At 38.1% G+C, this 144,179-nt stretch overlaps 1 protein-coding gene across 1 annotated transcript; it reads left to right on the top strand.

Annotated features, from left to right (window-relative positions):
• Positions 1–43,118: 43,118 nt before the first annotated feature.
• Positions 43,119–133,797, top strand: adgrd2 (adhesion G protein-coupled receptor D2). The gene is made up of 25 exons (XM_030144249.1): positions 43,119–43,182; positions 45,220–45,278; positions 45,446–45,699; positions 46,792–47,421; positions 56,758–56,880; positions 64,027–64,112; positions 66,558–66,875; positions 72,796–72,907; positions 78,661–78,800; positions 79,163–79,260; positions 84,764–84,869; positions 87,102–87,157; positions 87,328–87,454; positions 87,565–87,668; positions 87,897–87,999; positions 90,540–90,693; positions 99,294–99,427; positions 103,695–103,810; positions 109,142–109,262; positions 122,080–122,121; positions 122,260–122,313; positions 122,501–122,648; positions 130,719–130,777; positions 130,874–130,904; positions 133,727–133,797. Exons 1-25 carry the CDS (start codon positions 43,138–43,140, stop codon positions 133,795–133,797), a joined length of 3,291 nt encoding a protein of 1,096 aa, XP_030000109.1. The 5' UTR covers positions 43,119–43,137.
• The last annotated feature ends 10,382 nt before the right edge of the window (positions 133,798–144,179 follow it).

Raw genomic sequence — 144,179 nt, 5'->3', positions numbered from 1 at the left:
ATTGTTAGCTTGTTGTTAGCATACCAGTAGCTAGCGATTTATCATCTGTAACGTTTGTAGCTTGCTTTAATCTCCAAAGTCAACTTTTTGTGAGCCATTAACATCGCGTTTGAGAAACAAAACTTACCAGTATCCTTTGACGCTGTTTGAACAACACACTCGTCGACAATCCAAAGCCTCCAGTCTGTGTCTGCTGTGTTCTAGTTCAGTGCACTGGTAGTCGGATTCACCGACCTGTCACCTAAAACCCAGTCCAGCAGGTCCAAATGTGGGATTCTTTTCAGCCGGCTGTCTGGCCCCGGTTTAGCCCAGCTCAAAGTTGGTGCCTGCCTGGAACCGGTCTCGCCAGTGCTTGGGCGGTGGAAACACAAAGAACTGGTGCTAAGTGAGAGGCACCGACTCAGAACCAGCCCTGGAACCAGTACAAGAGGATAGAGACAGAAGGTGAGCCGTGTGCTGGTTGGTTGACTGATCCACATGACTAAACGCTTCCATACTCTTTATACGTGTACATGGTACAGTTGAGTCAGACAGTGAAACTAAAGAAAACTGTCCCCATGGACTCTTTTGATTAAAACTAATGCTCGGACTAAATTTAGCTTGTTGTTTATTTGCTTGGTTTCTTGATTTTCTCAACTCAACCGGGATAAACAGGTTTTTTTCCCCCCAATCGGTTTCTCATGTGTAGAAGTTGTGGTTTTGACCTGAAGTGATGCATGGTAGTCCACATGGACATGAATATTCAAATGGACATCCATGGTCTAACATCCATGCTCCGTTGTATTATTAGATATCTACTACTGGACCTGCATGCACACCCGATCACACAGCTAACATACAGGTGACACAGAGTAGGAGAGAAAACTACAGTTGTCTATTTCTATCATTGGGCTCATGTTCACACTGTAAATGAACTACTCTGCGGAGCGACTGCAGCTGCGCTGAGACCACCTCTTCAAAGTGGTCTCAGCTCAGTTGTTTAGTACCAGAACGGAGTGCGATTACCACTTTCACATTTGAACAATGGAACGGAGCCAAAAACTTGTTCTGGAACAATGGCTCCAACTGATCCAGTTGTGGAAACACTCTCAGATTTAAACAGTCTCTGATTTTGTTGGTCAAACTTCTTATTCGGAGGATATCTATCTTGAAGCGTATAGTCACGTGGATTGGTCAGCCAATCAGCGTGCGGCTGACCTCCTGTCTCTTTCCGCTTGTGGAACCAGTTTTGTGGAAAAGGGGTATGTGCACTACAATGGTGGATGAGTGCAAGCAAGGTTGGAGGGAAAACGTGGACTGGATTTTCAGTGATGTGAGCGTACTCTATATGGACAAGTGGAATGGACTGGATAACGACGGACTGGAGGGACTGTACCTTACACTATGAAGTGAAAGGAAACTGACAGATTTATGATCATATTTAAGTTAATAATGACAGGTTATGTGATTATTTATTTAAACTCATATTCTGGCCACATTATATTGATTTGGCAGAACTTTTTTGTAAAAAAAAAAATAATAATAATAATAATAATTATTATTATTATTATTATTATTATTATTTAATTAATTAAAAGCATCAAATCATTTAAGGGGGCTTAAGGATATTTTAGGGGGGCTGAAGCCTAGTGACACCACTGTTGACACCCCTGCTCTATGACATCAGCCGCTGGTTTGTGAACTACAATTCTGAAGCTTTGATTTGTGCAACATGGTCATTGTTGCACATGTTGGTTTTACAAAAACAAGAGGGTGGCGACATTGAAACTGGTACATACTGAAAACACTGATCACATCCACTGTGAATGTCATAATAAACACCATCAAGTAATTTAAACTACTTCATAAATGTCAGCATGTGTAGTTCTATTTGATAACAGTAATGTCAGTCGTGAAATGCATTAATGTATTAATTATACCTACTTATGCTAATTAGTAGCCTAGCAGACCATATCATTTACTATGAAGTGATGCTAATATCTGCTAAGCTAAGACCTGCATTATTGTTATTGTGTGTACCTTCTTAAATACAACCAATGCTGCCTATTAGGGAGAAAAATAAGCCAATCACAGAGGCCACTCCACTAATAGGCAGAATTTTTAGTCTTAATAGAATCCAAAAGTGTGAGTTATATGAAATTTCATATTCGGTGCAGTTGTCAAAGAGCAGTCAATGAACTAGAGACCAAAGACACTTTTTCCACATGTTTTTTTCTGTTGTAAATGGCTACATTACAACATGAGGATCAATGGGATTGACTCACTTTTGGAGACAGCCTCCTAGTGGACAATCAAGTCATTGCAGACTTTGAAACTTCCACATTGGGAGGTTTTGGCATGGGAAGCTGTGGATCCCAATGTGAAACCAGTTGACAAAAACTGGATTAAAAAAAAATAATAATTAAAAAAAAAAATTGGTCTAGATCAGACAGTAAACTAAAGACTGTAAATCAAGGTATTACAGAGAGCATTATGGTTGCACACAACATTCTAACCATGTGTTATAATGCTTGTTGGAATTGTTGAGGTGAAGATGACTTTGAAAGAAAACACACAGTGTGAAGTCTTGTTTCAAGCCAACATCCATCAACAGGCTCCAACTCGAGTGCTGGATGAATTGTGTGTTGATTTGTTAACTGTGCTGATGGAAAATGGAAATATAGTTCTGCAACAGACTTCCTTCATAAAGGGGTGGGATTAAATAAGTGTTTATTTCTTCCCACTCAGATGTGTAAATAATACTAAAATTATATTGTAAGTACTTCTTTTGTATAATAGTATACATTTCTTTTTTGGTTGTTTTACTTTGTTAATTTGTTTCAGGCATTCACTTTTGTTGGTGTTAGTATTGGGCTTTTTATATGTCTAAAACAAAACATTCATTTATTCATTAATAGCATCATCAAATATGCTACATCATAGGTGTCAAACATAGGGCCTGCGGGCCAATACCAGCCCGCCAAGAGGTCCAATCCCAGGATGAATTTGTGAAAAAATTACATTGAAGATATTAACAATCAAGGATGTCAAAATAATATTAGTTCAGGTGCCACATACAGACTAAATCAATCTCAAGTAGATCAGACCACTAAATACTATCATAATATCCTACAAATAATGTCAACTCCAAATTTTTCTTTGTTTTACTGTAAAAAAGTAAAATTACATGAAAATGTTTACAATATTCTGCCTGTTACTAAATGTTATGTGTACTTGTAGATCCACTGTCATCTGTAAGTTGAAATGCACATGTGTAAATTATAAACTGAGGCATAATATTCTTAAAGCTGCATATGAGTTTGTCACCAATTTTTCATCAAATCTGTAAAACCCGAGTCATAGCCTAAGTATCACAAATCCGTAAGCCTTTCCGTGATTACTCACCTGAATCTCTTTGTTTTCATAATGTAATTTTACTTTTTTTCACAGCCCAACCCACTTGAGATCATATTGGTCTGAACTAAAATGAGTTTGACACCCCTGTTACATCACATTTTCTATAGATTAACTGGACTTAAATGCACTAACATTTCACAGCAATTATCACTGAGGATCAGTGGTGGCTACAATGATATCTATAAAAAAGTAGCCTGACAATACCACAAGTTTGAGATTTGTTATAGATGCATTTTAACGGCTTTGATGCAAGTGAGACAGTTGCTAAGGGTGGATGTTTGCCTGTAGAAGCAGCAGTTGTAGTGGTGGTAGTAGTAGTCATAGTAGTGGTAGTAGTAGTTGTAGTTGTAGTCCTTCTAGACACAGGGAGTTCCAGTGGCACAGAGAGAGGAGTCACTGCTTCAAAGAAAGGAGAGACAACCGTAGGGCAGAACCTCTGATCTTAACATGTGCCTCCACCCTCCAACGGCCAAAACAACGAGGAGAGGGTGACTTCTCTATCCACTGATGCCGAACTCTCTACAGTGCAAACAAGAAAGTGAAAGTGCAAAAGTTACCATTACAGCCTGTCACACATCTTAAACACCCCGCTCCATCTCCCTCCATCTCTCCTCCTGGGATTGAACAACCAGAAAATGTGCCAAAAGCTACAGAATAAATAACAGAGCTGGAGAAAGGGGGGGCTCTCTTCAAATGAATGCTAATTCTACTAACACCCCACCCCTGCACCCCACCACCAACAACTTTGTTCACATATTGATGTGTTCTGCAGTCAACTTCAATGGCACGAGCCATCTTGTGGAGAGAGAGAGGACGACCGAGCTATGCAATGCGAGAGAGAGAGAGAGAGAGAGAGAGAGAGAAAAAAAAAAAAGTCAAAAAAGAAACGGAAAATGAATTGGGGGTCCCAGATTATTTCTTCACTCGAGCCCAACCACTGCTTTCATTAGCCCCCCCATTAATTAGCCTCCTTCAGCTCATTTGCAAGTCAATGGCTGTGGCTGTAGGACCGGCGGCTTTGAGCTGCAGCGCCCCTGTGATCTCTGGGTCCTCTAGCCCCACTACCCCTCACACACTGGATGCAAGCTTTCCTGACAATTAGTACAAAAGAGATTCATGCTCCGTATAGCCGATACATTATTCATATTTTCTCCTCACTTAAATAAATCATAATGTTCTTGAGGGTTTTACTTAAACAACATGCTCTCTCTCCTAGCTAAATCCCCCCTCTTAGCTAACATACAAATGATTTGCAATGACCTTGCCTTATATTTGGGTCACCTCCTCAACAGTGTGAGACACCCCCCCCCCCCTCTTCACACTGTCAAGATGAACATTACAGGTCTGAGAAAAGAGGACAGTCTGTCCTGCATTCCACTGTCTCATGTCTAAAAGGACAGACCAGACCCTACACTTTTAACTTCCAAGAATTCCATTTCAGATTGATCTAAACCGCTTTTATTTTACAGAATCAGTTTTGATGCCTCGACCTAATCAGTCTTTTTCTTCACACCGACACCAGAGTTGAAAGTCCTCCTGAGTTCTGACTTCTCCCATAGAAATAAAACTGAGGCTTCGTCTTGAGGATCGTGGGCCTCTTATGTCCTGCGCATTGATCTGTTAGTGGTGTTGTGTTGGACCAGTGCAGTCTGGACAGAGCAGAGCAGCTGTCTCAATGATTTAGCAGCCCTTTGTACTATTATTCATCTGACTGGAGGGAGTCGGTGTCCAGCTGAGGGCCTGCATCTTTTATGACCACTTGCAGTCCATTCAGACAAAGGTACTTCCATGGAATACTTTCGGGACCCACAGCACATGTATATTGATGTATACGGATGCATATTGATCTTGAACATCTTTATTTCATTGTGAAAAGAATGAGACGTGCTATGCTAAGATTTGAATTTCATAGACTACCTTTTAAATGGTCTGTCTTGGTTTTTTCGTCTCGTTGACGTTGATATTATTAGACAGATGCTGTCATATTTCGTGGTGCACTTGTCATGTTAGTTAATCCATCAATGCCTGTCAGACAGCTGTCTCTTTAGCTGTAAACTTCGCCACTCATTTGGAAAGTTGCACGGTGCGCTTCAAGGTACATAATCCCCCACTCTCTCCTTCAGAAGTTCCTCAGTCTCACTTTGGCTATTGTATATTTGAGTGTTTTACTCCAACTTCGTCGAGTCCGGGAGATCTGAGGCTTCACATAGACACAGCTAGCCTGTCACTTGAGACTGGATAGGAACAGGTAGTGCAATTAGCCAGCAGAGAACATGTTTATCTGTCAGCCCAAAGACAGGATGGGATGGCTTTGAGGAGAGGCAGGAGGAGGGGGAGGAGATTGCACTGCCCCTTTTAACTGTGTACAGGCTATTAGACGATTTCACAGAACTCATTTTCAGATACAAAAAGGGGAATGCCGGTGTTTCCACCCCCCACCCCCTCCCCTTGCCCAATTAGGAGAAGAATCCCCCTTCTTCAGCATTTATTACACCTATTCAGTATTCTGGATGCTACTATCAGTTTTCCATAACTAGGCTGCACAAAGAGCAAACGCTCCATTTGGTGTGATTTGTTGCCCCGCTTGACCACTTCTTTGTCTCGGCCGGGCTGGCTAAGCGCTGTGGAATGGGGCACCCCTGCTGTTTTATCAAGTCTGCTGAATCTGTAATGAAATAAGTGAGGGTGACAGTGACAGTGGAGGGAGGGGAAGCGGAGGTAAGAGCAACAGACCGCCTTATTTGAATCATTTAAGCAAGATGCAATTACGGCTGCGCCCTGCAAGGAGGAAACAGCCCATTTTAAAGGCAACACAAATCAATGAGCACAGCGATGGTGATGTGTTTGACAGAAGTGCCTGTTAGTGGTATACGGCTGCTCTCGAGGATCATTACACACCCTGTAGACAATACATTATCACCAAAAGAGAGGAATGAAAACAAAGAGCAGTGGGAGTCGAGGAGGGGCAGTGGGCCATCTGTATTATGGCCTTGGACGGCCATTCTGAAATGCAAAACGACACTCTGTTTTCACATCTTTGAGGACTTTCAAATTTTTTTATGCACCTCTGCATACTTTAAAGAATTTCTGTGAATGCCTATTACTTTATTGTATGTTTTCTTCTTTTTCACCCATAAAGACCCAAACAGCCACTGGAAACCAAAATCATTTTCTGATCTGAAATATTTAAGAATTTCTTAACCCATAAACCTATTAATATTAACAATTATTAACCCTGTTAATAATTGGTGTAAAATGCACTTTGTCATCTTTTCCTCGTCATCAGATATGACCCATTTGTATGTTCAGAGGCTCTGTAGTGAACATGGAAACACCATCATCTTCTACATCGATTCACCAGTAAAACCCATGGAGTTGGATCAATGACAGTGGATGGAGATGCTTGTATGATATTCAGTAAATGATATATTTTACTGAAAAAGTGCCTTTTTCTTAAGTTTTCTCTGTTTCTGATATAATAACCCTCAACTTTAATCTGAGCTTTTAAGAACATCTACGTGTCAGTAAATTAAATATAGGGAAATACCTGATTTTCACAGAGAAACACAAAATTCAGTGGATAAAATTATAATAAATGGTGATGAATCACCTAAGAAAAGTTCAATATTGTGAAAAAAAAAAAAAAAAAAGATTTTGGAACTGCAACTAAAATGTAGCACTGGGTCTTTATGGGTTAAAATAATGATAATTATGATAATATTAATTTCGGCTGCATGGTCTAAAGATGTGTTTGCGCTCCACTCATGTATGTATTGTTCTTCACTGCAATCAAATGAGCAACAAATAGAATGTTTTGTAAACACTATTTTGCAAACTTATCTTTATTCAGCAGTGATCTCAGTTGGTTGATGCATGTTCTGAGTCATTTGCACCAATAACAAAATACCTATTGTACCTGCTTTCTGGTCTACTTTGGTTTAATTTTAGTTTGGTGTGTTGAGTTATTGGGATACTGTGGCAAAATAACTCTTAATAAATGAGGCCATAATGGAAATGGACTGTGCACTTGGGATATTGATAGTGCTGGTAATCCTCCACCACATTTCCCATAAATCTTATGACTTATTTAACAGTTGTTCCTCTCTCTGGTTTCTTTAAGTTTAGTCTTGTAATAAGTGCTGTATAAACCAGATAAAAATGAGGGCTCATCACATGATTAACGGGAGAGAGAAAACTATTTCAATAAACAGTGCTTTTTTTGTATTTTTTGGACTGTGCCCTCTAACTCATGAAGACACCCCTAACTGAGGCTGTCAAATAAATGTAGTGTTGTAAAAAGTACAATACTTTCTCAACTGCAGTGGATTATCAGTGTGTAGTAGCAGTTCAATCACCTCAAGTTGTATTTAAAAGACACCTGTAGTGAATTTTCATCACTAGCTATTTCAAAAGATCACATATAATACTAGCGGCTCCATCCAGTAACTTACATCATAGCCAGTTGTCAAGTACATCTGAGTGCTAAGTCACTGCTCTGTCAGTCATACATGGTCACCAACATGTTTCCTGCATCACAGGCTGTTCCAGCACCGGTCGTGATGCAGGCTCGTATTATCCAACTACCTGGGCTGTGCCGCACTGGTCACTGACCCTGTGCAGCAGACACCAGGCGTGAATGACACATGAGCTGGGTCACACTGAGTCACATCTCTAGGACAACAGCGGCGTGCAAAGCTTACAGCTGCACAAACAACAATTGTGAACACGTGCTTTCCACTCAATCCCGCTCACTGACTACTGCTTGTTTAGTTGTGCTCATCATCAGGAATCAATGCCGGCACATCACCTCTGGCTGGTAATGGCTGCTCCCCATAGGTTCTGCCCCTGCGCGTAATTCACGTAATAAAAAGGTCCAGTGTGGTGCATTTATGGCTATTTTTTAGCTGAATTTGCGCCTCTCTTGCTTAGAAGTAATACACAAAGCACAATTAATGCCGTAAGCATGACCAGTACAGGTTCTCTTTAAATGTTTGCAGAATTTATTACCTCTGCCAGGAGCTATTGTGATCACTTTGCTTTGTGTGTTTGCATGCGTGTTTGTTTGTTTGTTAGCAAGATAACTAAAAGTTATGGACGGATTTTCACAAAATTTTCAGGAAATGTTGATACTGGTACAAAAAAGAAATGATTACATTTTGGTAGTGACCGGATGGGGGGGGGGGGGGTGGCAGATCTGTCTTGACGAGGTCTGCACTCTCTGAGTGCTTTTCTTGTTTTCCATTTAATGTTTCCATTTCCCATTAAGCATTTTAAGTAAATAAGATTGAGTAAAATTTTACTCAAAAAGGCAGGAACCACCTCAAGGAAGTGGAAAGTTTTGTTTTTTACTTTAGTATTTCCATAAACATTTTATAATGCATTTATAGAAATGCAGGAATTTCTCAGCTGAGGAGCAAGCAAAAAAATGTTTTATGGAAAATCAGAGTAAAGGCTGATATGACGGATGCGCAACAAGACAGTTGTGGAATCAGCTCATGTTTTAAGGTACATTACAATCCTCACTGGAAAAAAAAGAAATATATATATATATACAGGGTGGGGAAGCAAAATTTACAATGAACATTTAGTTGTTTTTTCTCAGCAGGCACTACGTCAGTTGTTTTGAAACCAAACATATATTGATGTCATAATCATACCTAACACTATTATCCATACCTTTTCAGAAACTTTTGCCCATATGAGTAATCAGGAAAGCAAACGTCAAAGAGTGTGTGATTTGCTGAATGCACTCGCCACACCAAAGGAGATTTCAAAAATAGTTGGAGTGTCCATAAAGACTGTTTATAATGTAAAGAAGAGAATGACTATGAGCTAAACTATTACGAGAAAGTCTGGAAGATACTATTAAAGAAGAATGGGAGAAGCTGTCACCCGAATATTTGAGGAACACTTGCGCAAGTTTCAGGAAGCGTGTGAAGGCAGTTATTGAGAAAGAAGGAGGACACATAGAATAAAAACATTTTCTATTATGTCAATTTTCTTGTGGCAAATAAATTCTCATGACTTTCAATAAACTAATTGGTCATACACTGTCTTTCAATCCCTGCCTCAAAATATTGTAAATTTTGCTTCCCCACCCTGTATATATATATAAAATGCTTTTAAAATCCTAGTTTCATGTGGTAGATTTCAGACATCATATGTAATGAAAGGATGGAGCAAAAGTATCCAATAGTATTGTGGGACTTGGGCTTTTATGGTTAGTTAGTCCTTCCATTAGATGAGCTCCAGGAGCATCCTGGCCCACTGCTGGATCTGACGTTGACTGAGCCCGGCACCTCTGGGACGTGTCAAGCACCAGCGCTTCCTCTCTCCCAGTCTCCCTTTGTGTTTGACTCTCCCTCTCTCTGTCTCCCTCTCTCTCTCTCTGCCTGAGGATGAGGCCATCTGGTCTATGTTGGTGGAGCCAGGCATGCTGACTGGATTTGGTGTGGGCCAGGCCAGTCTGCGTACTGGAACACGACTCACTTTGTATATTGCCTTGTTTTGGCCACAGAGCCTCGTTGATCCCCCTCAGCAGAACATTTTACATTTGGAACACTCCTCATTTACACTTGTACAGACGAGCGGCACAGCGGTCGAGGAGTGGCATCATGAATAAAATTATCATATCAAAATATCAGCGGTGAAATTATCCGTTTCTGTGTGTGTCAGCCTCCTTCTCTTGAGGAGGAGGGAGGGGGGAGAAGGGGAAGGGGGTAGACACTGGGGATTGAGAAGCAACTGTGAGAACTTGTCAGAGGAAATTAGAGGGGGTTTCTGGACCATGGATTCACTAGCGGGAAAACAGAGAAGAGACCCCCAGACTGCAGTCCAGCCGTGTGTAAAAGGAAAAGAATCTCTCCCCTCCATCAGCTCTTTCAGGTTTTTTTTTCCTCTTGCAGCTCCAGTTATTTCCAGACTTGCCCATTCAGTAAAGATTTAAACCGCCAAGTCAACAGCCGCTTCAGCCGCCTGTGGCGTGGTTTACTAACAATGGACACATCAGTGTAGTGCAGATGCAAGTCAACTCCTCTGTCCTGTGTGTTTCCAGGGCAAGCCATCTCTGTACCTGATGCCCTCCGCCTCCGTGGTTCTCTATGGAGGTTCATGGCTGGCCATTGGAGCTCCATGCAGGTCCACCCCTCATCTATCAGTGACACTACCGGCTGACAGAGCACTTATTCACGCTCACTCATGAATATTCAATTTACTCCTACTTCAAGGGTACAAAAGACATATCTATACACAGGAGAGAGAAGCAGCATCTCTTTCTCTGTTCACTCTCTTCCTGTTCCTTGCCTTATCTCTCTCTCTTCTTCTGCCTACCTCTTTATACATGTACAACCTAAACATTGGCAGCAATATGCAGGCCTTAATTTCATGCGCATGTTTCATTAGAGGTGTCGACCAGGAGACATTTTTTCCCTGACACTTTGAGCAAGCCAACACAATCCTGCACCGTTTGCGTGAAGGAAAAATCCCATTTGTCCTTTGTCAGCACAAACACTTTAATTTGAGGCTTTCACTCCTGAGTAAGCAGCAGATCTCCTCAGAAGCCCGGAGAGACACAGGAAACGCATGTGGGTCCTTCAATCTCCCCCTCATCAGCAGAGGCACACCTCATTCCGCATGGCCTCTGTGTTTTATCAGTCAGCGGGGGCATGCATAAGTCAAAAGGAGAGGGGAAAGTGCAGGTGTGTCAGCTTATAAATAGCCGACAGGACCGGCGGTCGTGCAGTTGTTGTGAAGTCTTAAAGTGCTGCTTTGCAGAAGAGTTCACCACATGCTTTACTACATTCTGAGGCACTGTCACCAACCTTAGCGAAGAATAGCAAATGCTTTGTTACACCCAGTCTAAGAGCAAACTGGCATTTCTTACAATATTTTAAAGTTTTGGCTGGTGTTACTGCCACATAAAACTTTTCCTGAAAGCACACATTAGAGGTATGACACCCAATGTATTACATATAAGCTCTGATAGTGTACAAAAACTATCACAGCAAAGCAACAGTGTAAGGAACATGGTCATGAAGTGCATTCGATCTTTTACTATGGATGGTTCAGAATATGTTCACAGGTGCTCTAAAATTCCACAATTATTCCAAGTATATTTAGAATATACATACATTTGAAATATTCTACAAGGATATTCCAAATGGAGCATTTTCAGTTCAGACATGTGGGATTTGCCCATATGATTGTGGTGTTGTGGGGATTCTCTGGACATGTATACAGTGTATACAGTAAAAAGTTTTACTGCAAGTTGTGACATACAGGCCCTGTTTTGGTTCATTTGGAGTAAATACAAAGATTTTCTACTTACTCTTAAACATTATGACAGAGGACATCAACAGGTTCAGATGTATGACCAAATATCAAAAAGTCAACCTTTATCTAGAAGGTGGAGGAGAGGAGTATCTGCCACCAGTGGAAAACTTCAAAATTATCATTTTTCATGGGCTGTGAATGAGTACATGTAAACAGAAATATTACAGGATTATTCATTTCCATTGGCCACATAAACAGTTTATTCAGACTACTGTCTTTTTCATAATTAGGGTAAAACCAGAATATTAGTGTGCATGTAGTCACTATAAAGATGCATTGTTTTTCAGAATTTGGACTAATTGTTCATTTAACCTTTATTTAACCAGGAAGTTCCTTGAGATGAAATCTCTTTTTTGAGGGAGACCTGACCAATAAATATGTCCATAAATATGGCCTTAAGAAACCTAAAAATTTCAGAACTGAAGATGTCTCGTGTATATTCTTTGTTCATCTTTATGTAAAGTCTTACTTTGAGGTGTTTACAGTCCAAAATCCCAGCTGATCGTGATCCACCACTGATTTTGCTATAATGATCAGAATCCTGTATTAGAAAAGTCTGAAGGCAAGTTAAATGCCTGTTATAAAAGCATAGCAAAAATATCGCTCCCTAGAGCCAAACCAACTACCATGAACTTATCCCAAATGGACCCAGAAAAAGCAAGTGTATGCATAAATGAACATTTCTGACCATCTTCCACATCGCCTTTATTATATTATCTTCAACAAATGAACCAGCCATGTCTATCTCCATGAGGACAGCTAAATTAAAAATTAAAGAAACCTTTAACTTTATTCATCTGCAGTATGATTTCTAACTTCCAACTAAATTAATCTAAATGTCACTAAAGACATATTCACATTTAAATACCTTATGAGACAAAATAATTGCTTTTACACAGAGGAAATTATATCATTGTTTTTACTTTCTGTCAGTAAAATACTAAAAGCATCATTGACACATCTGAAAGCCTTTAAAAAGACTTTAAAAGTAAATTGATTTGACCACTTAAACCTAATTTCCTGCATTCCGCTTTTGGATTTTTTCTTTTTTTTTTTTTTTTTTTTTTACAGTAAAACAAAGAGACAATTTTGGAGTTGTCACTATTTATAGATTATGATGTTCTTTTACTGGTCCAACCCCACTGAGATGACATTGGTCTATATGTGGCCCCTGAACCAAAATTATTTTGACATCCTTTATTGTTATTTAATTTTTGCATTTCACAAATTCATCCCACAGGCCGGAGTGGACCCTTTGGCGGACCAGTTTCTGCCCACGGGCTGTATGTTTGACACCTTTGCCTGCACATTTTTACTATCCTACAGGGGGTCATTTATAATCACTTAGTAAATTAACTTGTTGATTTACTTCAGGTGTCAAATATGCCAAATTTCAACAATATCACACATGTTATTCTAGATAAATTGTAGCCAGTTGTTGTATGAGGAGATCAAGCTCAATTTAATATATTAACCTCAAATAGTAAATAAAGATAACTCTTGTAGTGACATATTTTCCCATCTAACAAACTCAGAAACATTGACATTTTTGGAGAGATTTACTGTAAATCTAATGTCCAGTCTCCTTTAAGTTTGGGTTCTGTTCCCACTCTGTTCCTGCAGAGTATTGTTATTACACAGTACATCTTAAAATTTGCACATCCATCTGCTGCTAAATGGTCCAACATGTGCAGCAGCCAAACACTCTCCATGACTGTCTGCAGTTTGATAGAACAGAGGGTTTATTATAAGTTCTTCTCTTGAAACAGCTGCATGTCAGAAACTAAACTGATGACACCAGTGAAACGCAGCCAGAACATTAAAGGTGCAATTTGTAAAAAATCTAAATATCTGTAAACGTGTAAAATCTGATTCATGAGTGAGTCCTTGACACTGAGTCACTGGTTAGCACTATCGGTTCAGCTGGAATCTGTGACTGGAAATGTGAGAAGTTTTCACGTCTGCATGTGTTATGTCTGGGTTGGTGATGTGTCGACAACAAAACATGACCCCACAGGAAATGCGCACTGCTTCTGACAAGTTTAATTTAATGCAAGCACAATGTATCTCCATTATCTTACAGTCCTGTTGCTGCCGTTCTGTTCTTACAGGCATTTTAAAACTTTAACTCCATCATTAATTGTTCCTCTGGGATTTGTAGTATCTATGTCTAATGTGTAACCTGCCTCATGCCTTGTATAAGTGGGTTGTTGTTTTTTTTGCAAGTGAATTTGTGAATTTCACCAGTTTCCACTGATCAAAGACGTTGAATATTACAAGAAATATTAGTTGTTGGCAGCCTCAGTCAAACACTAACAAACTTAAAAAAAAAAAAAAGGGGAAAATAATCCCTCCCCAGTCCTGAGGTTTGGATCTGTACCGGTAGCAGCTTGTTTAGAATTTAACTCATGGGCCTCTCAAAATTCATCAGTGTAATGAAAGGTGATGTTTGCCCTCCTAAAGTGCAGCGTGACGAGCAGAGGATGTGACTCTGCCTTGTGTTTGTGATGATCAGCACTTGTTCCTCTCTAGGTGTGATGAGGACTTAATTAGCTGTTTGTGGATTTGGCTGCCATGGATTGCATTGTGCATTGCAGCGACGACGCATGGGCAATGAGCGGGCTAAATGCAAACCTCTGTTCTCATAATTGCACATCTGTTTCCCGTTGCTTGCTCTTGTAATTACCTCCTCCTCCTCTTCGGTCATCTCTACGGAGGCCGGCTGCAGGTGACTGCAGGTAAAAAGGGACAACAAAACCTGTCTGCTCTCTGATCAGCAGAGACATGTGAGGACAACTGGGACGGATGTTTTGACAGCTTCTCGTGGGTGCACACACACACCCAGACACACAGAAGCAACGTCAACAAATACTGTATGTAGAACAGCGTTAAGTCTTACACCACAGCACCACCCAGTGGATGAACACCGACCTGCAGATGGATGAAGTGTGCAGTTGGGTGATCTCTCTCTCTGTGACACATCCACATATCCTGCTTTTTTGAATAGAATAGAAAAATAGAATTGAATAGCCTTTATCATCATTGTGTGTACAAGGAAAGGAGTGCTACTCCAGTCACTGCAACAATATTATTAATAAAACAATACTTCAGAAAATAAGAATAGAGTGAATATGAAATTACAAAAACTAAAAGCTATGTAAGAAAATAGAACATACAATTTTACAGAAAATAAGAGAGAATAGAACTAAAAGTAGAATGTAGATCAAAAGTAAACATAAAATATGAACAGATACAATATTAACAGTATATCAGTATGTATATGAAATTTATTTATTTATTTATTGCTTTTTGCTGTTGTTATATATCAGTATACATGCTATAAGCAGGTGTGATTGTGCATGTGACACATATACAGGATGTTTGCTTGCTCAATAATTTCATGTCATGTAATTAGAAATTATATCACCATTTACTGATTAGAGAAACATGAAGGTTCTGCTGTCTACTACATCAACTACTCTTTCTTTATTTGTTTATTTATTTATTGGAGACAGTGCATATTAATGAACATCTACATTACAACAGTTGCAGCTGTAAATATACCAGATTGTAGCAACAGTGCTAATTTCCATCTGTAGTCCCTAAAATACACTACCAAAACCAAAAAAAAAGGTTGATGACAGGACATGTCCACCATTGAGTCCATTATGCCACACCATACTTATGGAGTTTTTGAATGCATATTTGTATTAATTCATACAGATCTTGTATTAATTATCAGACCACTCTGTAGTCTTCATCCCAAAGATTCTCAATGGGGTTCATGTCTGGACTCTGTGGAGGCCAATGCATTTGTGAAAATGTCTCATGCTCACTGAACCACTCTTTTACAATTTGATCCTGATGAATCCTGGCATCTTGCAGTATATTTGGAACATATATTATAAATCCACTGATGTTTAGACCTGGTCATTCAGTTCATTCAGGTTCAGTTGACCTCATTTTATCTACACGTAACATTGTAAAACCACAACCTGACCAACTGAATCAACCCCAGATCATAGCGCTGTCCTCATAGGCTTGTACTGTAGGCACTAGGCATGATGGGTAATCTCTTAGTCTGCCTTTGTTCTTATCTTGATGGACTATCACTCTGGAACAGGGTTAGTCTGGACTCATCAGACCACATGACCTTTTTTTAATTGAATCACAGTCCAATCTTTGTGTTCTCTACAAACTGGTGGTTGGTTAAGAAAATGGATGGATGGATGGATGGACAGATAAAGTTGCACTGTTAATACAAACACCTGTGAACCTCCCAAATTAAAAGCCTCATAGTATTTTCATGAACAGGAGTAAGTCTTTGCTCCAAAATGTTGTAACTGTTAAACATTTGCTGCAAAGGAAGATGTTGTGGAGCATTAATTTTGCCACGACTTCAGCAGGTATGCACCAGAATATGTTTATAGCTCATTTCATTAATCCTAGGGAGGGTCATGGGGGTGATGAAGCCTATCCTGGCTACCAAGATTCTTCAATTTCTGAATCACAGAAGGTTGCTTTCACTTAAACTTTAAGGTCTTTTTTAATTAATGAACAGTTCAGCATTACTTTTGAACTTTCTGGGCCTGAATCATCTCCATTGTTTTCCTCTGTGAATGACTCCTCATACAGGTTAAACATGATTGTAAACACCTGAGAAATACTGATAACCTCACCTCTATGGTCAGTCTTGTTATCTGATGATTTTTATTTCAATAGACATGTTAATAGATACCACAGGATACATGAGTGACAAACATATGCCACACTCACCAGTGTATCGAGGCTGTGTCCAGTATTGTATGTTAGTGTTCATCCAGTCATATTTCACCATCATGTGTTGCCGGGCAAAATAAATCCACCTTGGGGCTCAGAATCAACAGTGCAGCCTCTGGAGTAACAAATAAATGGAACGAACCTGTTGATTTAACAGATTCCATGTTGGCCACACAGGGGCGATCTAGCAGGCATACGATAATGTAGGCATTCAGACAACTCAGAACAAACCACATCTGTAGGGACTTAAATAAGTCTGTTATATTGCATTTTTCATAAAGTATTGATGGCATAGTATTCATATTAAAAGGCAAATTATTTCAGGTAGAACAACACTCAAGGCCAATGTGTGAAATACACACTCCACCACTGATTTTTATCAATGTTTTTAATTTAGCTGATGGATTTTTTGACTGAAATTTATATTTATACAGTGAACCAAGAGAATTTCAAAGTGATTTGGAAAAACAAGAAAAACTGCACACCCTAACTTTAAACCAAACTGCAGTAACCTAATATCACAATGTAAATTTCACATTTTCAGAATTTTGCCTAAAAAGTTACTTTATTCAGTTACTTCCAAATACAGCAAAAGCTCCCCATGAAAGCGCTTCATTCTAAAAAAAAAAAAAAAAAAGAAAGAAAGAAAGAAAAAGTAACTAAAACAAATAATCCCACGATAATAATAATAATGAAAAATCTACAAAAGAAGAAAAGAATTAATCTAGATAAAGAAATGTTAGGAAGATCCTGTCATCATATATAGGTAACATTAATTCACTGAAGTCTCACAGGGCCAGTAGGTTCATGGCTTACATCCTCCCATATTCCCTTTACTGCTGCCTTTTTTTCATTTCCAGGGTTCCCTCTTCATGGAGTTGTCTATTGCTAGCCATTCCCTGTGAGGATTCACTGTAAAAGAGGCTTCTACTGCCTCATATATACACACACCAACATACAGGATAATAGCTCATCCCCTATAAACAGAAAGGTCAAAGGAGAAGCAGATGAGTGAATCTCAGTCATTTGTCACCAAACTTTCTCTTGTTTCTCTTGTCCCATATTTTTACCCATGAACTCCATTAAAAGTCTCACTATGAAAGAATGATTTTTTTCTACTTTTTCCCCAAGTGGTGTTGAAGAAGAGGAAGCATTATCATGTACAGTAGATGAGAAACTTTTCCTCAAGTCTCTGCTGAATTTGGACAGCATACTGAATGAGAACAAGTAAACTTTTAGGAGATGTGAAATGTAAAGCTTTAGGGAGGTTCGTTTCAGAATATTAAAACAAACCTGTGCACCAAGTGCGGGTTTTAAGGTACCCACACTTTTTCATTTGCAAGCTAAAAAATACAAAATAATGCACGTACCTTGCATATCTGCATTAACCTATACAATTCAATTAGTCCCAATACAATTCAAACAATTTGTTTCCATGCGCTTCAGAAATGCGATAATAAAAAAAACCCTGTTAGACATTTCATTGCCAGATTTGTCCCAGGGTCTTCGGCTCATGTTTGACCATGTCACTTCCATTTTCTGTGATTTCTTTTTTTTTTTTTTTCTTCGCACATGTGCAGATGTAAAATACCTAAATATTCAGATTAACAGGTATAGATACAAGAAGACATCAGATTATTGGGGAGAAATCCAGGTGCATTAATCCAATTTCTCATAATCAGATTACTGCTAATATCTGATGAAGCATATCATATTATGCTGTTTTACATGATCACCAGCATTAGACATTTGTTCTTTCTATGCTCAGTGGGACCGTGCAGTTCTGTGGTGCAGTGTTGTTTGTTGTTGTTGTTCTTAATATATGGATGCTTCTATGAAACTGGGTACATTTTGGTACCTGGCACTTTGGCATCTTTTTAGACCCAATAATAAAAGAGAAATTTAGACATATTTCACCCCAGGATGTACCTAATGATGACCTCAGATAAATACAAAAAAATTATACTCTTGCTCTGTGCCATCCCAAAATTAATGAATTTTTAATAAAATATTCGGGCCAAAATAGGACCAAAATTGAGTCAGGAAAAGCTACCTGGGTGTCAGTGCATTTCATCTGGACCACGTGGCTTGAAATGGTCTTATATACCGCTATAAATAAACACTGTTAAATTTGATGATCTTAGTGGTTTTTCTAACCCAGACATGTGGGTTTTTCATGAATTGGCAGTTTCGTTGCATTGCACTACACTACACTTGCATTACATGACAGCAGTCATTTTTGTTAAACACTCTCCCTTCCATAATTAGTTCGATTCCCAAAATGTACCTGTGAGAGAATAAAGAGATATTCAAATAAATAGTAGCGCGTAATTTTTATGTCCTATTGACCATGTTACATGCAGATTTTTGGATTAAATATAATGTAAAACAATATAAGAATGTGTTTTATGTGAAAAATAGTTTCTCTTTTATCTCAGGAAGTACTTATTTTTAAAACAGACCCAAAGTACTTCCAAACTTGTTTCAGCACATTAGTCTACATCCGGTTTGAATTTGTCCTGTTTTTCTGTTTTTACGGACCAGTTTCATAGAAGCACCCACACACACACACACACACACACACACACACACACACATATATATATATATATATATATATATATATATATATATATATATATATATATATATATATATATATATATATATATATGAACTATGCATATTAGAATATAACTGGTACTTTTTCAGTGTTAGTTATTATTACTACTTTATTATTTATTTCCACTAGTACTTTCTAATGTGCAACTGCCTGTTTTTTACAACTACTGCTATAGGTATGCGTTATTACTATATATTTTTTTCTTTTTGTCTTGTAATATTTCTTACGTGTACATTCGGTGTTGTGCTCTGTCCTTTGCCCAAGGGATTAATAAAGTTCTATCTAATCTAATCTAATCTAATCTAATCTAATCTAATCTAATCTAATCTAATCTAATCTAACCTGAATAATCATATAACTCCAGAAATTGTATAATGATCGGAGTATTATTGTGCATGAAAAAACTTACCACTTCCATTCCACATGGAAGTGGTGAGTTTTTGGTTTCTTATGTGGTCCCGTCATCCCACTCATTTTTATGTCTCTTTTTCAGTTGATATACATTGAAATGTTGACTATTTGACATGATTCGATGGAGTTTTGCAACAGCTCATGTGGTTGAACCCTGCGTTAGAAGAGAATAGATCTGGACCATTACTGAACTTACTAGAAACGGACGCCCTGTATGTCAGTCAAGTGCCATAGGGAGGATAGATAACAGACTAACACCTAAAACAGTTTTTATGTATGGCACATGATTTACCTTCACTACCTCTGTGATCTACAGGTTGAACGCTGTTGACATATGAGACCCTCCTGCATCAAAATATATGTATTTGCACTTTTTAAAGGACAATGTTTTGTCATACCTATGTTGTGCTTAATTCACCACGATGTAAAGTTTTATTTTCACTGTCAAAAACACAAGTTTTCAGGATAAAAACTGTGATTCTACATATACAGATAGGACATCAAATACATGCATATTTACATATGTAGACTGATGCCCATAAAGTTGGAATGATTTTGTTTTCAGACACATTCCTCTTTTTATTCCTATGTCTACACATCAGTAATCATATTTGACCTGCAATGATTAGACTTTATCTATCAAGAATACAATCATTTCATGAGAAAAGGTAAAAACATTTTATTCCAACTTTATGGATAGATGTGGTCAGGTAAAAAAAAAAAAAAAATCACTTATGTGAAAAAAATTAAAATAGAGAAGTAATAAAACAAAACTCTGGGTAGGTTGTTAGCCCAGTGCATTGTGCTTGAATGGAGCTGAAAGGAAGAATTCCAGGCATGTTTCAGTCTTTCACACTAGAGCCACCAGGGTTCGCCATAAACCTAAAACTGCTGAAAGGGGTGACATTTACCCATACTCCACAAAATAGTTTTCCCCAATTATATTTAAGTTTTCTCTTCACTAAGGAATGTCTTAAGACTTAACATGAGATTTTTTTTCAATCACCAGCTGTTTTTTTTGGTGAAAATTTATGTATTTTTAAGAACTATTTAAGCTATATTGACATCAGTACACATCAGTCTAAAATGACAGGGAAAATGGATGTTGTTCTCGCTTAACAATAAAGTGTTGTACATGAATGGTCTAAGAATTTCAGATCACGCACTAACAAATACTGTTGTCTCAAAATTAGTTTTGGCATAAACTATGTTAAAATCAGTGAATAATATAGTCGGTTTGGGAACCATGTCTTATAAAATAAAGATGAAAATAGAATAGAATAGAATAGAATAGAATAGAATAGAATAGAATAGAATAGAATAGAATAGGCTTTATTGTCATTACACCAGTTGTGCTACGAAATTGCAGGTGGTCTCTGCCAGTGACAGTGCACTTACATCAAGTGCAATAAAATACATTCAGACATCTTTAAAAAGTATAAAAATAAAAAAGTGTGCAATCGAAAAATATGAACAAAATGGAGGTATACTGTATGAACGGCTAAGATTTAAAAAATGTAAGGTAAAATGTGCAAATGTAGTAGCAGCAGTAGCGTGGACAATGTAAACAATGTAAACATTTGTAACAGTGTTGCAGTGTAAACAGTGCAAATATAACAATGCATTGCATGGCATCTGTCAAACCGCTGGCGTACCTACTCCAAGAAATACAGCCTTTTAAACTACTTATTTTTGCCTCTTAACACTTTTTTTCCACTCATACCTAACTTCCTAACCGTGTCTTTTTAACCTGGGTGGTTTAATCTAATAATCAAAGAGGCTGATTGTTAGATTTCTTTTCTCACTGTCTTTTACCCATACGGTGCCATCGACCCAAACTGCCATCAGGGCAGGTAAGTATTGTAAGTGGATCCTTACCTGTGGCTGTCACCGACTACTTCCCACGCTCTGCCCCTGGTATCTCGCTGCTACCACCATGGCGTCAACCGCATCACCTGAAGATAGTCCTCTCATCCAAGCCAACAAAACCCTGGTAAATGCTTACCAGATGATCGCAGATCTCAAAGAGGAAACACTGCGCCTCTCAGAACTAGCGGAGAAAAATGCCCAGCTCTCTGTTTTCTCCAGCCGTCTTCCCACACTGTCCAGTCTCTTTCTGAAAAGCGCAGAGAAGCCCAAAGCCCCTTGTGATGATATGGTGTTATGGGATCCATCCTCTGCCTGTCCTCGTCCCCCGTGTTCTACACCCTGGTCTGACATGGTCAGTCGTGGCCGCAAAAAGAACACGAGCAAAGTCTCATCACCGCCGAGCATCAGCACATCAAACCGCTTCGGTGTCCTGTCCATGGAGGATGCTCCGGCTCCCCCTGCCACAGCTAGTGCGCTCCCCATCCCACCTGGCTCTGTCCGGGAACTGGCTCCTGCTGACACTGTGGCTGCCACCGAGCTGGTTACCGGCGATGGTCCTAACGCCGATCCCCCTGTGAAGCCTCCAACCCGGGGTCCGTGCTCTTCTTCCCGGCGCCGCCTTCTCCGAGAGGCCGTCCGCCATCACTACGACGGTCCACCCGTGGAATGGCCACCTGAAGAGACCAGTAACCCTTCACCCTCAACACTGTCTCCTTGACCACTTTTCCCTCCAACCACCGCTATCCTCGGGGACTCCATCATCCGTAACGTCCATTTCTTTAATGCCATAACCAAGTGTTTTCCCGGTTCTACTGTCACCTCCATCCTTCTTGAACTGCCTCAGCTGGTGGTCTCACTGCCATCCACCGTTACCCGTATCATAGTTCACATGGGCTTCAATGATACTGCTCTTCAACAGTCCGAAGTGACAAAGGTTCATTTTAAAAACCTCTTTGTTAAACTGAAAGGATCTGGGAAGGCTGTTTTCATTTCCGGGCCCCTCCCCTCCTTTGCCCGTGGTGTGGGCTGGTTCAGCTGCCTCCTCAGCTTGAACACCTGGCTCCAGTCCGCTTGCACTCTGAACGGCTTCAGTTTTATTGATAATTTTAATCTGTTCTGGAACCGCTCCTCCTTTTACAAGTCCGATGGTGTCCACCCCTCTAGACTGGGCAGCAGGGTCTTGGCACAAAACATTCAACACACTGTTCTGACTAAAACCACACCCACACCTATGTGACGATGCTCTCCCTCTTCTGCTGCAGTCACCTGCTCCCCCTGCTGGTCACATCATATATCACCACGTTCAGAGTCTCCTGTAAATCCTGTAGTGAGAATGAATACCACCCCAGCTGATCTCTCCTCCTCTCCTAGGCCCTCACTAAAGACAGTTACACCCCTCACTCACACCAGCTCACCTCTGAGGAACGATCTCTCCACTGGTCACTATCCCATTCCTGTTATTTTCGGTTTGCGTATGGGGTTTCACACTGCTAAAAGGTATCTTAATATCACCAATCTCCACCCATTAATATACATGTCAGTCATTGGAGCGTCCTTCTCTGTAGGGTTATGGAATTGCCAATCTGCGGTGAACAAAGCAGATTTTATTGCTGCCTATGCCAACCACCACGCACTGGACATCCTGGCTCTCACTGAAACCTGGATTCAACCTGAAAACAATGCAACCCCAGCCACACTTTCTACCAACCACACATTCTCCCACACCTCTCATCCATCTGAGTGAGGAGGTGGGGTGGGTTTGTTAATTTCCAACAAATGGAAATACAATCAACTACTACCTTCAGTCAAATACAACTCCTTTGAATACCATGCCATCCTAGTGACAGCACCAGTCAAACTTTATATAATTGTCATTTATCGTCCACCAGGGCAACTGGGTGATTTTCCTGATGAGCTAGACACTCTGCTTTCCTCCATCCCAGAGCATGAGTGCCCCATGCTAGTCCTTGGTGATATGAACATCCACTTAGACAATCCCAGCTTCTCAGATTTCATGTCACTAATACTCTCCTTTTAGCTACAGCGAGTTTGCAGTCCTCCAACCCACAAAGCTGGTAAAGAGCTTGATCTCATTTTCACCCGAAACTGCATCACAGACGCCCTCACAGTCACACCTTTACACCTGTCTGACCATTATTTCATTCAGTTCAGTGCGTCTCTCCCTGAAAAACACTCTGCTCCCTCCCCCATGGTCTCTTTCCACCGCAACCTTTCCCCCACTCACTTCTCCACCCTTGTAGCCTTTGCTCTCCCTCCGCCCAGCACTTTTTCCTCCCTAGAGGTTAATGATGCCACTGAGAGTCTCTGTGCTCTACACTTAGCTCCTGTCTGGATAGTCTGTGTCCTCTATCCACCAGACCCGCTTGATCCTCCCAGTCCCACCCATGGCTCAATGATACCATCCGGCTGCGGCGTACCAACCTCAGAGCTGCAAAGAGAAAATGGCACAAAACAAAAAGCCCTCCCGACCTGATCACATTCCAGTCACTATTAGTATCCTTCTCATCCAGTGTCACTGCTGCGAAGAAGGCTTACTATAATAACAAAATTCTTTCTGTCACCAACAACAAGAAACTATTCACAACCTTTAAAATACTACTCAACCCTCCGCCTCCACCACCCACTACCAACCTGACAGCAGACAATTTTGCTTCATTTTTCACAAATAAAGTGTCTACTATCAGCAGTCAGTTCACCGATCCATCCATAGACTGCACGCCTCCTTCATCAGCATCATCATCATCACACACTGCTTCCTCTCCCCTGACTATGGGTACCACTAACTCAACTGACAAAAGCCCAACTGCATCATTCCCTTCATTTACTCCCCTCACAGAGAACGAGGTGTCTAAACTCCTTTCCTCTAGCCATCCTACGACATGCCTGTTGGACCCTATTCCATCCAACCTCTTACAATCTGTCGCCCCTACTATCACAGCACCAATCACACATGTGGTTAATCCGTCACTGACATCAGGAACATTTCCTACAGTATTTAAACAAGCGCAGGTAATACCACTACTCAAAAAACCTTCCCTCACCCCCCACTCAAGTGGAGAATCATTGACCAGTCTCACTCCTCCCATACCTTTCTAAGACCATCGAAAGGGCGGTTTTCAAACATGTCACAGAATTCCTCACCCAAAAAAACCTCCTTGACATCAACCAATCTGGCTTCGAAATCAGCCACTCCACTGAAACGGCTCTGTTGTCTGTGACGGAGGCCTTGAAAGAAGCTAGAGCAGCCGCCAAGTCCTCAGTACTCATTCTACTCGACTTATCAGCAGCATTTGACACTGTCAGTCACCATATCCTATTATCCATACTCTTGAACATGGGCATTACAGGCCATGCACACTCCTGGTTTCAATCTTACCTCACTGGTCGGTCCTTCAAAGTGTCCTGGTTAGGGCACACATCTGCAGTTCACTGCCTCACCACGGGAGTCCCCCAGGGCTCTGTGTTGGGCCCCCTCCTTTTTGCCATATACACCACCTCACTGGGTCAGATCATCCACTCACACAGCTTCTCATATCACTGCTATGCTGATGATACCCAGCTCTATCTGGCATTCCCACCTGATGACTCCACAGTCTCAGCGCAAATCTCAGACTGTCTCTGTGACATATCTGCATGGATGAAAGCCCATCACCTTCAGCTGAACCTGTCCAAAACTGAACTGCTGGTCTTCCCAGCTAAGCCAACCATACAGCAGGATATCTCTATCAATATTGACTCCTTATCTCTGGCTCCTACCAATGTAGCACAAAACTTGGGAGTCATGATTGACAATCAGTTGACCTTCACAGATCACGTTGCCTCTGTCACCCATCATGTTGTTTTACTCTCTTCAACCTGAGAAAGATCAGGCCATACCTAAACCCAACAGACCACCCAGCTCCTGGTGCAGACTATGGTTATCTCCCGCCTTGACTACTGCAATGCTCTTCTAGCAGGCCTCCCAGCTTGTGTTGTCAAACCATTACAGATGGTCCAGAATGCAGCAGGGCGTCTGGTCTTCAATCAGCCTAAAAGGGCACATGTCACCCCGTTACTTATTGAGTTACACTGGCTACCCATAGCTGCCTGCATCAAATACAAATTGTTAATCCTAGCCCACAAAATTCTCAATGGGTCTGCTCCTACCTACTTAGGTGCACTGATAAAAGCTTATGTGGCCCCACGACCACTCCGCTCGTCTGGGGAACATTGTCTGGTGGTCCCCAGACCTTGTACAGGACATTCCAGGCTCTTTTCATGGGTCGTTCCACATTGATGGAACATTCTACCGAGCACTACGAGAACAGAGGCATCCCTACCTATCTTCAAGAAGCTCCTGAAGACCCAGCTCTTCCGAGAACACCTCCTGTCCTAGCACTTTCAGACATTCCATTTTAAATATATTGATAAAGTTTTTCCCAGGATTATCCCAGATTTTCCCAGGATTATCTCTGGACCTGCTGCAGTGGTCCTGCCTCTCTCCTGCCTTCATCATCATCACTCACTTATCCTCAACTGCATCCATGTGTCTCCCCCTACTCCCCCCTTCTCCCCCTATCCCCCAGTCTCTATCTCTATCGCTCTCTCTTTTTCTCTTTCTTTACTCTCTCTCTTTAACCCCAACTGGTCAAGGCAGACGGCCATCTTCCAGGAGTCTGGGTCTGCTCGAGGTTTCTGCCTGTTAAAGGGAAGTTTTTCCTCGCCACTGTCACCAGTCACAAGTGTTTGCTCCTGGAGGATTCTGTTGGGTTTCTGTAAATTGGCCTGGAGTCTGGTTTTGACCAACTCTATATATAAAATGTCATGAGATAACTTTTTGTTGTGATCTGGCACTATATAGACAAAATTTGATTGATTGAGTGATTGATTGGTTTTCCCCTGTAAGTCGCTTTGGAAAAAGCGTCGTCTGCCAAATGCATAAATGTAAATGTCAATGTAGTATGTAAACAACAGTGTAAGTATACAATGTAACACGTGTATCAGTGTAGCAGTGCAAATGTAACAGGGTAGAGGTGAAACATAAATGCACTGATGTAAACAGTGCAAAAGTAGCAGGTAAGCTGGGTAACATACATGTGCCAGGCATGAAGAACATGTAGAGGAAAGGTGAAATTGTGGAATTGTGGCAATATTTTTCAACTTTGAGTTCAATTTAACAAGTTAAAGTTACATTCATACTAGCATGCTGACCCTTGGAGATCCATGGGTTCTAGATGTGGTAGTTTTTATGGTGTTGTGTTTTTGTGCATGTTGTACCACATTTGTCCAGCAGTCACCACTAAAGCATTCTTGTTATAGCAACGTGATTGGAAGGCTATTGTATTACAACATTATTAATATCTCCCAAAATATTGGTCCGATCAACTTTCCGTTTTTGTTAGTTGGTTCCCTGAACAAAAATACATAAATATGCCAAATTGCCGCAGGCAGCTCTTTCCAGATTTTGTGTGAATCCCAAGACACACACACACTCATGCCCACAGAGGCCACTTGGCTTTTACAATATAGATAATTTGCAGTGTTATTCAAAAACTGTCAAATGAAAATGATCAATGACCCACATGCAGCAGTGGAAAGAAGTTTGTTTGAAGAGAAAGCATAGAAGTTACAAATAACAGATGACTACTGTACAGAGCTATACGTAAAACTAAATTAAAAGAGAATACAAATATTTCTGTGTTCTGTTGAGTTCTGACTCTTCATTAGCGGATATGTAATGCAATGTTCATGTCTTCTTTATAATCTTGAATGTCTGTTTGCAGTGATTTATCTTTATTGAAAGATTCAGGTGAAGAAACCTGGTTTGCTCTGGTTGTCTGACACCCATATGTTGAGTAGAATTGACCTTTTTTGGAAAAGGTTATAACAGATGCCTGGCAGCTGAGACCGAGCACACTTTATCTAATATAACAGAACATTTCTACATGAAAATTGAGGATTATAAAGCTGGATTACTATTTTACACTCTGTCACCAGTAAGTGACATTTACTATAATACACTTCAGACTTCTCGTGACTTTTCTGTGCAGCTCTATCACAGGTTGCAATTATTTAACTTCACATAAACAGCCTAATAACAGGATTTAATGTGAACGTGAGTGGAAAATAATAATAGGACATTTGAGTCTACCATCAGTACGTATGTAAGTACTCAGAAAGAAACCCAAAAATGGACTCAAATGTCTAAACTAGGGTTTTTTGGGTATCACATTTCTGAAGTGCATGTGGCTGATCTGATGATTACAGTTATCTCATTACCTACAGTTATGTATTGTTAATGGGCTCACTGTCCAATCGAATGTCCATCGTCTCCTCCTCCTTTTGAGGTGGCTTCATGGGTTATACAGGGTGTCCATAAAGTCTCTTTACAATTTAACAAACGTATTACAAAAGCAAATGAATAGACAAATCTGTGGAAAATTTTTCCAAAATGAAAAATGAATTGAAGTTTTTTTGCGTCATTTAATCCACCTCTATATGGAACCATTAGTTTCACGAAGCACATCAAAATTGTAGTGGATTTCTTGCTGTGTTGGCTGTATCACAGCCTCATCAATGGCAGCAATGGCATCAGTGATGTTTTGCTTCAGGTCGTTCATGTCCCATATCTTTGTTTGATACATGATATCTTTAACATAACCCCACTGAAAGAAATCCAGAGCAGTGATATCTGGTGAACCAGGTGTCTAGGGAATAGGGCCATCCCTTCCAATACATCGGTCTGGAAATGTTTGATTTAGGAACCCACCAACAAGCAGTCCCCAATGTAGTGGTGGACCATATACCTGGAAAATGATGGTTGGTTGAAGGTCATCCAGTTGTGGTGCCACATATTCCGTCTAAAGGTCAAGGTAAACATTTGCAGTAATTAATCTCTTGTTGAAGAAAAACTGACCAATGATTCGACTGCACATGATCCGCAATGTGATTAAAAACTTTGATACCCACTGAGTACATAGATCAAATATTAACAAACACACACCCCCTCATCAGAACAGTAGAGCTATGTAGGACAAACGTACGTTCCGACCTAAACGGCATCCAGGTCGGCAGAGGATGAACTATGTAACCTATGCCTGGAAACTGCTGGGGGATGCAGAGGGTGACCTGAGTCCAGAGGCCATTGCTGCTCTGGCTTGTGGATCGGAACATATGGATGAGGCTTGTGGTTGGGTGTGCAGCAGCTGAAGGATGATGGTGATGACAATGAGTAGATATAACAAATCCGATGAACATATCTCATCAGTTGCTTTTATAATATAGTTTTTTTTTTTTTATTGTAAAGAGACTTTGTGGATGTCCTGTATTTATTTGCACTTGGCTATCATTCCAAGTATTATTCAGGTATTATGGATGCGTTTAAGCAATACTATTGTTTCAGCTTCACATCATACTGGATGTCTGCAGAGAGTGGCTGACTCAGGTCAGCTTTGTCTCAGTAAAAGCTTTAGTCCAGTTCTGTATAAAGGCCGGACTGCCTTGTCCCTCTCGGCCCCCGTCTTTCTCTTTTTCTTCCTCTTTGTTTCATGCCAGCACCCTATATGGTTTATATGGCTGCTTTTAAAGGCAGTCTCCGTGGTGACGGTGTGACGCCCGCTGCTGTCCACTCTGTCCTCAGTAGCAGGCCTGATTGATAGCAAAGGGGAGGCTATAAAGACTATCTGCTGTTGCCAGATTAGGCCAGACAAACATGGCCCCTACTTGCTGACCAGCCAGGAATGTCTATTTATAAGGGAGCATTCCGCCATTTTCTGGCTGCAGACTGTGAAAATCCATGTATGTGACGTTGTACTGCAGGAATTGGTGCCGGATGATTCACTTCAGTGACAATACAGCTACTTTTAAACCATGTGTATAGGTTGCTTTCCACAGTCGTTTTTCCTCCACAGCTCCTCGGCTTCATTTCAGGTCTGTTCTGCAACCGAGCAGCTGGATAAGACAAAAAGAAAACCAGTAGGGGTGCTTTGGGGTGGGGTGGGAGGGGGCAGGTTGTCACCATGTTTCTGTCTCTTCCTCGAACGCTCTGCTGGTCCTGTTCTTCTGGGAAAAACCTTCATCCTCACTCCACATGTAGGTTACTGGCCTTTTGTGTGCGGCGATGCGAGCCCACCAAGTGTTTGACGTTTCCATGCCGTTCTTACAATCCCCAGGTTGTCATGGAATACACTGGGTGGCGGTGGCAGTGAAGTTACAGTGGAGGAAAGAGCAGGCGAAGGGAGGAGGAGGAGGAGGAGGAGGAGGAGGAGGTCAATTAGCCCGGCCTCTTTTGTGAGTCCCAGCTCTCTGTGGCCAAGTGTGTTGATTAAAAGAGAGCTCTGACCAAAGGCGTTTGTTGACTTCAGGCAAAAAAAAACCAGGACAGATTACTCAAATAAGTGGGAAAAACCAAAGCACTATTTATTACACAGGAGCCTTGTTAAGAAGTGCAGCTCCTCAGTGTGGTCAAAACACATGGGTTAAAGATTTATGTGGCTTTTCTGGCAATGTTGAGATGAAACTTGCATGGCTTTCAAGTCCTCTCCTGCTTGCTCTGCCAGTTGCTCATCCACTGAACTTAAGTCTGCAGAGTTGTGTTGATTTGTTGCCGGTTAAAGAGGTCTGAACAAGTGCTGGTACTTTGAGCTCAGGGTCAATATTGTAAAGAAACACTCACACAAAGAGGAAACAGTCATCGTCACTGTAGGTTTAAAATGTGTTTTTGTCTATTTTGTCTGAATATATGATAAAAGAGTAGATGTTTGGGCATGTATGTCACAGACATAACAAACTTTTTTAAGTATAGTTAAGTAGGTCAGGGCATTTTTATGATGTTGTGGTGAATGGGTTGCTCTGGGTTGCACAGGGAAATGCCTTAGCATCTCTTGCTCTACATTTCTGTTGACTGCTACTGTTTTTATGACCCACTACACTGGATCGTAGTCGACTTGCTTAGGCTCCTAACCCATTTTCACCAGCTGTCCAGTTAACAAGGAGTCTGCAACACTCTGCTCCTTTTGGCCTCTGTCCTCGTCTAAGATATAAGATATGCAAGGAATAATCTATCTCTGCTGAAGTTTACACATAATGTCTTGTCTGTACAAAAACCAAAGATTTTGTTTTGGATTGACTTTAGGTTTTTGTCATGTATTTTCAACAAGTCCATTTAAGCTGAACGCTCATGCAGGTGACAACATTAAAATGCACAGGAAAACTGTGCCACAGGTAGATAAAGACAGGCTCCCAGAATGTCATCTGCCGGCCCTGTCTCATGTCAAATTAAATATCAACTGCTTGATGCTAAACAGCAACACCCAAAGTTCATATTTTTTCAATCCAATATATTGGCATCTTTGACAGAACTTCAGAGCTCTTTATTTTAAACACTCTGATGATAATTTTTTATATCACTTTTAATATTTAAAAGTTACGAAGGCATAATAGGACCACATAAGAAAATAGAAACGCTTGTCACTATGACTATAATGAGAATGAAGTCGTAATTTTAAAAAACTCATTATTTAACATGAATAAAGTAGTAATATTTCGAGAATAAAGTAATAATAAGGTCATAGTTTTAAAAAAATAAACTCATTTAACGAAAATAAAGTCGTACTTTTATGAGATTAAAGTTGTAATATTTTGAAAATTTGACAGAGTTTCCAATTTTACAGTGAGCGCAACAAGTGAAGCAGCCACTTTCACTTCTGTTGGACTATAAACTCGGAGAAGAATCCTCACAGTTTCTTGAGAAACAACAAACCCTACAGCTCTGGTGTAACCACCAATAGCCCTGCAGCCGACCACTTCGTCAGTTTCTCCTCCACAAAAGAGACAATTTGCTCCAAATCAGTACAGTTCTTACGACGAAACATACCCAAATGTGTGCAAAGTCACTTCAGCATCCTTAGACTAATGATAATGTGTTGATGGTGAGATAGGTTCAGTATTTGGCTGTGTGTAAACCCCAAATGAAAGTATAACTTCACAAAATGTTCCAAGTTCTCCATTCAATGAGTGGGTACGACTTTGTTCTCATTATATTATGACTTTACTCTCAAAATATTGTGACTTTATTCTCATTATATCATTACTTTATTCTCGAAATATTATGACTTTATTCTCATTGAATAATGAGCTTTTTAAAACTACGTCTTTATTGTCATTATATTATGACTTTATTCTCAAGATATCATGACTTTATTCTCGTTAAATAATGACTTTTTAAAAATGACTTTGTTCTCATTATATTATGATTTTATTCTTTAAATATTATGACTTTATTCTCGCTAGATAATGACTTCTTTAAAACTGTGACTTTATTCTCATTATATTATGACTTTATTCTTGAAATATTATGACTTTATTCTCGTTAAGTAATGAGTTTTTTAAAACTACGACTTTAATCTCATTATATTATGAGTTTATTCTTGAATTTTTACGACTTTATTCTCGTAGTGACTAGCGTTTTTATTTTCTGATATGGCCCTGATACATCATCGTAAAAAGTAGAAATGTTACGTACATCCCCTTTAATATGAAAAGTTATTTAAACAGTGTTAAGTATTTTTACTGTATGATACAAAACCATCATATATTGTGATATGAAGCATCATTCTAATGCTAAAAATTCAACATTCTTATCTCATATTGTCACACACACCCTGTTCAGTTTGACTCATGGTTACACACCTTCATAATTTCAACATTTATCAGCTGATGAATGAGAATATATTCCCTAGAATATCAAATATCAAATGTTACAGGATCAAATACTACAACGACGGCCTTTTCTGGAGGATCACCAACAGGTATGTGAGGAAAATGCAACTATTCTTGTTTCTAAACTAAAACTCTGCAAAATTAATGAACAGCAGACCTTCAAAATAAAACAAAAACTGACTGAATGTTGCAACAAAAATGCCAATGATCTATTTACAAGACATACAAGTAGAATTAATAACTTCATTTTTATCACCACAGGAGCTGCTAAATATGGAAATTAGCAATGTAGTATTAAAGTAAATGCTTCTCTGGATGCTGGTGTCACAACTCGGCACTATCAAAGAATAAAAGATGAACAAAAGCGGCAGTACCTCATCATATTGCATAGAGTAAAGGCGTGTTGTATGTTCTGTGTGGTCTACCCTCTCAGAGACCTGTTACAACTATATTTTATCCTGTCAGTTTGTGAAGCAGAAGCTGATTTTAATGTGGTGGTTAAGTTTTATACATTAACCTCTAATGGGTTTTACTGCAGTGACACATCAGCATGGAATCTGGCCACTGTTGTTTACAGTCAGTCTGAGCTGGACAATGTACAGAGACACAACAGTAAGCATTTTCTAACAGTGCCTGGCAGGTTTAGGTTAATGAATCTTGTGGTAGAAAAACACGGCAGGAAAAGCCAGAGTGATTCATCCACTGAGGGATGTCTGCTCCGTCCACTTAGGTCCACAGCTTTGGTCCAATTTTACAGTCGACTTAGTAAATAAAATAAACTAGAAAAGAGATATCCACTAGTTTTTTGTTTTGTTTTGTTTTGTTTTTTTATATCAAGATTTCAGAACGTTGCAGCTTGGAAGTGGTTAGAGATAAAGACATACTGTAACAGGCAAAAATATTGGGTATGACCCAAGGTTTATGATGGGAGAAAATTTACTCGTCTAATTCACATATTGTGATGTCACAGGGCGGTGGCCATATTGGATTATGTAACTTGTAGTAAAATTGGACACATTTACATGGATGTCTTCTTGGTGTTTTTGGTATTTTGTCATCTTATCCTTCAAATATATGAATTTAAACATTAGTAGAAATTTAAATGCAGTAAGTTTTAGGAGCGTTTTAGCCAAACAGCAGAGTAGCCAAACCTGTCCTTATCAATCAAAACTAAAACTAAATATACTTTACTTACTTACTGAGTAAACCAGCTTGGGACCACACCTTTCAAATTGGATTTTCTTCTTCACTTTGAATAGAAACATGCCCTGAAATAGTGTAAGGATTGAGGGGGAAAATGGCAACATACCCGCCATTTATTGGTGGGAGGCTGTAACAGGCTTTGGCAACTCTATTTCATTCAGTTATGTTATTTGTCGCAATATTGCAACTTTGGTGCTTAAAGGGTTTTTAACACTTTGATTACTTAAATTCATCAGAATCAGTGCTTGACAAGCGGAAACAGACAAAACCAAATACTATGAACAAGTAGTTGTCATTTTTACAGAAATAATGCCAGTAGGCTATATCTCAGGATTCTTTAGCCCAATTCACACACTGGACTAGTCTAGACTTTCAAACAAACATGTGTTTTGTGTAATGGATTTGTTAAGAATAAGCAGAGTCTGAGTTTTACTAAAAATGTATCTGGTTCTGATGTCAAGGTCAGGTTCACTGCTTAAACAAAACTAAGAAAATACAAACAGGCTCCTTACTGTAGCTGTAATACACATCATTAATCTTGTCGTCTTTGGAGGTTTTGAACTTCTGAAGGATTTAAGTTTGCTCTCTCAGTGAATATTCATGTGATAAGGTGATATGAGCTTCCTGGACTTCTACCAAAACTTTCGTACAAAAATTGCACTGAATATATTAACAGTTAAGGGTGTCCAACTCATTTTAGTTCAGGGGCCACATGCAGAATTCCATATCAAATGGGTCACACCAGTGAAATACTATCATAATAACCTATAAATAATGACAACTCCAAATTTTCCACCATGTTTTAGTGTGGAAAGTAAGATAACATGAAAATGCTAACATTTTACAAAAAATTTGAAGAAGCTGAACAAATATGAACAACCTGCAATGTCTTAAGAGAAGTAAGTATAACATTAGTACAATATATTTACAATATAAGTGCAATATGTTTTAACAATATTCTGTTTGTTACCAAATATTTTGTGTATTTGTAGATCCACTGTGATCAGTAAGTTGTAATGCATATGTGTATATGATAAACAGGCATAATATTGTTAAAAATGCACTTATTTTTCTTAAGAAATTTCAGGTAGTTCAAGGTTGTTCCTGTTATTCACATTTTTTGAAGGATAGTTTGTAGATGTAAACATTTTCAAGCTGTACCCTAATTTTACTTTTTTAACTGTTATTATTTTACTGGTCTGGCCCACTTCAGATCATATTGAGCTGTATGTGGCCCTTGAACTTAAATCAGTTTTACACCCCTGAGTTAGACCAATATAAGATGCTACATGGCTAAAACTTCATGCAAATGAAATGCATCCAAGCTGCCTTTTACAGTACATCCCAGAGTTCTCCCTGATCAATATATCTCATAATTGATATGGATTTCATAATTTCGATAGCGGGTCTTATTGTTTTTCCTTGCTGAATGCAATGCATATTCGTACCAGATGGGCTGGTCGGACTATTTCAAAAACTGCTGAGCTACTGGGATTTTCATATACAGCCATCTCCAAGATTTACAGTGAATGGTCAGAAAAAGAGGTATTTTCCAGTGACCATCAGTGCCTTCTTGATGCCAGAGGTCAAATGAAAAAAAAAAAAAAACAGCACCTGAAATAACAACAGGTTACAATTGAGTTATACAGGAGAGTATGGACAACAGCAGCATCACATATATAGTTGTGGTGATGCAGTAGCATAGTGGTTAAGACCTCCACCTCACAGCAAGAAGCGTCAGGGTCAGTTCTCAGTCGTGAAGCAGAGCTGTTCTGTGTTGAGTTTTCCTAACTTTACTTGGAAAACTACAGAGGTTAATTCTCCTTAACCAGCTCCTAACGTGTGCTAAGTGGTAGTGGTAATGCTAATGCTAATGCTAGGTTCTGGGTGTGTATAATGTTGGGTAAAATACAGAAACTGAATTTCCACATAGAATAATACAGCGACTAAAGCTTAACCTTAAACTCACTGGCCACTTTATAAGGCATAAGGAATTCTTTTGACGCTAAAAATATCATTCATTGTGTTGAAGTTCACAGCTCATATTCACTGATGGAGACCGTTTCATTCTGAATCAGTCTGTTCTTGATTTTCTTAAGCTGTGAATGTTTTCTTCTAGTCTTGCCAGCTGTAAAAGCAGACATTAAGCACCCACTCCACGCACTCAGTCAACACTCTCTGCTCCTATACAGCGGCAGCTTTTGTAATATAGTTTTTTTTACTTTAATTATGATCCAGTCTCTCCATGAGGACTGGTTCCTTTAACTGTTAGTTTATGTAATTCATCTTGACCGATTTGGCTGTCAAAAAACATGCTGTTTCCTGTTTTGTTTTTTTGTTTTTTTTGTTTTTTTCTAAATTTATTTAACCTTTATTTAACCAGGAAGTCTCTTGAGATGAAATCTTTTTTGAGGGAGATCTGACCATGAGGCACATCAGTACAATACAAATGAACTAACAGAGTATCAAGCTACATACAATTAAGACAACATAAAATGACTAGAAACATAAAAGCTAAAAAACAGTTTAAGAATAGCATTTACACACTTCTGTAAGACAGTTTGACAGAAGAGATTTGAATTCACCCAAGGTAATGAAATGCTTAAGCTGAAGTGAGTTTTGCAAATTGTTCCATGAGCAAGGTCCATCGTAGGAAAACACTGTTTTACCAAGTTCAGAGGGACTCTGGGGACTCTAAGGAGGAGTCGATATGATGAGCGGGAGTTGTATCCACTGGTGAATGGAGACAGGAGGCGACAGAGATACGGGGGTAGTTTGCCCAGTACAGCATTGTAGATAAATACAAGCCAATGCTGCTACCTCCTGAGCCTTAACAAAGGCCATGAGACCAGAGCATACGGTTCACAGTTTTTGGTTCAACAGGTTCTGCAGTAGTAGTAGTGTTGACATCAGAATTCTGTGTTATCTTCTTCCCAGTAAGTTGAGTCAAATATGTCTTACGAAACTCTGCTGTTCGTCATCTGAACCAGCAATATGTGTCACATGATGATATGTAAATCTTGTGATGAAGATATAAATTTATATGGAAGTGTCATTTATATAGCGTCAAGTCACATTTCACAAGTCACATTTTTTATGACAATAATTTTTGTGTGGGGCTTTCTTCTATGTTGTGTATTTGTATCAACTCAAACAAATATGGAAGAGCATAAGTCTGATGAGTAATTGTTCATATGGAAGTTTTAAATAAAATGAAATACATTCAAATGTTATGAACTATTGTACGCTAATTCTTTAGTTAAATTTACAGGTCAATTGTTATCAATTATCATACCATGAGATACAGTCCTGTGCAAAAGTCCTAGTCCGACATTAGCTAAAACGGTGATTGTAATGAAAACCTGGCAACCCAGGGTGAAGTGATTAGTCAGTTTGTTGGAGTGGTTTCACCATGTCCAAACAACTATACCCATCAGGTGCTAAAAAACGTAAAAAGAAATAAGTTGAAGAAGAAAAGAAACAACTCTCTCAAGGTAATGTGAAATGAATTTTTCCATGAACACATAATGACAACAAATGCTTCATGGTAACTCGGTAGAGTGTTTGAGGGCTGTCTTTTCAGTGTTTGGCTTCAATCTAATGCAGTGGCATCATGACGTCCTGGGTCACTGTCAAAACCACTTTCAAATGTTTATATGCAATAAACACTGCACTATGACAAATGCTTTTTTTTCAGTCCAGTAAATATGTTATGTTAGAAAAGGGGTGTTAGCAGTGGGAGTGGGATAGCGGTCCGTGATTGCTGGAGCTGGAGGGGTGTGTGTCCATGATTGTCAGAGCGGTGTAAGGGGAAAGTTAAACTGAAGACGCTTTATTATTCCTTTAACTCTCCAGGCCCACTCCACTGCTGTATGGGCCCCCGGGAATGCTGGGCTCCATGAATTTGTCATGCCCACCCACCCCTTAACGGGGCCCCAGAGTAGGACAACTAGTGAGATGTGCCTACCTCCTGCCACTTCACAAACTGCAGTGCACCAGCCCCTTATGGCCTTTCTGACAGGTGGTGAGTGCATCAGAACCTGGGAAAACCTTGACCAGGATTCAAACCCCAGCCTCCTGCAACAAAGTCATTCAATATTTATTATGGTCTTTATGGTTTTACTGTCACTGTGTTGGGTGTGCAAACGGGTGTGTTCACTATTTGACCCAGAAATGAGCCCCAGGTACACTCATACCCCCTTTCCACCAAACAGGTTCCAGGGCTGGTTCGTAGCCAGTGCCTGACTTTGCACCGGTTCTTTGTTTTTCCACCACCTAAGCACTGGCCAAACCAGTCCCAAAATGGTTCCAAACAGGTTACAGACAAGCACCAACTTTGAGCTGGGCTAAACTGGAGCCAGAGCTAAGAACCGATGATGCAGGGGTATTAAAGGTGCCGTATGTGGGATTGTGGCCAAAACTGGTACTGCTATCACATTCAAAATACTGTAGAGCGCGGTATCCTCTCTGCCTCCCCCCAGACTAGGGGTTGCCAGATCCAGCATGAGCGTCTACTACTAGCGTTTCCACTAATCCTTGCCACCACACCATAAATTTCATACAAAAAAAATCATCACCAGACTTAATATACATAAGTATAATACATAATAGGCCAGGACAAACGTCCTGCCCACTCAAATGAAAGTTTGCGAAGATTCAGGAGATAGGGAAAAGGTAAATGAGCCTTAAGTTTTACTTTTACTTCTGGGAAGTACAAGCACGGATAGCTACCGTACCCCCCCAACCACCCCTTGGCCGAACCACGGATGCCAGACTACTGAACCCCCCTCCCCCTTTTGTATTACACACCGCTACATGAAGAGGTCACTTCCACAGAAAACACAAGGAGCTTCCATGGCAAGTGACAAGTCTTACACCGGTACCCGGTCACTTCACCAGTCCCGGACCGGCAATCTCTTCACCAGGGCCAGGAGAAGAGATTGCAGCCCGGCCCCAGGAGAAGACACCAACGGTCTGGGACCAGGTGAAGAGACTGCAGCCCTGGGACTTGTTTCTGCACTAGTTCGTTTGTTTTTTGTTAAGCCCAGCGCCCAGCGCAACACAAAATGCATCTATTTAACGCATTTTGCGCTATCCCGCTTCTGGGCTCGCTCTTTGTTGGTTCACAACTAGTGCAACGCAAAATGCGTTCATTTGTTAGTTCGTTAACCCCAACGCAATGCAAAATGCACTATCCCATTTCTGGGCTAGTTCATTAAAAGTGAGCGCTCGCCCAGTTCCTCATTAAAGGGCTGATTTTAACGTGGACCTCAGAGTGCCCCCCACCCCCCCCCCCTTGACCACCAAAATTGAATCATTTGTTCCTTTTGCCAGTATCAATATTTCCTGAAATTTACATCCAAATCCGTCCATAACTTTTATGAGTTACCTTGCACACGGACAGACAGACAGACAAACCAACACCACCAAAAACATAACCTCCTTGGCAGAGGTAAATATAGATTAGTTCAGGACAAAGTGTGTGTGGCTTTGAGAGATAAATGAATAAATGAATGAATGAATGAATGAGAACCGTATGGGACCAGAGCCAGTGAAGTGGTGACACACACACACCAGCGGAGGGTGTGTGTGTGTGTGTGTGTGTGTGTGTGTGTGTGTGTGCGCGCGCCTAATGAGATATGAGCGCGTGATTCAGAGGAACGGAACAGAGTTCAGTTTTTCTACACAATCTGTTTGTCCTGTTGTTGCAGTGGTTACGACCAACAGTGACCATTTAGAGTTCTGTTAATAAAGTCACCAGTGGAATAACTGGGGTCATCCTTAGACGTCCAGCTGGACGCACGATATATATGTGTAAATAATTCAGTTCAGAGTGTGCATGTGCATGTGTGTGGGGGGGTGCAGACAGCTGAGGGGGTCCATCTATAGTCAGATGAGGGTGAGGAGGTCCATCCAGACAGGTGAGGGTAAGAGAGGAGGTCACAGGTCACAGATAGCCTCTAATACTTCTTAACTCTAACCATAATGCTGTCAGATCAGATAACTGGAAACACTGGGAGCGGAGGCGTTGTTGTGGGTTAAATAGTGAACGCACCTGTTTAGCGCACCCTTCAACGCAAATAGTGAGTGAACGATGGCTTAGCGAACGAAACAAGCGCAGAAACGAAATTTGGGTTTGTTAAGCCTCTGCGTTCGCTGACTCATCGTTCACTCTCTATTTGCGCTGAGGGGCGCGCAAACAGCTGCGTTCACTATTTAACCCAGAAACGTACTCCTGGCTCTCAGTGGTTCTTACCAGGTGGTCAGACTAAGGGAGAGCCGGCGTCGGTCTTCAAATTCTTCTCTGCTTTCAGTTGTCTCCATGTTTCAAAAGCATCTCCTATACGTATCCTTGTTTTGTTTCTCATTTTGTCACAATGTATTTGGGAATAATAAGAGGCCTTCTAGGTTTATTAACATCAGATGTTTATGATCAGAAATGTTCCAGCTGCAACTCAGTGGGAACTGGCAACCTGGATGCTGAAAGGCTACTGACTTGGTGATTAAAAGACAGGTGATGGGTGGAGCATCAATACCAAAACACACAGTGACAACATAAACATCATTTCGGGGCTGACACTTAGCTTTTCAAATGCAAATATTCTGGCTGGAGTACTACTGTAAGTGATATCAATATTTGAAATGAAGATGATTCCTTAATGTCTGGTGACAGTCAGGGCCAATTTATAATTACTTAGAACATAATTCCTACATACTGCACCTTTAATACTATATATTATTACTGACAATATTAACAGTATATAATCTGTGAACGAGTCTATAAAAATAGAGCATTTATGTTTGATAAACATTGTAAATGAGGATTATTGCATCACATATTGCATGTACAGTAATTCACACTCTATCAGTAGAGTAAATAGTGGAATTTGGATTCTACCTATCATACGTACTTGCAACTGTGAAATAGTCTCTCAGGTTGTAATTTGTTTTCACAGCCCAAACTATCTACATATGTGGATAAACGCCAAGAAAAATGCTTTTAAAATGAAAAGGAAAAACCCTCTGGGAATCTCTTGTCCCTCAGCTTTTCTTCCTCAGTGCAAACACTGATGAGTAAAAGCTTTGGATTTCACAGCAATGTCCAAGGCCTGGTGTGAGTGAAGGAGAAGGTTGTTGTTCAACTGGATGAATAGACGACAGCAGGGCACGAGGGAGAGCGATGTCCAGGAGTCTTAGCTCGATCAAGGCTTTGTTACCCTCGGCTCACATCCAAACTTCCACACTAAGAGTGCATACTGAGGTGGAATACAAATGTGTGACTTTGTCGTAATCGGTATTTGTCTCTTTAGGTATGTTACTACTCTGTTCCAATAGTCTTACTATCGAATCGTCACCTTCCTACAATAATACAATAAGTTGTTTTTTTTTTCCCCAAATTTTTTGGGAAACACAGATGACTTATGGAATTATATTAGAAAGATGATGAAATATAAGTAAAACACTCATTGTTAAAGGGTTATTGCAGCGCATACAAATGGGATCTTTCATGGGTTAAACCAATGCTTGACAAGATACTTTCTAGCAATCAGCTTTAGCCAAAAAAAAAAAAGACTTTCAGGAAGAAAACAGAAAAATATGATCCACTGTCAAAAGGGCAGTATGACCTGTATATGAGCGACAATCAATCAAATTTATTTATATAGTGTCACATCATAACAAAGTTACCTCATGACACTTACAGAGCCGTATATATATATATATATATATATATATATATATATATATATATATAATTTTCTTTTATACTTTTTTTTTTAACCCTATCTTTTTCTCCAAATGTGAAGTTTTGAAATAGATACTAAGAGAATGGAATACACATACAGTTAAGAACCTGAAGGATAGGATTTTTGCACAGTGGGTGTAAATGGGTCACAAACGTGTCGTCAACCAGATAGAGCTAATCTTGCACTTTTGCATAGATGTAAATTAAGGAATATACATTGAAGAATTTTCTAATTTTATGCAAGTAAGCCTTATTGTAAAACAGTATGCATGTTATCTTTGAGTTTCAGTACTGTAATTAATATATATATAAAGCAGTGGTGTGTAACAGTTGCAGAACACACAACATGCTGTTAATGATATTACAGCGTCTGTAATGTCTGCTTCTGGGGTTCAGAGGCGCCACAACACAGATCCAGCCATAACATTGATGGACATTTCAATAGATTGTTTCATAGATTTGAAATACTACGGAAGTTGTATGTACACTTTATTATGGACCCACCAGTGGCTGAAATGTGGAGAAACAGCCAAAACACCAGAAACTCTAATGCAAAACACTGGTAAATCGCACTCAGGTGCAAAACTTAATGGGCATATTTATCACAACAAATCATGGGAGCCAAAACAATGGTGAATATATGCACAAATGAAGCAAATGTGAAACCTGCACAATTCACTGCACAATTCATTCTTTAAGGATCTAGCCCTAAAATTCTAAGGATCTCAGTTAAAAGTGTTTTAGTAAGTCTGGCTAAATAAAATTTGATGGACACAAATTAAAAGTACATCACTGTATGAACAAACAGATACAAAGCAGATACATCTTGAGCAAATTGGTAATCTGATCAAACAACATGACAAATGGTGGATCCAATTGTATATGAGTGATAAATTCTCATCCTCCCCTATTTTATTACTACTTTTCTTTAAATTATTGATGGTTGTTCTATGTGTATGTTTTTAGTATGGTGTTTTTGTATGGTTTTATCACTGAGTTTTACTTTGTGTTTTATATACATTTTTTGTGTGGACGTATGGCTGAAACATCTACTTTCAATAACTTCTGCTGTTGTTGTCTTGGCCAGGACACTCTGGCAAAAGGGATTTTTAATCCTGAGTCTTTTTTTTCTCCATCTGGTTAAATAAAGGTTAATGATAAAATAATAATGATCATTTTACTACCAGAGCTTTAACTTATCCATTTGGGGTCCAGTGTTTACATCTGTTGCCTCTACATTCGTTTATCCATCAACCGGTTGATCTGCAGTGTCTGCGAAAAGCCATGTGTCGGATGAGGTGTGTTTTCTAATGTAAATTCAGGTCTGGTGATGTCAAAGAGCATTCAATAGCAGCCACCCAAACAGTCAGGCTTTATAGTTTACTGTACAATGACAGCATGAGTACTACTAATTCTTTATTGACTATTAAGCACACCAATTAAACACATGTTTCATTAACTTTAGAGAGCCCTATAGACGACATAAATAAGGGATATGTGGTAAAAATGCCTCCTGCCTGGCTGCTCTTGATGAACTCTCCATGCCAAAGGCCTGACACTGCTTGCGTAAGTGGGTTCTTTTAAAAAATGACTGCATTTGCATGACAATGGCTGATGGCTTCGGGTGCTATGGAGGGCGGGAGGGAGGGGATGGGGGATCTGGAGGGAGGTAGAAGACAGGCTGGGACTCTTGGACAGACAACACTAAGATCGCTGGCTCTCTCCCAGTCAGGAGGCCTGGGGACTCTGCTGGATATGCTGGACACTGACACAGAGGTACTGGATGAGGAGTGTAGGCTGGATTTGGGTGCAGATATCATGTATGTGTGTTGGTTTTTACACCTAGATTACACAAACAGGGGCGCTCTGATGGTCTCGTGGAGAAATATACCAAGTGGACTACAGACAGAAGGAACGAACCTGTTGCAGAGTGATATATTACAAGACTTGTGACCTGAAAATTCACTTTTGAGATATTAGTGGCTCATATAACATTTTCCTGCATTTTCTATACAAGCTAAGTGATTGTTTTCTTTCAGCCGGAGGCCAGACAGACATCGAGATGACTGGAGCTCTGTACACTGGACTCATGCTCTTCTCCATTGTGGTAACAAACCTTTCCAATCAAATCTACATAACATACAGTTAGATGCATGAAGGTAGTTATTTGTCTGAAATTGAATGCAGTTGTTACATGGTGTCGTCATAGTTAGATTAGGTTTCAATTAAAAGCAACAGGACATTTCCTAGATTAACAGGTAGTTTATTTATCAAACCAAAAGTACCAATTCTGGGGGCACTGCATCAAAAGCAGGAACTTTATAGGAGTTAAAAGTCTGCAGTTAAAAGTCATTGAGAGGTCAAAAACTCCAGTAACTTCAACTTGTGTAATATTTGATTCATGATGAACATAGCACAAAAATGTTGCTTTTGGATTTAGGTTCAAGCATTTATTGTTTAGATTTATAGTATAACTATATATATTGTGTTATATATTATAGTATAATAGTCTGTAGAATAAGATTTGTTCAGTTTGGTTTTATGAGGAAAGCCTTGATTTAAACCATGTAGAAAAGATGACATGAAACAATGCATCGCATATGACTAAGTTTTTATCGGAATTGGGCAAAAAAAACTTTTCTGTCTAAGCTTCTGCATCCAAAGTTCTTTAAGCAGAAATAGGACTTTACTATCCAGGATTCCTTGACATGAATCACTGAAAAAATATTGTAACTTTAGATTGAACTGTATACACATGTACCTAAACCACAGGCTAATTTGTTCATTTAGTCATTCATTCATTTTTTAAACCTTCTTAATCCTCTAAAGCAGGGGTAGGCAACTTGTAGCTCCTTGGCTACATCTGGATCTCGAACCTTGCTCCAGTTGTTCCCTTTGGCTTTGTCAAATGAATGGAAATGAATAACACTTTTTTTCTTTTTTTTTTTTTTTTTAAATTTTGCTGTTATTGTCACAACCATTAAGTCATTCTGATGTTATGCAGTTGTAAAAAAGGAAACTACACTCCAAATAGTTGCAAAAACAGAAGTAGTGGTAGCAATAAAAGTAGATATCTTTTTTATTAATGACACTGATGCAGTGGTGGATCCAGAAAAAATGGAAGGGGGGAACCAAAGCAAAGAGTTCACTTTAATAAGGTTGTCTTCAGTTATGGCATTGAATTCCATTGCATTCATAATAATTTAAAATTAGAAACAACAGCATACAGTAGAGGTATAGGCTATGTTTGACAACTTTGTGTGATTCATTCAATCACTGGCTGTGTTCCACGGCAACTCAAAGACATTTAATATTCAGTCCATGCAGTTCTATAGTTCCAACTGTACAATAATACGTTCCATACCTTCTGTCGCTGCCCGTTTGTTTTTCATGCAGACCCAAATGCTGCTTGAATAGACAGTTGTTGCTTCATGATTAGACTTTAGATTTAACTCCCTTTCCCACATAGACTCTCGTTATAAATGATGTGTGCGCAGTAGACCCCCCCCCCCCCGCCTTTTTTTTTTTTTAATACAACAGATAGGAGAGGCTTGGGATGCATACATTTGCCCATCAGAGTGCATGTGGATGGATGGCTCACTAAGTAGTGCTACAGTCTGAGATGTGGGAGACCGGAGTTTGAATACCAGCAAGGGTGCTTATATTCTTTTCAACATTTTACATGTTCAAATGGGGGGGGCTCGGGGTACTGGTAGGTAAATCCACCTTTGCTGATGGTATTCATCTGTATACCCCATTACAAAGAAAGCCTTCACATACCAGTTGATTTTTGCTGCACAACACAATAACCACAAATGTCACAATTTTCTTTTGTGTAATTCTGTAATTTCTTTGTAGTTCTGAGCATGCACCAAAACTTTGATTTAATCTGACTTATTCTTAACTAACTAATCCTAAAGAGCTTCTCACAGAGTTACCAATTTAGGGAAAATATTAGTAAGACTTTTTTGTCCCCAGACAGAGGATTTTTTGTAATATTTCTTTCCATAGATTCTAAAGGTTGTCGATCCACGCTCTAAAAGGTCATCAGTCTAGTGTGCTCAAACTGCAGAATTGTCCAGATAGTGTACACTTGTGTGTGCATGTATGAAACATCACTGATTAAATTAACTTTTTCCTGTAGGTGGTTTGTGAGAGTGAGCCGACTCAAGCTGGGCCAGACAGAACAGGGGACTCATATGGTGAGATGCTCTAAATCACTTTTAATGGTCATTTTGGGGCTGGCAGGTCCAATTCACGGAGCTGTCTTCTGTTGTCTGCCTTGACAACACATTAAAAACCCAACAATGCACATCTGGAGTCACTGATTTCATGCAATATTTCATGGCTTTGTTGTGGTTGTTTTCTGTGTCAGACCATGTAGGACAGGCCGGTCTGGTCCACTTAACATCACACTGGGCCTTTCAGCTCATCAATGAGTCGCTGACCTACTCCAGGGCCGACAGCTTCTGCAGAGGCCAGTTCAGCTCAATCCTGACTCTGGATCAGTTAGAGGACCGGGAGGGAGCCCGGGAGCTGCTCCATCAGGCTGGAATCCATTCACCGATCTGGGTCCAGAATTCCAGGAGAGCACCTCCCACATCTGTGAACCTCTACAAGCAGTGTGAGTGGATGCACAAGCTTGTAACTCCTCACTGCCTACATTTATTTACAATTATATGAAAAAATACATTATTTGTTTCATTGCTGTCAAACAGATGCTAAATTAAATGGAAAATGTTCATTTGAATATATGGGCAAAAGTATTGGGATATGTTGATTTCAGGTGTTTGTTTTTTAGCAGGGGTCTGGGCTACAAATCAATAATGACAAATGTCATGATATAGTTTTATATTGGGATAAATATCATTGCATTGGTTAGTTTTGTTTAAATTGTTAGCGTTTGCTTCCAAAATGCCACAGAGATGGTTTTGACTTAATTTCTAACAACACTGATTTAGTTTATTTATTTATTTATTTATCTAATCCATTCCAATCCAGTTTTATTTATAAAGCACAAATTTAAATAAACACAAAGGTTTCCAAAGTGCTGTACAGTAAAATAAACACAAAAAAACATAATAAGAAGATAAAATATGAAGATAAAAACACAATAAAATAAGTAATAAATAATAAAATATCCATGCACATAAAATCAACCTCCTACGGGGTGTAAAAAGCCAAAGAAAAGAGATGGGTTTTAAGAAGAGTTTTAAAATTAGACAGTGAGGAGGCCTGTCTAATGTGCAGCAGCAGGTCATTCCACAGTTTTGGAGCTGCAACAGAAAACGTTCGATCCTCTCTGAGCTTCAGCTGAGTTTTGGGAACCCTCAGGAGCAGCTCCATGACTATCCATGACTATGATTTTAAATATTCTACCTCTAAATTTCTAGATGCAAATATAAGAATTGGAAGCAAAGATAAGAATTTTAACAAAACTATCCAATGCAATGCAATGATATTTACCATAATATAAAATTATGTTGACATCTGTCATTATTGTTTTGTGTCCCAGACCCCTGTTTGAAAACAAACACCTGAATTCAACGTGTCCCAATACTTTTGTCTATATAGTGTTTGTACATTGTTGAACAGCATCTCATTACAAAAACCATGGAACACTGAGGTGAATTTGTGACAGTAGTCTCCAAGGGGATAAAACTAATTCATTATACAACTCCACAAATCATCATTCTCTTCTTCTGTTCTTGTTTAGATCTAAAATTCTCAGCTCTTAACTTCCCAAAGGAGTCACGTGATGGTTTTTCACGTGTCAACATGTCCTTTCCGGCCGTGTCGTCCATCAGTGTTTGTGTCCGTGTTCAGTGGGACCCACAGTGGAACGACGTGTCGACCATCTTCTCTTATGCTGCTCCTGTTTTTACCAATGAGTTCCAGTTGCGTAGCCAGGTGGACGCGCAGGGACGCATCCTCCTGGCGCTCATTATCCACGGGAAGCACCTGCCATATAAGGCGTCATTCCCCAATGACGGGGCCTGGCATCAGATCTGTGTCACATGGCAGCAGAGCAGTGGACGCTGGGCGATTTATGTGGATGGGGACAGGAAGGACATGGGCACAGGCACTGAGATATCCAGGGATATTCATGGCGATGGGATACTCATCCTGGGTCAGGACCAGGACTCATTTGGAGGGAATTTCACTGAGCCGTTTTTTGGAAATATAACTGACCTGAATGTTTGGAATATTTCTCTGGAAGCAAGACATGTCCGGGCCCTAAATGCATGTTTACCTTTAACCCAGGAGGCTCTTTTCAGCTGGGACCTCGACCACCTGAGCAGCCATCCAGTGGTCAGACAGGTGGAGGCGTTTCTTCAATGCCCAGGTAAGACCATCTGGTGTATGTATTGTCTTCTCCTAAGACTATTTTTTAGCTCACCGCTCGATAGGCCATGAGTAGCTGTGTCCAGCACTGTCGTTTTCATCCTCATCATCTTCATCCTCATTGTCTTCATCCTCATCTTCATCTTCGTCATCATTTTAGCAATTTTTTCAAACATCTTCCCTCACAAAACTTCTAAGCAGATTCATTTGAAATTTTATGTGTAGCTTCCTTTGGACAATGTCTACAAAATTTGTTCACAGTTTGGACAAACTTTGATTTAGAATTTTTGAAATATTCAAACATTACCTTTACTTATAATGAGCCAAATTTTGATGGCTTGTAACATGGAAATGGTTAGAGATATTAATATAGTCAGAGTGCGATTGGTTGGGGGGGTTGGGGGGGATCAACCCCTCTCTGGCTCTTACATCCCTACTTCTGTTGCAGGAATTTCATCCCTGAAGGGGGGTGGGGTGGTGGTGGGGTAACCCCGTCAATGATTAAAAACCAATTGAAATAACAGGCAGGTTGTGACTGAGTTTACTTACACCTAGATCCTACATTGCTGGCACTAATTTTCACCTGAACCAAACTGTTGGCCGCTCGGAGTTTGAGCCATTCATCGTGGATCCGTGTATGACTTTGGCTGACGGGGTGAGCGTGGACATCAAAGTATCATGGGACACTGGGGCTAAACGTTCATTCATTGCTCAGTCAGTGTTCCCTTTTTTGTCTGACTCTGAGACTGGCGATTTTGTGGTTATGCAGGGAATGGAATTTAGCTTTGTTCCTGTGCCACCACATAATGTGGTCTTAGACTGTGACCTGGTTAAAGGCGTATTTCCAGTGCAGGTTGGTCTACTGGCCCACCACCACCTGTTGTTGTAGCCCAGGGGTGTCCAATCCTGGTCCTTGAGGGCCGGTATCCAGCATGTTTTAGTTGTATCCCTCTTCCAACACACCTGATTCATTCATGATAAGCCTATCATCAAGCTCTGCAGAAGCCTGATAATGACTGTCAGGTGTGCTGGTAGAGGAAAACATCTAAAACATGCAGGATACCGGCCCTCGAGGACCAGGATTGGTTACAGAAGTGTCCTGCGAGAGCTTTGTTGACCCCAGTCCAGTCTGCGCAGTGTAGAATTGTGTCTGATCCTGTTGCAATAACTAATGTTGATAAGGCATTGATTGATCCAGTTTCACTGTGTGGTCTGTGTTCATCTGTGTCTACAGACCAGCGGATTAAAGCACAGAAATCAAACACATCTCTCTCTGCATTGTGGGACCAGGTTGTGCCACATGACTAAACTGGAGATAGTACTCAGGGTTATTTTGTTCATGATGAGTTGTTAAGGAGAAGACACACCAACTGGACTGCCAATTGTCACCAGAAAAGGTAACCTGCCCATCAGTCGGCTCCTGTCTCCCCACCACAGTCAAAAAAGTGTGAAGAACACACCAAATCAACTACCGACTTCAGCGTACATTCTGCGCTTGCGTGAGACGTAAAACCGGAAAATGATGGAACATCTCTCTAAACACAGAGCTCGCTGTTGTCAGTCATTGTTGTCAGCAGAGAGTGTTGAGTAGTCAAGACGGGTTGTTGTTGTTGTACCTATTGAACGGATAGTAATAAGAAGATACTGGCATTGTCAGCTCTCTGGCTTCTTCTTGTGGAAGAAGAAAGAAGTCGTATTTGAAAAGTAAGGAGAACTCACACTATGATAACAATGTTAACAGTGTTCACATCATTGAATGAATGAAGTCCATAGGCAACACTGACTGGCGCGCATTCATATACGATATGAGCAGCGAATGGCCTACTATAGAAAATAATAATAGTGTGAAGTATTCACGTGTAAACTCCTTGTTCACTGACTCACTAGTCAAGGGCTATCCGTCCACCAATCAGATCGGTCTAACTGAACGACGGGTAGTGGTCAATTACACATATTGAATTGGCCGGAAAGACTAGCAATGGCATGATGGCCGATCGCACATATCACACCGAGCAGACTCATGCCACCGACCTCGCCAGACTGCCCAACGATGTCCGACTGCCAAAAATTGGGTTGATGTGTCTTTGCCTTTAATTACTAAGTGGATATGAAGGTGATTTGGTAGGTGAAGCTGTATTTCAGGTTGTGGTGCCTGCTGAGTTTAGAGCTGAAGTGTTGAAAACGGCACATGGACATTTCGGGGTGGGTAAAATCTATCTGCATGTCCTTAAACACTTGCATTAAAGATGAAGCTTCAGCTGTTTGACGTGTAATAAGGCCTACCGTTAACTTAAAGAATTAGACCTGTTGATTGCTTTTTTTTCATGATAAAAAAAATCGCAAATTGTACCCTTAATATAGTAACTATTAAGCACTGATAGGAAGTCATATATGGACTTTCATTTGGGTGCATGACCTTTGACCTTGAGTGACCTTAAAGAGTCAAAGTCAAGGTCTCCACGGTCTAGATTTCAACAATCTTTGTCTCTGAAACTACTGGTCACATTAATTTAATTTTTTTTTTAAAGTAGCTTCCCTGGAACAATGTTCACAATGTTGATTTCTGACAAATTTTTTGGAATATTACAATTTTACCTGTACTTATAATGAGATATATTTTGATGACTTATAAAATGGAAATACCTTGACATATCAATATAGTTACTATTGAACACTGATAGGAAGTTTTACACTGATAGAGGGAATGCATCAAACTAAATGCATGAAATAACACTTGCCATAATATACCCAATTTTCACGCATATAATCTGTCCTTTTTTTTTACTAAAAGGAAATGGCAATGCATATATTGACAAGAGTGACTACACTGTTACTCGTAAAGTTGGAATAAATTTTTTTTTTTTTTACCTCTTCTCATAAAATGACTGTGTAACTAGGACTCAGTATGTATTCATTGCACCTGGTCAAAGGAGATTACTGATTTGTATAAAGAGAAATAACAAGAGGAATTTGTCCAAAAACACAATTATTTCAACTTCAAGGGCAACAGTGTACCTAGAGAGAAAGCAAAATGTAAATGTGATAATCTTGAATTTGGATTCTGAATTATCTTTATTTTATATAACTTTTCAATATAGATCCTTTTACTCGAACTGTAGTTTTTCTTACTGATCATAGTTTTTATTACTTGGTACATAGTTTTTATATGGATATTTATTTTACCTTATAGTGTATGTTTTATTTATTCCTGCAGCCTCCTGAGCCATTGCATCAAAATCTCATTTTGATGCAAATCTAAATGACAAATAAATTCTGTCTATGTCTATTTTGGGACATTAATAGAAATGCAACTGGCTAAAATGAGAAGAGTCGGTGCTGCAAAAGGGAAAGTATTTATCATTACTTTATTATTACCATTCTTTTAAGGAAAATTATTCATTCATTCATTCATTCATCCATCCATTCATTCATTCATTCGTTTATGTCGAGCATTTACAGAATACATGCAAATTCAAAATTCCAAAAAACAATCATTCATTTATACTCAAAAAGGAGTGGGAAGAAGAAAAACTTATTTAATCCCACCCCCATTCTCATCATCAAGTAACTTAACATAATAACATTTTAAATACTCACTCCTGTCCTTTGACTTCAAGCCAGAACAATGAACAAAATAGGCCTATACCAAATTAGAATGAACTCATTTGACAGTATTTACATTATAGAACCAAAATGTGTGTAAAAAATAGAAACAAAGTACATTCCTGGTGGTGTTACTATGGGTAACAGTTAACACTCAATTTACATGATAATAATTACATACCAACAATGGTAAAAATAAAAAAACTGCAATACCACAAGTGGTAAAGAACAGCAATAATTACATACCAACAATGCTATGAAAAAAACCCAAAAAGCTACAATAGCACTGAGGGTCTAGGGCAGCACATACCAGCAATGGTAAGAACAATACCAGAAGGTAATGGACAACACATACCAACTAGATGAGGAACAACAAGCACACATTAACATATAAGACAGAATATTGATGGAACAGTATTAAGACCCTCCATGTTTATATGTATAATTTATTTATATTTATTTATTTATTTCACAACAAAGTCACATTAAAGTCATTAAATGTACTGAGGCAATATCACACCTGTAAGTCATATTTATTCACTATAGATGGCCTGACTAGTGAAGATGATGTAAGTCAACCATGCTCATGAGTCAGCACAACAATCATGTTTGGCTGGAAAGATGTCACATGAGAGCAGATGACTTAAAGACAATCCTGTTTGTGTCAGAAAACTGATGAAAATGAGATCAGTTAGGCTGATTCTAACTGCTAATACTAAATCATACAGATGCAGTTATACAAATACATCTGGCACCACTGAACATACTCACATAATCATAAACACAACAAATGTCATGTAATGTACAATGACGCCATCAGGGAGTAAATTTGCTGGCCACCCCACTGGCCAGTTGCATAGATTGTGGTAGCGTCGGTTATGCTTTCCATACCAAATGCACAGCCAGCCAGACTGAGGAAGCCGCTCTCACATCACTCAAAGCCCCTGCTCCCTGGCCGCTATGTCATGCTCCAACAGCAGCAGTTTAGCATGTGCGCGTGACCGGTCACTGATCTCAAAAAGGGTTAAAGGTGGGGTCCGAGATCTCAGAAAAATGGTTTGAGCAAGCTACATTTTGAAAATACTCAATTCAAAAGTCCAAACCCCTTTCTTCAGACAACCCTCCGACGCTGGCTATGGCCCCAGCCCCAACTCTGACCCTGGCTGAGGCTCCGGCTCAGGGATCCATGCATACCTCATTCAGTCTCCTCCAACACCCCTGCTCTTACAGAAGAGCCCCAGTTCATACTTATCTGACTAACGTTACATTTCCTAGTGATTTATGTTAGTGACAAAACAGTTTGCCGGTGAACCTTACATCCTAATATAACTAATAAGCAAAGCCAAGCTCTGGCTCTGGCTTCACTTCCTGTACAAGCACTAAAAGCCTCTGAGAATGCATGATTCATGCTCAAAGAGGGGTAGGCACGGGGGTGGGGGGTGGGGGGGTAGAATCGGTAGAATTTGAAAAACGTACCTGTAAACAACCCGTTGCCATGGCAACATACAATTTTATTATTATCTAATTGTTGCCAAGCCATTCAGAAAATGTATGATGTTAAAGTTGGCATTGGCATTTTGCTGCCCCCTGGTCTAGATGGTAGGGTTAAAAGTAAAAGAAACAACAATATTCTTACAAACCATGATTTTATTCAGAATTTACACAGACTTTGAATCTAATATTCTATAGCTAAGCTTCAAAGACTTTTTCTAAGACTTAAATGTGCTGCATACTACTAACTAGTTAAGTGACAATAACCTTTGTCTATAGTACTAACTTCAAAATTTCAAACAAGTAATACTATAGAGATTTTGTCAGTTGTTTTTTTCTGATACTTAAAGGTGCTACATACTACTCAATACTGACAATGAACTTAGTCTATAGCTAACTTCAAAATTTCAAACAAGTAATACTACAGAGGTTTTGTCAGTTATTTTTCTAATACTTAAATGTGCTACATACTACTCAATAGTGACACTAACGTTAGTCTACAGCTAACTTCAAAATTTCAAACAAGTAATACTACAAAGGTTTTTCCTTACACTGATATAGATATGAAAGATATGAAAATAATTCAGCTGGAATAGTGATGGCGAAATTGTATGCTTACCTATGCTGAAATTGACTGGAATTTTGGCTGTGAAATGATTCAGTCTATTTTCCATACATTTTGACACAATCTGACATTCTCCTAATAGAATTCGAGATTGTCCTGACAGAATTCTTATATTTTTTGCCGTATTTTTCCAATCTTCAGATCCCACTTCCAAATAGAATTACAATCTGTCCTAGTAGGATTGCAAATTCTCCTAGGACAGATTGGAATTCCAATCTTCAGATCCTAATGTCTTACTAAAATTACTATCTGTCCTAGTAGGATAAGGAACCCTACTAGGACAGATAGTAATTGTAGTTTGTCCTAGGACAAACTAAAATTACTATCTGTCCTAGTAGGATTAGGAATCCTACTGGATTTCAATCTCTACTGTGACATATATATATATATATATATATATATATATATATATATATATATATATATATATATATATATATGTATGTATAATTATTATAGTAAATAAAGAAATACTAGTACTGATAACGTGAAAATTTCTCATTAACTGTCTTAAAAATAAAGAAATGAGAAAAAAAAAAAAAAAAAAAAAAAACAACCCTCCCTGTAATTTCTCAGGTGAGCTCTCCCTGTATAGGCCCTCGTTGTGTGTGTGTGTGTGTGTGTGTGCGTGTGTGTGTGTGTGTGTGTGTGTGTGTGTGTGTGTGAGAGAGAGAGAACCAGAGAGGAGTTGAATGACATTAGACATGTGTTGTGCTAAGCTTCTAGGTAAAGGTTGCAAAAGTTATCACCATGAAAAGGCCTTCCAAGCCCTTAGCTGAAAAATTTTGAAGCAGAGAAAAGAGGAGGCAGAAAAGTAATCCAATTGTAGAGGTATGTAACTTTTTATAATGTTAAAAATCTTTTGATGCTACTAGCAACAGCTAGCTGAATGGAAATGAAGCAAAGTTGGCTAATTATGCTTTATGCTGTGAGATATATCTGCTAAGGTGTCTGGTTCACGGCGGTTTCTACATTTTGCTGTCCAGTTTACTGCTGGTTAGCTGGTTTCTGTATGTTGCTATCTGGCTTACTGATGGTTAGTTGGTTTATATATGTTTCTCTTTGGTTTACTGCTCGTTAACTGGTTTATATATGTTTCTATCTGGCTTACTGCTGGTTAGCTGGTTTATATATGTTTCCATCTGGTTTATATATTTTTTAAATCTGTTTTTCTGCTGGTTAGCTGGTTTATATATGCTTCTATCTGGTTTACTGATAGTTAGCTGGTTTATATATGTTTTGTATTTGGTTTACTGCCGGTTAGCTGGTTTCTATATGTTGCTATCTGGCTTACTGCTGGTTAGCTGGTTTACACACACACACACACACACACACACACACACACACACACACACTGTACTATTATTATTCTATGCACATTAGATCATTAGTAACTTTAAATGTAACACAGTAAACCAAAGTATATCAGTCGGTGTTTCCATAAGGTTTCCTGATAGTCTTCTACCTGCCTTATACTACAGCAGTGTAATAACATCCTGAAATTAAGGCTTCTAGTTTTGGTGTGCCACTCCAAGATTTTAAGTGGCCATCTGGGCACCCCAATGAGAAATTTCTGGAGGCGCCTCTGCTAATGTGAAAATGTTTCCTTTATATCTTAAACCACAGGGTGTGTGGACACTCTCCTGGGGGGACATGAGCACATGGGGGGGGGGGGGGGGGGGTCACATCGTCATGCGTGCAGGTGCGTTAGTGACTACTGTTGTGGGTGGGGGGGCATCTCGGGGGCAATAGGCTCATGATGCCATTAGTGGGTTGAGAAACCCTGTGTTAAACACTACTCACATTTTGTTGTGGTACATGCTCATGCACAATGTGAATCTTCATCATGAAGGAGCAACATTTTCTTATATATCTCACATATCTCAAGTCTATCTCTTCTTCTGTTGGGATTTCCTCTGTTTTTATGCTATGCTGTGTGTTGACCTTTTGACGTTTTCTCTGGATCGGTTACCCAACAAAATGTCCCAAAAATGCATATATTTTTTATTCTTACACTCTACTATCACCTGTCCTGAATGGAATCCTCATATCTGACATTAGATCAGTCAGATCAGTGTTCATAATGTAGTGATTGTGTCATTTCCTGCACCACAGTTTCATTCAGGGGGATTTCTGCAGAAAAATAGATCTGTAGAAATGAACGCTTGTGTCTGACTCAGACACGTATGAACAGATGACAGATGTTGAATGACCTGACGGGATAGAGGGAGGTGAATCTGAGACAAAGAAGCAGGGAGGGAAGGATGGAGGGGATTCCCACAGCTTAGCTCCATGCAGATGGAAACTCCCCCGCTTCAATGGGTTTCTTTTCCTATGAAGGATTTGTGCACATAGTTTTTACTTTTACACTGACAAATTAAGCTTTAGAAATATACTAACAATGTTTTCATGAATTATTCTTATTCTTTCTTGATGCTTTTTAGCAGTGGTGTCAAACATACGGCCCACGGGCCAAAATTGGCTCACCAAAGGGTCCAATCTGGCCCACAGCTTAAATTTGCAAAGTGCAAAAATTACACTGACAATATTAACAGTCAAGGGTGTTGATCTCATTTTAGTTCAGGTTCCACATACAGACTAATTGTGATCTCAACTTGAAATCACAATTGGTCTGTAAAGATAATAAGATAATAGCATAATAACCTATAAATAATGACTCCAAATTTTCTTCTTGGTTTAATGTGAAAAAATAGTACTTAAATATAAATAAATAATGACAACTCTAACTTGCTGTATTTGTTTTTTGTGCAAAAAAAATAACAGTGAATTATGAAAGATTTACATTAACAAACTATCCTTAACAACAAGTGGTGCCACAACAAACCCCACCCCTCGCACATATTGTAGCTTATTTTGGCATTGATCCAGCTGACGTCATCGTGTCTATACCTCTGCTGATGTCAGCATAGACATAGACAGCATGGAAAAATTTCGACCATTATAAGTAAATGACGAAAAAAAAAAGATTTTAAAAATTCATAAAAAAATTTATATAATGTTAGTAATAGTAAAGTAATATAATGTGAATAACTTGAACAAATATGAACAATCTGAAATGTCTAAAGAAAATTAAGTGCAATTTTAACAATATAATGCCTGTTAGTAAATGTTTTGTGCCTTTATAGATCCAATTGTAATGAACATATAAATAATAAGTTGAGGTGTAATTTTATTAAAATTCATTCAATTCTCATTTTTCTTAAGAAATTTCAAATTTTTTAGGTAATTCACATATTTTTGTTTGGATAGTTGGTAAATGTAAACATTTTCATAATTTAATTTTGCACTAAAACAGAGAGAAATTTGAACTTGTCATTATTTATAGGCTATTATGTTATTATGTTACTGGTCTGGCCCACTTGAACTCAAATGGGGTTGAATGTGGAACCTGAAAGAAAATGAGTTTGACCCCCCTGCTTTATAGAATCTACTAAAATATAGTAACGGATAATATTGACTTATCAGCTATTGTTACTCGACTGATGTTTTCACCCTTTTCTGCACAAAGTTTGTTTCTTTTTCTTTGTGCAACTGACTCATTTTAACTAACTCTTGTGCTGTTTGTGTGAATGTCCGGTGGTGTGACTGTGTATATAGCGGTGCACCACCAGATGGAGCTGCAGGGCTGCAAGACGCTGCAAGGCTGGTCAGATCAGCTCCCACTGTTTGACATGACAGACTGCTCTGATCCACTGCGTTTTATCTGCAGGAGCAGCCGAGGTGAGTGGACGCAATGACATAACAAATGATGTTCTTGTCCTTTCTGTAATTCATAATATCCAGTCTGTTTTCACACTTATGGGTATTTCTACTGTAGAGGGAGACAATAGAGACACTACAGGAGTTATCCTCAGGGTCTGAATATTTCATTTTATATTTTGCTTCAGTACATTTTAATACATTTTTACTCATCAGTTCACCAATAAATGTCTGAAAAAAGAAAAATGTGCATCTAAGGGCCTAGGACTGCTCATACTATGTTCTCATAATGTTCAGCCTTGAGTTAGCTTGAGAAATGAGTTACAGCCTAGTGGATGCATAAAAAAAAAAAAAAACTAAACAAATTAACCAGGTCATTATCATGTTATGTATCTTAGATTTCACTGTTTGGTAGATGGTCATGTTTGGTTGTTTCATGAAAACTGAGAACATTCAGTACAAATAAATACTACAAATTGTGCCTCAATCATCTGAAATACTTAATAATGAAATCTCATGCAAGAACCACTTGCATTTATAGAGGATCTAGTATAAATTAATTCTGATACATTTACTCTAGTAAGTTTTGGAATAAGTTGGACAATGTGATGATAAAAGTGATCTCATCAGTCGATACTGTCACGATTAACATGAAATCGTCATTTCTTACCAGGTTAAAGACTGATTTTTGGTTGAAGAAACCTTATTGTTGTTGCTGGGTTTCAATTATTTGTAGACAAGAACCCATAAGAAAACTAGAAAAGCACTTGGAGAGCACAAACCTCCGCCAAGGCAAAACCACTCAACCCCCCTGATCACCACCAAAATGTAATCATTTGTTCCTTGTGCCAGTATCAACATTTCCTAAAAATTTCATCCAAATTTGTCCATAACTTTTTGAGTTATCTTGCTAACAGACAAACAGACAGACAAACTCTGATGAAAACATAACTTCCGCCGTTCCTTGGCGGAGGTAAGTATGTCATGAAAGACGAAAGAAAATGAAAAACCTATAACAAGGGGGATTTTATGACAAAAACAAAACAAAGACAAACACATTATTAATGTGTAACAAGATGAAGAAGCTGTAACAAAAAAAATTAAGGAAAACAGCATTTAAGATGTAACAAAAAGGATGAGAAGGGATAAAAGATTTTACAAGACAAAAACAGATGGTTTCATTTTTATTGGTTTTTTTTTTTTTTTGCACATTTTAATTTATTTTTTATTTAATGTTAAACACTAAAGAAAAAGGAAAATGAAAATGGCATATCACAATGATTATATTTGGAACCTCACAATAAATATCCTTCATACTATAATATCACTAAATATCATTGTTTTATGACCCACAGTTACTTTTTTTAGATTGTTTACATGATCAGATTAGAAATATTACTTCTTGTCCTTCACATTTGGACACATTCACTCCAGGGGTAGAGCAGGTCATCCAATAATCGAAGGGCTGGCGGTTCGAATCCTGCTGTGTCCCACTCATCTGCTGTTGTGTCCTTGGGCAAGACACTTCACCCCCCTTGCTTCCAGTGCTGCTACTGGTGTATGAATGTTCGGTGGTTGTCGGAGGGGCCGCGTTTCTGTCAGTCTGCCCCAGGGCAGCTGTGGATACAAATGTAGTTTACCACCACCAGAGTGTGAATGTGTGAGTGAATGAATAATGGACCTGCTGTACATGCTTTGAGTATCTGTTCATAGAAAAGCGCTATATAAATCTAATTCATTATTACTATTAGGTCTGGTGAACGTCTGACATCCTTTGGTGTTATGCACATTTATTCCTACAGACCAACTTTAAAGATAATTGGCAGCATTCACAGTCTTACTGTAACATGAAATTAATATTAACAATAAAGCTGACCTTAAAAACACAACTTAAATATCATATTAAGCATATTTACATTACATAATTAATTTTTAATTGTGTATTATGTACTGAACATTGCAACAGATTCTTGCAAAATTCTTGCCTCAAAAGAATAAAAGAAGGTCGCTGTGTTATCCACCTACCTACTGTTAATGTTACATACTGTGAGAAGTAATATTCTGATATCTCAATAGCTGTTATCTTTCCTTATTGACCTGCAGTAACATATTCATTCATTTGTCATAAAGAACTTTCTTTGATGTCCTTGGATGTTTTTTATCTTTTCATTATTTTGCCCTTCTGGAAATACTATATGTTGATTTTCAGCTCCTTTAAATCCTGCAGTTAAATATGTTACTTGAGGATTTTTACCTGATTTATGCCATTATGACATGAAGCTCCACAGAGTAAATATGTGGTTATTTTTTTTGTCCGTTAAACTTGGGAAGGTGCAGAAAGTGTTGTCTGCCGTTTTACAAGTGTTGTTTTTGTTTAGAAACAGAAAAAATTTCCACATCTGTGGGTGGCTTCATGTTTCTGAAGCAAATGGCCTACAACAAGTTAACATGGGAAACTCTCACATCAGATTTTTTAGATGAGAAGAAATCAGAAAATGTGTTGTCTCTAAACCAATTATCTTATACCATTACATTTTCAGTGATTTAAAGGGGTTTTATGTAGTGTTCATATTCCAAACTCACAAAAGTAGGAGGAAGCATCGCACCAGAACTTAGTAAAGTATAAAGCTCAGTGTTTACACACATCTGTATTATGGTTTCATCCAGTTTTCTTCTTCAAACTAAAACTCATAGTGATGTATTTTGACAGTCGATCAAAACAACACGGTCTTATAATCTTCACATGCTGTATCAGCTAATAGTTTACGGTTCTGTTAGCTTAGCTCCGTTTTCAGACAGAAAACAATCACAGTAGAACCACAAACCACCTCTGTTTTTCTGTACAGTTTGTGTTGTCAATAGCTGAACTAAAGATCTGTTCGGAATTGAACAAACAAGGTCAGAACTGTCACAGTTTAGTCTGAACCGTGGATCAAAAAGCGTCAACTTACTAAAGATAAGAGCATTCCATAATAACCTTATACCTTAATAAGCCTCATAATCAAGCTCAGCAGTGTAACAGAAATGCTGCCATTTCAGCATCAAACTCCACTGTTTTCAAGTCTGTGTCCAGTGGATAAAACACTTGTTATTTAGGCTAATAACTTGGTCTTTCTTACATCAGAAATATCAGAAATATCCACCAATACAACTCAGAATAGTATTCATAGCGTTCCAGACATTAGTGGAATATTTACCTGTTTTAGACAAACATCAGCTTTGTGTAGAGTTCAAAGACAGGATCTACAGTCGTGGGATAAATGGCCCTTGTTTTCATCAGTTTCTTATTTATTTTAGTGCCTGGTACAACTAAAGGTACATTTGTTTGGACAAATATAATGATAACAACAAAAACAGCTCAAAGGAGTTTGATTTCAGAGCTGATATCTATCTATTTTCCATGTTTTCTTGATAACCAAAATCACTTCAGTTCTTACATCAGTAGCTTTATTTGGCGTTGTACTGACAAAAACAGTGCTTTTAGGCATTCCAAGTTTTCTTTTCTGTCTGTTTTAGTCACATGATACACACAGGAGTTAGTGCTTGATTGCATAACCATTGTTTTTGATGCCTTTTCGTGGTCTAATAATTTTTTCCATGACTGTATTTGAAGACAACTTATTGGTTCATTTATTTTTTCAAAGGCAAATCTGAAGTAGGAGCTTCAGCCCAGTGTGGGGCTCAAACCCATGACCCTGAGATTAAGAGTCTCATGCTCTACTGACCAAGCTAACTGGGCTTGATTTAATGCAGAAATAGTTGAAAGTTGAATCTTGAAAAATACTTTTTCTGAACATTAATAATTTGTCTTTCCTACCAACACAAATATCTACTAACTCAACTCAAGAAGCTTTTCCCAAGGTTTAGAAAAAAAACTAGAAGCTTAAAATGTTTTGGAAACATTACTGCTTCCACCTCAAATAATAAAACTCACCCATGTAGAAGAAACACTACCATTTCAGCATCAAACTCCATCCTTTCCATTCAGAGCTGTGTCCAGGGGTGAAAACAACAGCATCTATTTTTATCACTTCTTTTCTTTGACTCTAAAAATTGTTTCTTAGTGGTTCTCATCCCATCTGGTCACTTTCTGATGCTTTGGTCAAAGGCCCAGTGGTGTTAGGTCTCCTCACCATGGTAGACCGGCAGAGTGACTCACTGCTCCCTCTAGTGGTCACATAAATCCAACATGTCATAAACCTGTGAACATGTTGTGCCAGGCACAACAAACGCCACCCCTCGCACGTATTTTTGGCTTATTATGGCATCAATCCAGCTGATGTCATGATGTCTATGCATGTGCTGATGTCAGTATATCAATTGCTTCTGTATATGTACCAAGTCTAAAGTAAATTGAAACAAAATTGATGTTTTACAGACATTATAAGTAAATGGGAGAAGAAAAAAAGAATGTAAAAATTCATAAAAAATTTGGACTTTGACTACTTTTTCCAAAATGTAGTGGCATGTATTATGTTTCACTGGCAATCTGTAAACTCAATTTGCCGTGAATTCAACCAATAGTTTTTCTGCTACAGACATTTGAAGTTGTGCCCCTTAATAAGTAAATGGGGGGAAAAAAAAGATTTTAAAAATTCTGCAAAAAATTGAACTTTCTAATTATATTACCATGTTTGTGAAAAGAAGGTGGAGACATTCATTTGTCTAAGAGTCAAACATTTTCACATTTCCAGTGTTTGTTTTTAATCTGTGCTATTTAGGCCTTATTTAGATGTCTTGCCGTGTCGTTTATGTATGTTGAATGTCCTCTTATGGTTTGTGCAGATGCAGGTTTAGTGGAAACCTAACAAATATCTCCTACAATGTGAAACAACGTACACTGTGTGCGCAATTATTAGGCAAATGAGTATTTTGACCATATCATCATATTTACCTCCGCCAAGGAAGTTATGTTTTTGCCAGGGTTTGTTTGTTTGTTTGTTTGTCTGTCTGTCTGTCTGTTTGTCTGTCTGTTAGTGTGCAACATAACTCAAAAAGTTATGGACAGATTTTGATGAAATTTTCAGGGTTTGTTGGAAATGGGATAAGGAAGAAATGATTAAATTTTGGTGGTGATCGGGGGTGGGGGGGCCCACGGGGGGGCCCATTTCCAACAAACCCTGAAAATTTCATCAAAATCTGTCCATAACTTTTTGAGTTATGTTGCACACTAACGGACAGACAAACAGACAGACAAACAAACAAACAAACAAACCCTGGCAAAAACATAACCTCCTTGGCGTGGGGGGGCCCACGGGGGGGGGGGCACTGATCAGCCTTGGCAGAGGTCTGCGCTCTCCGAGTGCTTCTAGTTATGCAAGTTTTCCAACTCCAAACTAAATTAAATTTCATGTTGGAATTAGTCATTCTCAGGTGATATTTATTTGTATAATAGGAGAGAATATGGCCTGAAATGTTAACAGCTTATATTTAGGTGCGCAGAATTATTAGGCAGCTTCTTTACTTCAGGTAAAATGGATAAAAAAGGGATTTAAATAACAGTGAAAAGTAAAAAAATTGTAAAATTCTCTTCAGACAGATGAAACGATCTTATACCAGCTTAACTATTGAAGCATGATGACAAGTGGATCACATGTTTTATAACAAAGAGTCAATAGGGTCACAAAATATGGAAAGAGAAGAAAACAGACAAATTAACAGCAAAAGATTTAAAAAAGAATCAGGAGGGAAACTACCAGTTCCACATTGGCCTGCAGAACTACTATGTTCCAGAACAAAATCCTACCTACAATGTCCAGAAGTAAAAGATGCACAGGTCACAAAGACAAGGTCAAGATGAGAAAGGCTGAAATAAGACCACCACTGAGCAATAAGACACACATAAGTTGAAACATCAGGACTGGGCCAAGAATTATCTGAAGACATGTATTTGTAGGTTTTATGGACAAATGAGGTCAGAGTAACTGTTAATGGACCAGACAGTTGGACCCACGGCTGCATCAGTAACATCACAGAACTCCACTTCCACTTAGATGCTGAGGTGGAGGTGGGGTTCTGGTATGGGCTGGGATTATTAAAGATGAGCTAGTTGGGTGTTGCCTGTTTGGGTGTTGCCTGTTTGAGTTGAAGATGGACTCAAAATCAAATCCCAAACCTACTTCTAGTTTTTAGAAGATGTGTTCATCAAGCAGTGGTCAAGGAAAAAGTCTGTGTCTTTCAAGAAAGGGTTTTTTAAATGAATTTTATTCAGGACAATGTTCCATCACATGCATTGAAGTATTCCACTGCATTTCTAACCAGTAAAGCCTTTAAACACGGAAGAATTATATGACCGCCTTCTTCACCTGACCTAAACCCTTTTGAGAACGTGTTCTCCCTTCTTAAACAGGAGATTTATGGTGAAGATGAACAGTATGCCTCTCTGATCAGTGTCTGAGAGGGTGTGGATGTTGCTGCACAAAAAGTTGCTTATCAACAAATCAAGAAACTGACAGACTCAGTGAATGGAAGGACTGATATAAAGACGACTGGCTATATTGGTCAGAGATTTATTGTTTGAGTTGTTTGTTTGTTATTCTCACTTGAACAGATGAAAATAAACAAGTAGAACGGAATATGCTTCATTTTTTATTTAGTTGCATAATAATTCTGCATACTAATAGTTGCCAAATAACCATGTGCAGACAAATATCCTCCAAAGAAAGCCAAAAGTTCACTTATACTTTCTAAACCCTGTAAAGCCTGAACCATTAAATTATTGACAGAAAATTCCATTTCTTTGAAACTGGAGCCTTTCTTGGTCCTTCTGAACAACCAAAAAAAAGTTTTTTCAAATATCAATTTCTATGTATGAGTTTCCATTTTGTAGAATATTTGATACATCAGGTCTCAATGCTCAAGTATTGTTATTTTTGAACAAACAAAAACACAATATAACACAAACATGTTTAACAAATTGGTAATTCCTTTTCAAAACTGGCAAAGTTCTGCCTCCTTCCTCATTAATGACAATCTTCTGTCACTGGAAAGGCCTCTGGTGAATGAATTCCTCGCCCCTGGTGGATTATCCATGTATTACATGTATCTAATTGTATACTTCAGATTTTTCAAGAAAAAAAAAAGGCAGCCAGCAGAGCAGGCTGCCTTTACTTCATCCACAGTCATACCCTGATGTTTTTTTAATTTGTTTTTTTCTTTTTTTCGCAGAGCGATATCTGAAGATGAAGCAAATGAGTGAATCTAAGCCCACCTCCTTCATGACACACTTCATAATGCTCTCCAACAAAACCCAGGTAGACCTGAGACCCAGGACCAACACATACACCACCATTTACATTAAAGTGTTATCATTGTTTAAAGACTATAAACTTATAATCCTAAAGCTGTTCATGCTTCTAGGCATTCTATTCATTCATACCCTGCAGTGTTATTGCATAGACCGGTTGTCTTTCTCTATCAGCTTTGGTTGCACCACATTGTTCAACTTGAATTTTCGATATCAGCAATCCCTATTATGCTATAAATGTAAGCAATCAAAGATAAAGCAGTCTAACATACTGGGTATACTGGGTTTGCATACTTAACAACAATATTTACTTTTATCATTTCTATGCTGTTCCAAAGCTGAGGTTTTTGTTTGGGTTTTTTTTGCAACTAATTATTAATAATATAATATAATAATAATAATAATAATAATAAATAATAATAATTAATATTTGTTTCAAAGTAAACATAATATTTTAAAGAAAAATTTGTTTGCTCTGTTCACTATTTCACACTGCCCCCCCCCCCACACACACACACCCTTTCAAAACATTATAGCTCATATGAACACTACAATATTCTCTTGAGACTCAGGAAGGTAAAAGTTTGGGATTTTTTACATTAAATAATTGTCCTGATTGGACTTTTTTTTAGTAAAGCTGTGAAACTCTTGTCCCCTACAAAGGACAAAAATGCATTGCTGGGTCTCAAGAGGATATGTACTACATTTTTATGCATGTTTTCAAATAACTTAATGGTTGTGATGAGATCAGTAGAAGGTTTCGCAGTTTGCATGACTGAAAAGTGCAGACTGAATAGAACATCATTGTGCATTTTCAAGTGTCTAAAACCAGATGCTGACGTCTATATTTTGGTCAAAAGTTGAAGGATTTGTTTTGGTGATACTAACAAAAAATTATGTTGAATGATACAGAACAAAACAGAACTGACCATTCAGGAATTCCAGGTCCCCCAAAACAACTCATGCATAAGTTTCTCCAGCAGTACTTAGAAAAAAAAGCAAATATCCAAACTACTGTATCATCACTTAACGAATATTCAAGTCCATGTAGTGGACCAGAGGTGTCAAACTCATTTTAGTTCAGAGGCTGCCTACAAACCAATATGATCTCCAGAGAGCTGGACCAGTAAAATAACAGAATAACCTATAAATAACTCCAAACTTTTCTCTATGTTTTCAAACAAGAAAAAGTAAAATTACATTACCACAAACTATACTTAAAACAAATTGTGAATAACACAAACAACCTGGAATTTATTTAGAAAAATAAGTGCAGTTTTAACAATATTATGTCTCAGTTTATCATTTACACATAAGCTTTTTTCAGACCAGCCAGACCAGTGTTGGAGCTGGTTCACGCACCAGTTACTCTGGGAACCAAAGTGCTTGCCCGTGAACAACCTGCGTTCATACCATTATGCGAACCCATGATGCGTCATCGACAGAGGGAGTTGCTTTGCCACCAAAAAAACAAAAACAAAAAGGGGCATGTCGTATTGCTACTGTTTTGTTTCTCGACACTTACCGTAGATGTAGTAGGACTGATGCATGATGGGGTAGGTTGTCGGAGAAAAACTGCTTGTTTGCAACTGAATATACGAGTGGCAGTAAAGATGACACAAAACTCTGTAAAGATGGTTTTTATTTAATGCAACACAGAACATTACAACTCGGTCTCCCAGCCATTTTCCACTCTCACGTGTTCTTGGTTTGTTCATTTTTCTGCTTTTGATACGATCGACCTGGTGTCATACACTCATGTCGTCACAGTTTGCTTAAAAAAAACAAGTTTTACTTAGTGCTCGTCGGGAACCAAATTTTTGGTTAACAAACGTTCTGATTTTCAGTGTGAACATGTCGGCCAGTTCGAGATTAGGTGTAGGAACCAGCACCAGCATGGTTCTCTGTCAGCCTGAAAAGGGCTTTAGAGATCAGAGTGGATCTACAAATACTCAGAACATTTAGTAAAAGGCAGAATATTGTTAAAATTGCACTTACTTCTTGTAAGACATTTCTTGTTGTTCATTTTTGTTCAGGTTCACTTTTTTTTAAGGGATTGTTTGTAAATGTACATTTTCTTGTAATTTTATTTTTTTCACACTAAAACAAATAGGAATATTTGGAGTTGTCATTATATATTATAAATATAGTATAGTATTTTACTGGTCCAACCCACTTCAGATCAAATTAGTCTGTATGTGGTTTCTGAACTCAAAGGATTTTAACATCCTTGACTGTTAATATGTTCAGTGTAATTTTTTCATTTCACAAATTCATCCCACAGCCCAGACTGACCACTTGGTGGGCCGGTGTTGGTTCACCAAATGGACGTGTTAGGCTGCATGGTTGACATCCTTGTAGCAGACTGGTGTGATGGCCTAATTGTGTGGATCATAAAAAACCTAACAAACTATTTATCTGTTTATTTTATTGGAGTCATATATAAAAGCAGTATTTCTGGTTCTCCGTCTGTTCACAGTCGGTGTTTAGCCATCAGCTATCAGCGCTGACCAGCCTGACTGAAGCAACCGTCCAGCTGGATGCGTGCATCCAGGCCCTGGAAGACACCCAGGAGGATGGGCTGCAGCCGGTGGACATGGTGTCCCTCATCCAGGTCCTGTCCATGGCTGCAGATATCCCCACACAGCCGGACACCTACATGACCAACCACAGCCTGGAGAGCGTTCAGCAGCTCAGCCTGAAGTTCATTAATGTGGCGGACAGTATCATCAGCCAGGACAACGCCCCCAAGTGGCAGGCCATCAAAGAGGTAAAGAGGTCCAGACACCAAAATGTTCAAACAAAGCATGGAATTTCATTGCACAACCTGTGTAATGACAATAAAGCCTATTCTATTCTATTCTATTCTATTCTATTCTATTCTATGGACCTCGATTTATTTAGTCTAATGTACACTATTCGGATGTGGCTAGAAATATTATCGCGACAAAAACGTTCTTATAAGTTGATACTGATTATTATCACTGACCCTGTTTACATTCACACTAATACTCTGATCATTATCTGATTTCTGGAGTTAACAGATTATTCAAGTGATCATGTAAACAGCATAACGTTAGCCTCATGGCATAACTGAATAAGTCACATTTTTGGTAAAATTGTGATTTCTGCATAGCTTTAGTCTTGTAACGCTGCTGATTCATTTTTCATCAGTGGCTATCACCTTAAAAAAATATGACTTAGGCAGTTATGCTATGAGGCTAACAATAATCTGTTGTTTTATCTGATTATGTGAAATGGGATGAACACACCTGGATTTCTCCCCAGTACTCTGATGTCTTCATGCATGTGTACCTGTTAATCTAATTTAATTTGTTCTTTTACATCTGTGCATGTGTAAAAAATAGAAATTGTAGAAAGCGACGTAGTGAGTGAGTGAAATATGAGTGGGGGACAATGATAGGAAACTTGATTCTACCATCACTACATACATATGTACTCCAAAAGATATCTGATTTACTTAAATGTCTAAACCTGGGTTATTCGATTAGCGGTTTTCTGAAGTGCATGTAAGCACGTCAGATTCAATTATTGCAATTATTTGAGTACTCCCAGTTGTTGGATGTTTATGGTCATGTAAATGGGCTCAATGTAAACGTCAAATCAATATCTCTTTAAGTTTTAAGGCACATTTTTCATTCTGAGTAAAAGTTGAAGAAAACAGAATAAACCAGTGATTTCAAATGATTAATTATTACTAATTATTAAGATGCAAAAATGTGGAAAAAGTTGGTTAAAACATGACATGAGTAACATGGAAATGACATCAAAATAAAAACACATTTTGTAATTTTGTGCTTACCGTACTTTCTGGACTATTGAGCCGCATGCTGCCGTCTCCAACGTCTCACCATCAATTTATTGATGGCAAGCTTACGTGCTGCAGCTCTATTTCCTTCTCTGACAGTCAGATCTATCGTCTTTAAGTTGAACGCTGCCTCATATGCATTTCTTTGTGTGTTTTCCGTGATGAGGGTGTGTGCATGATGTGCAAAATGACTGATCTGAAGAATTTAGTGTGGGTGTGTTTGACTGATGGTGGATTAGCTGCATCATTGTTTAAGCCACAGGGTTCAAAGCGTGTGAAAAAAGTAGCAGTTTATAGTCCGGAAATTACGGTATTTTAGGCAAAAATGATGCTGGATTTTGCAAAAGTAAATCAAGGTAAAGAAAATGGGTTCTTATTCAACAAGATGAAAACAACGTAAGGAAAGTTATTTGTGGTTTTATACTTTTATTTGAAGGTGGGGTGGAAGATCCTGGAAAAACGGTTCGAGTAAGCTACATTTTGAAAATACACAATTCAAAAGTCCAAACCCCTTTCTTCAGACTTCCCCGCGAAGCCACACTTCCAGAGTACCGGAACACACAAGCATTGTGTTCCTGAGAGTGCATGAACGCTGGGCAGCATCAATTGCCCCCCCCCCGGCAGATCCATGCATACCTCATTTATTCTCCTCCAGTACCCCGTTTGATAGACATATCACCATTTAATCATTTCGATGGGCCAGTTAAAATGTTTGGATAGTGTTTTTCCTGTCTGTTCCACAGGTGACTAAATTTTTTTATTTTTGTGTTAGAGCATTTAATTGATTGGTTGCAATTTGGGAGTGAAGGGGATTTTAAGCAATATAGTAAAAAATGTTCCAGGAAAACATCTCCAACCCCACCTTGAAGGTCCAAACATGACAAACATATTATTGATGGAACATCAATGATTATTATACTTTATACTATAAAGATTTCTGTTCAACATCAAACTACACGTCTGAAATTAACTACAATAACAAAACATTTTGTGCTTTGTTTGATACTGTACAATTGTGGCCAAAGGTTTTGGTAGCGAGACAAATTTGTTTTTTGCAAGCTTTGCTACTTGAGATTTAGATTTTTGCCCACATGTTTTTGAGGTACTTAAGACTTATATTTGCAATTACAATTATGCTAAAAGTAGATTTGTGTCACAACTACAGACAAAAGGTTTTGGTATCACAATATAAAGTTACATCACATTGATTGTAAAAGTGATATTGCACTATGATATCAAATCCCACTGTGATAATTAACCTCCTCCTGTATGTGTTTAGGCGTGGAATATAACTGATTAGAAAAGTAAAAGCAGGTTTGTGGTTCAGCGTACTATGCAGGGTTCATCTGGATTAATCCTGCCTTCATGTGCTATGGGAATGATGGTAAAATCTAATTACTAACTCCAAAATTGCATATGAATGCCCCTCATGTCACAGTGGAGAATTGGGAAAAAAATTTGATCCACAAGCTGCCAAAATGAAAAAAACCTTTGAACTTTTCAATATGGCAGAAAGCAACGAGGGATTCGGATTCATTGCGAATGATAAACAGTGCTTTTTTTAATGTTCTGCTGCTGTTAGTGGATGATTTTGCACATTTATTGTATACACAATTTGCAAAAACAGAAAAAAATGCTGTAGCATATGAATTAACACATCCAAAACTGGTTTAGCAGGTCAAGTAGCAGGTTACCATAAGCTGTGTGGTGGCCATTTTTCATTTCACTACAACAACAAAAGCGCTTGAACACAACATACTGGTAATTTTAGATCCACAAGTGGGAAAGATCATCTTCCCAATAGCACATGAAGGCAGCATTGGGCACAAACTTGGTGTGATTACACACACACACACACACACACACACCATTATCTGTAAAACATGGAAGAGGCTTGTGGGTGAGGTCATGAGTGTCAGAGATGGACAGCCCGCTACTTTTTGATTCGTAACTTTTGAACCAGACAAGTTAAAGACAAATATTACACATAATTGGAAATGTCTAAATGCCATCTTAAACAAACTCAAAGGTCAAAGTTAAATTTCAAATATTTTTAAATGAAAAATATCAAAAACTACAGCGTCACGGATGGACAAAAAAATTAACATCTATTTTTTGCTTGAATTACAAAGTTCTCAGAAGTGGAGTTCCTATGACATTTTCATTCTAAAATGTATTCAGTGTAAACCTTAAACCCTCTATTTTACAACCTAATAATTGGTTTAGAGGAAAAAAATATTTTATCATACCTAAATAGCAAGAGTTTTACGAATGGCAGCGTCACAGATGGACAAAGCCAAAAATGGCACGAATGGACAACAAAGTAAATATCAAATTAAACATTTTTTATTTCAATTATCACTATCATGATAGTGGGGAAGCAAAATTTACAATATTTTGAGGCAGGGATTGAAAGACAGTGTATGACCAGTTAGTTTATTGAAAGTCATGAGAATTTATTTGCCACAAGAAAATTGACATAATAGAAAATGTTTTTATTCTATGTGTCCTCCTTCTTTCTCAATAACTGCCTTCACACACTTCCTGAAACTTGCGCAAGTGTTACTCAAATATTCAGGTGACAGCTTCTCCCATTCTTCTTTAATAGTATCTTCCAGACTTTCTCGTAATAGTTTTGCTCATAGTCATTCTCTTCTTTCCATTATAAACAGTCTTTATGGACACTCCAACTATTTTTGAAATCTCCTTTGGTGTGACGAGTGCATTCAGCAAATCACACACTCTTTGACGTTTGCTTTCCTGATTACTCATATGGGCAAAAGTTTCTGAAAAGGTATGGATAATAGTGTTAGGTATGATTATGACATCAATATATGTTTGGTTTCAAAACAATTGACGTAGTGCCTGCTGAGAAAAAACAACTAAATGTTCATTGTAAATTTTGCTTCCCCACCCTGTACATTTTTATACAATATTTACAACATGCAAATAATATTAACATTATATTCAAATGTATTTTTCATAGATATATGCATTTATTAATTTTAAACACTGTGTTTAGAATATAACATAAATTATATAATAGTCAAATATCAATGTATTTGGAATAAATTTTGTTTATTTATGAGAGTTTATAAAACAAACCCAGAATCATGGCAGAGGTCACTTTCCAAACATTCATACACATAAAACTCCTCAATTTTTTTTATCACAATTTTTTTTTCTCATTCCAAAATACATTCTCCTGAAAGTATAAGTAATTACCTACACAAAAAATATAAGTTTGGTGTAGATTATTGTAATTACATTTTTTTGACCAGATGTTAACCTTCCCTTGGCTTCACCCTTGTGTTTCACGGTGCGCAAAACACTTCTTAATAGATGAAGAAATAAGCGTACTTAAGCTCAGACAGTTAAGTACAGTACAAGTAGTATGAGTAAACCCTCAGTAGGTGGTGTAAGAAAATGTAAATGAAGTAAATGAGAAAAGTTCTGGAGGAGTTCTGGAATGATCCAAGCTGATAGAGGTTAAGGAAATAAAAAAAACAAGTACAACTGAAAATTCTCAAGAATGTCTGTCTGTTTCCTGTGACTGTTTATAAGGTTCACAAACAGAACAAGACAGAATTAACAGACGTCACTGATATCCGTAAGCTTTACCATGAGAGAGATTAGTGTTGAAATGTAAGAGCTGAGGCCTTCACATACATCACCACAGGTCACCTTCTTTCAATGCATGTTTTCAGCCTGACGTGGTAGAATGTGTTTTTTTATCCGCTCAATTCACTGCTACTTTAATGTTTCACTTCACACCTGTATTATCTTGACCCATCCATCAACACAAGCTAAGGTTAAATAGTTAAAATATTAAATAGGCTATAATTGGATCAAGTCCAATGTATCTACTCTTTCTACTTTTTACAGCTCTACAGTTAGAGGTATATAATGATAAAAAAAAATAATATGGCTCTGGCCTTCAACCACATCTCAGCTTTACTGAACACTCATAGCAAATTAGAATTAAATAGATACAGAGAAAATCCACACGACGAGGAGCGAAAATAGAACAACTGGGGCTACATGAGGTTTCCACCACTAGAGGGCAGTGTGCTTCTGTAGATACAGTATTACAGCTCATTCTTACCATTGGAATGGTGGAGTTACAGTAGTGACAGCAGGACAAAGTTGACAAATACCATAAGCTCTGCCAGCCTCCATACCTCTTGATTATGCCATAGCTACAATGTAATAACATTCATTCTCACATTTATGATTTCTAAGACATAATTCATCAGAAAGGATGCTGTAACCAAGGTTACAGTTTATATGTGTAAGCCTTTTTCTTCTTCGTTTTTTTTTTTTTTTTTTGTCACTTCTGCCAGTGCATTATCGATGTGTGGAGTGGAGTGTATGGATCCGTATGGAGGTTGCATATGACAAGTGTTTCTATCAGTGCTCGCCTGCCTTCCCCCAGGCCTCTCAGCGCTCCAAGGCCACCTCAGCTCAGACTCAATGGATGAGCCGCACGCTGAAAAACTGTGGCTGTACTTATCTGCAAAGCTCCCTCGCTCTGCTCCCAGCTCCGTCTCCAAGGCTTGGCTTGGTCACACCTAATTCATAGCGAGGGGTTTCACAACAGAAAATAACAACATCCTCAATTGTACCTGGCATTATAGGTCTATCTTTTATACCGTGGGCGCCAAACTGGGTTTCAACTTGGGATGCAATTTGTTCTCTTGTGCAATTTCTGAATGGCCATTTTGGAATAAAACTCTTTAGCGTTGTCAGCTTAGCAGTGTAGTGTTGGTTCTGAACTGCTGCTTGTGTGTGTGTGTGTGTGTGTGTGTGTGTGTGTGTGTGTGTGTGTGTGTGTGTGTGTGTGTGTGTGTGTGCTGTTCAGGTGGTGAATGGCCCCATGGACGTGGTCAAGAGCATTGACCGGATGGTAACCAGGCTGAGTCCTCGCTTGATGGCAGAAACCAATCACATGACCATTCACAGCCCCAACATCAGTGAGTCTCACACAACACACACACACACACACACACACACACACACACACACACACACATACACTGAATTTACGAAGCAGAAAACAGCAAAGGAATTTTAAAAACAAGCAATGACACGTATGAGTCAGGTCATCACCAAGATTCTTTAGAAAAGAGGATGTGCTAAAAAAAATAAAAAAATGTTTGAGTCAGCTCACCTTAAAATGAGAAAGTACATTATGAGAAGAAATAAAACCATTGTTCAGCAACAGAATGGAACAGATTTAGAAAAATTTGTTAAAGGAATTTTCTAAAATGTCAGAACCTTGCAGTGTTAACAACTCTGGATTTAATATCAATTTTATTCTATTTAGTCTTAATTCAGCTTCTATTTTTTGTCACAGTTTAACCCTCAAAGACCTAATGAGCCATTACATGTAAATAATTCAGGTAAAATACAGTTTGTCATCTTTTCATGGTCATTAGATATGACCCTTTTGGATGTTCATAGGATCCATAATGAATGTGGAAACACCGTCACCTTCTGCAACGTTGATTCACCAGTAAAAACCCATGTAACCCATGAATGACAGTGGTTTTAGACACATGCTTTTATGTTCAGTTAATTAAACATTTTGATTAAAAGGTCTGTTTTCTTAAGTTTTCTCTGTTTTGATATAATAAACTTCACTGAAACATGCAAAATGCAGAAGGGTAATATTATAATAGATGGTGATAAATCACTAATGAAAGGTTAAATATAGAGAAAAATTCATTTGGAAGTAGTTCTCAGTCTATAAGTGTTAACAAGATACTATAATATTTGGTTCAGCCAGTTCAGCCAATATCAGATCTTTGGCATCAAGCATTTACAATGTGACTTTTGTTGCCAAATCAATAAATTGACCAATATATGAGGTTATGAGTTTAACTGTAAGTAGAAATTTCATGTCACAAAAAAGTTTTTGATTCACCACAAAAGGCTTGACAGCTAAACAAAAAACTTGCACAGAGAGAAAAAAAATAATAAAATACAAACAAGTACAAAAGCATTTTGCGATTAAAAAAAATCTTTTACTGAGAGGGAGATTGTTTTGTTTTCAGTCTATTTCTATTTGACCTCCAGTGTTTGTTTCTGACTGCACAGTAAATAGGTTTACCTGGATTTGATGTTGATTGAGTAGAGTTTGGCTTGTGGTGCACTGTCTGTTTGGAGCATCAAAGTTCTGCTCTCACATCTGCTTCATTTCATTACAGGCTGAAGAAACAAATTTACGCCCACACTAACTGGGACATGACAAAGGAAACACGAATAGATACATTACTTCACCAGCACTTTTTCTGAATAAGGTTTAGAAAACACAGAAGTGAAACGAAGAACTAAATACAGTTGTGCCATGTTGAAATTCCTCCAGAGGGATTATTGTACTAAGTCTAATGGCTAAAGAGACTAAGGACTGAAGTATCTGTAGAGCGCAGGATTTGAGTCTGATAGAGTTAATAACTTCTCTTATGAGTGTGTCATAAGAGGAAAAGATATGATGGCTTTACCACGAACGCCGCTGCCCCGGATCTGCCACAGGTGATACCCAGTGTTGGGAATAATAGCGTTAAAATAACAGCGTTACTAACGCTGTTATTGTTTTTCAGTAACAGGTAATCTAATTAGTTACTATTTGAAACGTTACAACACCGTTACTGTCACCGGCAGTGAAATGTGGCGTGTTACAATGCAGTGATATCTAACAGCTGTTGTCCTGGTTCGCTCTGCCAGGCACTAGAGGTGTGACGAGTCGAGTCTTTTGAATGGCTCTTTTAAGTGAATGATAAGAACCGATTTGTTTACGAGCAGTTCTTATATTCAGATTGCCCTCACGTCTTCATGCTTCACCTGCGCGCCCCATGAGTCTGAGTTGTCCACGCTGCCTTCATGTGAACAACTAATGATATCTCTGGGTTTGAGTTGTCCACAGCACATCCCATTCACTTGAACGCAGCTATGTGTGCAGCTAACTTAGGGGAGGAGTCCGACTGACTGGACTGAAGACATTTACCACTGTATCAGGGAGGAGCAACTGAAAAAAGTGGAGATGATTAACTGGAGGAGCGTGTGGTGGAAAAGCCGGGCCCTGGTGGACCCCAGCCTTACCAAAGTCATGGTATAGAAGCTCTGTTTAGTTCAACATGACTTCCATCTGAATGAGTATTCTCTAAGACAGGACTGATATTATCAGAGAAGTCGCCTCAAGACAGCAAAAGTTAGATCACTTGTTTTCCTTAACTCAAATTTGCCAAAGGATAAGAAGAAGAGGCAGTAGAACCCACAAAGGATGACACTGCTTTATTATTTCAGGGATAATGTCTTTCCTTTTGTTCACACATCAATAAATAAATCAAGTACACGTCTATGCTATTCTACTCTACTAGCCTGTGAAACATGCTCCAAGATCTGTTTTCTTTTACATATTTGAAGGTTTTTCAAAAAAGTAACACAATAATTACTGTCCCTGGTAACTAATTAAATTTGTGAAGGAGTAATTCAGTTACTAATTAAATTGCTTTTTTGGGAAAGTAACAAGTAACTATAACTGATTACTTTTTTAAAGTAATTTGCCCAACACTGCTTACAAAGAAAAAAATCATAGCTCAACTTTGTGGCATAATTGACCTCACATCTAGAGAAAGGCGCAGATTACTAATGTCAATGAATGTCAGTGACACTTCAACGCTCCCTAACCCATTGAGTTTCCTCAAAACCTTGCCTCACCATACAAGTCACTGCCATAGAGGCATAGATTACTGTTCAGTGTATCTGCTGTATTGAATTTTATCTTCTTTATGCATCTTTGTAATGTGCAAATAAATGACGTTATTGTTGCATGATAAAATTAAAAAGATAATAAATTGAAAAGTGTTAACATCCTCGTTGCTTAGATAACTATTCAGTCACACAGCCTACACATTAAAACTGAACAAAAAAAGTGTTACATAAGTTGTAGCCAGTGTGAGGCAATATAATGTAGATGCTCGTGAAATAAGATGACCATTGACCGTAGGCTACACAAGCGCTCCCCCTCCTCACAAAAGCCAATTTAACTACTGAACACACTGATTATCTTTTTAGCTTAATAGAATCTAAACACTCCCTGTGCAGTTGCCACAGAGGGTGAAATGAACTGTTTATACAAAACCACCTTTTGTTTTGGATGTAAACCGGTTTATTTTTTAATATTAAAAAATAATATTATTTAATATTAATATAATATTTGTTTTTAATGTTGGACATTTTCATAGTCTATCTCAGTGGTTCCCAACCTTTTTTTGCTTGTGACACCATTTTAACATCACAAATTTCTGGCGGCCCCAGACATTCGAAATGGATACAATTTTTATGCTAAAATTAATTTGTTTTTGCTCATGTAATAGTTTGCTATACTATGCTGCAAATAAATGTTAATTTTAGATGATATTTAGGCTATATAATGCATATTATTATGGATGTAGGCAGAAAAGCCAGGTTGAAATTACTGCACAAAGTGAAAATTTTATTTTCCTTGGTCAGGATATTTACAGTCAGTCCAACTTGTATTTACAAGGCAGCAAATTAATGCTGAACAAACAATAACTCAAACTATGAATTATGAAAGAGCTGCAGCATCTGAAACTGGCCACAATGAACATTTGAAAGATAAACAGAACCACAGTGCTTCAGTTTCAGCTTCACAGTTTGTCATCTCTTTTATGTATTGGGATTGTCTCTGTCAACTCACCATATATTTTTTTATTAGTAAGGCTTTTTTTTTTTTTTTAATCAATTGCTAGAAATTTCAGGTGACCCCATTTGAATTCCAGGCGACCCCACATGGGGTCCCAACCCCAAGGTTGAAAAACACTGGTCTATGGGGAATGACTCACTTTTGGAGCGATCCTCCTAGTGGACATTTAATTTACTGCAGATTTAGCCTCAGTCATCAACTCTACATGTTGCCACTTGGAGGAACATCACTATGCATGTATGTGAAGTGACTGTTATGCCCTCAGTTTGGCAACCACTGGTTTTATATAGTCTGTCCTAATTAGGGATGCTCTTATATCAATATTAAACATGTTATTTTCTGTCCTTTATTTTGTTTTTGTCACTTAATTCCATTTTTGTGCAAAGGAAACCAACTAAAGTTCTTTAAAGTCTTTCACAACTTATACTACGTTTCAATGGCCCAATATTCAAACATTCAAGTTTATGAACTGATGAAATAACATCTTCTACTGGCAGATACAGCCGAAGTGTCTGAATGTCCTTGTCTGAAATGTTTCTTCATAGCCTTTCTCATACAGGACTTTCATAATGATGAAAAATTGTTTGCCGATTAATTGTCATACAAACAATTGTAATAAATGACTTGTGCTTCTATTGTAGTATAAGACAAATAATAGTAGATTTATACATGAACAATTATGTGAATGAAGAAGAAGAGCAAATGGTTGTCATTGAACACTGCACGTAACGAAAAATGTCATTTCAGCTACATAGGGTACATTCGGCATATTGTAAATTCGTCAAATATACATAATTACAGGTATTGATAGAGATGATCCACTTCAAAATAAAGAGTTGTTGAAAGGGAAATTATATGTGACGTCAGTAACAAAGCGCCAATCAAATCTCAAAATAGTGGAAAAATGATGTTTGACTAGTGATGGAAACATGACATTTACTTTAAACATTTACTGCAAAATAATACTGGTTAGCACAAGTACTTTCAGTATGGCCAGTGATGGGGCTATAAAATGTAACCTAAAATGTCATTCCAGTCATTCAGTGCTGTTTATTTTTCATTCCAACAAATCTATTAGATATGCAGAAATGCTTAAAGGTTGTGGATGAACACAGGTAACTAACAATATGCCAACAAGTGTAATTTTACATTCTTCTACATTTGTTTTAAGTGAAGGGGATGTATAAAGAGATAGGCAGGTATTTGTTAGAATCGAACCCCATCGACAACACCAGTCGATGGGGTAGGACCTTTCTGTGAGGAGTTTGCATGTTCAGCCCGTGTCTGCGTGAGTTCTCTCCGGGTTCTCCGGCTTCCTCCCACCATCCAAAGACATTCAGCGATTGGTTAATTGGTTAATCTAAATTGTCCATAGATGTTAATGTGAGAGTGATAGTTTGTCTCTACATGTCAGTCATGAAGTTGTCATGAAGTGGCAACAGGTTCAGGGTGTACCCTGCCTTCACCCATAAGTAGCTGGGATAGGCTCCAGCGACCCCCGTGACCCTAAAGCGGGTTCAGAAAATGAATGATTACATATATATATATGAGGACAACAAAAGGAGGAATCTGTTGGTTGTATGAAGTGCTAAAATATCTTCTACCTTGATGTGTCACGTTCTTACCTCTGCATTGTCCTGGCAGAAGGAGGGAGAAAATTCTTAAGTAGATTCCTAAGATAAAATAAAAGACTTCTTCTTGCAATCCTGCAGAAATATGCCAAAGTTGCCATGGTAACACCATTCCACCTCAGGTTAATCAAACTTGATTGCAATCCAAGCCACCACTGTTGTTTTGGTGTTGTTATTGAACATTAAGCAAGAAGCAATGAAAAAGAAGCCAATTTAACATATTTTCATATATCCTGAATTCAATATAACATATCAGTTTGAAATATTTCTTGCATTACAAATTGGCTTCATATTCATAAATGGGTTATTTTTTTCCACAGATATTTCCGAATGACGTGATAGAAATCTTCACTGCTTTTCTTTGCAGAGCTGGAGGTTCAGCAGCAGAATCTGTTGGAAGGATCCAGAGGATTCTGTGGGCCTGAGACAGACAAATCTACCTCCCTAGACTGTATTTCAGTTGTACATCAGAAGATACAGGGTCTCTTTAATAATGGTAGGGAAACAGTACGAGCACCGATCACCTTCCTCCACTTGTACTCATACAAATGACCTATTTAAACTTACCTATCACAGCACTGAATGTTCCCAAAGAGATAAGGCACATTTTTTAACCTCTGTCTTGAGAGTGAATTTAGTGAACAATACAGCAATGACAGACTTGTGAATGAGTCGCTTGCATTCACCTACGTACAGCCCCAAGGTCTTGCAATGAAGTGCGCACTGGATTTTCAGCCACTATTCTTCTTGAACAAAACACGCTTCTTAAATGAATCACATTTCTCTTAGTGCTATTTTATTTGGTCGTCTGGTCCACGATGAAGAATGTCGCATCTTGCTGTTGTGTCCGGTGTTTAGGCAACCATCAGCTCACGTTGGTCAACACGTGGTATGGTTCTCTGCGGCCTCTTTTCAACCCGGAGGAGAACATCTCCCTGGTTCCTACTGTCACTGACGGCAGCCAGAGGTAACACACAAGCACGCATGGAGCCAGAAGTAGATGATTTTCATTCCCTTTAGATGTACCTTTTTTGCTTTACTACCAAATCTCTCAGGGAATGCCATGTGCCTTTTGTTTAACTATAATAATACATGTGTTTCCATCCAGCTGTTTTTACTGCATTTTCAATTTGTGCATTACAAATGAGTAGAAATGCTGAAAATGCAAAAAAGCCTCATGACATAGCAGAAAGGTGGGGTGTGAATAAGTGCAATGGAAACAGGTTTAGTCAGTGATTATTTGTACATATGTGTGGATTAATTAGGAGAAAGAAACAAACATAAATGGAAGATGGAAAACAATGAAAAAAACATCATGTATGAACAAACTGCAGTAGCTACATAATGTAAGGGAAATACTTTGACAAACTGTGGAAGGCATTTCACATCTATCAGCTCCTCAAACAACAGTTCCTGCAGTGCATTACTACACGAAATACTACACCCAGTGGGCAAACTTTTAGCCCATGATGATGAAGGATCAGTTCTTAATATTTGCACAACAACACTAGATGGAAACATGCATAAATTAGCTTGTTTTTTTACAGACTTGTTGAAAATTCTGTTAATATTTCATAATACATCTTGATGGAAATCTGCTTAATGACTGTTGCAAATGATTAAGATGGCCAAGTCTAATAGAATATTGTAGAGGCTACTTTTCAAAGGGTCACGTCTTTTTTTTTGTTTTTTAGATTAGATTAGATTAGATTAGATTAGATTAGATTAGATTAGATTAGATTAGATTTAATGATCCCTTGGCAAAGCCCCCAGGAAATTAAAGTTCCAATAGCAGCAGAACACAGAATGTACACATTTAATTACAATTGCACGTTAGAAAGTACTGGTTTAAATAACAAATAACAAAGTAGTAATAATGAAGTAGTGATAATAATAAAAATAATCAATAACTAGGTATGTTATAATATTATAATATTACAATATGCTAATAATAATAGTGATATGCTGAAAGTTATAATTAAGTGATAACTAATAATAGTAATAGTAATTTTAACAACGGCAATGGCATAGTAATAGTAGTAATATAAATATGTGAGTAATTATAACAATAATAATAATAATAATAATAATAATAATAATAATAATAATAATAATAATAATAATAATAATAATAATATCGCGACACGGTGGTGCAGTGGTTAGCACTCGTGCCTCACAGCAAGAAGGTCCTGGGTTCAATTCCAACACCAGTTGACTGAAAAAACATGGGACCTTGGGAAATGGGAAAAAACGTGGGACCTTTCTGTGTGGAGTTTGCATGTTCTCCCCATGTCTGCGTGGGTTCTCTCCGGGTACTCCGGCTTCCTCCCACCATCCAAAGACATGCACTGATAGGTTAATTGGTTAATCTAAATTGCCCATAGGTGTGAATGTGACAGTGATTGTCTCTGTATGTTCAGCCCTGCGATGAACTGGTGACTTGTCCAGGGTGTACCCCGCCTTTGCCCCTATGTAGCTGGGATAGGCTCCAAGCGACCCCCGTGACCCTAGTGAGGATAAAGAGTTCAGAAAATGAATGAATGAATAATAATAATAATAATAATAATAATAATAATAATAATAATAAATTGATGACTACAAACAACCATTGCATACTGGATACACTAAACAACATTGCACAACTTAAACTGCACAGTCCCACTGGTGGAGCAATTGACATAGCTCTAAATCTTTTTAATACTAAAGTTAGCATAGCACCATACATGACCCAGGTTTACATGATGCTAAAGCATTGTCCTTTACACTGGACAGAGTAGTACATGTGTCATTTAGTAAAACCGTGGCTTCCAGACTCGGGAGGTTTAGGGGTTTCCCAGAGTTAAAAACAAGGAGATACAGCCATGCTGAAACATCCCACTCCCTTTGTAAATCATGGAGATGTTTCTGACAAGAGAAAGTACAAATAAGTGAGTGGTAAAACAAAGCTGTCCTGCTGATTTCATTTCTGGTTGTGTTGTAGATTCAGTTTACTTTGCTGCCTGAAACTTCTCCATTCAGTCCTCTCCTCTGTGTTCACATATACACTTGACATTATATTAATTAGTATATCCCCACCCGCCCCGGAGGAAGGATATACCAGGAATTCCATCCATCCATCCGTCCTTCCATTTGTTCACCCCATTTCTCAAACACTATTCACCTGATTCTTTTCAAATTTCACACACATTTTCTTCACCACTACAATATACAATAGGTGAAGTGCACAGTTTGACATCTGAATTTCAATTTTTTTTTTTCCAAATATTTGAAAATTTCCACTTAGAAAAATGTCCATCTGATTTCTCAGATCGTATTCTTCCAATTCTTTTCAAATTTCACACACATTCCTCACATTATTATCTTTGTTTCTAAAATGCCTCAGAGACGGTTTATGTTTACCATAACTATGATTTTAAATGTTCTATCTCTAAATTTCTAAAATATTTTTCATGCTCTAACTGTAAATAATAATTTTCTACCACAACTAACCACTTTCTTCACATCTCACTGAGGAAGAAAAATCTCCCATTAAACTTAAAAGGAAATATTGATGTTTATAAACTGTATGGGCAAACATATTGGGACACATCATGGCTACAGCTGTAAGATGTCCTGCTCATGCTGATTTGAGATATAAATATCAATATTAATAATCAATATGATATTCATCCCAATATAAAACTATATTATGACATTTTTCATTGTTGTTTTGTAGCCCAGACCAGAGTTCAACGTGTCCACATACTTTTATACTATAAGGCTAACCTGTTTTTTTATAGTGGAGAGAACTCAGAAACTCAACGCAAAATTTTGAGACAGACCTAGAGTCAACTTGTTCAGTGGAAATGTTAACCACTATGCCACCACAACACCCACTTTGCCTAATCTGCTCCAAATCTGACATTTTTGATTAGATACCTGGCCTGAACACAACTACATGTCAAAATTGAAGCCCATTCTGGTGTACACAGGGGGCAAGGGTCCAATTTTAAAATTTTATTCATTCATTTATTTATCAGGAACAATGCAGTCAGTGGCGATTTCTCATAGACTGCAAGGGAAGCTCAGCTTCCCCTAAAATTACAAAAATTAAATGGTTAAATATATTCGGTTGTGTTGACATTTTATTGACTACAAATGTGTTAGAACACGTTCATCTCACAGATGAGTTCGTTCAGAATCAGCTTTATCACAAATCAACGGACTCGCTGTTGTTCACTTCTCATACATTCCCGTTGCGCTGTTTTCTCATTCGATCTCTGCTCAGTGCATTTGTCCACAGACTGCGGGCGTCTATGGGCTTCAGTGGGACTGAGTGGAACAGTTTTTTTCACTGCCTCAAAACTAGACGGTAATTGGATAAATGCCATGATGTTGTCCCGCCCCCAGACGCCGGGCATCTCTGGGGGTGAATGGAGCTGTGGGCGGAGCTCGGCCGGGCTGGACGCCAGAATCCCACGTGCTGATTGGAGGATCAGACGAAAGGCTGATTGACAGCTAGTTTCAGATCTACTCCTTCACTGACACAGTTCAGTTTAATACCATCGCGCATTCTGCTGTGAAATCAAGGGAGAAACCACTAAGAAATTACTCGTTCATTTCTTGCACTGTAAATAAAACACACTCATTGTACTTCCTTGTTTCAATTTAACATAATTTCAGCGTTTTCTCGTTTCAGTTACATAATTTAATCATTTCTTGTTCGAGTTTAATATCGTTTTGTAGATAGTTAAATCAAACTGTCGGCTAGGTCGGAGTGGAAGGAGCATCTCTTGTTTAAAAAGGCTGAAGTCTTACACCCACAACACAATGGGCCAAGGCAATCTAAGCAGCCTAGCTCTGCTGGACATTGAGAGGACACTGGTCCAGTTACTGGAAAAGACGCCTACTTGGTACGATAAGGTTACTGACCATTTTCTTAAAAAGGAACGGAGGGCCGAATGTATGTTTAGATAACTTGACTTTTTTTTTTTTTTTTTTTGATGTAAGCCGACAATGAGCTTCCCTTGTCTGAAAGACGAGCAGCCGCCACTGAATGCAGTGAGACATAGAGGACAACAGAACAGATGATGTTCTGCATAAAGAGTATATACCATTTAGGTAGTTTGTAACTTACATCCCTGGTTGGACTTTTTAACAAAGAAATACATTTACAGTATAAACAACAATTATTGAAAAACTGTGTAAATAAAAGCATAAACAAATAATATAAAAACCTATTCACATTCATACCCTCAAAGAAAAAAAAAGGAAATGAGTCCGACCTCACCAAAACATTAGACATTTCAGAAGTGAATTCATTCTTGTTTTGTTTTTGATTGATTGATTGATTGATTGATTGATTGATATCTTTATTTCAATCATGTAAATGACAATTTAAAAACAGAAATGCAAATAAGTGATAATCAAGAGAATGAGAACAAAACAAGATGGTAACATGAGGGAAAAGGAGAAGGAAGAAGTATAAACTTATCTAATCCTATCCCTTCAATCTTTTCCATACTGAAAACAACAACACTGTCCCAAATTGATCAGCAATTTTGGAACATGTACATTTAGTCACTCATCCATATTGCAACACATTCACCATATCCTGCTAAATTGATATCTAAATAACAAGCAAACACCTTGTGGCGTTTATTTGTCAATGTACCTCTGGAAAATCATTTCTTTTTGCCTCTTTTTAAACACAGTTATACTGGAAATTTACTTTAGTTCTGCACTCAATCTGTTCCACAGTTTAACTCCTGCCCCAACAGTGATATAGAAGCTTTTCAATGTGGTATGCACGCTTCTGACCTTTAGAAGTAAATTTTCCCCTAAATTATAACCCCTCTTTCTTTCATAAAACATTTTTGAGAGAGTTTGGTAGCAATTTATTGCTTGCTTTGTATAATAGATGAGCTGTTTTGTGTTCTACCAAGTCAAAAAATTTTAGAGTTTTGGATTTTAAAAAGAAGTCATTCATGTGAACCCGAAAATCAGCATTCTGGATGATTCTGATTGCTCTTTTTTGCAGAATGAAAAGTGGTTGAAGTGAAGTTTTGTAGTGTTTCTCCATGCCTTTGTACAGTAATCTAAATAAGGAAGAATAAGTGAGTTGTACAGAATATGGAGTGATTTCTGGCCTAGTACATGCCAGTTTTCAGCCAGTGCTTAAACTCTCCTTTGAATGTTTTGACGTAGTGTTACAGATATGACTGCCCTTTATTGAGAAAGCTGTATGTCTAAATGTGGTTCAGTACTTGGATATTTTACAGTTATTGTTGACAGAGCTCCTGGTGACTCTGCCACAGCCCTGTCTTTGGATAAAACTATGAAGTGGCTCTGGTGCTTATTTATTAATAATTTATGAATTTGTTTAAGGAAGCAGAGTTCAGTGAAGCTTTCAGCTCCTGCAGCTTTAACTGTGTTTTTCATGTCCATTCTTAAGTTCTCTCCTTAATGTATGACTCTGTGTACACAATTAGGTATTTGGGCACCGTTCTGGGCTCCTCAGTCATATCAACCACAGTTCTGGCAGATGCTGAACGGGTCAGTACTCCAGTTCGCTTCCAGCTCCAACACAGGGTCCAGGTAAACAAAACCTACCAAGTTTCTTACACCATCATAACTTTAAAAAATGCAAAATGATGAGTAGATTCCAGCCATACTGTGCGATATAGACTCTTATACTACACGTTTAACACTGAGTGGATCTCAACCAGACTGTACAATATTTGTACCATACCTTGTGCAATACACAACAACATTAATGCAATATTGAACACTGCACAGTTTTTCCTCACAGATTATTGTGTGTACCTTAGTTATGTTATATTTGTATATGTTTCTACCGATAGTTTTTAGCCTTGTGTACTGTCCTTACAGTGTTTTATCCACCTGTTTTTATTGTGTCCCAATCTTATTTTCATCCTGTAGTGCATCTATGATGTAATGTCTGGATGACACTAAAGAAATCTGATCTGAATCTGAATTTACCACCCAAATGCACCACTGAATGATGTAGGAAATAATTTCTGCCTGTGGCCATCAGACTGTTTAATTCCTTTTTATAACCACATCATTTTTAAACCACATACAAATTTTTGTATTTTAATATCTACATATAAATATACACTGCTTAAAGAAAAATTAAGGAACACTTTGAAAACACATCAGATCTCAATGCGGGAAAAAATTATGCTGAATATCTATACTGATATGGATTGGATAATGTGTTAGGAATGAAAGGATGCCATATCGTGTGATGGAAATGAAAATGATCAACCTACAAAGGGCTGAATTTAGAGACAACCTGAAAATCAAAGTGAAAAATGATGTGGTAGGCTGGTCTTTTTTAGTGAAATGTCAATGCAACTACTCAAAATGGTTCTCAGTAGTTCGTATGGCCCCCATGTGTTTGTATGCATGCCTGACAACATCTGGGCATGCTCCTAATGAGACACTGGAAGGTGTCCTGGGTATCTGTTCCCAGATCTGGACCAGGGCATCACTGAGCTCCTGGATGGTCTGAGGTGCAACCTGGTGACATTGGATTGACTGAAACATAATGCCCCAGAAGTGTTCTATTGAATTTAGGTCAGGTGAGCGTGGGTTCAAGGATTTGAGGATTCACCCGTGAAAAGCACCAGGCATCAGTTACCGAGCTGCCAATTCTAGTGTTGTAGGGCAAATGCCAATTGAGCTCCATGGTGCTGGGCAGTGAGCACAGGGCCCACTGGAGGACGTCGGGCCCATAGGCCACCCTCGTGATGTCTGTTTCTAATTGTTTGGTCAGAGAAATTCACACCAGTGGCTTGCTGGAGGTAATTTTGTAGGGCTCTGGTAGTGCTCATCCTGCTCCTCCTTGCACAAAGGAGCAGATACCAGCCCTGCTGAGGGGTTAAGGACCTTCTACAGCCCTGTCCAGCTCTCCTAGAGAAACTACATGTCTCCTGGAATCCTCTCCGTGCTCTTGAGATTGTGCTGGGAGACATAGCAAACCTTCTGGCAATATCACACAAACTGATGTGCCATCCTGGAGGAGTTGGACCACCTGTGCCTCTGTAGGGTCCAGGTATTGCCTCATGTTACCAGCAGTGACACCGACCCTTGTCAAATGTAAAATGGGCCTTATGCACATCCCCACTACTTCCTCAACTCAAAGCAGCTCCCTTAATTCCTGTCTTTCACTGTTGGACTCAGTGATTAATCTAGGTGTGTCTGACCACAGTAGTTACAAGAGGAAGTAACAGGCACACCTGGATTAATCAGTGTGTCCAATACGGAAAGACAGGAAATAAAGGAGCTGCTTTAAGTTCAGGAAGTAGTGGGGCTGTACATAAAGCCCATTAGTCAAAAACTAGTCAGAAAAGATGAGGAGGGGAAAAAAAATGTCACTGGCCTCCACCTGCAAAACCATTCCTGTTTTGGGGCGTCTCATTGTTGCCCCTCTCGTGCACCTGTTTTTAATTTCATTAACACCAAAGCAGCTGAAACTCATTAACAACTCTCTGCTACTTAACTGACCACATCAATATACCAGAAGTTTAATTGACTTGATGCTATAATTTGATTAAAAAGTGTTCCTTTAATTTTTTTGAGCAGTCTATATTCAGAGCTATTTAGAACTTTACATGTATCTATATGTCTTTTTTTTTTTTCTTTTTTGTTGTATTGATAATTTCTTTCCTGCTACCTTTTATTACATTTGAATGGAGGAACTGTAACACACAATAATTTCCCCACTGGAATTAATAACATTCTGATTTTGATTCTGAATCAGTCCTGATATTGATATTTTGTTTCATTTTGTATTTCCTGTAGAGTCCGATCGGTACTGTGTATGATCCTGTTTGCGCCTTCTGGGATTTTGATCTCAAGTATGTATCAACTTATGTGGACCGTTTTACAGAGTTCTCAGCTACCTCTGTAATACCACCTTTATCTTACCTGATTGATGCTAAAAACTTTTAGATTTGAGAATATTTTAATTTTTGGCATTCATTTTTTAATGCAGACATGTCAGTATGTGCTGTATGTTTCTTACTAGCCCGGAGGCTGGAGGCTGGTGGAATACCAAAGGCTGTGAAGTAGTGTCCAGACAGTATGGATATACCGTGTGCGACTGCAACCACACCACCAACTTTGCATTACTGCTGCAGGTTTACGAAGCCCAGGTAACATTCTACTCTTGTTTTTATAAAAAAAATCTTTATAGACTTCAGTCCACAATATGTGCAGCTATTTACAGCTTGTGTGTGTATGTGTGTGTGTGTGTGTGTGTCAGAGGAACCCGGAGAACGAAAAAGCACTGCAGGTGCTGACGTTCATCGGTTGTGGAGTGTCGCTGTGTGGCCTCCTCTTCACCTTCATCCTCTTTATCGCTGTGGGGTGAGTCACAAACATCACAGAGTGCACTCTGTAAAGCGCTGAGGGTGAAAAGCATTTCATAAAAACCCAGCCACATTCACATCAATAAATGAAAAAAATAAACAGAACTCTGGTCTGTGGAGATATGTGAACAGCACCACAGTGAAACATTTTGAAAAATCCTGAAAAGTGCTCAAGTGTTCACTCAACTATTTAACTACTTAGATTTGTACGTTCTTGTGTTTTCAGGGTTCCTAAATCAGATCGAACCACCGTCCATAAGAACCTGATCATTGCTCTGGGCACTGCGGAGCTGCTCCTGATGTGCAGTGACGGGGCATCAGCCAATGAGGTGAAACTTTACACCAGACTTATTGATAGATGTCTCTCCATTAGTTATTACAACAGTAGCAACTATTCTTCCAGCAGTCCACACAAAAACAAGCATTATTGATAACAACTGATAATAAATGAGAAAAAATAAGTGCAGTATTTACTCCATACATTAACTAATATCTCAAAACAAATGACCCAAGAATGTGAGAGTGATTGGTTATTCGTGTCCATATGTGAGCCCTGCGATTAACTGGTGACATGTCCAGGGTGAACCCCACCTTTGCCCATAGGCAGCTGGGATAGGCTCCAGCACCCCCATGACCCTCTTGAGGATAAAGTGGTTCAGAAGATGAATGAATGAAAATGAAACAAGACATCCAAACATTTCAATACTGACAATAACCGATAATAAATAAACTAACATAAAAAGTGGAATATTTAGCTTATGCACAGTTTAGTATCACATCAAAATAAGTCAAGAAATTACATCATTAAAGTGAGTAATTGACACTTGTGAAGCAATGCTAGTTTACAATATTTACTCGAAATGGACAAATTTATTATATAGTAAATTGAAAATACTTACAAATTATCTGAGAAGACTGAAGACTATTTACATGTGTATTCCATTTTTTCCCTACTTTTTGGAAAAGACAAAATAGCTATGATGCTGTTTACGTAGCTTATGAAAAATTCCTCTAATATTCCTGATCAAACACAGCTTCAAATCCCCATTAATAATAATATCTACCTCATCACCAGAGGTAAATATGCTAAATTCTTGAAAAAGGTCACCTTTTCGATCTTTGCTCATTTCTATAAACTTGCTGATGTCCTTTGTGATGATGTTTAACAGTAGTAAGACTCTTCCTTGGAGCATCCATATCTAGAAAGAGAATCTTTGGCTTTACCCCAGCTGACCATAAACAGGGTCTGTGTGTTACGTGCAGAAAAACACACAAATTAGGTTAATTTTGCAAATGCGCTGTATATGAGTCCAAAAAAATATTCTTAAAACTGTAATAATATTGGTGTATCTCACACATCTCAATCAGAAAATGCTCAGTTCAACCTAATTCAGAATATCCAAGCATAATATGTCATTTACATGACCCCACAATTCAGAATAAAAGTGCTATAGGATTGTGCATGTAAATCTACTGATTTTGTATAGGACCAACGTAAAGTTGAAAGCCCCCACTGTTTGTGGTATCTGATTATAATTTCTACAACTTTCCTAAACCAAAAAACAAAACATTTCTATCCACATTGCACAGTGTCAGTCTGCTGTGTAGATGTGGAAAAGTTCACTTTTATGTGAACAACTAACACTATGAAACAACACATGTGGTTCTTACAAATGCACATCATCATTATCAAGTGTCATAGTAAAGTAAAGTCTATACACAACCATGTTTTACTGCTAATGTGTATAATCAAAATCAACCAGTCCTTCATTTTTTAGTTTTTTTTCTTATTGTAACTGTTTGAGATGCAGGTTTTTCAGGGCAAATTTGAGTCTTTCACCGATGCTAGTACTCAAAGTAACGTAAAACTGTAGTAAATGTAGTGAATGCTGCTTGCTCTAAACACACTGTGATTGAAACCTGAAAATAATTTTATTAAAGAAGGAGAAAAAACAAATGGTAAACTAGAACATGGAGGTATTTTCTAGGTGAAGGTCCTTTCTCTGACTCATTCACCCAAGCTGACTTTGTTGCATATATTATATTTTGTCTTTGTCTCTGATTACATCTTACATTTTGTGTGTGTACCACCTGAAGAACATCGCTAGAATCAAGGCAAGACACAGAAAAACTTGTTCATGCATTCATTTTTGGTAGGTTAGATTATTGTATGGTGTCTTCACAGGTCTAAACAAAAAATCAATCAGGCAGCTGCAGCTGATCCAGAATGCTGCTACCAGAGTCTTGACTAATACCAAGAAACTGGACCACATCACCTCGTCCTCAAATCACTACATTGGCTTCCTGTGAGTCAGGATAGAGTTCAAAATGTGACTCCTGGTCTACAAAGTACTGAATGGCCTTGGACCGAAATACATCCTAGACTTGTTAGTTCCCTATGAACCATCCAGACCCCTGAGGTCATCAGGGACAGGTTTAGTGTGTGTTCCCAAAATCAGAACCAAGCAAAGTGAAGCAGCATTCAGTTATTCTGCTCCTCACCTGTGAAACAAACTTCCTGAGTACCTGAGGTCTGCTCAAACTGTCAGCTCATTTAAATCAGGCCTGAAAACATTATTGTTTACTGCAGCTTTCTCTTAAACTCTTAAATAATGTCTTTTTAATGAACTTTGAAATAACATTTTATCGCTGATGATTTTAATATCTATTTGAATTTTAATGTTAATGTTTTTAATATAATTAATGTCTTTTATTTTAACTTTCTCTTATCGTAAATGTATTTTTATGCCTCTCCTGTGATTAAAGCACTTTCAATTGTCCTGTACATGAAATGTGCTATACAAATAAACTTGCCTTGCCTTGTGTGCTTGTGGATGTGAATATGCACTGTTATTGTTTTCTACTTCAGGTGGCATGCTTCGTGGTTACAGCTCTGCTTCATCTCTTCTTCATGGCTTCGTTCACGTGGATGCTGGTGGAAGGTCTGCTGCTCTGGAGCAAAGTTGTGTCCGTCAACATCAGCGAGGACCGCAGGATGAAACTGTACTACATCATTGGCTGGGGTAAAGTTTAATCTCTATTCATGTTAAGTACAGTTTAGACATGCATGAAGCCTAAAATGTAGATTATTTTTCTTTCAAAAGATTTGATGAAAACTAGTTGAATCCAGTAAAATATACACTGGCTACATCAAATTCTTCAGTGCTTTTTTTATTGAGCTTTATCTAACATTAGTGCGGTCATTATGTCATTGTGATCAATAGACGCGGTGATATGCAGTATGTGCTGTATTGTGGGCAAAAAGCAAGCCACATATTTAGTGTTTTCAATCACAGACAAACAGGAGAGCCACTCCAGGTTTATTGGTCTAGATGTGACACAGACCCTAGAGAAATCAAAACAGAAAAAAAAACATTATTAAGAAAAATATTAAGAGTGCTTCAAATATAAAAAAAAATAAGACCTCAGATCCACTTTGAATTAAGAATTCAGTATCTCTTAAGGTGCTGAAGAAAAAGAGACAAAAGAAAGAACTTGTGTTTGAACATATTTCACTCTGTGGAGTGAAGTCCAGAGTGTGAATTGCTGTTGGGAAAATAATGTGATGCTTAACCATTTACAATGAAAAAGTGAAGTTATTTATTATGAGTAGCATAATATTAATGGTTCTTAATGTTTACTTTTATCATTGACAGAGTGATCATGTATTGTTACAGCAAATGCTCCTATAACAGGATCATGTTTCCCACAAATCCACTGTCCCTCATGTTTTATCATAAGGATAGCCCTTGGCTCCACTGTAAAAAGTGACGGTCATTGTTAGACTTTGGAGCTTTGTAAAGAACAAACGCATCACCGAGCTCTATGATCCTGTTCAAACCTGGCATGAATGTTTGTTATTATCTGATCCTGAGTGGTCAACTCTAAATGCATCCATATACAACTGGCATTAGGATGCATCGCCACTATTATTACATACGCGAATAATCAAGCTCGTATCTAGGCCAAACAGTTATGGAAGCTTTGATTTCAAATTGAACAGAGGGTTTGTCACTTTTCTTCTTTCTCAGATTTAATTCACTGTCCAGCTGGTAGTGTGTTTTCTTGTCTGTCATAGAATAGAATAGAATAGAATAGAATAGAATAGAATAGAATAGAATAGAATAGAATAGAATAGAATAGAATAGAATAAAAAGTGCAAAGAGACTGTATAGAAATATCACACAAAATTATACAGAACATATATGCTGAAAAATTAAATACTACCAATACTACAAAACTACAAACAAATACTAAGATATACAAACACCCAGCTCTATATTACAGATAAACAAAATATATATAATGTCATGTAGGAGTTGATGCTGTGAATCAATCAATCAATCAATCAATCAATTACCCTTTAAATTTCAATGACATCTTCTAATATGACCATTCTTGTTGTGCTTACTCTGTCTATCTCTTTGTGACATATGATTCTCTATGACTTTTAAAGCACTTAAAACATCTTTGTGAATTTGAACAGAATTTTTTGAACTGCAGACCTTATGCTTTGTTATTCAGGTATGCTGCAGCTGATTAGCTGATGATTCAGTCCTTTAAAGCTATACCTACCGATGTGGCATTTCTCATAGCACTTAGTAAAAGTTTGAACATGAACAATCCGCCTTCCTCCAAAGCCCCACCCCCTTCCCTCTGCCGGAGCACTGAGGCTCCTCCTCCTCTCTCCTCCTCTCATCTGATGCGCAATGGAAACGGAGGAGGAAGCAGAGGTGGAGGTCCGGTCCGTTTTGATGTGTCCGCGGACCCCTCCCTCAGTAATCAGATGCATCATCCACCTGCCGCAGGCCCGCGGCTCCTCTTCCATCAGTAGACCTGGTCTGTGCAGCGCTGGGTCAGTGTCTTCACTGCAGTGCCCAGGGGATGGGCGCGCGCACTGTGAACACGCAGCCTCCGCAAATTTTCCGTAGACATTTGAAGTTTCGTAGTCCATACAATTATCATCCTACATCATCTTACATTGTGTGACACCATGTACATGTACCTGTATGAGTCCCACCGTCATAAAAGCTGAGCTTTATGTAGACCTGTTTAGCCCAGTACATCAGACTTCATCACTAGACTTTTATCTCCATCCTTCATTCATCAGACTCCCGTTTGTGCCTCTCAGTTATCGTTTCTGTTCATAAATCCATTTTATCCCTTCCACATGTGCATGTCAGTTCTATCCATACACATCCTAGACAGTAGACTGTGGTCAGTGACAGGAGAAGCAGCGCCAGTGAAGCGTCAGATTCAGAGGTACACATATCGGATGTGAGGCGGCGATAATGGATCAGATGCTGGACGGCTGTAATGGATGATTGACAGGAGGCTCAGTCAGGTTTGGCCAATTATTTCATTCGGACCGACTAAAATGATTGGTCAGACTTTTATTAGAAATATATAAGAATTAAACATTTTTGAGTTTCAATACCTGGTGGATTTCTTTTACATTTTAGTTTGACACACACTTATTAGGAGCATTTAAAGATGACAAAAGAAAAGTGTAAAAATGCCACATCATACGGTATAGCTTTAAACCATCCCAGGACACATCCCGTCAGGAATTGGCACAGATTAATAATCTATACTATACTATACTATATATATATATATATATATATATATATATATATATATATATATATATATATATATATATATATATGTGTGTGTGTGTGTGTGTGTGTTTAGGGCTGTCAAACTTTTTTTTTTTTCCATTTTAGCAATTTTTCCCTTTTCTGGTCACAAATTCAATTGAATTCCTGTCCTTGGTCATTTTAATATCAATGTGTGTGGTGGTTTTAATTTCTTTTCTGCTGATTTCCTGGAATTTAGGGTTTTTATAGTTCAAATTAGAGTGTAAAAGGTTGTAAAGATGGTGCATGCTCTGCAGGTCTTAAAAAAATCGGGGCTTTCATTAATGCTTTTCTTACCATAAATGTGACCTTTGTCGATTTTTAAATCATAATGCTGTTGTTCTTAGTGTATGTCCTATTCGCACTCTGGTGATCTGTGTACCTCTGTCTTGTTACGTGTCATTAAAGCTTGCTCTGTCAGTCAATTCTGTATGGCTTTCTCCAGCATCTTAACCTCAAGCTCTTTTATGCAGCAACAGTGCCCAGACACCTTGGCTAATTCTTTCAACAATATCTGCCATCCTTGACCACACTGCTCCTCTCAAACTCAGAAAGAAAAAATCCAATCCATCTCCATGGCACAATGATCACTCAGGCTCTCAAGTAAGAATGCAAAAAAAAAAAAAAATGTATGGAAGACTCATAGGTTAAAAGTCTCCCTTGACATCCTCAGAAGTTACATGTCCGCTATTAGACTGCATTTACAGAGGCCAGATCAGCCTATTTTTCCACTTGGATTCTATAAATGCCCGCAACTCCAAAGTCTTGTTTAATCTTTATTGATTTTGTGGTAAGTGGTTCCACCACCCCTAAGGCTGAACTTAGGTTTGACTTGGTGTGGGAATTCCTGATTTTTTTTTTTTTTTTTTTGTTAAGAATACTTGGGATATTAGCACTCTAATTTTATCATGCGCAAGTGTCCTGCAAATACAGATGAAAGCTCCTTTCTCATTCTACTAGACCAAAGTACAAGCTTTGATACAGTAGCCTACTCCATCCTTTTGTAACACAGTAGAGTTTTTGACTTTTTATTAACCAACCAGCAGTGGGCAAAATACAACACAGGTATTAAGGTAAAAAAAAAAATGAAAAAGATTTTATATATTTAATTGTATTAAGTATTAAAAATAGTCTCTTAAAATGATGGCAGCCTACTACTAAGGGGATGTTTTTTTTCTTGTAAGGGCATGGTGGAGCACTCACTCTAAGGGCTTCAGGTCTAGGATGCCATGTTGGCATCCTAGACCTAGCATCTTAGGGGGATGATCACCCTGAACAGCCAGGCAGCTAAAATTCAGCCCAGTAAGATCAATGTTGCTTATAAATTCTGGTTTGTAAATGGGTCCTTGATGGTGAAAAGCACTGAAAAGGAGTACAACAAAACAGGTCAAACTACAACTCAACTACTGAAATTCTAAATCCCTAGTAAATAAAATCAACCAGTCTACCCCGTTACACTTTTACAGTGTCCTTGAACAAGGTCTGCTATCAGCTTATTCAAGCATTATCTAATGTTGTTGGAATTTCAAGATTTTCAATTCCCCCATTTCAGTCATGGGGTTCCGCAAGTGTCAATCCTGGGCTCATTAACATTTTCCATTTATTTTACTACCTTTACATCAAGTATTTATTTATTTATTTTTTTTATTATTTAACCTTTATGTAATCAGGAAATCCCTTGGGATTAAAATCTCTTTTTCGAGGGAGACCTGATGAAGACAGCGCACCATTACAAAGTTACAAAAATTCTAAAATAAAACATGTTAAAAACAGACAAAGGACAACAGGCACATACAACAAAATCCAGCTTAAGGCGGCCTTACACTGTGCAAGTTTAGAGACGATTTCTCACTCGTGCGACTCTTTCTGGGATCGGGCCCGATGTGCCTCTAATCGTGTGTCGTGCTTCGTGCAGTGTACATGGGGTAAAGAGAAGCGATTAGCACCTCACGACCACCTCACGACCAGCAATCGTGTGTTCGCAAGGAAAACAGAGCTGTTTGAAATCCTGCTCGCTCCTCGTGAGTGTATCGTACTGTCAAAGCAGTGCCACGAACCGATGCGCCTCAAATTCTCACACTGTGCATGCGCGAACACAGACGCGTACAGTAGCGTACAAGCTAACAGTAGCTGGCTATTGTCCTAGTGCAGTTTGGCTGTTGCAGTTTACCTCTAGTTCCTGGATGACAGCCCATACTGTCCACGTCTGGACAACCAATGCCTGCACCAAACACATCATTGTCTTTTCTTCTTTTTTGATTCCCCACAGAGAATGGCACATATTACCAAAGCAGCTCGTTGGTTTTTGTTTAGCACTACTATTTCGTGACTCATGCCAATGCACAATCGTCTATATGCACTTTTGGATTCCTTGGTATTTTAACGTTGTATTTCCGGATACAACACTCAAACGTGTCGTGCGTCCTGTGGTGTATGGTCCTACAGTGTGAGCAGTCAGGTCGCATACGAGCGTCGGTCCGTACAGTGTGAGAACAGGAATCGTGAGCCTGACTGTACGACTGATTCGCACAGTTTGAGATGGAGCTGCGTGCAACCATCGAAATAATCGCACAGTGTATGGCCGCCTTTAGGAAAAGCAATTGCACTCTTCAGTTACACAGTGTTTTTTTTTTTTCAGAGCTTTGAACTCTCCCAGGGAGATCAAATCATTAAGCTGTAATGTGTGCTGAAGATTGTTCCATGACCATGGCGCAAACTAAGAGAAAGCTGCTCTACCAAGTTCTGTGCAAATCCTAGGTACCTGGTAGAGCAGCCATCTAGTGGAATGAAGGTTTTAACAGCTGTGTGTGAGTGTTAGTAGATTACATAAATATGAAGGGAGTTTACCCAGTATGGCTTTGTACATAAAAATATACCAATGTTGCTTTCTCCTTACACTTAAGCAAGGCCAGGAAACCAGATCATAAAGCAAGTGATGGGTATGGGACAATGAGTTAGATATAAAAGAGCACTGTGATACACAGAGTCTAGACAGCGAAGTGTAGAGGAGGCAGCATGCAAGTAAATAACGTCCCCATAGTCTAGAACACTTAAAAACGTAGCCTGTATAAGTGTTTTCCTAACTGCTAAATAAAGGCAGGCCCTATTTTGATAATAAAAACCCAGCCTAACCTTTAGTTTTTTCATTAGGTTCTCAATATGCACCCTAAAAGAGAGCCTGTTATCCACCCAAATATCTAAGTATTTGAAGGATGATACTCTCTCAATTGAGTCTCCTCTTATGGTATGAATGCCAACATTATTTGAGATCTGGGAGCGAGCTCTGGAAAAGATCATAAATTTGTTTTTTTTCCTTAGCGTTAAGAAGCAGCTATAGACCATATAATGAGGCCTGCAGCTGTTGAAAGGCAGTCTAGAGCTCATGGACGGCCTAACTCAGAGAAGACGCAACGGAGTAGATTATTGTATCATCTGCACAAAGATGCACAGTATAATTGAAGACCCTGGTGCTAAAAGTACTGAAGTTGCAAAAAAAGTCTGTTAAAAATACTTGAATTGTCCAAAAATGTGACTTCAGTACTTTTAGCACCAGGGTCTTCAATTGTTAAATACTGATAGCAGCTCAGCACAACAAAACCTTGTCTTTCTAATATTAAAATGATACTAGTCTGACTTGTAGAATGCATTCTGCCGGTTGATATTGTATATGTCATTTTCCATTGTACAGTGGCATGATGGGCATTCTATTTCCTTCCTCTTTCTGCACATTACTGTTTTCTAAGTATCCCTCATTTCATTAAACATCAGCAGCCACAGATCTGCAACTGTACACTGGTCATTTCAGTCTGAATCCAACACAGGCATAATGCTAATAAAATGAGTGACTAGTTTGGTTATGTGAGATTAAAGAACTAAACATGCTGTTTGAACTGAAAAAATGGACATAATCATGATGGAACACATCAATGTTGGTGGAAAATACACATAAAATTCAACATTTTATAGATAATAAAAAGCTTTGACATTGAACTGTCTTTCTTATAATTATTTGTAATTATTTTGAGGTCTGAAGATGACATAGAGATGTACAGATTGCTTTACATCATGAAATTTGTATAAAATCAAAATAGTGATGCTCCCTCTAATAAGGGGGTGTGGGGGTGGTTGAACTGAAACTGTTACATTCTTTTACCACTGTCTCAAACAGTGAGTTAGTCTCTCAGTTTGGGTCTGAATTAGCATGTTAAAACACCAGCATCACACAGTAACACAAGCAGGCCGGCTAAATGTACCCCCCCATGGATAATAACCACCACCCCCAGTCTAATAGACAGTGCAATACTCACCGTACCTCAGTGCAATAATCACACCCATGCACCATGTTTTTGGCTTTACCTTGTATTCTTTATTACCTGTATATATCCTCATATATTGTACATATTTCTTATCTGTAGTATAGTTAGCTTTTTGTATATTTTAGTAATAATTAGTAGCATTTTAGTAGTATTTGTATATTTAATATTTTTTCTCTGTAGTTTTTATTACCCCTCGGCCAACTTCTGGCCAAAGGGGTATTGTAATAATTTTGTCATCTGTCTGTCCGTCCGTTCGTCTGTCCATTCAACGACATAATCCCATTATCTGAAGAATGCTTTGACATATCTCCACCACATTTGTCTTGTGGATGCATCTTGGCATGGAGCAGAGGCCTATTGAAAATAGGTAACCTTGACCTACTTTTTCAAGGTCCAATGGCCTTGTGCAGTTATAATATCTGAGTACTTTCAAATGTAAATATGTATGTAATAAGTTTTACACAAAGACAATCTAATCTAAATTATAGGGCAGTAACTTTCAACAGAACACTTACACTATATTTTGCCGAGGGGGATTAAAAGTGCGCAATGTTTGTATATCGCCATTATTTCTCAGTATTTTGTGTGATATTTTTGTAATCTTTCTGTACTTTAAGTGTTTGCTGCTAAACAGAGACAGAGTTGCTAAATGGATTTACATTGTTCCTGTAACAATGACAGTAAAGATCTATTCTATTCTGTTCTAATCAGCAAGTCTGGTTGGCTTTTAGTATTTTTATTGAGCCTTTTTACCCTTTTACCCCGCATTTTAACAGCTTTCAGAAATATTAGACATTGAGAGTCTTAGCATCGGCTTCATTCTGGTGTTGCACTGGACTTAAGAAAAATTAAGTAAAAACCATTTCTGAGGCATTTTGGAAGAAAATATAATAATTTAAACAAAACTAACCAATGCAATGCAATGATATTTATCCCAATATAAAACTATATTATGACATTTGTCATTGTTTTGTATCCCAGACCCGACACCTGAATTCAACATGTCCCAATACTTTTGCACATATAGTGTAAATTATATATATATGTGTGTGTGTGTGTAAAAAAAAAAATAAATATATATATATATATATATATATATATATATATATATATATATGTATGAATTAGTCCTCTTAAAGCAGTCTCCTTTCTTGTTATTTTATTGCTGGTCTGTTGTTTTAATTTTTTATTTTATGAACAACAAGATATTCTGCCCTCTGCTCTCCAATGGATAAGCTAGTAAAACAATGTGGTGGATGTAGACATGCTGGATATTACCACTATATTAAATAATAATGTTGACATTTTTATTAATGTTAACTTCCATCAACACTGATTGGATGTTTTGCTCCAGCACAACCTTAACCCAGTCAGATTTTGCAAAACATCCTGCAGCTGCCACCGTTCATGTAACCGAATCCATCTGCGGCTCCATGTGTTATGTCGCATAATGAGCTGAGAACAGTATGTGAAGAAGCAAAACAATCGGTGTTCAGGTGGCCCTCCCAGCTCCATGCAGACATGTCAAATGTTTTACTCCTCAGACTAAATAGACCAAGAGACTAAATAGACACTGCAGCAGCCACTGTTCCATAAATATGTCTTTAAGCATTCTGTTTCCATGCTGCTGCCGCAGTTAATTTTCATGTATTGGGTTGTTTCCAGGACTACCTGTTCTGATAGTCGGCGTAACGTTGGCAGTATCAGTCGATGAGTACAAGTCAGATGATCACTGCTGGCTCAATGTGAAGAATGACACCATCTGGGCATTTGTTGGACCTGTCGTATTTGTTTTGGCGGTATGTATTTCACTGTGTGTATAGTCAACTCTTTGTGGTATATGTGTAACTACAGTGGCTTGCAAAAGTATTCATACCCCTTGAACTTTTCCACATTTTGTCACGCTACGACCACAAACATAAATGTATTTTATTGGAATTTTATGTGAAAGACCAACACAAAGTGGTTTACAGTTGTGAAGTAGAAAGAAAATGATACATGATTTTAATATTGTTTTACAAATAGAAAACTGAAAAGTGCGGTGTGCAAAAGTATTCAGCCCCCTTTTCTCTGAGTGCAACCAATTGCCTTCAGAAGTTGCCTGATGATTGCTGAATGATCAAATGTTGACCAAATGACTAAATAGAGTCCACCTGTGTGTAATCTAATCTCAGGACAAATACAACTGTTCTGTGATGGCCTCAGATATTTATTAAGAGAATATTGGGAAACAAACAGCATCATGAAGTCCAAGGAACACACCAGACAGGTCAGGGATAAAGTTGTGGAGAAGTTTAAAGCAGGGTTAGGCTATAAAAAGATTTCCCAAGTTTTGAACATCTCACAGTGCACTGTTCAACCCATCATCCAGAAATGGAAAGAGTATGGCACAACTGTAAATCTGCCAAGACACGGCCGTCCACCTAAACTTACAGCCCGAACAAGGAGAGTGCTGATCAGAGGTGCAGCCAAGAGGCCCATGGTGACTCTGAACAAACTGCAGAGAGCCACAGCTCAGGTAGGGGAATCTGTTCACAGGACAACTATTAGTCATGCACTGCACAAATCTGGCCTTTATGGAAGAGTGGCAAGAAGAAAGCGTTGTTAAAAGAAAACCACAAGAAGTCCCATTTGCAGTTTCCCAGAAGCTATGTTCAGATGAGACCAAAATTGAACTTTTTGACCTAAATGCAAAACGCTATGTGTGGTGGAAAACTAACACTGCACATCACTCTGAACACACCATCCCCACTGTCAAACATGGTGGTGGCAGCATCGTGCTCTGGGGGTGCTTCTCTTCAGCAGGGACAGGGCAACAGTCAGAGCTGATGGGAAGATGGATGGAGCCAAATACAGGGCAATCTTGAAGGAAAGCCTGTTGGAGTCTGCAAAAAGACTTGAGACTGGGGCGGAGGTTCGCCTTCCAGCAGGACAATGACCCTAAACATAAAGCCAGGACTACAATGGAATGGTTTAAAACAAAACATATTCATGTTAAAATGGCACAGTCAAAGTCCAGACCTAAATCCAATCGAGAATCCGTGGCAAGATTGGAAAATTGCCATTCACAAATGGTCTCCATCTAATCTGTCTGAACTTGAACTGTTTTTCAAAGAAGAATGGGGAAAAATTTCAGTCTTTAGATGTGAAAAGCTGGTAGAGACATACCCCAAAAGACTTGCAGCTGTAATTGCAGCAAAAGGTGGTTCCACAAAGTATTGACTCGGGGGGGCTGAATACTTTTACACACCACACTTTGCAGTTTTTTATTTGTAAAAAAATATTTAAATCATGTATCATTTTCTTTCTACTTTACAGTTGTATGCCACTTTGTGTTGGTCTTTGACATTAAATTCCTATAAAAATATATTTATGTTCGTAGTTGTAACTTGACAAAATGTGGAAAACATCAAGGGGTATGAATCCTTTTGCAAACCGCTGTATATGTGCCTAGTACTTGATATTTGATACTACTCACCTGTATGACAGTTGTGTTTTTTACTTTTTACTTTTCTTTTTTTTTTTCTAATTCTTTGTGGAAGCAGCAGTCGGTGCAGAAAGCCAGAGGCATATTAATCCAACCTGTCCTTAAAGGTAGATTTACATCAACCCTATAACGCCAAACGTACCATATTTGATACATGAGTTTTGAAGCCCTCACATGATCGGTGTGATTTTTTTTTTTTTTTTGGAAAATCTGATGTATACAATTAGATACATGCAATACATGGTTAATTCACCAGGGGGGAGGAATTCATTCACCAGAGGCCTTTCTAGATTGTCATTAATGAGAAAGGAGGCAGAACTTTGCCAATTTTGAAAAGGAATTACCAATTTGTTAGACATGTTTGTGTTACATTATGTTTTTGTTTCTTCAAAAATAATAATATTTGAGCATTGAGACCTGATGTATCAAATGTGATGCAAAATTAAAACTTATACATGGAAATTGATATTTGAAAAAAAAAAATCAGAAGGACCAATAAAGGCTCCAGTTTCAAAGAACTGGAGTTTTCTGTCAATGATTTAATGGTTCAGGCTTTACAGGGTTAATGCCACTGCAACGTTATTATGTACCTCAGAGAACAAACAGACACTCCAACTCATTTATTCCCTCTGCCGTCAGGTTGCTAAGTGAGTCAATAATAATAATAATAATAATAATAATAATAATAATAATAATAATAATAATAATAATAATAATAATAATAGTAATAATAATAATAATAATAATAATAATAATAATAATACATTGGTTTTATTTAGTTCTTTTTTAGGTACTCAAAGACACTTTGGTTTGGTTTTGAATAAGCTTTATGGGCCTGTTGACTAACTTACACATGTTTTTATCTATCTATCTATCTGTCTGTCTGTCTGTCTGTCTGTCTGTCTGTCTGTCTATCTATCTATCTATCTATCTATCTATCTATCTATCTATCTATCTATCTATCTATCTATCTATCTATCTATCTATCTATCTATCTACCAGCCAGCCAGCCAGCCAGTCAGTCAGTCAGTCAGTGGCGATTTCTCATAGACTGCAAGGGAAGCCCGGCTTCCCCTAAAATTACGAAAATTAAATGGTTAAATATGTACGGTTCTGTTGACATTTCATTGACTACAAATGCGTTACAACACGTTCATCTCAAAGATGAGTTCGTTCAGAATCAGCTTTATCACAAACCAACGGACGCGATGTTGTTCACTTCTCATCCATTCTTGTTGCGCTATTTTGTCATCCATCTCTGCTCAGTGCATTTGTCCGTAGACTGCGGGTGTCTATGGGCTTCAATGGGACTGAGTGGAAGAGTTTTTTTCATTGCGTCAAAACTGGACGGTAATTGGATAAATGCCACGATGTTGTCCCGCCCCCGGACGCCGGGCGTCTCTGGGGGTGAATGGAGCTGTGGGCGGAGCTCGGCCGGGCTGGGCGCCAGAATCCCACGTGCTGATTGGAGGATCGGTCGAAAGGCTGAATCCCGTTTGATTGACAGCTAGTTTCAGATCTCCTCCTTCACTGACACAGTTCAGTTTAATACCGTCACACATTCTGCTGTGAAATCAAGAGAGAAAGTACAACGAAATTAATCGTTCATTTCTTGCACTGTAAATAAAACCCACTCATTGTACTTCCTTGTTTCAATTTAACATAATTTCAGCGTTTTCTCGTTTCAGTTCCATAATTTAATCATTTCTTGTTCGAGTTTAATATCGTTTTGTAGATAGTTAAATCAATCAAACTGTCGGCTAGGTCGGAGTGAAAGGAACATCTGTAGTTTAAAAAGGCTGAAGTCTTACACCCACAACACAATGGGCCAAGGCAATCTAAGCAGCCTAGCTCTGATGGATATTGAGAGGACACTGGTCCAGTCCCTGGGAAAGACACCTACTTGATACGATAAGGTCACTGACCATTTTCTTAATTCTTTTTTTTTTTTTTTTTTTTTTTTTTATGTAAGCCGACAATGAGCTGCCCCTGTCTGAAAGACGAGCAGCCGCCACTGCTACCTACCTATCTATCTATCTATCTATCTATCTATCTATCTATCTATCTATCTATCTATCTATCTATCTATCTATCTATCTATCTATCTATCTATCTATCTATCTATCTATCTATCTATCTATCTCACATATTGTACAACAACCTCCTTAATTGACTATTTAGTAATCAATGCATTAATGATACCAGGAAGTTATTGAGGATAAACTTTCATTTAATGATCTAATGGCAATAGATTATTATCATGTAGAATAAGGCCCTTATAAATGCATTATAATGACTATAAAGCCAATGTACAACTAATATGTATGTATGTTAATGTGTGAACCTTAATAAAACATTTTACCATTGCTTTAAGTTCTTGAACAGTTTCACATCTCACAGTTGCTGTGAGCTTTACAAACTGAAATACTCTTCTTCAGCTGAATACAATGTGATTTCCAGCAGCCAGAGGAGGAGGCCAAACTTTCCCTCTACATGTGAGCTTGAGGCCAAGTGGATCTGAAGCGACACATCTCATTTTTACTGGAGGCCATGTTGATGCTGTTGTCATCTGCCTGCAGGTCAATGCGGTTGTGCTGTGTCGGGTTGTCATGGTGACCGTTTCCAGCGCTCGCCGCCGTGCTAAGATGCTCAGTCCAAGCTCAGCGTCAAAGATGCAGACCTTTGACCTCACCTGGTGAGATGCAGTTGCCGCTCTACCTCTCTCCATTGCTCTCCCTCTCTACTCTTGCTTTTTATGCACCCTTTTTCATGAATCTTTTTTTTTTTTCTGCCACTCGAGCAACCACGCTCTGTCTCTCTCACACTCTCTAGCTCACACACAGAAACACACAGTTGCTGCTGCTTCCTCTTTGATGGAGCTCGTCAATAGAGACACTGTGAAAGATGGGGAGTTTTGGTAGTGGAGTCTGCTGTGGGAGTCTTATCAGCTTAACACCTGGTCCAAACACAGCTGTGTGAGTGTGGATGTGTGACTGTGTGTGTTTGTTAATGCGTCTTTGTGTGTATAAGACATTTCAGAACCTGTCTCTAGAAAAGCTTGATTCTGACACTTATTCTGCATATAGTGTGCACTGTATATCCATTTTGCAAAGTTTGGCTATTATAATATTGCAGACACTCAATCAGTATCTTGGAAAGAAAATTTAAAACAAAAAGTCTCATTAAAATGATATTTTCCTGCTAAGTTGTAAATAACTGTTTAAGACAGTTTTGTGAATATTCCTCAACTTTCCTTGTAATAAGAGAAAGAGATGATCAAGCCTGTCTGTGAATCCATTTATTTACCCATACATTACAGGAACCCTGCTATGTGATGATTACTAATTAAATGCAAGTTTCCAGAAATACGTACCTTTGTTAATACAAACACCAAATGCATTATTCTAACCACCTAGACACAACTCTGCTGCAATACCATACATTCTTGCACATCTAAACACATATAATTCCCCCTCAGAAGCTAAAGAGCAAATACAATTTCTCCTTTTACTGTGTCATGTGAGTTTATGTTACTATGGTTACAGGATGGTAGTATAACTGTGCACAGAGTCTGCTACAGTATAGCAATGTAGCTTGTAATATTCAGCGACAACTATTGTGCTGCAGTTTTTACATGGAAGCTTATGATGTCTTATCCATTTTTAGATACTATGTGAACTATTTTCATCGTATAGCAGCAGCAAAGACATTAGAATCATACGTATACGTACAATTTAACAGCATCCTCCTCTTCATACAATATACAATGCAATAACTGTGCACTGATTATTTACACTTAGTAGGGCTGGACAATATATTGAATTGATTCAGTTAATAGAGTATTTGCTTTTTGAGATTAATGAGTAAGATAAAAATATAGATTAATGCAGAAAATGCAACTGGTGTGTTTTATATAAGTTATTCATTGTTAGTCTTTCCAATCATTACTTCCCAGTGGCACTTGATTTAACTTTTTTTCTTCTCCAGGTCATTTTAGAATTGATTCTGAGGAAATGTAGGCTTTTTTGTCCCAGCACAGTCTGAATGAATAAACCCTGAGAATGAAGACTGGAACTACCAGTACTTTTTTTGAGCGATGTAGTCCAGAAGATACGATGGAACTAAACCTAGGATCCATTTGTATGTTGACAAAGTAAACCATCTGATGTGAGAATACAAATTTTACAAACTCTTTGTACATATGTATATAGTCCAGTGTTTCCCCTAGTCTTGGATCCTTGTGTGTGTGTGTGTGTGTGTGTGTGTGTGTGGGGGGGGGGTCTGGGAGGGATTTGCTTGGTTATGGTGCAGTGTGGCAGGGGGGAGGTGTTCATTTTGCTCATTCCGTTATAATATTAAGGTGCTTTTCAGTCAGTATAATTCTTTGTTATTTATTCAAAACCTTTTCTGTTCTTCTCTCTCTCTCTCTCTCTCTCTCTCTCTCTCTCTCTCTCTCTCTCTCTCTCTCTCTCTCTCTCTACACATGTATATATATATATATATATATATATATATATATATATATATATATGTGTGTGTACATAATGTAATCATTTATTACTTAATTTATTATTATTATTATTATTATTATTATTATTATTATTATTATTATTTAGCAGCTGGCTAGTTTGCTATTGTATCCATCAAGCTGTCTGTTATCTCTCTGACTATGCCTGTTTGTGTCTAAGTAATGTATTTGGGTGGGGAGGTGGGGGATGGGAGGCTGTGTCAGTCTGTGGTCTTGGGGGGCCAGAAAGTGCCGTTGATGGAGCAGGGCACCCCCCTAATACAATTGTAGGGAAACACTGTAGTCTATAATTATATTGTTTGTATTTTGCACTATGTTCATGCATGTTCATTTTTTTTGCCCTTTATTCTGGTTCTGTGTTAACTGGTGAATTTCCCCTTTGTGGGGTAAATAAAATGTCATCATGTAATCTAATCTAATGTAATCTAATGTAATCTAATCTAATCTTAAAGAACAGCAATGAGTGAGGACATAAAAGTTTGTTCTAAACTTTAGAGCTCCATGTACATCACATCACCATGGTCCAGCACAGACATCAATTTTGCAACACCATTTTGGTTGCAGTTTTTTTTTTTTATAACCATGTGATGAAAAAGGGGAGTGAAAGATGCTAATATGTTGTTACATATATAGTACTGTGCAAAAGTCTAAGACCACCTTTGTATATGTGTTTTTCCAGGGTTGAAATTAACATTCATATTTATTTCTCGTACTCTTTTCTTCAGATACAACAAAAAAAAAATACAGGAAATATGTGCACAACCTTAAAAGACACACAAAAACTGAACTAAATGGGTTATAAAGGCTAAAGTTACTATTTATTGTGACCTCTGACCCTTTGACAAGAAGCACCACAAACAATTAGAAATATCTGACATGTGTTGAATGAAACCTGGCATAAAACATCAGAAAATGAATACAATAAATCTCATATTGTCTGAACAAAAGGGTTAAAGACATGTTAAGTGCAAAGGGAGGTCACACTAAATACCACTTTGGTTTGTAGAAGCTGTTTTTACCCTGACTTTAGTTTTCCTGCCGAACATACTTCACACATATCCAAATTGGATCTAAATACAGAGACTGAGAAATAGATATGTGTAGTCATTAGAACTTTACTAAACCAACAAACCTAATGTTGGACTAAGACTTTTACATGGGGCTATATGTTAATTTTGTTAGCACTGAGGATGCTGAACACTTAAATGCTACCATTAATATGTCCATGGCTGATGAAAAACAGAAATCTCTTTTCATATTTAAGTAAAAAACACTTCAGCCAACCATCAGCATCTCTCTTTTATATATATCTTCCTTTTTTCACACATATATTTTAGTGTGTCGGAAATGCCACAGTGCTTTTCCCCTTCGCACCGTAGCTCTTCATTCCCTCACAAACAGCCTAAAAGTAAATGTCTGCGCCAGCTCGAGAGTGTTACACAATTTCAGGAGATTAGAGGCAAAGCGACTTTCAAAAATAAAAGGGAAGAAAGGGAAGTGAGTGCCAGCTTTGTCCTTGCAGACATAGTGCAGTCTTAAAACTCAATCTCTCTACCCAGGTGCAGCACTGTGACAACAATAGTGGTTTGAACAAAAGCAACCTTTTCTGCCTTGACCCATGAAATGGTTATTGGCTGTATGAGCACCAAGATCATTGAAAGCATGATTGCGAAGGAACAGGAATATGACTGTGGTAGGCGGCCAAATCTATAGCTGTGCGAATGTTTGATGAGGATTCAAGGAGGAAACATTTGAGAGAAAATGTAATCGAAATACCTTGAAAACTCCACTTTGCCTAGTCCTTCATTCTGACTATACTCCTGTTACTAAAATGGTTGACAAAGGGAAAATATATTGACAACTGAGGAATCAAAAGGTGCAGGAACACTGTGAAAGATGGCTGGTTCAAGTCTGTTATAGTTCTCTCCCACCATGCATATGTATATATGAGACCATGGCTGAGATCTGTGTACATGTTTCTTCCCTGGAGTCTCTGTGCTTTATGTCCTCACAGGTTTTCCCTGGATCATCTCTGAACCTGTTGCTGTGGTCCTGCTTCTCTCCTGCATCCATCATCATTATTAATTTAGTTAATTTAATTAGTTAGTCAATTTAGTTAAGTTAATTAGTTTATTATATAGTTCCATAGATGGTAGAGGTTCCTGTTATTTGTACTAACAGTTGTAGTAGTAGTATATGTACTATTAGTACTTGTATTTGTAGTAGTAGTCTTAACAGTTATGGACATTTGTTCTAGTTATGGGTAATTATACTAGCACCAGCAAGTCTACTTTTATAGTTATCGTGTGCTTGCATGCAATGCAAGGCACAGTACTATTGTTCATCACATTTATTATGACTGACTTATTATTCTGACTGACTGACTTATTATACAAAACCATGGGGAAAAATGCAGTCCAGAGCTTTGGAAATAGACTGAAACATATTTTTCACTCTAACTTAGAATGGATAGGGTTTCTTTTTAGAAACTTTTGTCACAAGTCTTCATAACTCTCACATTCCTGGGAATTCAGCAACAATTTATACATCAAATTGTTGGAAAAAGTCTTTTCTTTCAAAGACCAATTCACATGTTAATCTTAAAACTTTTAGTTTTTTGATCTACAGGCCTCTAACCGCACAAAGTGTCGAGTTTTTTCGCATTCACTCCCATGTTAAATGTCTGTCACTAACATGTTTGACAAACTCAACGGTCCCACAATTACTGCTTATTCAGTTCTGACTTTTTTTCAACATATTATACATTGATACGTTCACAAGACCCTCAACAAGTCTCACCTGCAAGAATTTTTGAGATTGGTTCTACGGTTATGGATTGACAGCAGTTTGTTTGAGAGATGTTTTTTTTTTTTATTTCAGGGAATTTAACATGGACATACACCCACCCCACCCCCACTGTGTTGAAAAGCAGTGTCAGTAATTCGGCTAATCCATATTTTCTCTCTTTTCTGTTGTGCTGTTCCACAGTTATGACAAAGGTTTGTTGTAATAAAAAATTTGTACAAATGCAATGTGGAACAACATAACTAATCAAAATATATGCAGTAGGCAAACACACTGACAACATGTGCACGTCTAGTTTGCTGTGCATTCATGTGTCTCCCCATACCCCCCCCCAAATCTCTCTCTCTCTCTCTCTCTCTCTCTCACTCTCTCTCTCTCTCTCTCTCTCTCTCTCTCTCTCTCTCTCTCTCTCTCTCTCTCTCTCTTCCTTTAATCCTCTCTCTTTAACCTCAACTGGTCAAGGCAGATGACCATCCTCCAGGAGTCAGGTCTGCTCCAAGTTTACACCTGTTAGTGGTAGTTTTTCCTTCCACTGTCAGTGTTTGCTCCTGGAGGTTTCTGTTGGGTTTCCGTTAATTGGTTGAAGAGTCTGGTTTAGACCAGCTCTAAATGTCAAGTGTCATGAAAGAACTTATGTTATGATGTGGCACTATATACTGTATATATATTGATTGATTGATTGATCATTTGCAGGGCAGTGACCCGGCCGGTTCTGATCCTGCTGCCAGTTCTGGGTCTGACATGGCTCTGTGGTGTTCTGGTCCATATGTCTGTAGTAGTGGCCTACATTTTCGTCGCTCTCAATGCTTTCCAGGTAAACAAAGACACATTATCCTATTGCAATATCCACTTCCAACTGTGGTGGATGAAGAACTAAAATCCTAACATTTCTCACTTGAGAACAAACTCAAGGCTCCTCCTTTCCCATCCACAGTGGTTGATCCAGCAGTAAAATGAATGGAGAAAGTGAGAGATGTAGTTGGAAAAAATGTCAAATAGAAAAATAAAACAGCGGTTACATTCTACAAACACACAATAATCACACATACACTTTTGCAAACCTGTAGAGCTGTGGTGTCAAACTCATTTTAGTTCGGGGGCCACATACAGACCAATTTGGTCTCAAACGGGCCAGACCAGTTAAATACTAGCATATAAATAATGACGATTCCAAATTTTTCTATCCTTTTTATTACAAAAAGTAAAATTACGAACTTAAAACTATGAACATGTTTACATCTACAAACTATCCTTTCATAAAAAATGTGAATAACCTGAACAACCATGTACAACCTCAAATTTCTTCTTATTTCTTGTTAAGCTTTGTCTTTACATTTACACATGTGCATTAGAATTCACAAAGACACAAAGCATTTAGTAACAGGAATTACACTGTTAAAACTGTTCTTATTTTAACTTGAGAAATTTCACATTGTTCACAGGATATTGGCATTTTTTGTAAGAGAAGTTTATAAATGTAAGCATGTTCATAATGTGATTTTACTTTTTCAATTTTTATGTTAAAACTAAGAGAAAATTTTGTTGTCATCCTTGAGTGTTAATTTCGTCAGTGTACATTTTGCACTTTGCAAATTTATCCCAAGAGCTGGATTAGACCCTTTGGCGGGCCAGTTTTGACCTGCAGGCTATATGTTTACATGCGTCATTCGCACTAATGCAGATATTTTTACAAAATGCTTATTATCCTCTATGTTTGGGCCTCTTGTCCACACACAAATGCTGTTTTTTTTTTTTTTTTTTTTCAAGATTTAAGGTTTTTTTTTTTTTTAATGATTTTAAAACTCCAAAAAATGGAAAATGATGTCATTTTGCTCATGTTTATTATGTGTTTGTGTACTGAAGCGGCACCTGAAACATCAAATCCAGGTGTATAAATCAGTGTATGACCTGCAGTAAATCGAGGTCAGCACAGATACCTTTGGGAGACGGTCCTGGCCAGCATTATGGACAAATCCACATCATGTAAAGGATACGCTCCACAACCACAACCAACATTTAACCCATAAAGACCCAGTGCTACTTTTATGTCAATTCCCAAATACACTCTATATGTAACCTTCTTAAGTAATTTATCACCATTTATTATATTATCCTCTGTATTTTGCTTTTTTTTTTTGTAAAAATCAGGTATTTTCCTATATGTGATTCTATTGTGGATGTTCATAAAAGCTCAGGTTAAAGTTGAGGGTTATATCAGAAACAGAGAAAACTGAAGAAAAAAGTGACTTTTTCAGTGAAGTCTCATTAACTGAACATAAACCCAGTGTGTCCATTAGGGGTGTTTGAAAATATCGGTTCTGCAATATATCGCGATATTTCATTTCACAATACTGTATCGATATTAAAAAGTACTGTATTGATATTTTTAGGTATTTATTCAAATGCAGATATGGCAGATGTTGATTTTTGGTTTTTGGTTTTCTTTATTGTTTCTATCTTTATTATTACACTGGTCAACAACAAATTTATTGTTTAAGTTTGTTGAGCTGATTTAGGATCATTTTGGTGTGCTGAATCCAAAAATCACATTAATTTTGCTCAATCAGATCAACTTTCTGAACTATGCTACATATTGGCTTTTTAACATTTTTGCTTACATTTATGGGCATTTTCACATCATATAATACAAAATTCTTTCATATTTCTTGCAATAAACGAGTTCTGAAGATTGTACTTTTGCCAATTTATGATTAATGTTTTTTTAATATTACAGGTGAATGAAATGGCTTCGACTAGAAGATCTTGCAAAAATAAGCCTGACGTATTCTGCTACATCTGCGGTGAATACACCTTTGTACCTAACAGGAATCAAGTCACAAGTTTCATAAAGTGGGCTTACCAATCTTATTTTGGTATTTATTATTATATTTTGTGAGAAGATCAAATTTTTCAAAATTAAATTAGCAAAAAAACCTGACCTGATTAAGAAAAACAGATGTCATTTTTGGATTTAGCGGTGCAAAATGGTCCTAATTCAGTTGAAAAAACCTAGACAACTTGCAAAAAACATTTTTTTGTAACCCAGTGTTATTTAACACTTTTATTAAATAATGGTTATTTGAAGCATCCTAAAAGCACTTTTTACTGTCTGAGAGTGGCAGATGTTAGTTCCTTTGGAAACTAGTAGAATTAGAAAAATGTTGTGATATAGCATTATATCCTGTTCTGATCAAATAAAAATGTGTTTAGTATTTGTACATATTTCTGGTATAATTCAATCTTTCCAGGAAATAATCTTTTTAAAAAATTGCCTTTTTAACAGTATCATGATATATCGTGATATATCATATTGTGATCCTAGTTTTGTGATTTGTATCATATCACCAGATTCTTGCCAATACACACCCCTAGTGTCCATCCACTGTCATTGATCCCACTCCATGGGTTTTACTAGTGAATCAATGTTGTAGAAGATGACGGTGTTTCCATGTTCACTGCGGAGCTTCTGAACATCCAAATGGGTCATATCTGATGACCATGAAAAGATGAGAAAAAGTGTTTTACCTGAGTTATTTTAGTGGATCAGAAAGTATTTAACATTTTAGATCTGTAGATGTTTTTGCTTGCCAGTGGCTGTTTGGGTCTTGGTAAGTTTACAGCTGTGGTCTGTGATTGTCGGAGTGTGTGTGTGTGTGTGTGTGTGTGTGTGTGGGGGGGGGGGGGGCGTGATTGTCAGAGTGGTGCAAAGTGGAAGTGAAGGCGCTTTACTCTTCCTCTAACTCTCTGGGCCCACTCCACTGCTGTATGGGCCCCCTGGGAATGCTGGGCCCCATGAATTTGTCATGTTTACCCCACCTTAATGCCACCCCAGTTTGGGAAGCATAATGAGGCCTTTTAGGTTTAGTAACGTCAGACATTTGTGAATGTTCCAGCTGCAGCTCAATGGGAACTGATAACCTGGATGATGAAATGCTACTGATTTGGAGCATCAGACCAAAACACAAAATGACAATATAAACATTACTTGTGGACTGACACTTAGCTTTTCAAATCTAAATATTCTGGCTGGACTACTACTGTCAGTGATATCAGTATTTGAAATGAACATGATTCCTTAATGTCTGGTGACATTCAGGGCCATTTTATGATTACTGGGAATATAATTCTTACATACAGCTCCTTTAAATTTAAATCTAAAATTCAAATTGAAATCTAAATCTAAATGTATATAAATACTTTTTTTAATCACTATATTTTCTGTTTTTTTTCTTTCCTGCATTTTATTTTTGTATTTGCTGCTGCCAACTGAGAAATTTCCCCATTGTGGGATCAGCAACGTCTTATCTTTTCTTATGTTATCTTAAAATCAACAAATTTGGAGACAGAAAAGGAAAGTTAATAAAGCCATCAGACAAATGTAGACAAGTACAATCTACTGTATTTGCCTTTAAGTGCAGTTCTTGAGGTATTAAATTTCACCACTGACATTCTCTAATTATACATGCTGTGCAAAAGCCCGAAATAAAAATGCCACCCTGTTGTGAGATCACAATAACATCATACAATACTGAACCAAAAGTGGAAACTCTTGTTTTTCTTCCCATCGCGGTTGGTTGTGGTTGGAGCTGACAACTGACCTTAGTTTGTTCCAAATCTTGTCAAGTGATGGTTAGATGTAACCAAGTAAAAGACAGAGAAAGTTTCCTTGTCTTCATCCTTAAGCTACCACTCTGCTGTCTTTATTGATGCTCATCATCACCACCACCATCTGCCAAGTGGTCACACCTTTCATCACGTCATTTATTCTCTCCTTCTGAACCTCTTTGTCTTCTACTCTGATTTTAGTCTCATTTCTGCTTGAACTGTACTAAAGCAGAAACCATTACTGATGAATCCGTCAAGATAATGAGTCACATTTTTTCACAATGTTCCAAAAATTATGCAGACTCCCAGTTCCATACGTCTCATAGTAAATTTATCATTTGGATATACAGGGTGACACAAAAAAAACGGGAACTTTTTAACAATCCAATAAAACCAAGAGTGATGGAAGAAAAATATTTTATTCATAGTAATTGAAACCTTAAACCATGCCGTTTAAGAAACAATGATGGAATTTTCACTTTTTAAAAATTACTTCCTGTAGATGGCGTCCTCCTGTACGAATGCATTCTTGAAATCTGCTGTTGAGATTCCTCATTGACCGCTGCAACATCTCAGCTGGGATACTGTGAATTTCATCCTGAATTCTCTGTTTTAACTCATCCAGAGTTCTTGGTCGAGTCATGTACACTTTACTCTTGAGATAGCCCCACAAGAAAAAATCACAAACGGACAAATCTGGCGATCTAGGGGGCCAGGGAACGTTACCGAATCTTGAGATCACACGGTTACCGAACAATTCTCGCACAGCCTCCAGTGGTTACTAAAATGGGGGTGTGTTTACTTGCTCAAGGTCACTGTCTCGCAGTGCTGCCACTTGCTCATGTGTGCCAATACGCACTTCAAAAATTCCCGTTTTTTTGGGTCACGATGTAATTTTAAAAAAATGAAAATTCCATCATTGTTTCTTAAATGGCATGTTTTAAGGTTTCAATTACTATGAATAAAATATTTTTCTTCCATCACTCTTGGTTTTATTGGATTGTTAAAAAGTTCCCGTTTTTTTGTGTCACCCAGTATTTAACTACAGTCAGGTTCGTATATATTTGGACAGCGACATAAATGTTTCAAATTTGCTCCATGCAGCCGCATTATTGCTGCAGCGGCGACAAACACAGAACCAGCTTCATTGCCTCTTGTTACTGCAGCTGCATGGAGCTCCGCTTCCCACAATGCATGTTGCGACAAATTTCCAAAAATGCCCGAGTGACCTACCGGCTCTGTTTGTAAACAAATGGACTGTTTATGGTGGAGTGCACTTCAAAATTGTTCACTGTGAGGGAAGAGATTCAGGTGTGTAATCATGGAAAGACTTACAGATTCGTGATAGTTAGGCTATGACTTGGGTTTTAGACATTTGATGAAAAATTGATGACAAAAGTCATACACAGCTTTAACAGTCCATTTTTGTGTGTCATTTCAAGCTTGATTAGATGTAAAAATGTTCTTTCATATACACAGCTAAACATTTGATCACTTATGCAATGTCACATTTATTTCCATCATTTTTTGGACACATAATGTTGTGAACATTGATTGGTGGAACTTGGAGTGTTTTCTTATTGTATCATGTCTTTAGTCAACTCACAGAATAGAATAGAATACAATAGAATAGAATAGAATAGAATAGAATAGAATACAATAGAATAGCCTTTATTGTCATTGTATGTATAATGAAATTAGGAGTGCTACTCCCATCAGTGCAACAATATTAATACTTTACAAACAATACTTCAGAAAATAAGAATAGAGCGAATATAAAATTACAAAAACTAGAAATAGAATATAAAACTTTATAAAAGTAAAATAAGAATAGAGCTAAAGTAGAATTAAAATAAAATTTAAAAAACTAGATAAAATATGAGTAGACATAATAACAATATCAATAGTATGCATTACCTATGAAAACAGGATGTATATCTGTGAGCTCAAGTCTATATAAAAATAGTGCATTTATGTTTTGATAAATATTGTATTGTTATTGCAAAAACAGAAGAGTATTGTATGACTTATGTCTTGGTTTCATATTATGTCATTGTGTTTTGAGAAATGTCAAAAGGATGTCATCATCTAACAGCAAAACAAATCTACTGATGGGTATAATAAATAAAAGAACCTAATCCTGAACCTGAACTTGTACTACCTACCGACACTCCTTCTACTGCCAATTTAAAGGGCTGGTCACTAAGCCAGGTTGGTCAGGGGTCCATCAGACATTTGTGTCCAGAGGTCTGAACAAACACAATGGGACTCCAGAGTGTGAATGTGGGTATTTGTGTGGGAGACCACAGCCAGTCCAAGTCAGACCACATCTACCTCCACGTCTCCTCCCCTGATACTCTGTTCTGATCTGTAACTTCCTCTCTCACACTCTTCCTTCACAGTGTCCATGTTCCCCTCACCGCCCGCGTCTCCCGTCTCGTCCTCTCTATCTTCACCCGGCCCTTTGTGCTCTTCCCAGGTCTTTAATTAATCAGAATGAGCTGGCCCCTGGGTGACCCCGAGAGCTGCTAGTTAATTTAGATTTACTGCGAATGTCCAGCTGAGGGCAGATAACGCTGCAGTAGGAGTTCTTCCTCATGTAGGTAGGAGGATGAGGCAGGGGCGGCCAGTTTTTCTCTGTTTACCAAAAAAAAAAAAAAGATCTACTTTTTCTCATCAGGCCAGTTCAACAACTGTAAAGTGAGGAAAAGCAGACTTGAAGGTTAAATACGATTTAAAAAAAAAAAAAAAAATCCAACAAATGTAAAGGCAGTTTGAGCCTAAAACAGGGGTGTCAAACTCATTTTAGTTCAGGGGTCTCATGAGTGAAGTCAAGGGAAGGTTAACATCTGGTCAAAAATATTAAATTACAATAATCTACACCAAACTTATATTTTTGGGTAGGTAATTACTTATATTTTGAGGAAAATGTATTTTGAAATGAGAAAAAATTGAGAAAAAAAATTTTGAGGAGTTTTATGAGTGTGAATGTTTGGAAAGTGACAGTTTTCTGCCGTCATTCTGGGTTCATTTTATAAACTCTCATAAATAAACTAAATTTATTCCAAATTCATTGATATTTGACTATTTTATTATTTATGTTATATTCGAAACACAGAGGGCTGGATCTACTAAGATCCCAATTTGTGTTACTGATTTACTGTTAGTAAATCAGTTTGTACATTTTTTGCGTGTGTAATGAGTTTGCACACGTTTTAATACACGCAAACCTTTGATAGATCTGGCCCAGAGTGTTTAAAATTAATAAATGCATATATCTATACAAAATACATTGAATATAATGTTAAGATTATTTGTATGTTGTAAATATTGTAAAAAAAAAAAAAAAAAAAAAAAAAAAATGTATATGATATTGATAATTGAAATAAAAATGTTTAATTTGATATTTACTTTTGTTGTCCATCCGTGATATTTTTGGCTTTGTCCATCTGTGACGCTGCCATTTGTCAAAACTCTTGCTATTTAGGTATGATAAAATATTTTTTTCCTCTAAACCATTATGAGGTTGTAAAATAGAGGATTTAAGGTATACACTGAATACATTTTAGGATGAAAATGTCGTAGTAACTTCACTTGTGAGAACTTTGTAAGTCTTGCAAAAAATAGACGTTAATTTGTTGTCCATCCTTGACACAGTAGTTTTTGATATTTTTCATTTAAACATATTTGAAAGTAAATTTTGCCCTTTGAGTATGTTTAAGATGGCATCTAGACCTTTCCAATTATGTGTAATATTTGTCTTAAACTTGTCTGGTCCAAAAATTATGAATCAAAAAGTAGTGGCCTGTCCATCCATAGCACCCTTGACCTCACCCACATGCAGCCCAATATGATCTCAAATGGGCCAGACCAGTAAAATAATAACATAATTACGTATAAGTAATGTCATCTCCAAACTCTTCTCTATGTTTTAGAGTGAAAAATGTGAAATTACGTTGGGAAAATGTTTACATCCATAAAATATCCTTTAAAAGACAAATAAGTGATATTTGAACAATATTATGCCACAGTTGATCATTCACACATGTGCATTACAACTTACAGATCACAGTGGATCTAGAAATATACAAAACATTTAGTAACAGGCAGAATATTGTTAAATTTGCACTTACTTTTCTTAAGACTTTTCATGTTCATATTTGTTTAGGTTATTCACTTTTTTTGAAAGGATAGTTTGGAAATGTAAACATTTTCATGAAATTTTACTTTTTCACACTAAAACAAAGAGATAATTAGAGGTTGTCATTATTTATAGGCTATTATGATAGTATTTTATACAGCTCCATAACCATAGTGGACTTGTAGATCCACAACTGATACTCTTCCCCATAAGTTCACAAGTACACACATTTTTTGCTCAAAAATGGGAAGCATGATAGATAAATACTGTACTTTCCAGTCTATTTGTCGCACCTGACTATAAGCCGCACCCACACTTCATGCTGCCATCTCCAATGTCTCACCATTGATTCATTGATGCCAAGCTTATGTGCAGCAGCTCTATTTCCTTCTTTGACAGCCGGATTGATCGTTAGCCCGTGAAACATAAATTAGCTGCATCATTGTTTGAGGCGTGGGATCACAGTGTGTGAAAAAAGTAGACCGGAAATTAAGGTATGTTATGTAGCATATCCATGCCAATTTGTAACAATATTTGAGCAAGACCAGCATGTTATGCACTTTTGTGCAAACCATAAAAAAACTGCTTTATAATTTCTGTAGCTCCATAACCGAGCTTTTTTTTTTTTTTTTTCAAATTTTCACATTGAAAAATAAAGTTGGTCAAATCACTGCTTTTACCAGGTTAAAGTACTTACTAATACCTACAGAAATATGTATAATAGAATGTTGTAGTTTTTTTTAGTTTAAGAGTTACAGCCCATTGAACAGCAAAACTGTAGCTCCATAACCGTTTGACCTGACCCAAAAGTAAAATAAGTATAGAGCTAAAGTAGAATTAAAATATAAAAAAAAGATAAAATATGAATAGAGATAATATTAACAATATCAACAGTATGTATTACCTATGAAAACAGTGTGTATATCTATGAGCTGAAGTATAAAAATAGTGCATTGGTTTGTTTGGATAAAGTCTTTTTACTTTTCCCATGTGGCCTTAATACACCGTTGTACTTCTACTGGTCCGATCCACTTGAAATGAAATTGGTCTATATGTGACCTTGTAACTAAAATGATTTTGACATCCTTAATTGTTAATATCTTCAGTGCATTTGGCAAATTCATCCCATGGGCCAGATTGGACCCTTTGGTAGGCCAGTTTTGGCCTACAGACGGCATGTCTGACACCCCTGGTCTAGTACATCAGGTATTAAATTTGCACAGAAGCTTCCACACACAAAAAAAGTAAAAAGTGATTTATGAAGCAAATTTTAGACATGAGATCAGATCCGACAGACTTTATTTGATGGAGTGACGTAGAAAATATAGCTACTTTGTTTGAGCGTGCAATAAATGTACTGATGCTGGCTTTTCACATGCACATAATAATGATATTTCCAGGAAGGATACAACACTCGACGATTAGCACAGGAAGTGTGTTTGATGCCCAGGGTGCATTTATAAATAACATAACAATGAAACATCAGTTAGAATAAGTGTTTACAGAGTCAAATGTCCTTCAGTAATAACCTTCAAATCTTACATATGCTTACTCTGATAAAAGTAAAGTCAGAAATGCAGTGATAATGCTTTGTCCTTCACGTACATTGCTGCCATGTGATCACTGTGGTTTCTAATGCGTTTACAGATCAGGGTTTGGGAGCCAATCAGCTGGTCTGACCTGGCCTTAAAATCTACAACACATTATTAAGCACAAGTACGGCCACAGAATCACTGAAATAATTACTTAAGATTAGTTTACTTTAATTTATTTCCATTTTACATCCAATTAAATGATACCACAAAAGATAGCCCATTGTACAGGAGAGGTTGGAAGACAAAAATGGCTTAAAAATTTTACAATTATACTTAAAAATCACAAAACCTAGTGTAACATAAGAAAGAAAAAGTCAGCTTACATGATGTCATAATCATACCTAACACTATTATCCATACCTTTTCAGAAACTTTTGCCCATATGAGTAATCAGGAAAGCAAACGTCAAAGTGGGTGATTTGCTGAATGCACTCGTCACACCAAAGGAAATTTCAAAAATAGTTGGAGTGTCCATAAAGACTGTTTATAATGGAAAGAAGAGAATGACTATGAGCAAAACTATTACGAGAAAGTCTGGAAGATACTATTAAAGAAGAATGGGAGAAGTTGTCACCCGAATATTTGAGGAACACTTGCGCAAGTTTCAGGAAGCGTGTGAAGGCAGTTATTGAGAAAGAAGGAGGACACATAGAATAAAAACATTTTCTATTATGAAAATTTTCTTGTGGCAAATAAATTCTCATGACTTTCAATAAACTAATTGGTCATACACTGTCTTTCAATCCCTGCCTCAAAATATTGTAAATTTTTCTTCCCCACCCTGTATATATATATATATGAATTTATACTTAAGGAAAAATATTTGAGACGCTATGCATTTTCAGTATTTTGAGACTTTGCCAATGTTTTTTGTATAAGGATAAAGTAGATACTGATTGTTAAAAAGAAATGGTCATAGACATTTCAGTGACTATTGATAAATAGAAGTCCATCAGTACAGAAAATAAAACTCCTTAGAGTAATAAAATGGTTTTCTGTTTACAGTCACTGATGTTGGGATCAGATTCCAGTGTTATATTATAATTTGATTTTATGTTTACCATTACAATATCACAGCACTATTATCCAAATTTCCTCGTTGGGACAATAAAGGGTATATTAATGTTAACGTTAATGTTAATCTCAATATTAATCTTTAATAAACCACATCCACTTATCAGTCACATACAGAGGATGGAGGTTTGCACACCACGGTTCTTGCTATTTTAACATAACATTGTATTTATTTATTGTTTGTTTGTTTGATTGTTTGTGTGTGTGTTTTTTCCTGTCTGTCCTGTGTTTCCTTATACTTGACAAAACTTGTTTTAGACTTTTTTTTAGACTGGCATTAGTTGGACATCACCACGCTGTTTATTTAGCTCGTTTTTCTTCTTCCTCTTCTTCTTCTTTGTCTGCTTGGTCTTCTTCGCCTTCTTCTTCGTCTAGCTCAAATAAGACATATATTCTTGGATATGAAAACTTTTCTTTTTTTTTCATGTTGAAGGCCGGAGCTACTACAGATCAGCTGAGTACAGTATATCCTGTGTGCTTTCAGCTCCAGCCTTCGTCAGTGTGTTTCTTATGTTTATAGGAGTTGTTGTGACCTTCTTGGCGCTCATTGATTTCAGTTCATTTCAGTTCAGCGACTGAATCTTTGTCTGTCACACTGTCAAACAACCTTATCTAACCTTTGTGCTGTCAGATTTAACTGAACTGCATGTGAAGATGCGTGAAAAACCAACAATGTGACATTTACACCCATAATTTGGCAGTTTTCATGTGGACACAAATAATCTTTCTTCTCTTCAACAACCATCTACCCACATAGACACTGTGATTAATTTATTTAATACTCAACACTCTTTTCTGTTCTCTTCAGTTGTCACAGTTAAATAAATAGGAGGGAGGTCCTGTTACCAGCAGAAGCTTTAATGGGTTTTACAGAAGTTGTAAGAATGAGCTCACTCTTCTGTCACATAAACATCAACATCACTAACCATGTTTTCTAAGAGATGTGCCGAACAACACCACTTCAAACACATTTTTATTCGTCTTACCCTGTCCTTTAGTTTTATACAGTCTGGGTGCTTCTATGAAACTGGTACCTAAAAACAGGACATGGGGGATAAAAATTCAAACTAGATATAGACTAATGTTATAAAGCAAGTGTGGAAGCACTTTAGGTCTATTTTAAAAATGAATAGTTACTGAGATAAAAGAGAAACTATTTTTCAGATAAAACACATTTTTATATTATTTTGCATTATATTTAATACAAGAATCTGCATGTAACACGGTCAAAAGGACACAAAAATTACGCGCTACTATTTTTTGAATGTCTCTTTATTCTTTCACAGGTACATTTTGGGAATTGAACTAATTATGCAAGGCAGAGTGTTTCACAAAAATGACCGCTGTTGCAAAATCATTCACAATGTACATGCGTTTAACTGGGCAGGTTCTGCATGTAACGTCAGTGGACACGATGGGTTACACACAAAACCTGGAGTGAGACTGAGATTCATGAAAAACCCACCTGTCTGGATTAGAAAAACGACTAGGATCATCAAATTTAACAGTGTTTTTATTTAAAGGGGTATATAAGACCATTTACAGCCATGTGGTCCAGATAGAATCCACTGAAACCTAGAGAGTTTTTCATATCCCAATTTTGGTGCTTTTTTTTTTGGCCCCAATATTTTATTAAAAATTCTTTAATTTTGGATGGCTCAGAGCAAGAGTATAATTTTTTTTTGCATTTATCTGAGGTCATCATTTGGTACATCTTGGGGGGAAATATGTCTACATTTCTCTTTTATTATTGGGTCTAAAAAAGCTGGCAAAGTGCCAGGTACCAAAATGTACCCAGTTTCATAGAAGCACCTGTCTACTATTTCTACATTTGAGCAATGAGCTTTGTTTTAGTAATCAAGTTTCTTCAGTAGACCATTTGATGCACATAGAACCCAGATGATTCATAAGCTGCAAACGTATTCAATTAAAGTGCACATATTGAATTGTGATTTGCTTGTGCTGTGATTTGAAAGTCGCATCTTATTGAATCCAGCTGAAGCTGAGTAGAAAACCACACAGATAAAGAACATAAAGAGGTATTTTGTGAAAACATGTTTCTGTTATGGTGTAGAAAAATAGAGAAGCGATAGAGAAGACAGGGTGATGCACTAAATGGATGTCATAAAGTAGTCAATAAAAGCTGTATGAATGCTTTTTGTTCTGCACTTTCCGCTCTCACATGTGCTTCCTAATGTATCTCTGCCTCTCCGCAGGGCCTGTATATTTTCTTGGTGTATGCTGTTTACAACAGTGAGGTAAGGAAGCATTCAGTCCATTGTCAGATGTACTGCCGCCACCACTGCAGAATATAACAGAATGTATCTTTGTATGGTATGTGAGGCTGCCACTCTTTTGGACAAAATGGTGAATATTTAAAGCTGCTTCTCATTTAGGTGAGGAATGCCATAAAGAGGATCAAAGAAAAGAGGAAAGCTTTATCTTTCACGGTGAGTGAGTAAATGCCACAGCATTGACCGTGTCCATCAGTACAGACTACATTCCTCCTTAGAAATATCTATTTCTTTCCCTTTTCTAGAGACATAGTTTTTGCAGTGTAGTAGTGGACTATATTGCACTTTAACTCAAGTCCATCTTTTTTGTGTCCCCTCTGGTTGGACTGTAACATATCTGCAGAACTGTTCCCAGCCGACCAGCTTCCTGCCATCCCAGAGGGCCCCGGTGACCCCTTGGGGTCGCTGTCCTCCCACTCCCTCCAGCCCTGAGACCAGCGAGACCTCTGGACCTCCAAGTTCCACGTCCACTTCCTTGGTCATCAAAAACGGTTGGCTGCAGCTTTATGGGTTTGATACACTATATGGACAAAAGTATTGGATTCAGATGTTTCTTTTCCAACAGGGGTCTGGGATACCAAACAATAGTGACAAATGTCATAATATAGTTTTATATTTGGATAACTATCATTGCATTGGTTAGTTTGGTTTAAATTGTTGCTTCCAAAATGCCTCAGAGATGGTTTTTATTTACTACTTTTATTTGTCTCAACATTGATTTTTTTTTTTTTTTTCATGACTATGATTTTAAATGTTCTACCTCTAAATTTCTAAAATATTTTTCATGCTCTGACTAAATAATAATTTTCTACCACAACTAACCATCTACTTTCTTCACATCTCACTTCGAAAGAAAACTCTCCAATTCAGCTTGAAGGAAATATTGATGCTTTTGAATTATATTGAATTGAATTAAATTGAATTGATTTGATTGGCAACAGAAGTGTAAATATCTCACATATCACCAAAATAATCAATCTCACATAGCACAATAAATACAGTAAATAAATGAATAAATAAGTCATCATAGTTAACGGTGCATTGTTCCCAACAAGCTCATCTACAGGCTATTTAAAAACTTAACGGCAGATAGGATAAATGATTTGAGATATTGGTTTGATTTGGCTCTGCAGGGGAAAGTATACTTTCTCTTAGATGGGAGAAGCTGAAACTCTGCATGAAGAGGATGGAGAGAGTTTGCCAAAATGGCCCTAGCCCTTCGAGTGGCTCTGGCTTGATACAAATGATCAAAGTCATTCAAGCCAATGCCAATTGTTATATATTGTTTGTTGTTTGTATATGGACAAAAATATTGGGACACATCATGGCTACAGCTTTAAGATGTCCTGTTCATGCTGATTTGACATATAAACATCAACTTAGCAAAGATAATAACATTACATAATAACTTTAAACCTTCATAAGCCTCATGATCAAACTCACCCATGTAGAAGAAACACTGCCATTTCAGCATCAAAGTCTATTCTTTTCATTTAGAATCTGTGACCAGTGATGAAAACAACAACAATGGTTCTAGCTTTTATCACTTTCTTTGACTCTAAAAGTTGTTTCTTTGTGGTTCTCATCCCATCTGGTCACTTTCTGATGCTTTGGTCAAAGGCCCTGTGGTGTTAGTTTTCCTCATGGGAGACCAGCGGACTGACTCACTACTCCCTCTAGTGGTCAAAAAAATCCCCGGCCCATCGCTGTTAATAAATTCAGTTCATATCAGTACAATCCATCATATTGGCATCTTTGGCAGAATTCAGAGATTTGAATTAATATTTAAGTATATTAATATTTTTAAGTACAAACAACACATATGGCCCATTTAAAACTGCAATTTGTGGTGAAATATGTTACCAACACTGAAGTTATCGCAGTAAATGAAGGTATTAACCCTTTCATGCATAGTGGTCACTACAGTGGACAGTTATTCTACAGCTGTTCTATTGTATATTCATGGGTTTTGTTGTTTTAGTTGCATAATCAGCCAACACAGTGAACACTTATGCACCATCCCATTCACTGCAATTGAAACCAGTACTGTAACTTTGCTGTTCTTTTCTTAAACAAAAAGGTTTTTTTAATATATTTTTTTTTCTTTATGAAATGAGTAATAACTAGTATTAGAGTATCATAAAATGTGAGAAAACATCAGATTAGTGGCATCAAAAAATGTTTTTATTTCATAGTTTTCACACAGTATATCACTTTCTGATATTGCGTTTTAAATACATATTCCTTTGCTTCAAAAATTAAACACATGGTCGTCCAGATGAGTGGAAATTTTTGTAATTCCATGAAAAATAGGTTTTTCTTTCTTTCAGAGGTCTTTTTTATTAATAACGGAACATGAATAAGACATTCACTATACAGGAAGGAGATTTTTGATTTTCTAAACAACATCCACCCATGACACAACACATAACCCTACCCAGACATGAACAGATACAAACAACCACTGAAAAAAAATTATGAAAAAACCGAATGAGAATTATAAAAAATATTAACAACCATGTTTAAACAGCATTAATAAGTGCAGTATAAAAGAACAATATATATAAAAAAAGACAATAGAAAAAAGAGCATGGGAAAAGAAAATAAATAATATAAAATAATAGTAATAATAATAATAATAATAATAATAATAATAATAATAATAATAATAATAATAATTAATACATTAAAATGTATTTATTACATGAAAAATAGGTTCATTTAAAAAAAAAATTAATAACATTGTTTTTCCATGCCTTAAGAGGAATAAAATCATTCAGGAAAATATTTTGACTGAGGTTCTTATAATTCGTGCATGAAAGGGTTAAAACAGTTGATAATGACTCCAGTCTGGTCATGTTGAAGATGCACAAACATCCTCAGCTGCTTCCCATAGTGTAGTCTTTCTATTTATGTATTTTCCATCTGTTGAGTATCACCACAAATTGCACCTGAGATATATCTTATGTGTAAATGATGGCATAATTCCTGAAACAGGATAAAACCAGAGCATAGCAAGACCCCCTCGGCCTGAAAAAATGTTGAAATTGCAGTGCAGATTCTTTCTCTGACTGCTGTAGTATCACAGCACATTTCGTTGACATGACAGGATAACTACCCCTCTGGACAACTTCCCCCTCCGGGGGAACCTACCTAGGATAACAATGTATATTACATACATAAAGACATGTACCTCCTAAAGAAATAATATGTAAAAGGTGTTTTTAGTCCATTGGGATATGATCCCGATGACAAATAGTTGTGCACTTCCTGACTCTTCTCAGAAAAAGACAGTGCACCACAGCACAATACCATGGTGGTGAGGGGACTTGTCCGCGGGGGGGGGGGGGTTACTCTGTTACACTGGTTCTTTTGGCTTGGACACACAAACACCACCACACATCTTGACTAATCATGTGCTGCATTAACAGAAAAAAAACAGTCCGCTCTTGTCGTTCACTTCAAAAATTCAGTTCTTAGAGCAGGATCATTCACGACAGACCCATCACTAAAAAGCACACTCCTCCTCCTCTGCTTTTCCCGGTGGTTTCAGGTGACCGGTCCAGACAGATCGGGGTCTCAAACCCGCATACTGACAAGGTCTCATCCCGGTCCGATTCAAAGAGCCAGGATTCCATGAGACATGATTTGTCCTATTTCTCAAAATCACACCTAGCCACTGGGTAGACTGCTGGGCTACAGTGGAGTGCCCCCTCCTGTACAGGAGGGGGCATAAGAGGAGTTATGGGGTTTTCAAACATTTGACCTTGGAGAAGTAGGTCACAAAATAGGTCTAGGTCACCCATTTTAGAACTTGTCCAAGCTCTATACATGATGTATATATGTTATCAATTTTAAGGTTCCAGCTGTTTTTTCCCAGAGTTAGAGTGTTTACAAGATGTGTCATAGACGGACAGACAGATGGACAGACCTGCTGATGACAGTACCCCCTTCGGCGGGCCGAGGGGGTAAAAACTAGTTGTCACTTAAACTCAATATTAATAATAACACAGTAATACAATTATTTTCCAAAATAAGATCCCTTGGGGCACAACCAGAAGGGACCGGAGTTCAAATCTACATTATGGATTCACAGGTTTTTCCCACTCAAATTATGTGACACAAACGCAGCACTAACCTGATCAGTGCCCTCAGCAGCGTCCCAGTGCAGTTTCTTCAACAGAATAAGCACAACCTCTAAAAATCACACTTGCCACCTTTTCTGACCACATATTATTGATTGGCTTGATGAGCACAGATGCAATTACAAATGCACATTCATTTTCTGTTGTTTTTCATGAAGAGAAAATGATTTCAAAGTGCACACAGCACCAGACAGGTATGAAAAGACCCAAAATAAACACTGGAAGGGAATTATTTTTAACAGTATTTGTGGAGGGATGATTCTGTCCCAGGCTTTTTGATCAATACAAATGGTTGATCACTATAAACCTTATCATTATAGGCAGTTTCATTATATTTCATGTAGTATTTGTTACTACAAAATGCAGCAGTTGTACTTTTTTAACTTGCAAATGTAATAATGCATTTCATTTCTTCATCTGTTACATAAAAATATTTTTGATTAATGATTATTGTCTTCAGTAATCCATGTACTATGGCCCAAAAGGGTCATAGTTAATAAATATAACTTGATATAAATATGTATATATATATATATATATATATATATATATATATATATATATATATATATATATACATATATATATATATATATATATATATATATATATATATATATATATATACAGGATAGGGAAGCAAAATTTACAATATTTTGAGGCAGGGATTGAAAGACAGTGTATGACCAATTAGTTTATTGAAAGTCATGAGAATTTATTTGCCACAAGAAAATTTACATAATAGAAAATGTTTTTATTCTATGTGTCCTCCTTCTTTCTCAATAACTGCCTTCACACGCTTCCTGAAACTTGTGCAAGTGTTCCTCAAATATTCGGGTGACAACTTCTCCCATTCTTCTTTAATAGTATCTTCCAGACTTTCTCGTAATAGTTTTGCTCATAGTCATTCTCTTCTTTACTTTACAAACAGTCTTTATGGACACTCCAACTATTTTTGAAATCTCCTTTGGTGTGACGAGTGCATTGAGCAAATCACACACTCTTTGACGTTTGCTTTCCTGATTACTCATATGGGCAAAAGTTTCTGAAAAGGTATGGATAATAGTGTTAGGTATGATTATGACATCAATATATGTTTGGTTTCAAAACAATTGACGTAGTGCCTGCTGAGAAAAACAACTAAATGTTCATTGTAAATTTTGCTTCCCCACCCTGTGTGTGTGTGTATATATATATATATATATATATATATATATATATATATATATATATATATATATATATATATATATATATATATATATATATATATATATATATATATATATATATATATATATATATATATATATATATATGTATATATATATATATAATAAAAGATATGGTATAGGTTAAATATTCAAAGCCCATTAGTGATAAATTAGAAGGAATCTAAATAAATTGCTCTGGTACATGTCATTAAAACTACCCCAGTCAAACAATGGTAAAAGATGTGCAAATAATGATAAAATGTTATCTCTGTTAGTTTCACCCAAGTGTTTTCATACAGATAAATTACATTATGTCAAATTTTCACAATTATTTTTAATTATTATAATAAATGTGTCATTTCATTCAGTAGATGTTGTTTTTGGTGAAATTTTACATATTACTGTTCACATTTCTTTTTTTACATATAATCTCTGCATATTTTAGACACGAATACATTTACTCTGCAGAAACAAAAAACGCTTTATGGAGAAAAATGTGGGTTGTGTAGAAGGACGTGGGTTAAAACTCTCTTCACTTTTGCTTTGCTTAAAAATACAAATGAAGAAGAGAGTTGATCTGTGATTTGACATTTTCAGTAGTGATAGATGGAGGAAAGAAGGATAGAAGTTTTTATGTGTTTTTTTTGTTTTGTTTGTATGCTAACAGCACAGCAGAACTGCACCACTTGAACATAGATAGATAATATAAATATAACGATAAAATGTAGGTAATATAAATATAAAGTTTCTCTACCCATTCACCAGTTCGTACTTTAGGTGGCTGCTGTTGTCTATGATGGAGAACAGTTTATCTAAAGAGTGGAATTGAATTAAAAAGTTTTTTAATAAGGAGGAAAAGGAAATCATGTAGTATCAAATAACATAAAACAAAACTTATTATATTAAATCTGCTGCAGACTCAGACTGTTAATGTTTTAAATGCACAGTATGTACGTAATATCAAGGCATTATTCTCATAATATTATGACTTTGTTCTCTAAATACTATTGTCTTAATGCTTCTTTGCAGCATTTCTTTTGTGCTGCACTGTGTTTTGCACTGTTAATGTTATTGTTAATAAAAGTGCAAAAACTGGACATGCAAAAGAAAGGCCTGGACAGATCAGACATAAAACAACTTCTTTCATTGAGCGTAAAAAAACACTGAGGCTAAACAGACCCAACAGACCAACATCAAAAAGATTTTCACCCAGGCCTCATTCCTGATTCCAGAACATTTGATTGACGTTTTATTATTACCTCCAGAATAGACATGATTCAAGATATACTTAAAAAAAAACTAATGTATTCGTCATGCAGACCAGTTCATCTGCATCACTTTCATTAGCTACATCAGTAGAATGTGGTTAGAGTAGCAGCCAAAAGATAAGTTTGACAGAGAAAAACAACTCAAAATGTAAATATCTCACCTAGAATCACCTAGATTTAATCATTAGTTTGATGTTTAGTTCCAGCTATTTATTTATTTACATGCATATTTCAGGTTTTACTATTCTGACCTCAATGTTCAGTTTAACAGTTGTTCACTTTATAATAAGGCTAAAAACATTTCCATCACTGGTTAGACATTGTCATCCTATCTGTGCTTAAAACTCATCAGCTGATGTCTTATTACCAGTTTTGTGTTTAGTCATAAAACAGCACTGGATGTTGACAGTATCTTGTTGATATAATGTAAATATATAAATAACATTTAATTCTTAATTAGAGATGTATATAAATATTTTTATAAATACCAGATGTGTTATTGATTTTTCTCTTTATATTTAATTTTTTCACTCATTTCTTGTTTCTCTACCTGTCTTTTCTCTGCATTTGCTTGTTGAATGTTGCTGCTGTAAACTGTAATATTATACATATCATAGAAAATGGTCTCCTCTCATCTCATCTCATCTCATCTCATCTCATCTTAGATAGAACTTTGTTGATCCTTTGGGCAGAGCCCTTAGGAAATTAAGTTGAATGTTCTTTTAAATTTAACTGAACAACATAAAGTGGGAAAAAGTTAAGACAGCGGCAGAAAAGACGCACAGCATGTTAGAGAAAAGAGCGCATTGTCTTCACGAAATAAATGAACAGAATAATCCAAACATACTGGCTGTTCAAATTATTATTCAATATTGGCTTTGCTTACAACATTACTGAGACCGTAGTTTTTCTAGATCACAGTCAGTTTAGTTCCTACTCTGCGTTGTCTTCTTCCTTCAGTCTTGGCTTTGCGCTAGTCATGCACAAGTAATTTTTCTTTTTTTTTTTTAAGACACTTTGTGGAATTTTTTGACCTGCCCCGCGAATAAAGTGACATTTTTTGGATCCGCACCAACCTGAGCTGGGTCCGCTGATCCGCACATCACAACCACGCACTGCACTCCATGTTTTCATGTAAAAAGATGAGAGTATCGACATGCGCTGAATGAAGGCTCGCGCGCTGTCGGGTGATGGAAGGGAGAAAGAGAATAACACACGACTAGTTGACTCCTCCAAAGTAACGTCGACTTGTGCCACAGACGTCGACGCGTCAACAAACCGACTTTTCAGTTAATGCCCTAATCTGCAAATATATAGTTTAATAATCACAGAATAAAAGTACTTGTAGAAACAAGTGGAAAAATAGTAAATAATAATAATAATAATAAGCAGCAGTGAGAGAACTAAATTACCAACAGCAAGAAAAGAAACATTCCACATTGGAATAAACAACATTGCACCACAGAATTGCAATGGATCTCAACATGTCCTATTCTTTGTGTTCATTAAATGTAAAGGATCACTAAAGCAACCAGTCTCACAAAAATCACACTCAGTACAACAGATTCTATAAATTAACCAACATTTCTTTTTCATTTCAGAGATTTTTTGTCAAAATAGTTTTGTGAAGCAAAATTGCTGTAGCTCAGATTTGGAATGGACACTTGTACAAGAAACAAATAAAGGAGATCCAACAAAGGCAAAAAAAAAAAAAGATTATACTACGAAATGAATAAATAACTTTTTCATTCATCAGAATGATCTTTTGTCATTTATATTGTTTGCATTTTTTGTTTCTCTGTAGCATTTTTGAGGCTTTGTTTGTATTTGTTGCTTTGTTTGCTTGTATGTCTTTGTCTTGCTTTTTTTGGCCTTGTGTTATGAATGTTTTTATCCTTTTATCCTCTTCAACTATAAATGTTTTTATCTTTCAGAGAGTTTCGGAAAAGAGAGCTTTGTCAGTTTCTCTTTGAAACCTGCATCAGGAAACCAAGTAAGCGACACGCACACATCTACCTCCCGGCATCCTGGGTACACACCACTTAGCAAGAACACAACTAATGTCACATTTTCTGTCTGATTCTGACAGGTTGTACAGCTGACAGGATACAAGCCATCAGGTATGGTCGTACTGTCACTTAATATTGTAAATATTATTTTATCTATCAGTACTTTTGTCTGCCCTTCATCATTTTCTTTTCAGAAATAAGTGAATACCATTTTGTCACCAAACTTGCTGCAGTTCTTAGCTCACTGGCCGATAGACCCTGAGCTGTTGTGAAAGCGGAGTCATCTTCATTACCAATTTCTTGAATCATCATCTCTGACAAAACTACTGGTCATGTTCATTTCAAATTTTTTATGTAGCTTCCTTGGGACACTGTCTTCAAAGTTTGTTCACAGTTTTAAGACCTTTTGATTTTTTAGTTTTTGATGAATATTTGAAATATAAAAAATGTGCATTTACTTACAATGGGCCATATTTTGATTAGCCTGACCAGCCATCCAGTTTTCTCAGTGTATTCAATACTGAGAAAATAGTCTGGAATTGGGCCAGTCGCTGTAAAATATGCACTATCTATTCTATACCGACCAATCACAAGTCTGGGGGGGGCGGGTGTTTTGCACCTACGCATAGACTTCTTTTTGTTGCAAGTCAAAGTCAATTCCAAGTCTTTACAACTATTGTCAGTTGTTTACTTGATTCAAAAATAAGGATTGAACTCCAGATTACACCCTGTGTCCTCAAGTTTCTCTGACAAAAGCGACAGTAATCATTCACCAACCACCACCACCACCACATGCCATGATGGAAACATGCTGAGGTTTGTTGACATTAGGGATCTGCTTGTCACATAATTACGTCACATCTGTCTTATCTGTGATTGGTTTACTCGGTGCCTGTTAGTCCCGCCTTCATATTTGGATTCAAGCCCCATGATTCCAGACAGACTTCTCATTGAGAAGGATGGATGGCTGGCCAGGCTATATTTGGATGGCTTGTAACATGGAAATGGGTACAGATATCAATATAGTTACTATTGAGCACTGATAGGAAGTCATTTATGGACCTTTATTTAATTAGTTGAGTTCTCCTCCAGTGAAAGTACCATCCACTTCTGTTAGGAGATTGATCTCCTGCATCAAGACTACAGGACTGTTACATAGAGACAGAATGTGACAACCTCGCAAATGCAAGTTGTTATTGATTCTTGATAGAACATGCAAACAGGATACAGGGCCAATGGTTCTATTTTTCTCTCTTGGTTTGAGTGGTCAAAGAGATGACAACATTACACTCAAGCATGTTTTCCCCCTGGTATACTTCCTTGAAAGTGGCAACTGTGCCTAGACAAATCATTTAAAGTGAAAAGTCACGAAAAACAGCACAAATGGACTAAAGTTGCCCCTATCTGTTAAAGTTCTCTAAAAAAAAAAGCAGTTCTGGGTCATGGTCATACTTCTGCTGCAACTCTGAAGACACTGGACACTCTTCATGACTCTTCATCAGATTTGATACCAGTCTCAATCACTTCCTCAATTTTATACCAAAGTTGGATTTTCCTCTCTCCTGAAGGCTTGGCAAACACTGGATTTAATTTATTTATGCGTGTTTTGCTGTTTTTTCTGCTGCTTCTTGACACAGGGTCAGGGGTCACAATGAATAGTGACTTTAACATTTACAGCTCATTTAGTTCAGTTTTTGTGTGTATTTTAAGGCTTTTAATTGAGGTCTTCAGTTTCTGGTTGTCTGGTATGTGCAAATGTTTGGCGCCCTAAGTGTTTCCAAGTCCTAGGTTTGTTTTTACAGCATAACCAGTGTCAATTAGTGTCTGTGATAACATTTCATTTCATTTTTTTAATACATTCCTTTCATGAAAGTACACAATAATGCAATATATAATTGGCACACAACTTCAGTGTGTGTATATACAAATATATATATATATATTAATATATATATATATATATATATATATATATATATATATATATATATATATATATATCAAGGTAGAACAAAGTAACCCTATTACAGTGGCGTGCTGAGTAATCAGGAGGGGCTACTGCAGTTTTGGGCCACCAAGGGGAGAAAAATTATAAATATATGTACAGTGTGTATATGGTCCCTAACAGTTGGGCTATTTATTCAACTGGGCTGCAACACATAGCCTGGGCTGCTGTTTCATAAAAATAAGACATTAATTATGTTGTATAAATGTTTTTCATTCATGAAAATCCACTAAAGAATGACTGAGATTACTCATTTTGCATCGCACATTCTCTTTCCCTCAGACTGAGATAGGGAGATACCATTACACGATGAAAACCCCTCTGCACTCATTAAAGTTGGTTGAGTCCAATATGGCATCATGCACCTGGCTGATTCTGGCTGTATCACTGAGGATTGTCCCCAGGGCCCATGAAAAATGGACAGAAAAAGACTAGGTGGGGCTGAAAAAGCCAGAATAAGAAAGCGAAAGGCTTTAGAGGAGGATGCTGCCAAGTGTGCGAAGCTCACAGAAATACAGACAGAAGAGGGAAATGGTAAAGGACCAGGGCCAGGAGTGTAGTCTAATTAATATAAGCTAATATCAGGCTTGGATGCTCTGAATAGGCTATACAGTATTTAACCAACTGAGCTTGCCGTATAATGGAGTAATATACTGTATATCATTAATTGAAAAAAATATTAACAATGTAACAATGCATTATTTAGATGCAATAGAACCCTGCTAATCCTTTAATTGCATGGTTTTTGCATCTGAGCTCGGGCTGTGCGTATCGATCTAAATATCAATAGTATTGATATCAAGGTGAGTAGCAGATTGATACTAGTGTGATGAGATTGATGCTTTTGTTGCAGTTCATGTGAGCGCAACTTCTCTGCAAGTCTCTCTCTCTCTCTTTGTCTTTCTCTCTCTTTCTGCTGCTCTCTCAGGCACTCTTTGCCCCTCCCCCCGCTCTGCCGGAGAGTGGAGAGTCAGAGCACTGACTGAGAGCAACCTGTGATGGCGGAGAGAAAGAGAAGCGCTGTGTGGAGTTTATTCACTGCAGCTGACAGGAAAACTGCCACATGTGATGTGCGCAATAAAGTTATTCGCCACTGTGGTAACACCACAAATTTAAAAGGGGAATTATTTTATTATTTTTCTACTGTTAAATTGATAATACATGTATTTGTATAGTGCTTTTCGTGGAACTCGAAGACACTTTACATACAACAGAAACCAAACACATTAAAAACAGATAAAAACAGGTGCAGAAGGCAGGTATATGAATATAACACACTTAAACATTAAAAGCAATCTTAAATAAGTGAGTTTTTAAAAGGGATTTGAAGGTGTTGAGGTCAGAGCAGTGTCGGATGGTAGGTGGGAGGGAGTTCCAGAGGGTTGGGGCAGCAACAGAAAAAGCTCAGTTCCCCCAGGTTCAGTGTTTGGTTTTTAATGGTGTGGCGAGGAGGTGAGCAGAGGAGGATCGGAGGGTGTGGGAGGGGGCATGGGGCTGAAGTAGATCGATGAGGTAGGGGGAGGCCTGGTGTTGGAGGGCTTTGTGGGTGAGGAGGAGGATCTTGAATGTTATTCTATGCTTGACAGGGAGCCAGTGGAGATGTTGGAGGACAGGCGTGATGTGTTCGCGTGATCGGGTGTGGGTGAGGAGACAGCCAGCAGAGTTCTGAATGAGCTGGACTTTGTTGAGGGTAAACCATAGAGGAGGTTACTGCAGTAGTCAAGTCTGGAGGTGATGAAAGCTTGACTAAGTGTTTCAGCTGCAGGAAGGGAGAGAGGTGGACGGAGATGGGCTATGTTTTTTTAGGTGAAAAAAGGAAGTTTTTGTGACCTGTTTAATGTGCTGTTCAAAAGTGAGGTTGGTATTGAAGATGACTCTGAGGTTGCGGGTGTAGGAAGAGGGAGTCAGGGATGAATTGTCAACAGTGAGACATATGTGGGGGACGGACTGGGTAAGGGATCTGGGGCTGATGATTAGGACGTCAGATTTATCACAAGTGAGTTTAAGGTAGTTGGCTTGTATCCTTGTTTTTTTCAGAGGGGCAGTTTGAGAGAGTGGAGGAGGTGATGGATTCGGAGGATATGTAAAGTTGAACGTCATCAGCATAGCAGTGGAATTGGAGACTGTGACGATGGGTGATGTTGCCAGGGGTGAGGATGTAGAGGATGAAAAACAGGGGGCCAAGCACCCGACCTTGGGGGACACCCTGTGAGAGGGGAGCAAAGGAGGAGGGGTGGTTATTTATGTGGATGAATTGTTGTCAGTAGGAGAGGTAGGATTTGATCCAGGTGAGTGCTGAGCCAGAGATGTGGAGTGTTTTTTCAAGACATGAGAGGAGGATGGTGGATGGTGTCAAAGGCAGTGTTGAGGTCTAGGAGGATAAGGATGCTTATGTGGCCAGAGTCTGCAGAGAGGAGGAGGGTGTTTGATATTTTGAGGAGGGCTGTTTCAGTACTGTGTAGAGCGAAAACCAGATTGAAATGTTTCAAAGAGGTTATTGGAGGGAGATGGGTTTGGAGCTGAGAAGCGATAGCATGCTCAGGTATTTTAGAGAGCAAGGGAAGGTTGGAGATGGGGCAGAAGTTGGAAGGGATGTCAGGGTCGAGTCCAGGTTTGTTCGGAATGGGAGTGATGGCGGGGACTGACCCAGAGCAGAGGGAGGAGTTGATAATGGCAGTGACGAGTGGGGAAAGGACAGGAAGGCAGGTCTTAACAAGCTTGGATGGGATGGGGTCCATGGTGCAGGTCGGTGTCTTCATGTTGGTCATAAACTGGGAAACTTGAGCAGGAGAAATGGGAGTGAACTGAGATAATGGCTTAGCAGTGGTGGTGATGGGGGCACGGGGGGGAGGTGGGGCAGGGGGCGCAGGTATGCAGGCTGCTGTAGTGGAGTCAATTTTAGATTGAAAAAATGACAAGAAAGTTTGTTATTTGTGGGATGTGAATGTTGAGATAATATTGTCATGGGGTTTCAGATAGGAGTTGATGGTGGAGAACAGGAGAACAGTCTTGGGGTTGTTGGAGCCAGAGTGGATGATGTGTGAGTAGTAGGTTGACTGTGCAGAATTGAGTGTATTTCTGTAGTTTTGGATGTGGTCTTTGTAGTTTTGAAGATGAATTGTGAGTCCAGTTTTCCTGCGGAGTCGTTCAAGTCGACATTTCTGTGTTTTCATCTGGTGAAGTGCAGGGGTGTACCAAGGGGCAGAGTGCGTGAATGAGACTGTTTGGATTTTGTTGGGGGCAAGTAGGTCCAGACAGGAGGAGAGGGTGTTGTTGTAGTGTGTGACAAGATCAGAGGCATTGCCAGCAGGTGGGGGTGGGAATGTGGCTAGGCTATGGCAGAGTGCAGTGGTGAGAGCTGAGAGAGTGATGGATTTTATATTACGGAAACTGGGGGGGGGGGTATGTGCTTATGTCCATTTTGATTAACAGGTGATCAGAGATGTGAAGGTTATGGCATGATGGCGGTGATATCTGGAGACCAGCTGAGCAGACCAAGTCTAGGATGTGGCCATGGTTGTGAGTAGGGACGTGAATGTGTAACGTGAAGTTGAAACACTGCAGGATATCAAGAAATTCATTGGCCTGTGTACAGCTGGGATTGTCAGTGTGGATGTTAAATTCACCAAGAAGGAGGACAGGTGTAGAGATGGCACATAGCTAGGTAAGAAACTCAGAGGTCAGCGAGGAAATCTGGGTTTGGTTTGGGTGGGCGGTAAATGACAGCAGTAATCAGAGGGGTGGGGCCGGGGAGTTTGTATGTTACATGTTCAAAAGAGGAGACTGCTGGGGTGGAGGTAGTAGTGATTTTAATGTCCTTTCTATGGATTGCAGCAATACCACCACAGGGTTTATCAATGTAGGTGTATCCTGCGGGTGTTGCCTGGTTAAGTGAAAAATAGTCCAGTGGTTTGTGCCATGTTTCAGTTAAACTGAGGAAGTCCAGGTTATTGTCCAGAATGAATTCATGAAAGATGAGGCTTTTGTTGGTGAGGGAGCGGGTGTTAAACAGGTCCAGGTGCAGATGACATGTGTCAGAGGGTGTATGTGTGTTCCTGGGAAGAGAGCGCAGATTGGTCGGATTCACGTGCTGCTGTTTGTTGTGATGATGTAATCCACTCTCAGAAGTATGGTGGGACCAGATGGATGGGATACCGGATACCAGGGTGGATACCGGAGGCAGACAGTAGGGGGCGGTGTTTATGATGGGTGGCTAAGCGGCAGGCGAGTCGGTGGAGGAGCTGTGTGAGGTAAACACTGCTAGTCAGTCGTGTGGCGTTGTGTGTACAGTGTGCTGGATGTTGGCTGCTAGCATGGAGCTGCTGACCCTGTTTGGATGGATTCCATCATTGCCGAAGAGTGGTGGCCTGTTCCAGAAAAGATTAAAATTGTCAATAAAATGTATGCCACACGCACCACAAAGCGGCTGCAGCCAGGAGCTCATCCTGAGGAGATGGCTGAAGCACTTTTATATTGTAGTTACTTAATAAAAAAAAACGTGTTTATTTGCCTAAAGTCTTTGTCCTGTGTTTTATCATAATCATAATAAGGCAAAATCACAAAATTATTCAATGATCATGACATTTCAAGTAAAAAAAAAATCGGTATTGGCAAATACTAGCCCTGTATTTACTTGGTACTGGATCAATGCAAAAATTCCCAGTATCACCCACCCAAAATCTGAGCAGCAAAGCCAAGTTGAAAATGTTGATGACACTGACGTTATGGAGGTACGTGCATGTGGTGAGTTTATGACACTTCACTGGTTTTAACTAACTTTTGACTTTGATCTATGATTGCTAGTTGTTACAGACAGCACATGAACAGTGGATTTAATTAATATAAGTGTCTTACTGATGATCCCAGTGCATGAAAGAGGTGTCCACACATTACATGCACAGTGCGTGCATATTTATAATTTGAAAAACGGCCAACCCATAAGTACACTGCTCAAAAAAATTAGAGGAACACTTCGAAAACACATCAGATCTAAACAGGGGGAAAAACGATCTTGAATATCTTTCCTGATAATAAGTAGGTGATGTATTAGTAACAAAATGATGCCACATAATTTGACAGAAATGAAAATGATCACCGTATAGAGGGGGGAAATCAAAGACACCTCAAAAATGAAAGTGAAAAAATGATGCAGCAGACTGGTCCATTCTGCCAAAATGTCATTGTAGCAACTCAAAATGATTCTCAGTAGTTTGTGTGGCCCCCACGTGCTTGTACGCATGCCTGACAATGTCGGGGCATGCTCCTAATGAGACGACGGATGGTGTCCTGGGGGATCTCCTCCCAGATCTGGACCAGGGCATCACTGAGCTCCTGGACAGTCTGAGGAGCAACCTGGCAGCGCCGGATGGACCTAAACATAATGTCCCGAGGTGTTCTATTGGGTTTAGGTCAGGTGAACGTGGGGGCCAGTCAATGGTATCAATTCCTTCATCCTCCAGGAACTGCCTGCATACTCTAGCCACATGAGGTCGGGCATTGTCGTGGACCAGGAGGAACCCAGGTCCCACTGCACCAGCGTAGGTTCTGACAATGGGTCCAAGGATTTCATCCCGATACCTAATAGCAGTCAGGGTGCCATTATCTAACCTGTAGAGGTCTGTGCGTCCTTCCAGGGATATGCCTCCCCAGACCATCACTGACCCACCACCAAACCGGTCATGCTGAATGATGTTGCAGGCAGCATAACGTTCTCCACCGCGTCCCCAGACCCTTTCACGTCTGTCGCATGTGCTCAGGTTGAACCTGCTCTCATCGGTGAAGAGCACAGGGCGCCAGTGGCATAGTTGCCAATTCTGGTGGTCTATGGCAAATGCCAATCAAGCTCTACGGTGCTGGGCAGTGAGCACAGGGCCCACTACAGGACGTCGGGCCCTCAGGCCACCCTCATGGAGCCTGTTTCTGATTGTTTGCTCAGAAACATTCACACCAGTTGCCTGCTGGAGGTCATTTTGTAGGGCTCTGGCAGTGCTCATCCTGTTCCTCCTTGCACAAAGGAGCAGATAGCGATCCTGCTCAGGGTTTAAGGACCTTCTACGGCCCTGTCCAGCTCTCCTGGAGTAACTACCTGTCTCCTGGAATCTCCTCCATGCTCTTGAGACTGTGCTGGGAGACACAGCAAACCTTCTTGCAATGGCACGTATTGATGTGCCATCCTGGAGGAGTTTGAGTACTTGTGCAACCTCTGTAGCGTCCAGGTACCGCACCATGCTATCAACAGAGATGTTGATCCAAGCCAAATGAAAAACTACAGCAGTAGAAAGTCAGTCAGTAAAAAATCAGCCAATAGAGATGAGGAGGGAAAAAAAGTATCAGTGGCCTCAACCTGGAAAACCATTCCTGTTTTGGGGGCTGTCTCATTGTTTCCCCTCTGATGCACCTATTGTTGATTTCATTAACAACAAAGCAGTTGAAACTGATTAACAACCCCCTCTGCTACTTAACTGACCAGATCAATATCCCAGAAGTTTGACTGATAGGTTGCTATACTCTGATTAAAAAGGGTTCCTCTAATTTTTTTGAGCAGTGTATTATCCCCTGTCTGTGGGCCAGTTGGATATAAAGCTCCTGGGTTGAAAAATGGTCCCAGCACGCCAGTGTCCTTAAGTCAGTTTATATGATCCAAAGTTAGCATGATCCTTCAAGCCACACTAACTTGTTTCATTATAAGTTGACCAAATGAATTTTGCCCTTTAGGTTGGAAAGAAACAGTGGTGGAACCATGATGTGGTCTCCGTGCTGAAGGCCAACAAGAGAATATCCCAAGGCCTGACCGAGACCAGCAGAAAAATGCACTGTTTCCTTGATATTTAGACCACGTCCTTCCACCTTTTAAATCTGCAACCTGCTCCAGTTAAACCTAACCAATGAGAGCAGAGAATGTTCTTGCAGTTTATCTGTATTTAGGTGGAAATTGTTAAACTCATCAGATTCACAAGCTCATTCAATCTGAGCAGTCATCTCATTTCCATTTGAAAAACAGAAAACACAATGCCTAATTTTCAGTAAATGAATCATAAATGTAACTTAAACTCTGTGCTCTCTGTCCTCCACAGAAGATATTACACAACTGAGAACAGGCTGAGTCATAACCCTCACAATGAGTAAACTGACCTTCATTTGTAAAAGGGAAAAAAAAAAACATTTGAAGTGTCTCTTTGATCAGAATTCAGGCTATGGTAAAAAAGAAGTAGATCATCGATTTTTTATTTTATTTTATTTTTTTACGGCCAGTTATATTTTTTAAGCAGCACATATACTGAGATGTCAAATATAAACCAACTCAAGTTTTAAACAAGGTAATGAGACATAAATTAATACTAATTCAGATCATATTGCATAATAAGGAAGGATGTCATCCTCCTGAAGCTGTAAAAGTCAACAGACCAGACTGTATAGCACCAGAGATGAGGAATTTATTTTTATTTTGTTTTTTTTTTTATTTTTTTGGCTAATGGCTAATGGCTGCTGAATTTTTCCCTTGGGGTTAATAAAGTTATCTATATCTGCATCTACCAAACAATCAGTCAACAAACAACAATCCGTAATAATCAATTAAAGTGACCAGTTGTTCGTCCTTATCTGCTGTTTGACTAAAGGAATCAATACTCAGCAATATAAAAGAAGCCTGTACTTTAAATGAAACTAAACCTTCCAGCAACACTGTTCATGTCATTATTATATAAGGGATTTGGCCATCGTTTTATGACGTTATAGAAACTAACTGATTAGTCAGATATGGATCAGGTATTCTTAAGTAAATACATTGTTGCCCGTAAAGTTGGAATGATTTTAGTTTTTGGACACATTCCTCTTTTTATTCTTTTTTCTCCATTTTAATAACCTTCAGTCACATGCAATGATTACATACAGAGTCCCAGTTACATTTTATCTAACAACAATAAATCATGTTGTCACAATCGTTTCATTAAAAAGAGTTAAAAGTATTTTATTTCAACTTTATGGGCAACAGTATAATATCACATTTCTGTAATAATAGTTCTGAAACATCAGAGACATGTACAAAGGCCTGCAATATGCATTTACAGCTACTTTTATAATGTGACCTTAAAGAATATTTATAAGGTAAGGCACTAGCTAATGTTAACTAGCATAGCATAGTTAACAATCAATGAAAAACATGTCTGAATCAGTCCTACCTGTGTTTCTTTTATAAAGTTACAGTATTTATTCAGTAATGAATGGAAAACAACCACGGAACTTGAAGGAAACATGAATAACCTAAAAAATTTTTTTTTAAAATAGGACCATTGGCCCTGTAGCTTACCAGCCAAATTCAAAGCTTAGGGAAATGTATCCAGATGCCATTTATTGTCACCCAGTTCTGTGTAATTATTATATTAAAGAAATAGCCCATGTTTTGGTCATATTCCAATCAAATCTGTAAAAAATTCAAATTCCAACTTGATATCATTGATACTTACTGATTTATTGGATCAATCCACTTCCTATCTCTTATAATGGGAAATGTTTCAAAGTTGCACCAAATCCAGAATCAGATCCGGATCGAAATAATTTCAATACCTTGTGTTGACATCATCATAAAGAAGCTGTAGACCAAGTTTGAAGTCAATCAGAACAGTAGTTTCGGAGAAGAAGACGATTGAATTTTTTTCCCATAAGAGCCCATGTTAAATTTTCCATAAGTTCCCGGATCCAGAAGAAGATCCTGATCAGCATGTGGCCATTATGTTTTGGTCATCTCCCCATCAGGGCTGGACTGTAGAAATTTACACTTGATATCATTTATATTTACTGAGTTATTGCATCGATCCACTTCCTATGTCTTATAATGGGGAAATTTTTCAAAGTCGCACCAAATCCAGAATCAGATCCAGATCCAAATAACTTCACTAATTTTTGTTGACATCATCATAAAGAAGCTGTATACCAAGTTTGAAGTCAATCGGAATTGTAGTTTCGGAGAAGAAGACGATTGAAATTTTTGTAACGGACAACAGACGACGGACGACAGACGACGACGACGGACACCACATGACAACAATAGCTTACAGCCTGTTGGCCGGTAAGCTAAAAACAATGCTCAGCTATCAGTATTTGCTGACCAGTGCATGTCAAAGGAGCTAACATTAGTTAGCATCTTACCAAGTTGAGGGTTTTTTTTGTTTTTTGTTTTTTACCACTGAACACTATATTTTGAAGGTAGCTCCTCTAGTCCTTTATGTGAACCTCTCTCTTATATTTAATAACTATTAAGATTCTTAATGTGTCAGCATAGGTGGGAAGTAATGAAGTAGATTTTTTAGATATCTGTACTTTACTTGAGTATTTATTTTTCTGGCAACTTTTTACTTTTACTCCCTACAGTTTTGCATAAATATCTGTGCTTTATACTCCTTACCTTCTCAGAATAGACTTGTTACTTTTTCAAACTAAATGGATGTGACAGTACGGAAAATATGTCACTTCAGAGGGAATATCAGTGTGGCGGAGAGAAAGAGCACAGGCTGTGACCAGGGTCAGTACCAGAGTTCTGCACGGGTCCACTTTTTCCAAACTTTTCCACCTGTACCCGCAAAGTTGAGTACCACAACCCAACCTGTGATTAAACACATTGTCTATACAGTAATTCACTTTTAAGGGCTTTAATTTTGGCTAAAACATACGCTATCATACCATACCATAATGATTGAGAGACTGAGGGACCTGGTAGGGATGTCAGGTCATGTGCTAGACTGGTTCTCCTCTTACCTGACCGGCAGAAGCTTCACTGTGTCAATAAACAACTTCCAATCTGACTCAGCGGATCTACTGTGTGGTGTGCCCCAAGGCTCTGTCCTGGGACCAGTCCTATTCTTACTCTATGTCCTCCCACTTGGCCACATTATCCGACAGTACAGTGATGTCTCCTATCATCTATTCGCGGATGACATCCAGATATACTGCTCCTTTAACTCCTCTGAGCCCCACAAACTGAGTTCCTTAATCAACTGCTTGTCAGAGCTGAAGCAGTGGCTAAATGATAACAGCCTCCAGCTGAACTCCAGCAAAACTGAGACCCTCATCATTGCCCCGGATAGTGCAATCCCAGGGATCAAACATCACCTTGGAGACCTGAGTTCCTCGGTAAAGACAAAACTGAGGAATCTGGGTGTCATCTTTGACCAGGACATGTCTTTAGAATTCTACTCCAAACACCTAGTCAAAAACTGTTTCTTCCACCTACGCAACATCTCCAAACTCAGATCTATGGTGTCCACAAATGAGCTCGAGATGATCGTTCACGCTTTCGTATCTTCTCGCTTAGACTACTGCAACAGCCTGTTTACATGCTTAAACAAGAAGGAGCTGGCCCGTCTACAGTTTGTCCAGAACTCTGCTGCCAGGCTCCTGACCCGCACAAACAGGAGAACCCACATCACTCCCATCCTTAAATCTCTCCACTGGCTCCCTGTTCTATATCGTCTTCATTTCAAAATTCTTGTGCTAACTTTCCGGGCCCTACATGGCCAGGCCCCTGCATACATTGCTTCCCTGATCCAGCCCTACAGCTCGACTCGTAGCTTGAGGTCTTCAGGACAGCACCTGCTGATGGTTCCACGGACCTGTTTTAGCACACGCGGTGACAGGTCTTTTAAAGCTGTGGCACCACGTCTATGGAATGACCTGCCTCTACATCTACGGTCCATGGACTCTGTAGAGAGCTTTAAGAAACACCTCAAAACCCTCCTGTTCAAAAAGGCTTTTTAGTCTCCCACCTGACCCAGGACCACCACAGACTGATTACACTCTATGTATTCATCATAACGTACTCCATGTGTCATCCCCCCCCCCAGTCTCTCTATATCTCTATCGCTCTCTCTTTTCTCCTCCTTTACTCTCTCTCTCTCTCTTTAACCCCAGCTGGTCAAGGCAGACAGCCATCCTTCAGGAGTCTGGGTCTGCTCGAGGTTTCTGCCCGTTAAAGGGAAGTTTTTCCTCGCCACTGTCACCAATCACAAGTGTTTGCCCCTGAAGGATTCTGTTGGGTCTCTGTAAACTTAATTTGATTCTGATTTGAATTGATAAAGCACTTTGTGACTCTGTCTGTGAAAAGTGCTCTATAAATAAAATTTACTTTACTTACTTTACTTATCAATAAATCTCTAACATGTGTTGCTCAGTGACGTCTTTGGCCAGATATAAACAGAGGTGAAGCTCACTTCAAAATAAAACAAACCCGCTGTGGATCTACCACGGATCATCATTAAATGTCTTCTTTTATTTTTTCACTTCCTTGCCCACTACAAGCCCACATTTTGTTTAATTTTACCTGCACCCATACCCGTGAAAATTCTTAGAATTTTTTTTTTTTTTTTTTTTACCTGTTCCCACATGTTTTT

This window comes from Sphaeramia orbicularis, chromosome 9, assembly GCF_902148855.1.
Source record: "Sphaeramia orbicularis chromosome 9, fSphaOr1.1, whole genome shotgun sequence".
NCBI classification, from domain to species: domain Eukaryota; kingdom Metazoa; phylum Chordata; class Actinopteri; order Kurtiformes; family Apogonidae; genus Sphaeramia; species Sphaeramia orbicularis.
The sequence above is the reverse complement of the archived record's forward strand: the minus strand, read 5'-3'. Positions and strand labels throughout refer to the sequence as shown.

What these genes read in the sequence shown, in the direction of transcription:
- adgrd2 (XM_030144249.1), top strand. Translation starts at nt 43,138, where the DNA reads ATGACTGGAGCTCTGTACACTGGACTCATGCTCTTCTCCATTGTG. An exon ending in TGTGAACCTCTACAAGCAGT is followed by an intron (nt 45,700 to 46,791) that starts GTGAGTGGATGC and finishes GTTCTTGTTTAG; the next exon opens with ATCTAAAATTCTCAGCTCTT. An exon ending in GACAGGATACAAGCCATCAG is followed by an intron (nt 130,905 to 133,726) that starts GTATGGTCGTAC and finishes CTGCTCTCTCAG; the next exon opens with GCACTCTTTGCCCCTCCCCC.